At 31.7% G+C, this 128,907-nt stretch overlaps 2 protein-coding genes and 3 long non-coding RNA genes across 6 annotated transcripts; all 5 read left to right on the forward strand.

Annotated features, from left to right (window-relative positions):
- Positions 1-530: 530 nt before the first annotated feature.
- LOC127720145 (early endosome antigen 1-like) lies at positions 531-21,758 on the forward strand. The gene is made up of 16 exons (XM_052226609.1): positions 531-686; positions 2,397-2,717; positions 3,129-3,260; positions 3,977-4,152; positions 6,177-6,362; positions 8,332-8,413; positions 8,766-8,843; positions 9,184-9,317; positions 10,859-10,928; positions 11,513-11,606; positions 12,168-12,254; positions 13,443-13,520; positions 14,303-14,468; positions 15,473-15,606; positions 16,225-16,333; positions 17,891-21,758. The coding sequence occupies exons 2-16, from the start codon at positions 2,404-2,406 to the stop codon at positions 18,307-18,309; spliced, it is 2,259 nt and encodes a 752-aa protein (XP_052082569.1). The 5' UTR covers positions 531-686; positions 2,397-2,403; the 3' UTR covers positions 18,310-21,758.
- Positions 21,759-26,524: 4,766 nt separating this feature from the next.
- On the forward strand, positions 26,525-28,352 carry LOC127720170 (uncharacterized). Its single transcript, XR_007990648.1, has 2 exons — positions 26,525-26,630; positions 27,432-28,352. It is a non-coding gene; the product is annotated as an uncharacterized LOC127720170 (long non-coding RNA).
- A 5,728-nt stretch (positions 28,353-34,080) lies between these two features.
- LOC127720146 (uncharacterized) lies at positions 34,081-73,721 on the forward strand. Of its 2 annotated transcripts, none has more exons than XM_052226610.1 (5): positions 34,081-34,253; positions 46,105-46,157; positions 64,190-64,625; positions 65,310-65,485; positions 70,992-73,721. In XM_052226610.1, exons 2-5 carry the CDS (start codon positions 46,128-46,130, stop codon positions 72,318-72,320), a joined length of 1,971 nt encoding a protein of 656 aa, XP_052082570.1. In that variant the 5' UTR covers positions 34,081-34,253; positions 46,105-46,127; the 3' UTR covers positions 72,321-73,721. The 2 variants fall into 2 exon arrangements, with proteins under 2 accessions (XP_052082570.1, XP_052082571.1); XM_052226611.1 differs by having other exon boundaries at positions 34,081-34,140.
- Positions 73,722-89,720: 15,999 nt separating this feature from the next.
- Positions 89,721-94,367, forward strand: LOC127720168 (uncharacterized). The gene is made up of 5 exons (XR_007990640.1): positions 89,721-89,993; positions 90,382-90,504; positions 91,528-91,626; positions 92,300-92,378; positions 93,936-94,367. It is a non-coding gene; the product is annotated as an uncharacterized LOC127720168 (long non-coding RNA).
- A 24,281-nt stretch (positions 94,368-118,648) lies between these two features.
- Positions 118,649-119,408, forward strand: LOC127720173 (uncharacterized). The gene is made up of 2 exons (XR_007990656.1): positions 118,649-118,731; positions 119,330-119,408. It is a non-coding gene; the product is annotated as an uncharacterized LOC127720173 (long non-coding RNA).
- Positions 119,409-128,907: the final 9,499 nt, after the last annotated feature.

Consider the following 128,907-nt stretch of genomic DNA (forward strand, 5'->3'; position numbering starts at 1 on the left):
TGTTGGCAGCAATTGCTCTCTTTGGACGTGCTTTCTTCAAGAATTTAATCAATATCTCCTTTTATAACAGTCCCTTAAAAATGGATTGTATGATCCTATACAGAAAGCTCAATGCAAATGGTCTTTCTCGTCATCAGTTTGGTGTTTGGTGGTAGTATGTTTCGGGAGGCAACATTGTCAATTCTCATTTTAAATTCTTACATAATTATAAACTATTGTAACATGTGTAAATATCGTATGGAAAAGATCAGGACACATTAAATAAGTGAAAATAAGTTAACTTGAAATATTATAGAGTGTGACAACAATCATGAAAAATAGTTTAGAAAAAAAGGGCCCGTATATTCCCCTATCGCCTGTGACTGGAAAGGGTTGCTCACTTTTAAGGTTTGTAAATCTAAATAATTCCAATCTCATCTAAATATCTTTTTGGATTATATTATTGATATAAAGGCTGCTGCCATGATTATACATTTTTCCGGAATATTTTCATTCTTATTCCGACATTGACTTGTTGCACAGTGGTCAAGTTACCCGGATGTGAATGTTTTCATTGGTTTCAAAATGGAGTCAAAACAAGAAAATGCATGAAATGTAGATGCTAAAACCACAATTCCTTATGAAATATGCAAATGACTTATTCAAACAATATAAAACAAGTTCCAGTCCACCAGAGTAACACAAGAGTAGGTCAACCAAACAATAAACTCTAGATTGCTTCGACATGTTCGAGTTTACAATGGCATTGGCAATGCGAATCTGAATTTATCAGTATAAAATTAACATGTAATCAGAATTATTTGAATTGGATACTATAGACTCTGGAATCATTACTTCAAAAGTATTCTAATGCATTCCTGATGGCAGACATTTCAGTTACCATATTATTAAAACAAGACCACCAACCCCTTAGGAAAACCCCTAAACTGGCTAAAGACTAAGTAATATAATAACACAATGAAATGATAAAATAACTCATTAACTATGTAAAGTTTTATCCATGTCAACTCGTACCTTTGCAAAGTTGTACCCCATTTTTACCAACTCTCAGGTGCTCTGGACGGGTTTGCAGATCCTGCTTCACATACGACACCCGTCCTGTTATTCCGATGATTTACGTTAATTAGTAATATCTAGTGAATAGGCATCACACAATAGCGGATTGGTAATTGACTTTTATCTAACTCTAAGATATCGCCAAACTAATAAACCATTAGTAAAGTAAATGCGGTACCTTGAATGACTGAATAACACCTTTATTATCCAAATGCATTTGTAACACTTGTAATGACCGAAAAACACTTGAAATTTTAATACTAGCACATATTGGTGACATTTAAAGATTGATTATTAAATAATATATAATTTATTACCTAAAGCAGCAGAAATTGAAACTAACACCAAAGGGAAGAAAGGGTTATTTGAATCGATTGATTGGTCTGTAATTACGCAACTTTCAGTTAAGATCGTGAAAAAAAAGAAACTGCATTGTGTATTTAAACAATGATTCTATTATTGGTCATGTCTCCTTTTGTATCAGCTGGTCTATTTCTGGCTTTTTAATTTTGAATTGTTTTATAGGACTGAAATTCAGTTAAAATCATGACATATTTAAGAATTTGTAAATGCAAACTGAGAGAATGTGTTCTGTGGTGTGAGCAAACGTCATATGAAAATCACATATATCATTTTTAAGAATTTGTAAATGCAAACTGAGAGAATGTGTTCTGTGGTGTGAGCAAACGTCAAATGAAAATCACATATATCATTTTTAAGTTATGAAATACACTTATAATATAATATTATTTAATAATCAATGTTTAAATGTCACCAATATGTGCTAATATTAAAATTTCAAGTGTTATTCGGTCATTACAAGTGTTATTTGGATAATAACGGTGTTATTCGGTCATTCGTGTTACCCAAGTAAATGTTCTAACCCTGAAAGTTTACCAACTATGAAAATTTTAAAAAGAAACACATTTTTCATGACAAGAGATAGACGAGACTGTTACGGATATTAACAACATAGACATTGAAAAATTAAAAAGCACAAACAATAACACTTAAAACTAAAGCAAGAGCAACACAAACACCTTTTACACAAAACTAGGAGTGATCTCGTGTGCTCAGGAAGGGTAAGCAGATCCTGCTCTACATGTGGCACCATGGAGTGGCTCATGTAAGAACAATTTTTATAATATTTGTTTCTGATCATATAAAATGAAAAAAAAATAGATATGTTGATTTGAAAGTATGATTAAAAGATATATTCTAATTTGTGATCATTAGAGGATAATAGACATGTATACAAACTAATTAGATTGGGGTTGAATATAAAAACAAACATAATAAGGAAAAAAAATAAGACATATGATTTGAAATATATTTAACAGAAACGGAATGAAAACAGATGTAAACATGTCAGAGAAACAAATCAACAACCAGGAGATGTTTGAACACTATAGCCCACAGTATCCTCTTCCTGAAGAGATCAACAAAATGGAGAGAGACGAGACTGTATGTAAATACTGTGGTGTTAGTTACCTCATACATAATGAGATTAAAAAGTTAGAGGAGAAACTGAAAGCTACAGAAAAGGAACTGGAACATTTGAAGGGATGTGAAGTCAGGGAAAATCAACTTAAAGAAAAAGTTACTCAATTAAAGTCAGAAATTGCTGATCTTCAAAATATTATTAGCGATAAAAGTTTAATGTAGGTTTTACTTGTGTTATCTTTTTTAGTATTCAATTATATTACTGCATTTCCTTTTTGAGATTGATTGACAAATTAACTTTCAACTTGTTAGTGATGCACATGCAGATAATTTTGTTTTAAATTAGAGCTAAAGAAATTGAAACACCTTCTTTCATTTTGTCAGAAGGCTCAGAAAAACAAGTTCCATACTTCTTGGAAAGAAAATTATTGTTCCAATAAATTCCTGAATAATGCACAGATTAAATCTATTTTTTTCATTTTCATATATGCTTAAATTAAATTTTATATTCCTTTTACCTTTGTAGCGACAATATTTTACACCTGCAAAAAAAATCTGCTGCAGTTCAAGTTGATATAATTAGCTACATCCTGCAGTCAGTAAATATCTAATTCGTTTATTTTTTGTAGGATAACAACATTACAAGAGAGTTTAGAGAATGAATCAAATATGACAATTAAGTTACAAAATCATAACCATGAATTAGTGAAGAATCTAGAGAACACAACAAAAGTGAAAGATGATTTACAACAGAAACTCAAGTAAGACTTTGAAACAACAAATTCATAGAAGACATACTTAGCATGAAACAAAAAAATAAATAGAACACTTAACTTAGCATAAAACAACAAATGAATAGAACACTAACTTAGCATACAAAAAGAACAAAATCATGGTCATCTATAAAAAGTTCTCAATGTACATGTATCTATATATTTTAAACAAAGTAAAATGAAAAAGGATTGATAAGTTGAAAAAAATTAGTATCTTTTTTTCAAAATAAGTTTCAGATGTATGCAATAGATAATGAAAATGACTGAATGTAGATTGTAGTTGTATTTCAGTAGAATAAAAATTCATTTGAAAATTTGATTTAAATGGTGGAAATTTTGTGATCTTTAAATTTTTGAATTATTGTCATACATATCAATGTAAAACTGGATAATTCCTGAGTATCATTAGAAATGACCAAATTGTCCATTTGGAAAAAACTTTCATCAATTTCTATGGGCAGCTTAACACTTCCGAAAATGATTTAAAAAATATCCTAATAGATAAATTGTGCAAGGCTTGAAATTAGGGCTAATAAGGGTGAAATAATTATTTGGTTTAAAACTTTTCAAAACATGCTCCTTCATATATATATATATGATATCTTGCTGACATAATTATGTCTAAGTGTTAAATTTGAAATTTTACATATTAATGACTGATAATTGTAATTTAATTTTTCATATTCATAATGTTTGTATTTCAGATCAAGAAATGTAATATTTGACAAGCAGCTGCCACTGATAAGAAAGAAGATACAAGAACAAAAGACAGAAGTCACAAGTGTCCATCAGTTTGTAGAAGAAAGAAATAAAAAGATAAAGGAAGAAATGATGTTAATGTTTTCTGATCTGAAACAGATTTGTCAACAAAGAGATAATGGTATATATTATTGATCTCTATGTACCGATTATCAGGTAGTCTGCATATTGATATTGTAAAATATTAACTTTTTGATGAGTAAGCACAGCGAACGAGTTCAAAAAGGCTTCATATTGTGTCGAGCAGCTGATATTTTACAATATAAATATGATGAAAATCTGATAATCGTTTTATCGGATTGTATTCGTGTATTTTGCATGATAGAAACATTTGTTTTTCTTTGTTTCACCAGCAAACCGGAAGATGATTTGATAAGTTCGGGTCAAACTTAATAACGTAGGTCCATTTATTATGACATTGTTGATATGTCCAGGTCAAAGATATTGGGGTCAGATTAACGTAATTGATATCACAAAGCAATGATATGCAATTTTATGAAGAGCTGAGCAGGGTGGTACAGACAGTGCGGACACAGATAAAAGCTCATTATAGAGTCTGGCATACTATATTCAGTTCTCGTTAAGGTGCATACACTGATTCTGGATGCATGATTTTTTATCTAGATACACCATTTCATAAATCTGTGTGTCCGCGGGACACATCCCCATTACACAGGACACCATTTCATAAATCTGTGTGTCCGCGGGACATATCCCCATTACACGGGATGAGTGAGTCCTGTCATCATCAGAATAATCCCTCAGCTGTAAAAAAGCATTCGGAAAATGTGATTCTTGTCAATATTTATGCCCCACCTACAATAGTAGAGGGGCTTTATGTTTTTCGGTCTGTGCGTCTGTTAGTCCATCCATCCGTTCGTCCATCTATCCTGCTTCAGGTTATAGTTTTTGGTCAAGGTAGTTTTTGCTAAAGTTGAAGTCCAATCTACTTGAAACTTAGTTCATATGTTCCCTATGATATGATCTTTCTAATTTTAATGCCAAATTAGACTTTTGACCCCAATTTCACGGTCCGCTGAACATAGAAAAAGATAGTGCGAGTGGGGCATCTGTGTACTATGGACACATTCTTGTTTTGTTTTGTTTTCAATTCTCTTCAACTTTGTAACTATTTGGGTCTCTATATGTTTTATTTAACACCATTGCTGAGCCTTTCTGTAGATGAAATAAAGGGTCTGTTGTACCAAATTATAAGCCAAGTATGTTTGAAGTTTCTTTGTATGCTGTTTAAGAGCCCATTTGTCATGTTAAGAGCTTAAATTCGCTCTGAATTGATTAGGTTACATGTAATAACTACTATGTATAATTTTCTGTTAACTTCACTCTAAATAGACTATTTTCATATTACCGACTCTTGACTCCGGATTATATAATTTTTCGACAGGTTACTTTTTCTGTGGTTAGACATCCTGGTACTCAGTCAAGTAAGAGCGACCAAAAGAAGAAAAATCAAACACATAATCCGTGCAATTTGAGGGGAAAGTTTTCTGTTATTTGATGATTTTATCGTGTTAAGAAAATATAAAGCAGTTAATTTTCCCCTTAAATTGTGTCGATTAAAAGCTTGATTTTACTTTTTTATGTTGCTCTTACTTGACTGATACCAGGATGTCTTACCACAGAGTAGGTAACCTGTTGAAAAATATAAACTCCAGAGTCAAAAGTCGGTAATATGAAAAAGATCTATTGACAAGCTTATATTATATAATTACATCTAAGAACTACTATGTAAAATTTTATGTTATAATAATAATGTAAATATGAATCTACATTGAATGTTTTGTAAATATTACATGTAGGAACTCAATCTGACAGCAACCCCAAGACTTCTTTGTTATGGTATCCTTATTGATATTCCATATCTGGGAGTAAATGGTTATCATATATTGAGGAAGTATGAATTTGAAGACAATTGAAATATGTGACAGTCAGAAAACTATGTTTTCCATTTCAATTCTATTTCCGAATATATTTTTGAATCAGATTTAAGAATGTTGATTTATGAATACATTAAAGTACCAGTATTTTTTCTTATTTCTTTTATGAACTTTCTTCACCCAAACAAAACATTCAGTGGGAGATAACTCCATTTAATTGTTGATTGTTGTGTGTTTTTTCCTTTAGAAAAGATGAAACTACAGGAAAAGATAAGTTCATTGGAAACTGAAAAGGGTGAGGCGCTGTTGACAAGTGTAGCAATGAAGGAAAAGGTTAAAGGTCAAGAACAAGATTTACAGCAACTTTCAATATTGGTGGATGAAAACAACAAACTACAGCAACAGTTATCCAATATAGAAACAAAAACAAGAGGTAACACATGTAGATTCACACCTAACCCAAATAATTCAGTCCCTCCATGTAATAGATCTCTCCCACTTGCGAGTGCCTGAATGTCCCTAAAAGCACCATGAATCCTTGATTTTGTTTGATGCCCTGTGGGAAAGAGGACCAAACAGCAGTCAGCTCAATTTAATAAGATAGGTAATCCCTGAGCTTATTCTGAATGATTGACTATTTTTCATTGACTAGGCATTCAGGCCTTAATGTAGCTATCGTAGATCAAAGTAAAAGAACAACTGAATTATTTAGGTTAATACAAATCTGTCATATGTTAAATTTTGAAAGCATTTACAGTGTAAAATTTCTATACTGAAATGATGGAACTGCAGAAAAGAATCTCATTTTTGAGATCGCCACATATCGAGACATAGGTATGCTGTTTTTGGTGGCTGCAACAATGTATTAGTTTGTGATTATGTCTAGTTTATGGTGAACCACTAGTGGTAGGTCAATGATATTTGGTATGCAGTTGTATTAGCATTGGCACATCTCATTACCATGGAGATTATTTGGCCCCGCCCCCTCAGTCATGGTCTATTGACTTTGAAACTTTGCTTAGTTTACATGTATTAGTTTGTGATTAGGTCAGTTTATGTGGAACCACTAGTGGTAGGTCAATGAAATTTGGTATACAGTTATATAAGCATTAGCATATCTCATTTCCATGGAGATTATTTGGCCCCATCCCCTCAGTCATGGTCTATTGACTTTGAAATGTTTGCTTGGTTTTCATGTACTAGTTTGTGATTAGGTTAGTTTAAGGGGAACTGTTAGTGGTAAGTCAATGATAGTTGGTATGCAGTTGTATAAGCATTAGCACATCTCATTTCCGTGGAGAATATTTGGTCCTTACCCCTCAGTCATGGTCTATTGACTTTACACTTTTGCTTAGTTTACATGTATTATTTTGTGATTAGGTCAGTTTAAGATGAACCACTAATGTTAAGTCAATGATATTTGGTATGGGTATGCAAATGTATTGGAATTTGCAAGTTTCATTTCCATGGAGATTATATAACCCCACCTCCTCATAATGGTTCATTGACTTCGAAACTTTTACATATTTTACAAGTTAATGTTTGTGTTTAAGTTTGTTTAAAGGGAATGACTTATGAAAAGTCAATGGTATTTGGTATGCAGTTGTATTAGCATTGGCACATCTCATTTCCATGGAGATTGTTTAGCCCTGTACCTTCAGTCATGGTTCATTGACTTTGAATATTTGCATTACTTACATGTTAAAGTATTGCTATTTTAATTTCAGCATTTGCATTATCAAAATGACAAATAGGCGAGACATATCTCTGTGTTAACAGTTTATAATTTTGTGGATTAGTTTATTACAACTTATTTACTTAGAGCAGTAAATGACATCAATTCTTTAATTCCTTGTTACATGTATATCCTAATATTTCAATGTTAATACCGTTTCATTATGTGTTTATATAGATCACACAGAAGTATATTGGTTAAAGTTCTGTATTTTCACATGTCTGTTGGTAAGGCCAAAATATAAATACTTGTCTTAAAGGTCTCCCTACCTTTCTTTCTATTTATACCTCAAAATGCTTACCATAAATGAACAGTGACTGAATTGTAGTGGGTCCCATATATTCAAGGTAAAAAAAATGAACAAAATTAAAAATGTTTTGACCAACTTACCATACTTCACCAAATGAGAAAACCCTTATCACATTTTTTTTTATTTGGCCTGAATATATATCTCATTCATAATCTGCAGTTATATATAAGTGATTTAAAGCAGGTTTGCAATATTTGTTTCTTTATCATGTAATATATTCAAGTTATTTTACTTCTCAGTCTATGTTTCTTCATAGAATTAATGTACCAATCCATAGTCTGATAATCAAATTTTGCAATCTACATTATACAGAAATTCATCATTGTATATAAAGGTATAAAATGTTTTGTTCAACAGATTTACAACACGAATTGGACGAGGCAGTATCTAAATGTAGAAGTTTAACAATGGAATCTCAACAGTTCAAAGATCAGTTAAGGTAAATATTAAAGTAACAAAAATAGATGGGAAAAGTTACAAACCAGAAATCTCAGACATGGGGATTTTGCTTTTGTCCAGTATGCTTAACAGACAACTCTTGTAACTATGGTATCCACTGAAAGATCCTACCAGCAGCTTTGTTATCATGCATTTATCCATGTATCTGACGTAACCTAAAAATTGTTTTTCAATTATAAGCATAGTGTGCTTAAGTGCATTATTTTTTCTGACAAGAAGGCAATGAAATTGATAGAAATGCATTGTATTTAAAAAAAAGACATTTCATTTAAAGACTGAATAGTTTTTTTAATTGAATGCAATTTTTCTCATTATTGTTATTTTCTTTTCAGGAATAAAAATCAGGACATGGAAGAACAAACAGCACAGTTCAGACGGAAGGAACAAAACTCTGAAATGACAATACAAAAGTAAGTATTATAATATATTAATTATAGCTGATAGTGTAATCATGATATGAAAAATTCCTAAATAAATTTTTATAGGAAAAAAGTATAATATAATGCTGATATTATTTATATTGATTCCCAAGCTCTCTTGCTTTCTGCAGCAATAAATCTGTCTTAAAAAAAAATTACAAAATGGAATTAACAACTTTTAAACAAGCGAATAAACAATTGACAATGAAATGAAATGTTCTATGTAAAATAATTGGTGTTTTATTTTGTTTTCAATTTTTTGAATTCTACAAACAGATATACAGATCAAAATTATATGCATTTACATGTAGCTAACACTTTATAATTATAGATTACAGAATGAACTAGGGAAGAAACAAGCAGAATTTGCATCTGTTTTAAAAGATTATAAAAACTTAGAAAACCGACTTCATGAACAACAGAGAAAAGAGGAAGAAATCCACAGGAAAGCTACTTTTACTGTCAGTAAGTACTGGTAGAAATATGACTACATATCAATTAAATGGATGATGATATTTTATAGAGCCAGCAGCCCAACACTACAATTCACAAAAATATACCTTAATTCTCTTGAGTCTAATTGTAAAACGAAAGTTACAAAGAAAACAAAAGATCTGATATTAACACCAAATTCCAAATAAACCAACATATTTGCACATACATGTATGTATTGGTATGATATCATGTCTTGTAAATAACAGACACATATTTTCATTAGATTTATCTCAGGAGTAAGTCCAGTCTCATGACTTTGTGATGTCCAAATTGTTTGACTGAAAATTATTAAAGCTAATCTGATGCCATAATATTTGTCCTTACATCAAATACTGTGAATAATTTTTTGTATCAATTTTTGTGGTTCGAGAAAAAAATGCAATTGGAAGTTTCTTAATTTTTTCATTTCATCATTTGCTCATATCAAAGAAGTTAAAAATTTGTATTTCATTGAATTATTTAAATTCGTTGTTTTCCACTAACTACTAAATCCACAAAAATTGGTATCCTATAAACATTAAGGAATTCGAAGTATTTAAAGTCAAATTCAGTTAGTTTAACTAAAAATTATCCTATCTACTTTTGGAAAGCTTGAAAAACAGAAAAGCTTTGAAGCTTAAATTGAAAGCACTCACAATAATATGATAAAACCTATTATAATGCTATTAAAATAAGATAAGATTTTTTTTTCTATCGATATTACAAAATATCAGCTTCTAAACACAACATGAAGTTTTATACATTATAAGTTTGACATACCAAGGAATTATTTTGTGACAAGCAGCTGATATTCTTCAAATTAAAATTTACGTTAAAATCTAAGTGGTAACTTTTTTCGCTTATTTCTTGAAAGGAAGGGTCATCTTTCAACTTCAAATTCATTGTATTATGCATGTTCGCTACTCTGTTTCAAAGTAACAAGCTTTTTAAAAGACTTTTATAAATTAATATGATATAAATAAATAAAAAAAAATTGCAGAAATAAATAAAAGGGTCCATGTAAAATTGAGAATGGAAATGGGGAATGTGTCAAAGAGACAACGACCCAACCATAGAGCAGACATGTGCTTGCTTTCGAGATATAAGCCATTAAAAATTTGGCGGGAAATGATTCTCTCTAGATTTTTCATATTTTTAACATTGACACCTTTTTACTTTCAAAAACTATGAAAAAATAACAAGGATATATAAGATTTTCAAATATGGCTTTTTAAACTATGTGTAATAATATTATGAAAAGAAAAGTAGGGGTTAGTGGGCAAAATGTTTTAATGACACTACATGGATAAAACCAGAGGATTCCGAATATCTGGCAAAAATTCAAAAACAAGAGAAGCGAACATCCTTAATGAAGTTACTGAAAATAATTGTTTTACTTCCTTGTCTTTAACGTAGACATATATATATATATATGTGTGTGAATTTATGTTATGCACTTTTTTCCTTGTCTTTAACGTAGACATATATATATATATATATATGTGTGTGAATTTATGTTATGCACTTTTTAGCTGAAAGTAGAGAACTTAAAGATGTATTGAACAAAGCAAAAGCAGAGATAGAACAATTAAAATCTGAGAGGTAAGATATCTAGCAAAGGTAGAGGTGGCAGCCTAGGAATGAATAGAAAATCACTGTTAAGAACAATGAGAGAAAAATAACCAGTTAATATTTTATATAAAAAAGGGAGATCGCATGGTTGAATAAATGAAAGTGCCCTCTACCTCTTTCAAATCTGTTATACAATCATTTTTACACAATCCTTACTCACAGCTTGATGCACATCAGGGAAAATACTGAGATAATTACTGGTATATACACTGTACATGAGTTTAAAGAAAAGAGCTTTTATTTCTGTTCTTAGTTCTTTTAATTGTTGGAGGTACATAAACAAGTACAACAAAACTAAAAGATCAGGACACCCTCTTCATTGTTGACAGTTCCTAAAATGTAAAGGCTGTACTAGTCTCAAGTCCTTACTCCCTTTTTGTTCTTTTCTTTATATGTATCTTATTCAGAGATTTGTACTTAAAATAGTTCAGCATAGGTCACACAAAGTTTACTGTGTCAAAAAAAGTTACCAGATATAATAATTTCAGAGAGTAACCAACCTGTGCTTTCTAAATACCCTTGCTAAAAGTTAAATACATTTTTGTTCTGTACAGAGAAGTGATGATAACCTCCCATCAGAACAGAATAGAACAGCTTAGACAAAGTTTCCAAAATAAACTATTTGAGGCAGATAAATGGCCAGAAAAGGTATGTTTGTATATTTTAACTTTGTTTATACTTCAATATTTTGTAATTTTTGTGTTTAATTGTGCTCCACTTATTACACTCTGATCACTCATTATATACAAAACAGAAAGGAGTGCCTGTTTGACCAAAATATAACAATAATAATGATAAATTAATGATAATTATTATTATTTTAAACCAGACCTAAACCTAAGGTTGCACCTCCTTAAATAAATCTGACTTTTTGTTTTTTTTATTCTCCAAAATGTTTTAGTTATGTTTGCTGATAATCAAGGTTTTTTGATAGACGCTGAATTCTGTGCCATACATTTAAATGCTTCCTGGAACTTCATGCATCAGATTTCACAAAATGACTTGTCCTAGAACCCAGTCAGTAACTTTTATTACTAGGGAAATGAGAAGTCAACTTGCATACTTCCTTTCAAATTTTTTCTTCATAATTTCCATAATTTGTGTATAACCATGAGATTATTAAGCATATTTTAAAAGTGTGTAAAAGTCAGGATTGAAATAAGTAAACATGTCATTTTATTCTGTTACATTTTGTTTTTTATATTTCAGTTAGAGGAAGCTTTGAGGAAAGAGAGAGAGAAACATCAAACAGCTTTGAAAGCTTTAGAAGACAGCCTAGTAGAAAACTTTGTCATGGTGAGAACTTTTCATACAACTGATCTTCATATGATACTCACTGTAAATTCAGAAATTATTGGGTGCATTTATTATTATGATTTTTGATGAATGGACAAAAATGGGAGATATGTATCAAATTTAGAATGTGAGCTCTTATTATATGGAGATATGTATCAAATTTAGAATGTGAGCTCTTATTATATTGATACTCACCCAGTCATATTATTCGCATTATTAAAAACCTTGCAATAATTTCTGAATTTACAGTTATGAAGGAAAAGTTTAAGACAGTTGAAAATGTCTTACTTTTAAAGGTCAGCAGAAAATTTTAATTGTTGTATGCACTGAAAGTTTCCTAATTAAACTTCTTCAGGCATCCTACAGTTTATACAGAATTTCTTTTAAATAACTCCATAGTAAATGAATTTTACCCTCACTTTCAATAGATTTGTCATCTGGAACAAACTACCTATTTGGTATTGTGAAAACATTCTTACCTAAAGTTGGGAAGGTTGTGGGTGTAAAACCTGCTTTGTCAAATCAAAGGCTTCAAAATTAATTGCTTCTTTTCTCCAAGCACAAGGTATTTAGGAATAAGAGCAAAGATTCGACGGCTCAGAGTGAGCTTGAGTAAGAATAAAGTGTCTGAGTAGGGTTAAATGTCTTCCTGAGGACTGTTACTTTGTGAGCCTCCATGTCAAAAACCTGACTTAGTGTTTTGGTCTTGTACAAAGCAGGGTATATTTATATCTCATCAGAATGTTATTGCTCTAAAAATGGCTGTAATATATTTTGGTGGATAGTAAGCATCAATTTATAAATTACCTGGAGCTTGCCTTTAAATGAAATGCTAATTCTAAAAAATATACATTTTTTGTTATCTGAATTGAATTTAGATTTTAGCTTTAAAGAATGGGTTTCAGAAGTTGTTTTTGAAAAGAATTGAGTTTTTTTCAATTTAGGTTAATTTTTAAAAAGGTGTTTACAAAATAATCACATTTGTTTTCCATTCATTTGTCTTGTGTGTTTGTTGGACTAAAATACTTTCTTTAGAACAGGTCTGATATGAACTTTTGAACTTTTTACATCTGTAATCTAATGTATGAAATAGAATTTTTTTTTATCAATAGTGAATATAAGAGTATAAACTTATTTTAGGTAGAAATTCCTCATATTATTTATATAAATATAAATGCTTTGTTACAGGAAATGCAGATAGAGAAACAGAAATATCAAGAATTATTAGAAAAATATCAAGGTTCTACTAAAAACCAGGAATCAATGGTAAGGATTTACCCAATATGTATATAGTGAATAATTATTCATTAATTGAATAGTATAAAAAGATTTCAACAGACTAAATAAGTAAACAGATATGTAATAGTTAGGTGTAATAATTTGCATGTGAACTGTTTGTCTACATATATATATATATATATATATATATATATATATATTTATTTTTTCATTGATCAATTTATGCTGCATGTAGGTCTTTTCACAAATTTCTTTGCACAATTGTATAGGGTTAACAAAACAGAATCGATTGCAGTAAGACTAGTTTAGCTCACCTTTATGAGAGTTTTTACTTTGTTATCATTTTATATCATTATACCTTTGTTAACTTCTTTCCATGATTCTTTTCACCATGGGATTTTTATGCCCCACTTACCATAGTAGAGGGGCATTATGTTTTTTGGTCTGTGCGTCCGGTCGTTCGTCTGTCCGTTCGTTAGTCCGTTCGTTCGTCTGTCTGTCCCGCTTGAGGTTAAAGTTTTTGGACAAGGTAGTTTTTTTATGAAGTTGAAGTACAATCAACTTGAAACTAAGTTCATATGTTCCCTATGATATGATCTTTCTAATTTTAATGCCAAATTAGAGTTTTGACCCCAATTTCACAGTCATCTGAACATAGAAAATGATAGTGCGAGTGGGGCATCTGTGTACTATGGACACATTCTTGTTTCTTGTAAAACTAGAGCAGAATTAACCAGTGGGTATATTTCACTTTCACTTGTATATTCACAAATGTCTGCATGAGTTCACTATTCACATTTTATTTTAAGTTAAAATCACAGCTTAATGATGTGGAAAATAGGTACAAAGCTGAGATCAGGGATCTACAGAAACTCTTAGCAGATAATAAAACAAGAGCTAAGGAGACAGAAGAATCTTTGAGAAGAGAAATTGAAAGTCTAAAATCAATTATTCGAGACCTAGAAGATAGATTAGGTAAACCTATATGTTTAAGTTCTACTTCTTGCTACATATATTTTTGGCAACTACACTGAAATTATACCTTATATGGGGATATTTTCAGGTCCGCTTTAAAACTTGATACTTACATTAAGGATGTTTAATAGCTAAGTTTATTATTTGCAATTACCCAAGAAAGACAATGCAATGTCAAGGAATTATGAGTTTTCTGTCAGTAAGTTTACACTTTTAGCATTGAAATGTGTAATTAAAAAAATAACAAAAATAAGACGCACACATTTTTTCTTCTTCCATATATGAACCTATGATATATTATTTCAGCTCTGTGTTGAGTATCAATAACTAATAAGAAAAATATAAAATACATATATATAACAAGTTTTTATGATTGTAATCTGTAATTGTCATCAGAAGGCTGTCATGACATTTCATTGACTTCTGGCCTACATTATTGGCTTTAGTCATATATACATTGTACAATGCACTTGTTCTGAAGACCTTTTATATAATAGGCTATCCTGATACAACATGTAATCATACATTGTATGGAGTGTTTTTACTATTATTACTCAAGAAATTTAAAATGCAATATTTTTCACTGAGAAAGTATAATACTAAAAACAAGTCAAACATGTATCCCAGTGACCATTTGTCTTGAGAATCTTGTAAGGCTGTTAATTTACAATGTTTCACAATCCAGCCAAAGCACATAATTTACTGCCAGAAGAATAGAAATAAAGTGTATATACATTTGTGACAACTATATTTAGATTGGCCCTTTAATAAATGAATTTTTTATTTAATTTTATTTTGTATTATGTTTTAAAAGAGGTGAGACTAAAAAAAAGTATTGAAAGCCATACCATGACCTATATAATTGGATGGTTATGAATTAAGTCATTAATTTTCTCGTTTGAATTGTTTCACAATTTTCATTTCCTTCTTCTTATTTTTATATTTTTTGTTGGTGTTGGTGTTGTATTTGATTAAAACAAAATATTATTTTATTTCAATTTTAGCTCGGTTAGATCATGGTAGTGATGAAAAGATGGCTGAACTGAAAATACAGCTTAAAGAAACCCATGAGGAGTTAGAGGAAGCTAGAGAGGAACTTACTAAAAAGTCTGATTTATTGAAGACAACAAAAGATGAGGTATCTTAAATGAAACAGATAGCAACATATACAATACAAGAGCCTCCTGTGAAATTCATTTATCAGATTAACCTCCAAATGCAAACAGTTCTCACCTTAAACTTATGTTTTCAGATAAAGTGTGTCTTGGTATTATGATAATATTTCTTTCTCTTATATATGGCCAGTAATTGTTGAGAAAATACATACACTGTGGATTCAGAAATTAATGTAGAAATGCAACAGTATGGGTATTGATATAATCAAAACTAGAATATTCAATGTGCTAGTAGTACTTTATTACAACTTTTGGAGGAATTGCATCAATTAATGTCCAATTTTTAGCTCACCTGACCCAAAGCCCTTTGATAATGAGCAAAACCCATACAGTTAAGCAAGCCACAAAGGGCCCTTACACGAAGAGATGTAAAATGATTCAAACAAGAAAATGGAAAATCCTGATATATGATTAAACAACGAAAAAACAAATATGACAGATACAAACCAACAGCAGCTGTTACTTTGGTAGCAATATAATCTTCAGTCGTTATCCATTTAAACCCCCTTATCACTCTGTTGTAAGAAAATAATATGAATTACATGACAAAATCAGATGCAAATAGAGTTTTGCTTTTACAGGTGAAGTTTTTACAAGAAACAGTACAAAGGGAAGTAGAGGAAAGGTTTGAGTTGACAGAGGCACTGAGTACTGCCAGGACAGAACTTCTGAAACTAAAGAAACCTCCAGGTACCCTAAATAAAATTTGGCACTTGCAAAAAATAACATATTGCTTGTTTTATCAACACATGTCGAGAGACTGAAGTTAAACTAATATTGAATGTTCAGATTTAGAGATTCAAAGTAAATATTTATTTATATGCAGTAAATATTTGGCAAAAATAAATAACTTTATTTAAATTAACAATTTCATCATTGACATTTGACCTGAGAAAGAATGATTAAAGTTTAAACTGTCATTTTGTATTCTTTTATCATTGTTAAGAAAGAAGTTTAGTCATAGAAATTTTCTTTCATGTCTGTAGTTTCTCTTTTTATGTGGTCTCTTGAGATTGAGACTAAGAAGAAATCATAAAAAAGTACATAAAATAGCTTACAGTGTAGTCAGAACTGTCCAAGTATATCCATGGCACAGAGAAAAGGAAGAACATATTTTCAAATGAACTTATACTGGTTGTACTAATTGCATTTTAAAAATATTTAAATGGAGTGTTTTGTTGAAAAAAATGATCTATAAAACTGAATGTTTGTATTAATACTGATACCAGAGTAGTTGGTCACAAACTTGTCATTTGGTCTCTGGTGTATAGTTGTCTCATTGGCAATCATATTATATCCTTACTATATTTATATAAGCAACACATTCTAATTTTTAGATGGTTAGTAAGGTTAGTAATAGCGATTAAGAGAACATCAAGCATTCACTGGTTTAGCTGTGGGAGATAACTACTGCGGATTCATTTATTTTCATGGATGGATGAAAAAATGTATTTTCGTGGATTTTTAATTTCATGATTGTGTGCATAAAAGCCTATAGTAAATTTATACTTTGTTGAACATTTGAATTCGTGGTTCACCTTTACCCATGAAATCAGTAAAAGGAGTAGGTCCGGTAAGACACCTTTTTGGCCCCAAAATATAGCATTTTTACAAATTTGTTGAAATGTAAATTTTAAGTTATTTATTGGAAAGAAGAATACTTCTGTTCTATAAATATGGGCTGTTTTTTTACAATGAAATGCACATGCATCAGGTACTAGCATCATTAATTCATGCAATATTACTGAAATCTTCACAATTTTAACATTTGTGCTACTTTTAAGACATTTTTTGTCTAAAATGGAAGTGGCCGCATTTGTGTTCAGTCTTAATATTTACATATATGTTGTATTTGATGATAATACATAATATATATAAAGGTTGAGACTGAACAAGAATGCGGCCACTTCCATTTTAGACAAAAACCATCTGAAATGTGACGTTTTATGGCATATTTGATAGATTTTTCATACTCAAGTTTGAATTTGAGCGTCCTTCATGACCAAATCAGTTCAAATCTTTTACATAAACTAATTGAAGTAGACACTTAAGTGTTTAAAAAATGGTAAAACTCTTTCATCAGATGTATTTCAAATTTTAGGCCAAAACTAGCCCTTACCGGACCTTCTCCTTTGGTATCCCACTAATAATAATGAATCCTTAGTATCTTACACAACTTGGGCATTTTAGGATGTTTCATATTCCTCCACAGTGTTTATATAGCAAATGATGCATTATGTTTTGTAGGTGGGTACAGCGGAGGCAGTAATCCACGACAGTCGACTGCCGACAGTAACATGTCGTTGAAATCTGTCAGTACAGTGAACAACAATACAGCAAATACAGAAAACATGAACAGTGCTAGGAACTCTTCTGTCAGTGATCTGAACAGTGCAAGGAAACATTCTAATGATGATCTTAATAAACTAAATAATAAAAATTTAAATAGACAGGGGACTTACACATCATCGAAAAGTTTAAACCCACTGAAAACACCGCCAGTACAATCAAGAGAGATATCTACAGTCAGTGCAGCAACGGTCAGCAGTTCTCATAGTTCTGTTTCGTATGGCGGTGATCCTGCTAAGCCTCAAGGAAAAATGAAAGGAGGATCTATAGCAGACACTAGAAAAAGGATAGCAAACATTTTAGGGAGAAAATCATGATACTATATACAATTTTTACTAGCAGTGTTTTAATTGAAATCCTTATAAGAGATTGTGCTTTTACTCAGAATTTTTTAGGCAGTTTTTACAAATATGAGGGTGAAGTATAATTTATTTATTATAATATTGCCAAGTTATGCTAGTCAAATTTGTAAGTTAGTCCACACTGGATCAGTTTATCATTCTTTGGATTTTTTTCTTAATTTGAAAGGTAAGATGTTGAATAAATATAAGTTCTCTGTGTCACACTCCAAAATGATTAAAAGCCACCCATTTTAGCTTTTGTTGATAAATTTAATTAAGATAAAGACACTTGAGGTCACATCTATATTTGAATCAAAAGTGAAATTTTAGTCCTCAAAAATATCATTTTTTGTCGTAAAAAAAAATAATCATTAGAGGCATTTAAACACTTGAACATTGTTTCAAAAAGCTTTTGAAAGCTTAAAATACGTAATTTTTGAATGTATGTACAATTACAGTTGTAAAAGCCTTACTGTTTGCTTTATTGATCATTCTCATTCTTTACATTTTTTTAAAATAATATAACTGAATAAAAGTAAGTTAAGAACTGGTTTTCAACTATTAATGTCTTCCAGAAAAAAGAAAGAATGAATCATTGATTTGGTGTTAGCATATATATTTTTTATACTCAATGTGATAAAGATGAATTTGTGCATTTACTTTTATAATTTATGTATTTATTGGTGTTGTTAAGATTGCTCCTGTTTATTGCCATATCAGCCATGAATGTTATGGATGAAACTTCTCTGTCATCAAAACCTGACCTTCAGTGTTATAAGATCTGTGTCAGAATAAGTAATGATTGTAAACCATTTATATATTGTTTCTAATTATAGTCATTCTTGAGTAACTGAATTTTTACATGGTTCATACTGTGGATTCATATATTTTTAGCTCACCTGGCCCAAAAGGGCCAAGTGAGATTTTCTCACCACTTGGCATCCGTTGTTGTCGTTGTCTGTTAACTTTTACAAAAATCTTCTCCTCTGAAACTACTGGGCCAAATAAAAGCAAACTTGGCCTTAATCATCCTTAGGGTATCTAGTTTAAAAAATATATCCGATGACCCTGCCCATCAACCAAGATGGCCACCATGGCTAAAAATAGAACATGGGGGTTAAATGCAGTTTTTGGCTTATTTCTCTAAACAAAAGCATTAAGAGCAAATCTGACGGGGTAAAATGTTCATCAGGCCAAGATCTATCTGTCCTGAAATTCTCAGACAAATCAGACAACCCGTTGTTGGGTTGCTGCCCCTGAATTGGTTTTATTAAGGAAATTTTGCAGTTTTTGGTTATTATCTTGAATATTATAATATATAGAGATAAACTGTAAACAGCAAAAATGTTCAGCAAAGTAAGCTCTACAAATAAGTCAAACATGATCAAAATTGTCAATTGACTCCTTAAGGAGTTATTGCCCTTTAAAGTCAATATTTCACAATTTTTTGTAAATTTTTGTAATCTTTTACAAAAATCTTCTCCACTTAATAATCTACTGGGCCAAATAGAATTAAACTAAGCCACAATTTTCAATAGCGTTTCTTGATTGAAAAAAGTATTGGACAACCATGTCATCTAACCCACATGGCCGCCATGGCTAAAAATAGAACATAGGGGTTTACTATAGAAGTCTATGGGAAAATTGTAAAAAAACAATTTCAAATGGTCACAACTTGAAAACTATTTTAAATAATGATAAGGGGTCTTCAGTAACTATTGTAAGACTTTAAAGGGATGACCTGCTTTAAATTTAACTACTGGGCAGAATTAAACCAAACTTGGCCTCAACTATTATTAGGGTATCTAATACTATTTATTATGATTTTAACCTTATTTTACATGATTTCCAAAGCCACAGTAGATACAGGTGATCGACACAGGCTCTTGAGAGCCTCTAGTTTGGATTTTAATTATTGTGGATTGAGGAAACATTATATTTTTCTGGATATTTTATTTTTGTTGAACAGTTAAATTCCTGGTTTCCCTATACCCTGGAAATCAATGAAAAAGTTGGTATCTCACTATTAATATTGAATCCACAGTATGGTATTTTTTTATGAGCATTTAGGAAAAATACCTTATGATATATGTTATATTGTTGCTTTAGCTATAGTGTATTTCAATTTCATTTCATGCAGAACATTAGACTTATCATCCCACTGTCCAAGGCATGGTTTTGGTGACTTTAAATTAGTCAAGTGGTTAGAATAATTTTTGGTAGGTTACAATGTTTCTGAAGAAGAAATTATAAAATGTACAATGGTAATGCAATATTACAGTGCTATTTGTCACATAAGAGGTCTTTTGATTTTGAAAAAAAATAAATGAAAAATTGTGAAAAATAATTTGTCCATTATATTTTTTGAAAATACAAGAAATAAGTATCCTGCCGATAAATGTTTTACTTACTTATTAAGAAGGTAATGTATTTCTCATATCAAGATATTCACCAACACTACTGTGATATTGTTTATTGTAAAGAACTTTTGTGGTCAATGTGTTCACTTAGGCCCACTGTCTATGCAAGCTACAGTAAGCTACATTTAACAGCATCCCTGGGTCTAACAGGTAGTTAAATAAGAGGAAAAATCATCAATTTGTCTTTTTATCCCTGATTGCCAACTTCAGGGTTTGATTACCTTAGTTGGCTTTAAACATACCTGTAACTGCTACTTAAAATAGAATAAATTAGACAAAATTCAATATAAAGTTGTCAATATTTTTGTTAATTCCTACCAGTAATAAACTTATAACTCCCATAATAAATTCTATATATTTTTTAGGCAGTTAAGCTGCCTAATGCTAGCACCCTAGATTTGTGTTCTTCCGAACGAATGCTGAAAAGAGTGCCATTGTTATTAACTAGCAAGCTAATATGTTATTTATAACTTATTGGACACTTTTTTCATACTTTTAATTCTGGAATACAAAAAATATGACCAGAATAACCTTAAATGATCGTCGAACGACGTAAAATATTTGAAGTTGCACATAGGAAATAGTGCTCAATAGAAATCCGTACGTAGTTTATTATCCCCTGTGCTTTTGGCTAAGATGTCAAAGAACAATTGTATGAAATATTTCATCGCCGAAATTCTCTAATTACAAGTCATTTACATTTCCCAAATGGCAAAAGGCGCAGCAATATTGTTTGGTGGCTGAGAATTATATCACATGTACCTACTAGTCTAAGTTGGCGGTAATTTTAACTTAAAAGATACACGAAACGTAAGTTAGACATTGATTCTGATGATATAAAGCCCGATTATAAGTAAATATTGTTAATCATGATATTCTTTTTGCTTAAGAAGATTGTGATTATTTAATTGATTTCAATTTAATGTATGCACATGTAAATTCCTTTCTTTAATTATATTATTCCGTGTCTCACTGACCTTGCCAGATAAAGTTGTTGTTATTTTATGAAATGAAATAGAACCAGAAATCGACGTTGATTGGTCGATATATTTTAATATTTTTTTTGAATGCAGGACAACTCGGCCCAGAGACAAGTCGGACCGAGTCCACTCGGACCTTCTAAGAATACAACTCGGACCGTCAATGAGACAACTCGGATAGAGTATAAAGGTTTCATAAAATGTTAGAGTAACATGTCTTTTGGAGCCATCAATCTTTCGTTTGTGCATTGAGGTCTTGTATTATTTTTAATTTTAGTTTCTTGTGTACAATTTGGAGTTTAGTATGGCGTTCATTATCACTGAACTAGTATATATATTTGTTTAGGGGCCAGCTGAAGGACGCCTCCGGGTGCGGGAATTTCTCGCTGCATTGAAGACCTGTTGGTGGCCTTCTGCTGTTGTCTGTTCTGTGGTCGGGTTGTTGTCTCTTTGACACATTCCCCATTTCCATTCTCAATTTTATTTAGGGATATTTTGAGTGGCCTAAAGAAGGGAGGGGTATACTATATAACCCTATGGGATTTTATTTTTTTTTAATTTTCTAATGACTATAACTTGAAAAAAGTAAGTGATAGACACAAGCGGTCTTCAGTAATGATAACAGGACAATAAAACAAATCAAATAAGATATAGGGTGAGTCCCTTGGGGTCACCCCACCCCCTTCAATTTGAGAATGTGCTTTTATCTTCTAAACGGTCGCAGTCCCCACCCCTAAACCATATATATTCTTGTATGAGACAATAAAACAAATCAAATGAAATATAGGGGGAGTCCCTGGGGGTCACCCCACCCCTCCTGTTTAAGAACTTGTAAACGGTCAAGATCCCCACCCCTTCACCATATATATTCTTGTATGGGACACCAAAACAAATCAAATGAAATATAGGGGAGTCCACAGGGGTCACCCCACCCCCTTCTGTTTGAGAACTTGTAAACAATCGAGATCCCCACCCCTAAATCTTATATATTTATGTATGGGACAATATAACAAATCAAATGAAATATAGGGGGAGTCCCTTGGGGTCACCCACCCCCTCATGTTTAAGAACTTGTAAACGGTCAAGATCCCCACCCCTTCACCATATATATTCTTGTATGGGACAATAAAACTAATCAAATGAAATATAGGGGGAGTCCACGGGGGTCACCCCCACCCCCCTTCTTTTTGAAAACTTGTAAACGGTCAAGATCCCCACCACGAAACGATTTATATTCTTGTATGGGACTATAAAACAAATCAAATGAGATAAAGGGCGAGTCCCCTGTGGATCCCCCCTTTTTGAGAACTTGTAAACGGTTGAGATTCCCACCCCTTAACAATATATATTCCTGTTCATGATTTCAAGAAGATTTGAATGACATACAGGGTCAATCTCCAAGCGTCACTTATGCATATCACTTTACTAGGCCAAACCAATTTGTACTGGACGTTGCCCAATGTCAGGCGACCATGGGAATGATGAACTATGGGAGCTTGTTTGGGAGACTTCGTAACAGTATCCTTTTCCAATTATTTCTTGTTTATTATAAAATTTAATTGATGCAAAAAATAAGTTTAGGTTGAATTTATCCTAATTATTTTTTGAATTATTTCTGGGCCTATAAAAATTTTCATTTATGACTCATTTTAAAGAAAACATATAAATCTTTCAAGCAGTGTAATGCCCAAGAATGCTTGACCAACTGTTTTATAATCACCTGTCATTTTATTCCAAACTTGGTATGGAGTGACATCATGGACTTGGGGTGGGGTGGGGGTCATTTACTATGGGCAGGTCAATCAGACCTCACCTTTGATCGATCACTGTAGTTGTAAAACTTTGTCTGATTTGTGTTTCATAACTTTTGAACTGTAGAACCCAAACTCAGTGTTCCTTCCAGGTAAGCAAGTCCACTCATACGATTACAAACTCGTACTACGTCAACTCGTACCCAAACGTCAACTTGTACCAATGTTAACTACCAACTAGAATAACTGTAAAATCGTATCGTTGCAAACTTGTACCACTGCAGACTCACCATGAAAAATATACATTGATATATGCATTGCTTTTGAAAACCTTGATAAAATATTAATTAATTTGCCTTAATATCCAATTCATTAAATAAACATACATCGATGACACCTGCTGATCCAACTAAAAATGGTAATGTGGCATATGAAAAGTCTTAATTAGTACATATTGGAATAAAACTACACCACTGTGGAACACTGTAATATTAATGACATTGTTCCTGCATAAGTTAAATTCATTCAATTGTGTATAGAGAAGTTGACAGAAATTAGCGTCTATATGTCACCGTACGGCCTGCAACAATGAGCAAAACCCATACCACATAGTAAACTATAAAAGGCCCCAAGATGATAAATGTAAATAGTTCCAACAAGAAAACCAGCAGCCTGATTTAAGTCGAATCAATAATGATTTGATTTGATTTTTGGTGTTTTAACGCCAATTTTAAGCACCGTTTTGGGGCTATTTCGTGGCAGCCAGTTTTTATTGGTGGAGGAAGCCGGAGTGCCCGGAGAAAACCACAGACCTTCGATAGGAAAACTGACAATCCTGGTCAATTAAGATTGGAGTCGAGTGCACCCGCACGAGCGGGGTTCGAACTCACAACCTCAGTGTTGACTGGCTAGTGATTACAGTAGTAATTACTTAGACCACTCGGCCATCGAGGCCCCTCGAATCAATAATGAAAAACAAATATGATATACAGCAACAAATGACAACCACTGAACGACTAGGGACAGGCACACACATAATATGGCAGGGTTAAACATGTCAACTGGTGCCAAACCATCCCTTAACCTGGGACAGTTACATACATCTTCTCCGAATTGAATCTTCAAAAGGATACATATTTTAAAGTAATTTAAAGATAAATGATAAACGTTTGAAAACAAAGGTATATTGTTATAGAAAAGTGTGTAAGACAGTGCAGCAAATATACCAAACAAATCTGATACTTGAGATATAACAAGCTGTGATAAACAATTCAAGCAACACTGCCATAGTTTTCATCATTAAGTTTGCCTTGGTTTTTGGTTAACTGCCTATAGCGCTTACAGTGCTTTGATTATATATAATTTATATCCACAACCATTAGCAAACATGGCAATCAATTATTAGAAAGACAATTGAAGATTTTAATGACTCAAATATCAACTTTAATTCGTCCTGGATCAATCCATTAAATTGCCTGCTAAAGTACAAACATACAATAAGTTTTCTCCTTATTGGTTTTGTTAAATTTTTGCAAGCATTTCTTTTATCTTAGCACTCTATTTTATACAAAAGAAATGTAAGTGCATGCAAACGTATTGTGCATCAACTGTCTTTGTACACCTCATGTCTTAACACGATTACTATTGCAACAAAGATTTATTAAAATCCTAAATCAGAGAAAGTAATAAATGTTGAAATATGATATATTTATCTCATTTTTGATGCCATAAGATTTGACAAAAGATATACAAATAATTCATCTACATTGAGTCAGAATCAGAAATTTATTTTGCATCAAAACAACAATTCATTGACACAATACCATTAACAATATCTAGAGGTAAACATATGTCAAGCTTTAAATCTCAATCAGGTAACAAAAGCCATGAAAAATGCTGCAGCAACTAGAGAAGATTTGTCCTCATCAGACTAAAGGACAAAAAACAACCCACTACAATGCATATACATGAAACTATTAAAAGAAAACTACTGTTCCAATAGGATGAGGACTTGTGGCTGAGGGTAGTTTTTAGGTATACACCAATGAGACAACAAACCAAACAAAAAGGATAACCAAAAAAACATCTCGAGAGCAGCATATGCATGCGGTCTTTAACAATAGAAATGTGTCAATAAAATAGGTCAAGCTATTAATCATCCTTAATTTTAACCCTTTACACCCAATCACGCCTGTAGTCGTGATTGCAACCACCATTTTTTGATGGCCTGTATGACCCTCCATACTTTTTTTAGAACTGCCCCAGCTGAACTGTGTTGACAGCAGGGAGTTCAACCATGCAATCATGTTCCATAAATTCTTCCCAAATTTGTTATTATGAAAATACGGCAACCTTAATTCCCTTCTTCAAAATTGAAAAAATGTGAAAAAGTACTAGTAACCAAAATCAGGTGGGGGTGGGAGTCATTTGATGTCCCTTCGTTAATGGCATAGGCCATATGTATCAACTATTTTTCTAAATACACGCTTAGGTGGAACAGGAATACAAGGAGGTATAACAAACTGGTCTGTAAAATCTAGGTCTCTGTTTTGTCAGAAATCTGTAAAAACGGACATTTAGGCAGACCTGGCTTGCCAATAATAATTCCCCAGCAAGACACTCAAGTCACATTCACTTCCAGTCAGTATGGATGGACTGCTGTAACTACAAGGTAATAATTGAATGACAAAGAAACACAGTTTGGTCAATGATCACGTCTCAAGGTTGTATTAAAAACGAAAAAAAATCAGCTGGGGTGGGTTTAAATCCACCGGAAAATACTTGTGAACCTTTAAAGCACAAAAAAGGAAAAATCAACTCTACAGGTCATTATCACATAGAAACTGCAAATTAGTAATAAGTAAAAAAAAATCCACTAACAGGTAAAGTACTTTGTATAAATGATTTGCCAACTATTTTTCGTTATATCAATCAGATATGCAACATTATTGATGTTTTCAGTGTAATATACACCAATATTAAACTATGTAAATGGCACGACGTATTTTAGAACAGATGTAAGATCTTAATATCCTACAAATGATCATTAACTATGTCATATATGCTTCATTTTAAAAATAGAAGCAATATGTACACCATGAAAATAAATCTCATATTGACAGTAGCATTACTAGTTTTTATTGCAGGTAAAGTCATAACATTTTTTTATCAATGTTTTTAAATATACTGTACTTGCTTTCATTTTTCTTGTTTTGCTTTATTTGAATCGACGAAACGTTGAATAATTAGTAGTTAAAAATGTTCAGCAAGTCCTGATGAATGCAACCAACAAGTCGTGAAATTCAAGTTATTTATTTTGTTTAATCGGTTCATCAAATTATTAATTAGTTTATTATAAAATCTCTCCAGGGCCTCTGTGTGTAAGTATCTCTTGTCCACTATCTTTTTGCATTGGTTTAGACTTCAATAATGGTTGTCGAATGGTCACAAGCGCTTGCTTCTAAAGGAGTTGTTTGCAATTTTATAACGCTTCAAATTCCAAAGAGCACTACTTGTTTTAGACTGCAAAACGTCTTTATATATTTGACTTTGCCACATAAGCAATTTTATAGCTGTTGGTACATATTATATCTTTCATTTTGTGTTCAATGAATTACAGTCTAGCAGTGAATAAGCCAGTAAAACCAATTTTGTGTTTGCGAATCTCGAGGATTATCACTTCAATGGCTAATTTCCATTGAATGGGGCATTTCTTAATTTCTTTTGCGTTTTGGTGTGAGCATTCGGATTTCTAAGCTTGCTGTTATTGTAATCATTGTTTGATGTTTTCAAACAACCTATTTACGTATATAACAAAATAAATGGCGTACGTATATTATGAAAATAAGAATAGCACGTGCTCTTCCTTTAACTTTCAATACTCTCAGACGGGAAACTATTCGATAAGGATGAATTTACTTTAACATTTGTACTCTATAATTTTACAGTGCATGCTAATAGGATACAGATTCAGCAAAGTGTGATCAAACTTCATCCTAGTAACGAAGATTTTGATATCAAAGGTTGCACTATAAGTAGCGAGAAGCTTCTATTCACTGACAAAAGAAACAAAAGGATAATAATACACAATGGAGCCGGTACTCATATCGAGGACATTTCACTTTCTAGTGAACCATTCGATATCGTTGCTTTAGATGTTGACAGTGTTGCTGTTTCGTTTGGTAGAAATAGATATATTGAAAAAATCAATATCAATACAAAAGCAGTCACCAAAATACACTTGGGCGGAAATTGCTGGGGACTTTCATATGACGGTGAATATTTGTACGCGGTCATCGACGGTTATGGTATTTATGTTGCGGTAGTTACGCTAGCAGGAGAACTTATTAAAAGAATTCCCGTAAGTAGCGAATTTGACCAAACTGAATATATTACAACGCACGAAACGAATGTCTACTTCTCAGTATTTATTCCCAAGAACATTGTAAGCATGAACTTGAATGGTAGTGTTCAATGGCAGTTTCAGAAAAACATTTTCAATCAGCCAAGGGGAGTAACCTCTGATATCCATGGAAATATTTTTGTCACTGGATTTTCGTCACACAATGTGGTTGTTGTTGAGAACAATGGTCGTGAGTGTAGTGAATTACTAAATAAGGGAAGTGGAATACACTATCCGACATCAATTTACTTTGATAGGACAAAAGAAAGGTTGCTAGTTAGTAATTTAAACGACGGATTTGCCTATCTTTATAACATCGTGTATAATTGACGTTTTGGTTTAGTGCTGAAGGAAATTTTATATTATACAAATGTTATCATCATGTCGTATCCAAAGATAATTTTTAAAGAAAGCAATACACGAAATAACAAAATTATATGGCAAGTAATGTAATGCATTAGTTCAATTCTTATTCTTTAAATTTCACTCTGTTCAACTGTTTTTATTTTGTAATCAAGTGATGTTTATTTTCAAAGACACTTAGTAACGAACTCCAATTCAAGCCCCACAACGCGCGGCTAACTCATAAACCATACGAATTATTTAAAAATACTTTGTTCTTCACTTGCTTCACTAGTCATGTGCTTATGACGGGACCAACAACCTCCTTGAAGAAATAGCTCTATTTCTATCATTAAGAAAGTGTTTCGATAACTTTCTGGTGACGAGAAAAACTCAAAGAAGAAAATCGTGGCTTAAACCACAAGCTCCGAAATTTCATTTCACTTGGGAAAGATTTATTCCGTTCAGTAGGTGCTGCTTGATTAAAGCCTTACAAAAATTGAAAGTCCACAACGATGAAAAAAAGTGATCTTTAATTTCGTCAAATCATACTGTTTAGAATGATGTTAAGAATTTTTAAAGAGGGATAGAGAAACGCAGTTTGATATGACATCCTTGCATTTGAACACATTTGGACAACTGGAAACTAAACTTAATATAAACTGCTAAAGTTATAACATTTTGTAATTTCTAACCTATCGTTAGTTCTAAAATAGATGTTTGCAGTATAAGGTAACCACTTTATAGTTCAACTTAAATGGAAACAAATTGATAACAAGTAAAATTTAAAAAAAAAATAACGAACTCTAAGGAAAATTCAAAACGGAAAGTCTCTTATCCATTGGAAAATCAATAGCTCAAACACATCAAACTAATGAAAAACAACCGTTATATTACTGACTTGGTACAAGCCTTATGCAGAAAATGGTTGCTTAAACTAGGGTTTATAGCTAGATAAACCTCTCACATGTATGATAAGTCGCATATAATTCCATAATATTGACAACAATGTGTGAACAAAACAAACAGACATGATAGGTAACAATGTTAAAAATTGGGGTACAGCAGTCAATATTGTGTTATAATCTTAATCACCATAAAAACAAAAACCTATTTCAACAAAGAAAAAAAAATGGCATAAAGACTCTATAGTCAAAGCTAATAGACATAAAATGACCATAGCACAATAACAATGGCGGGATGCATAAATACAGAACCACACAAAAGGGATATTACCTAGAATAGACTAAAAAGTGAAGGTTAAAAATTTACAAAGACAAATAAAAAGAACACTATAACACGTTACTAAGATGATAAATAACGTCAGTACCTAGAATCTATACTACAGGACCATCATGTGAAGTTGATACGGAATAACTATCAACAAGATTTTGGTATCTTCCGATGATCTTTCTTAGATAAAGGACGAGACGTTCTTTGACATAACACTGGATCATGGTCCTATGGTTGTTAACGTTTTATGACATCGTTCGTGTTTAGACGGTTATCCCTTTTAGAAATAAACAAGAACTGATAGTATGTATACGGAAACATGTTGTCTGCTATTAATGCAACTGTTTGCGGTGTAGCAACTCTTTCACCTTACTCATTTTGACACGATAGATTAGGATTCGATGATTGACAAATTCGAAAAAGTATTTTGCTAATTTGAATTAAGTATAAAAATGTAATTATACAAACTTAAAACTGGTATATGGATTTTGACAACTACTTTTTTGAATTCAAATTAAAAAAAAACAAAAACAATTGGAGGAAAAGCTTACTGTATAGTCAGCAGTACATTCGAACTATTGATATCGATCTAATTGAAGTTCAATTTTACGTTCAAATAAAGTTTGATATACCATCCAGTTAGATCGTAGATATAAATAGAAATTTAGTTGGAGAAGAACATATCACAGTATCATATATGACGCCGGACACAGTGCAGGCTATTGTACTACGATATCACAGAAGTATTTTCGCGCAAATTTGTTGAACTAATTGTTGCGGTAACTTTCAGACAAAGTATAATAAATTGCTGTGTTAGCCGTGTATAACCCGAGGTTATTCAATAGTAAACTTAATCTGTAAGGTTGTCAAATATTTAGACGTATATAAAAACATAATGTTGATGTAATTGCATAGTCATTATTAACATCCTCTACGACAGACAAAACAAACATAAAAGTAGAGGTCAACATGGCTTGCTCTTCTTTCTTATAATCTTATAACCTTTACATCCAGACATTGAACAATATGTAATATTATACACACATATTTTCTATCTCTTTTTAATCTTAATGTCGTCCTAAATATGAATGTAAAGCCAGCAAGCATTATATAAATCAATTAATCTCATATAGAATTCATCTCCAAGGTTTCTCGGGTGGCGGATCTCTGTGAATTGGGGATTGTGGCGATATTTATTCCCCACAATGCAAATTATTGTCATTTATTCAGTTTTGGTTTATTACATAATTGTTCATTACAGTCAGTTGTATCATGTTTTTATGGTTTCTGAATAAATGACCTTTTCTACCGAACGTCTCTAAAATAGTAATCATAATAAATTACTTATAATTCTTCTTAATTCCCAATTGAAATCGAATCTGTTTTTTTGAGAATATATTTTCGAATACAGGTCATCGAATGTTGAAAATGTTGATGGTATATGTTGCGTTTGAATGCTTATATATATTTATCTTAAATTGAATGCAAGTTTTTGTATATTTATCAAATTTGACTGATTTTGATAAAGGAATGCTAACAACAAATTCATCTTAATAATGCAGAAGGATAAAACTTAGTTATTAGTATGCATCGAATAGTGGTATGTAGTGATGTATAATCAGCAATTTAAGTGCATACTGTATTGAGAGGACATAACATTTTACAAAATTAAATCTCATTTCTTAATGATGCGTTTTTATTTTCATTACCATTTTCATTTGATAAAAAGTATTTAAAAAATTCATCAAAATCAGTATGCTTATCTTTTAGTACGCCAGACATATATATTAGCACATTATATGTATTTTAAAATTTTAATTCAAAATATCAAACAAAATATATATGGTTTGTTCACGATGTTACATGCTAAAAGGATATGGTCATATACAAACAAGAATACCATCCTACGTTTCAATGAACATAACAAAAGAAATTGTTTGATGAATAACCAAAATGATCAAAAACAGGTATCGTATATTTTCAATGGCTCATTTAATAAATCTTAATAACTCTGTTCCAGTCTATAATCGTAAATCCTGGGTAATTATCGTGTCATTTTAACGGTATCACAAACACTCCCTTTTCAAACTTAAATTTCACCTAATTACAACAAATAAAGAAATCATTTTTTTTTAAAAGGAAATGGACTGAAAGGATAATGTGAAGAAGTTGTTTGTTTTCCCCAAGATACCTTAAATTAAGTATTGTTACTTTTTTCTTTTCTTTTGTATTCTGTGTACGTCAATTCAATTTTCTTTTTTTACAGCAACTCTGTTGTTTATTGGGCTAAAATGCTATTTATACTGTTATACATGATACTGAACACGGACGAAAAACCAGTTACATACGATTATAATTTGATCAATTTCCGGTGAAGTTAGAAAAATTTCATTAACGTCTTTATCTATTTTGACCACAATGTGCAGCAATCACTATTCTGTATCTCCTCGGCAATGATGAAATCAAATTGGTATTAGGGCCTTAGATATCCTTTTCCATTTGATTTGGACGCTTCAATGATTAAGGTAGGGATAGGCGTAAAAGAACTATCAATTTAGTACTTAATATGTTTGGAGTTTAAATCCGTCAATTTTTAGGCCATGACAAAACATTTATGTTGTTTTGAGAAAAGAGTTAGCAAATTCATAGCAACTTTTGCTGTATATGACCGGGCATTGTCCAGTTTAAGCATTTTACTCTGTGACCTACATAGGGAATTTGTGGCTGCAAAATATCACCACTATATGTTGAGCCGGTAATCGTCCTTGGACACGCGATAGGTATGTTTTGCGATAGTAGAACTACTGTGCAAATCCTGTCGCTTCAAATCCCACATTATCTGTCGGGAGAAGGGGAAAACCGGTTATTATGAAGCCCATTTTCACGGGGTCATCCATCATCTTTGTGGAAAAGAAAACATGACTCATCTCGGATCAGAATTCGGCGTCATTTGCTCAAATATCAGACACAATGTGTGATAACAACGAACACAAATACGTGTGTATACTTCTGTCAAAACTTGACAACATATGGTCTTCTTTGCAAAATTATGCTTTGGCAGAGTCTCATACGAACTGTAAACCTTAGCTAATTGCAGCGTCGGTTATAATCGTGACATCTCGATAACGTAGATGGAACATCTTCATATACAAAGCTGGAGTAGTCAGGCGTAGCCTACCACTTTCAGAAATCTATTTCAAAGGCATAACATTAAGATGTGTTGAACGTTGTATTGTTGGTTGACTTCACTTTTAGTATGTACAGCATAGAGAACACCGATTACATTCATTAGTCTTAGATACATGATTTCATTTATTAGTTGTTAATGGCTTTGAACAAGCTGTCAATAACTGCGAGTACTCTCAGATATGTACTTGGTGATTTTTTTGTAAGGGACGAATAAATACCCTGCCGCGTCCAATCTGTGTTTTAATTAGATATTTTTCTGTTTTGTATAGATCCGAGAATACCACCAAATCATAGTACGTCACATCCGGTTTCATACGCATAAGGGACGAGTAAAATTACCCCTTGAATTTGACAGTTGTAAGAAATTAACACTACATTTCATTGCAGTCATCAACATATATCTTGGGTGTTTCAAAGTACTATTCATTTTTTTATTGGGTGATTCTATAAAATATTTTAGAAACTTGAGGTTATATGGTGACTAAAGCTTGGAAACAGGAAAAAAGGGTGAAAATTTAATTGGTTAACTTCCAGTGATGGTTACTATTTTATATGCAATGACATATTATTTAAAACTCCGTCTGTAGTACTGGACAGGATAAAACTTTTCTCATGCCAAGTATTTCTTTATTTGAAACAAAGATCAATTCTGCATAATGTTATGAAGATACAAATATTTGTTTTAAAAATTTAGCTGTACACGAACATGTAGAATTCTAAATATTTAAAACAGGATATAACATTCTTATATTTACGGTGATGTCATTAATTGAACTCGTAAATTTAGATACGAACCATATAAAATATGACAAAAAATGTGTAAAATTTGCGATATCATATCAAAATGTCTTCAACAGCAACATGTAGTGCTGAATAGCATTATTATTTCATGAAAATATTTAAAACTGATGCAATATTCAAAGCAAGTCTAGTGAATGAAATGAACTCTTTATAAACTCTTGAATGTAAACTTTTCTGAAAGATATGATCCTGTGACTGAAACAAATATAGTAAAATTGGCAATACCATTTATACTTTGTATACCTTCAGAACGCAGTAGTTTTCTTAAATACAAATGTATCTCCATCTTTTACATCAATCAAAATATAGGATCTAGCGGCTTTGTGGGCTGTTCACGTAGCCTTGCTCACAAAAAGATTGTAGATTTGCACTTAATTCCTACATGGATTAACATTACTTCTCAGTCATGCAGTAAAATATTCAAATGCATTTAACATTAATTTCATATTGTTTTAATCCTTTTTTGTCACTTTAGTAAAAAAAAGAATATAAATTTTAACATTATTGACCAATCCAGTCTAGCACAGGATTTGAATGTTATCACGTTCCAAATTATGGGCGGTCCTTGATGACGTATATTTACTTACCCAAATCATCCCAATAACATATCGGTATCCATCCGCTTTAAATCACAATTATAAGTAAGTACACGGATATACATTGAAATATTTTCAAATGCAGCCATAAAGGTAAAACAACTTTTAGATAAGCGATTGTATCGATTTTAAAATGGTTGGAACAATGAGAAATGTACTTCCATTAGGCTGTCCGTAAAAGGCATATCTAGCGAACGTCTCTAAAAGTAAGCAATAAAATATTAGTTATAATTCGTCTTAATTCAAAATTGAAATTGAATAAGGTATTTTGAAAATAGAACTTCGAATACAGAAAATCGAATGTTGAATATTTGAAGGGTATATGATGCGATTGAATGTTGAAAGTTGTAACTCGAGTATTGAAATTTTAATTATAGAAAATTTGAATATTGAACATTGAGTAAAGAACCTTGGAAGGGAATATTGAACTTTGAAAATTCAATATGTTTGAATGATTGATATCGAATGCTGAATGATAATAAATAGAAAAGTGAATTTCGAAATCATCTGTAAAATGCTGACAAACTTAATATTCAATATTTAATTTGAAAATATGAATGTTGAATGATAATAAATAGAAAAATTAATTTTGAAATCAACTGTAAAATGCTGACAAACTTAATATTCAATATTAAATTTGAAAATATGAATGTTGAATGTTGAAATCGAATGTTGCAATGAAATGTTGAATGATAAAATTGAATGTTAAACGTTCAATGTTGAAAAACGAATATTGAAATCGTATATTGATTATTAACAGTTGATTGTTGACAACTGAAATCGAATGTTGAATGTGTAAAGATTGAATGTTGAATGTCAAAATCGAATGTTGAATGTTTAAGTGCAGTAATTAAAATTGAAACCGAATGATGAATGTTGAGTAAACTGATATTAGATTATGTTGATATAAATATTTATCGTAAACTGAATGTTGATCTTTGAATATTTTCAAACTTGATTGATGTTGAATGATTAAAGATAATTCCATCTTGATAATGCAGATTTGAATAAAAAAAAACTCTCACTTCGCTATGAATCATTGTCATGCATCAAATCTAGACAAATAGCGATATATGTTATATAAACAATACACTTTAGGAGTTGTGACATGCGACAATAATAATTTCCACCACTCTGCATTGCCAATAATTTAAATTCCTATAGGGTAGTACGGCGGGCATGCGGACGGGGTTTCGGTCGGCACATAGAATACCAATACCAAGTTTGATTTTGACAATTAATCCGGGTTTGCAGTCTCTTGTTTTAAAAGAATTGATAAACGTAATTATGATAAGTGATCATTTCTAATTTTCGTACAAGTTAGAGAAAATGCATGTTTTTAACGTGTGTTTATATGATAAATAATGATTAATTTTGATTTTTTTGGGCATGTGATCGTTGCTTCCAACATATTTTAGCTTGAAAGAATTTGTACATGTGGCATATTTTTCTTCTTTTGTTAAAGGAAGCCCTTCCTTACTAAAACTTTCGACAAAAAGGAAGTTATTGTACGGTATGACGTCATAAAGTGGAAGTTATAGTACAGACTTGCTGTTCCCTTTAGACATCCTTTAGACATTTACATAGTCCAACACATGAAGCCATGACACAAAGTGATGTAGAATCAGCAATTAAAGGACATAATGAAAGAACATAAATTATTTACAAAATTAAATCGTATTACTTAATGTGACGTTTTAATTTTTTATATATAATCATTCGCAAAAATATATATTTGATAAAGAAATAATCATAATTACCATGCCTATCATTCAGTACGCCAGACACATATATAAAGACATTAAATGTATTTCAAATTTACTTCAAAATATTAAACAAAACATAAAAGGTTTATTCACATCAAAGATTGTATTTTCACGATGATAACATTTTAATGGGGATATGTTCATGTACATGCAAGTATAACATCCTTCTTTAAAACTAATTTACTTGTAACAAAAGAAGTTGTGTGGTGAATAAGCAAAATAATTATAAGAAAAGAATATCTTATTCGTTCAATTTAAGAGACCTTTAATAACTCTGTTCCAGTTTAAAATCGCAAATCTAGAGCAATTTTCTTGTCATTTAAACGATCTGACAAACATTCTTAAATTTCATATAATTACAGTAAATAGACAAGAAAAATGATTGAAAAAGTTTTTAAAAAAATGAATTGAAAGGATAAGAATTCAAATTATTTTTTTATGCCAGAATCATTTTAAATCTGTACGGTGACATGTTTGAATGAAACCTATATTCTGTGAAAAAAAAAGAACGGCACTATGTTTTTTTTTTTTATTCTAAGTCAAATTTACTTGTTACATATGTCCTTTGTTTATTGAGCCAAAATGTTACACATACTGTTTTACATTTGTTTTGTGTGTTTGAGCTATTGGTTTTGACGTTTGTTAAGGGACTTTCCGTTTTGAAGTCGATTTCGGGGCCTTTTATAGCTGACTATGCGGTATGGGCTTTGCTCATTAATGAAGGCCGTACGGTGACCTATAGTTGTTAATTTCTGTGTCATTTGGTCTGTTGTGGAAAGTTGTCTCATTGGCAATCATACCACATCTTCTCTTTTATATTCTCAATAATAAGATGAATTTCTATTCCATATTTATTCACCAGCCAACGGAAATTCATCTTAAAAAAAGATTAGCCTGCAACTAAAACTATTTGTATGTTTATAATGTCACCTTCAAATTCGCATAGTCATTAAAATATGTATACAATAGATATAAGAAGATGTGGAATGAGTTCCAATGAGACAACTCTCCATCCAAGTCACAATATGTAAAAGTAAACCATTGTAAATCAAAGTACGGCCTTCAACACGGAGCCTTGGCTCACATCGAACAGCAAGCTACAAAGGGCACCAAAATGATTAGTGTAAAACCATTCAAACAGGAAAACCAACGGTCTAATCCATACATAAAACGAGAAACGAGAAACACTTATGAACCACATCAACAAACGACAAATAATTGCAGAAATCCCATTTTTTTAAAAAGATGACTGTAGTAGTTTTTATTGTCTGTATATGTTTTGAATGCGTCTAATTGAGTTTGATAATCATTTGTCGTATAAATATTTCACGAAGCATCATTAATACAGAGAAATCATTATACATCTACAAACATCAACACATTAAATTATACAATATTACATTACTTATTTTACTAAAGTGTATCCAGGCCTGTACAAGATATCAATTTTGGCATATTGACAGCTATGACAATAGTTGTTTTCAAATACAATTGTTTGGTAATAGTTTAATTACATCTATTAAAAAATGTATGAATAATGTATTTTAGAAATTTCTTTTATAAACGTTGAAAATTTAAAACAACTTCGAGTAAAACGATATTTGATTCATACACCCTTGTGTGTATTGTTGAAAATTTCTACAGCTCATGGATGTAGGAACATGGCCCGTATGCATAAAACATCTTAACTTAAAATTGAGAATGGAAATGGGGAATGTGTCAAAGAGACAACAACCCGACCATAGAGCAGACAACAGCCGAAGGCCACCAATGGGTCTTCAATGCAGCGAGAAACTCCCGCACCCGGAGGCGTCCTTCAGCTGGCCCCTTAAACTTAAATTTCACTAAGATATCCCGTAGTTAAGTAAAATTATGAAGTTGTATGCATAGAATTACTTAAGTCTCCACTTAAGTAAGGAATATAAAAATCGGAATCTTCTCTAGTTACCGTATTATACACTCATCCGTGCAAAAGTTTGTGTTGATAATTTATATTGATTGAACAATACTTTTATGAAGAAATAGGGTTAAATTGATGTTGGTTTGCATAACAATTAAAATAAAATACGTTACCAAATGCCAAATTGATGCAATAGAGAAAACGTCATTTTAATGGACGAGCAACGAGCATGAAGAGATTTTTTTTAATTTGTAATACAAATTTCCCCCTACTGTTACTACAGGAGAGACAAAGGAGCTTGGAAGGAATTTTGTTGATTTAGTAATGTTGGTTTTACGCCAAGTTGCAAATGTTTCATGCATGTTCAGGAAGAGAACAACTTAACAACGCATACAATAAATTTGCCTTGCAACTGGCACAATCTTTACATCGGCATCGGTTTTAACGTCCACATTCTGACCGGACGTGGCTGCGTACTTATATATCCTGCCCAGACAAACGGACGTCCAACATTTGCAAGGCCTATATCAACAGAAGTGGACCAAATTATGTATGGAGTTTTAAATGTAAAATATCAAAGTATTTCTAAATTATCCACTAGCAATGTTTTTTAGTGCAAACAAAACTTCACTCACACGAGCAGTCGCTTAATAGATACTCCACATTATCTTGTAGCAAATGATACAATCGATAATTGTAGATTATATAGACTTCGAATTCCATTCTTTTATACCCTTCCGATTTTTACCCAGTTAGTGAAACACATTCAGGGATATTTGGCCTATATCTTTTGAAAAAAACTATATAACTGAATATATTTTGCATTCCGGAAGATCTTCATTGCTTCCTTTATAATGTTTAGTACTTATCTAGCACTTCAACGTTCAATGTTATTCATTAAAACATGCACTAACAGAGGAATCAGTAAAAAAAATAATAGCAATAATTCCGTAAGAGTAAAAAATGTGTAAGTTCTTGTCGGAATAGCGAAATTGAGACATAAGAGTAGAATGAAATTATATACCTACCCTCTGTTATAAATTGATTATGTGATTTAGAGAAAATTACAATAGTTGTGACTATTAAGCAACAAAAAAAAAAAATTAAAATAAAAAAAAAAACCGAAATATTACTGATATAATTAATAAACAGTTAAATGGTAGATATTCCATCCATGTTCTGCAACAATAATGACTTGTCACTGATTTTAATCTGTTTTTTTCTTCTTTTAAATTTAAGGTACCTTACACTAAAATATAATCTTAAGCGTTTTAGTCGTTTAATGAGTAATATGCATACCATTTAAGATTTGTTGGCGTGACTTAATCCAACTAAGATTGTACTAAGGAAATTCTTATTTTAAGGTTGTGAATGCATACCACTAAGGTAAAAAAGGGCGGGCAGAGTTTCTTTAACATTAGTGTTTACTAAAGAAAATATAAACTTAAGTAGCTTTATGCATATGGCCATGAGCTCTAGATGACGGAATTATATGGTTGGTCTACAGAAAAAAAATGAAAGGTACTTCTTTGGATTTTTTTATTTTCGTTAATATTTGTTTTCGTTGATTAAACAAAATCCCTTTTGTTGATTATTTGTTTTCGTTGATATGCAAATTTACATACCAGCATACATTAAATATAGACACCATTGCAAATTAAATTTCGTTGGTAATCTATAACCATGCCAACGAATAAATGTTATTCTTATGAAAGTTTCTATAAGTATTCAAATAATGTTACACATTGTTTTACTATAACCGACATTTCCAAACAATCAAAGGTTATGTTATAATAATAGCTAATGTTGTATGTTAGTTTGAAACTAAACGAACACATTAGAGGTAAAAACATTACTTTTTTATACTTATCTGGCTATGGTACAAACAAATGTAATAATATCATGTCTGCTTAGTTTTTATGTTGAAGTTTTATTTGCACCAATGTTTTTTTGTGGTTCTTAGATACATAACTTTGTTAAATCATATAATGTGGTATACCTATACCAATTTCTTGTATGAATTTTTGTTCAACAGCTTATGGATATAAATTTACTATACATTGAATTGTCAATTTCCCATCAGTATATTTAAGATAAGAATGAAAAGGTATAATCAAGCAAACCTAGGCCTCACACACTACGAGAATCGTAGTGTCGTTGTCAATAGCAGTGCATATGTGAAATGAACAGGGCTGGAATTTTTCAAAACTTTCTTAAAATAAGAGAGCTTGTTTATTGATTGATGAGCTTTGAAACTTCATTAGCATTTGTTTAAAAATACTTTTATTAAATATTTCAAATGGAATCTAACATTCTAATTGTACGGTGATGTTGTAAACAGAACTCTTAAATTAAGATACGATCCAGATAAACTGATTAATCGGTTGAATAAACTTACACTTAAAGGGTATAAATTCAACACTATAAATAGATCTTTGAGTATACCAATTTTTGACTTAGTTCATGAACAACTTTTCTATGAAGAACTTCAATAATTCCAACTACAAAAATACGACAGATGATAAAATCGAAATGCTGAACTTTTTGATCGAATATTATGTGTTGTGTTTGATGGATTGATATTTCAATAGACCGTATAACAGTTGTTATTACTTGCGGATCTCAACTAGCTGACTTGATTTTGTACTCATATGAAGAAAAAAAAAACCTCCCGAAGGATAAACAGAAACCAAACATCTTTTAAAGTTTTTTTGGGTTCACTTTCAGACAAATTGATCAGTTCCTGTAACTCAATACTAGTTACCAACATTAAAGTGTGTGTTTTATCTCGTGAATCCCAGTGAACTGACAAGTAAGGATGCAACTACGTAAAAGGTCTGCTTAAAATCTTTTCTTCACACAGATGGACTACTTTAAACTAGGATCTATGACAAACATAAAAATTTCAACTTTCAAATTGTCAACTTCCAATTTCTCAGCAATGATTTACTTCCTCATTTTTCTGTCCGTTGTATGACCTTAACATACATATAACACAAAAAGTGTTTCAGCAGATTTATGAGAAAGAACGACTAAAATCCGCACAATCTGCTATAATGTTTTATTTCCAAACTAGCTAGCGAGATTTCAAATTTTCAAATACCAGATTAGTAGTCTGATTTGTAACTTAACCGATTGTGCCATTTTGACTGGGTGAAGACTATCATAATGGGTTATGCATTCACAGCAGGACATGCTAACAATGTCACAGTACCTTGTTTCACTTCTTTTTGAATTCAGACGATTTCCCTAAAGTTCTGTTTTAATTGAATTTGTATCTTGATAATTCATAAATGAAATTCAAATATTAATAACAACTGTAAACTCAAATTCATTGGTTTTGATACTGATTTTATATTGGTTGCCGTCAACTTCATTTTGATTCAAGTGAATAGTTGTCTTATTAGAAATTATACTATATCTTCTTATGCTTATAGAAATCACTGATAGTACTAGAGAAAATAAAAAAAATGGTATAATTTTTCATTCAAATGGTATAATTTTTCATTCAAATGGTATAATTTTTCATTCAAATGGTATAATTTTCGTTCAAATGCAATATTTTTTATTCAATTGGTATAAAATGTCATTTGAATGCAATATTTTTTATTAAATTGGTATAGTAGTTTTTTTTATTTATATGCAATAATTGCATTATGGGAAATTCTTTGACGTCATAAGGTCAAATTTGCAACAACGTTTGTGATTGGTCGGTAATTGTTTGGATTTCTCCCCCTTTCTTTCTAAACTTGAGTGACCAAGAATTAAAAAACGCGTCAGAATATCGCCCCCTATAACTAAATTTGGCGTTCGTGCGAGTTCGTGCACTGGCTGTTAATGCCAATAATGGCCAGGACGAGCAAAAAATGCGAGTGACAAGTAATAATAATTAATTTGACACACAACTTGTTCATGGATAGAAACAGATGCCTGCGTGCATGGCAAAACACCTCCAATGAAAACCTTTTCTGAAGAAACTCTCCTACAGTCTACACATTGAAATAAAAAAAATACATAGCTAGCCCCCTCCCCCTTCTAAGTCCAGATACATGTAATCATGACGTTCTTTAGTGCTATATCATTTTTTACTCTTCTTGATCCTCAGAGACGTTGCAGGAAGGCACACATGAAAAAAGAATAAAAAGCATCCAGGACGTTACAATTATTTGGACTAAGCCCCCTCTTTTTTACTACATGTAGAAAAAAAATCACCTAATTACGACAGCAGAACCAGAAACCCACAAGTAGAGACATAAGCTGTTATACCCCGGAACTAATTCTTTAATAAAGACAATTCAGGATAAATTGGAACCAGTCACTAACCCATGTTACAACAATAGTCCTATGACATAGGACTTCACTATATGAGGCGTGAACTTCATATTTGATACTATCTATAATATGTGCTCTCATGTCTTATGCTGCAAATCATTTTACATTTAGGATTCGTTGCTGAGCTTTTTTTTTTACTGTTCTCGTCTCCGAATCCCTTAAATAGATTTTTTTCAAGCCCCACAGTAGTTCAATAATTACTATATGTCTTTGCATAAATAAGTATGCAGGGCATATTTCAAAACATATTTTATCTTCAGGACTTTTAAATGATTTTCTTTTCAATACTGCATTGGGAAGGGGGTATACAAGTTTATTTTGTGACATATTATATAATATAATTAGGTATCCAACAAATTATATGATTGTACGTTTAGCTATTATCTAGACCCGTACAAAATGTATATAATTAGACACATTTAACAGGGGCGGATCCAAAACCTCGGTGTCTATGGGGGGGGGGGGGGGCGGGGGGGGGGGAGTAGGTTCAAATTTAGATATTTGTATAGAGATGTATATATGCGAGTATTGGCAGTAATGGTTATGGTGTGTGTGTGAGGGTAGGGGTTTCAGATCAAAAGATCGTTTCTATTACTCTATATCTTTTAGTTTTTACCATTTCACTCTATTCTTTATCCTTTGATCTCTATTATATTTGTCATAAACATGCGTGACATATTTGCCACTGGACATAAGGCAACCAAAAGTCAATCAACGTATTCTGTGTATTTCATCATTTCTTTATTATGTTATCCATGTTATCTATAGGTTTGGTCCCGCCCCAAACTATTTGAATAAAGTTTTTTATCCTTCATTGATTTTCTGATGTCGTCCCTTATCCTCTCTATGTAATCCCAATTCCTGTCCTGATAAATGGTGACTCATGCATAGCGTCATATGTGGTTATTAAAACAAGAAACATATTCATATTATAATAATTAATGTATGCTAGGACTTATAGATAGATGTCATTAGTCCCAGGTCATGTAATAAAGAAGGTCTTATAAAAATACAATAGCATTTTAATTTTGATGATTATATATAAATTAATTTTATATATTTAATAATGCCATTTTTTTGGAAAAAAGGGTAGGGCAAGGCGTTTTTAAAACATATCAATGGGGCGCGTTTTTTTTTGTTCTTCGGAAGTGAGCCAGAAGAAGTCCATTTCTGGTTTTTTTTTGCATTGGGAAGATCTTCTGGCTCTCTTCCCCCTCTTTTTTTTTGATAAGTTGACGGCAGAGGCACATAACAAACATGGCGTCGTTTAGTCTAAAGTGAAATTAATAAATATGAATGCAGATATATTAGAATGTGAGCTGTTTTATAAACGTTTTTATGGTATGACAGCCTTAGTAGGACATCCCTGTAGGACGATAAGCTGGATAAATATAAGAACTACACGGACAATAACAGTTAAGGGACGATATTTGATATTCTAGGGAAGGGATTTTGATTGATTGGTGTTTAACGCTACTTTCAACACTATTGGGCTATTCCGTGGTGGTCAGTTTAAATTTATAGATGAAGGATGGGGAAGGGAAGAGAGGGCATTATTATTCATTTCAATCTGTCGCTAATCATGCCTATTTTTCAGCTCTTTCCAGGCAACCATATTCATATATGAAATCCTTCTGTCCCCCACTCCAACAAATAAATAAATATCAAATGGTTTTCCTCTTATTTAACACAAGTTTAAATTGATTGATAATTGTTTGTTGCTAATTTTAACGCCCAGTGAAAATTATTTCATGCTTGTTCAGGAAAACACGAGTTTAGAAGTCACGTATATAATATAAAAATGAAGAGATGGAATATGATTGCTAATAAGGCAACTATCCACCGGAGTTCAAATATGAAGTGGATGTAAGCAATTATAGATAAGATAAGATAAGATAAGAAAAATTTGTTTTAAGTCGGGTTAAATGAAATACTACAAACATAAGCTCTGTAGAGCTTTTTGCCGTCATGTAGACAAATGCTTTTTGTAGACAATCGTAAGGCCTTCAACAATGACAAAAACCTGATACTGTAAAGTCGTCTATAAAAGGCCCGACATAAAAAGTGTGAACAATTCAAACGAAAAAACTAACAGCCTAAGTATACATAACAAAACAATTTACAAAATATCAAATATGAGTCGAGACAGGAACCAACGACAACCACTAAACTACAGGCTCAATCCCTGGGACAGGCAAATAAAGAATATGGCAGGGTGGATATAGAAACGAAGATGTGGTATGATTGCAAATGAGACAACTCTCCACAAGAGATCAAATGACACAGAAATCAACAGCTATAAGTCACCGTACGGCCTTCGACAATAAACAAAGCCTACACCGCATAGTCAGCTATAAAAGGCCCCGAAATCAAAAATGTAAAACAATTCAATCGAGAAAAATAACGGCCGAATTAATGTACAAAAAAATGAACGAAACACAAATATGTATAACAAAGCAACAAACGACAACCACTGAATAACAGGCTCCTGACTTGGGACAAGCACATACATACAGAATATGGCGGGGTTAAACATGTTAGCGGGATCCCAATCCTCCCCCTAATCTGGGACAGCGGTGTAACAGTACAACAACATGTTTGTGAGCAACCCATCCCGAAGTTGGGACAGTGGTGTAACAGTACAATACAATAACAACCTGCACTAATCAGCAATTTAACTCAAAAGATCGGTACGAGACACACAAAAAAACTAACATTAAGACAATAGACACAAAGCACCGACATAAGAGTATTTGCAATTACTGGAAGTTTGCTCAAACCTTATTACAACTGGTACTGAAATAAATCTTGTTCTCCCAGACTGAGTTATCAATCAGTACACAACGCGCGGCAAAGGATTTATTAAAAAAAGAAAACAGTCTGAGAAACGTCTGGTTTACGTTGTATATAGATATAAGAAGATGTGGTATGAGTGCCGATGAGACAACTCTCCATCCAAGTCATAATTTGTAAATGTAAACCATTAAAGGTCAACGTACGGTCTTCAACACGAAGCCTTGGCTCAAACCGAACAGCAAGCTATAAAGAGCCCCCAAAAAATTAGTAGTGTAAAACCATTTAAACGGGAAAACCAACGGTGTCTAATCTATTTAAAAAAAAACGATTTACTTGCATATAAATCCATATACAATGAAACGGTTTTTGAAAAGTGGACCGAACGTTTTGATCATCGAAATTTTGCAATAGAAATACTAGTTATGACCACAAGATTTTAACAGCCAGTGCAGGACTCGCACGAACGTTAGATTTAGTTAGAGGGCGATATTCTGACGCGTTTTTTAATTCTTGGTCACCCATGTTTAGAAAGAAAGGGGAGAAATCCAAACAATTTCCGACCAATCACAAACGTTGTTGCAAAGAATTTCCCATAATGCAATTATTGCATATAAATAAAAAAACTACTATACCAATCGAATAAAAAATATTGCATTCAAATGACATTTTATACCAATTGAATACAAAATATTGCATTTGAACGAAAATTATACCATTTGAATGAAAAATTATACCATTTGAATGAAAAATTATACCATCTGAATAAAAAATATTGCATTTAAATGAAAAAATATACTATTCAAATAAAAAATATTGCATTTAAATGAAGAGATATACCAATTAAATAAGAAATATTGCATTTAAATGAAAAATATCAAATTTTTGCAAACATTACCATGCCATAGTCGATATTTTAAATGGCAACTGAAAATGTGCCTTTTCTTTTTTGTACATTTTGTATCTGTCTGTTAAGGTTTTAATTTGAATAGGGAGATTTAAATTCCAGGTGGATGCATGGTAGGGACAGTTCTTGGAACACTTGTAATTTGATAGATAAAAGTTTTTTTAAAACAATATCATGAAAATATCAGAATATTCAGTTATTCTTTAACTTTTTTTCTCAGTTTACTACAAACAAAATATTACATTTCAAACAATAGTAAATATACTGATTATCTGATTCCGTTCATCATTGATTGTTTCATTTTCAAACATCATCGAATTAGAATGTTGTTATTCAAATATTCTTTATTCATCTTGCAGGTATTAATCTTAATGATCACAGTATGGCGCAGATACCGTCAAGTGCGGGACATGTAAGTATTTTAATTTTGTAAAAATCATGATTTTTTTTATAAAATTGTTCAATTTAAGGAAACAGTTATGAATCACAATTCAAGTCTATTCGTACCTTTTATCTTTCAAAGTCAAATCAATTGACGTTTTCATTTTTCCCGATTCTGTCAAATTAGAACGCTTTATGTTATAAAAAAGAGTAATTGAGGTATGATTCAACAATCCAACGTCTAAAAATATCAAAAACTTTTTTGGCAGATATAGTAAAGAGAATTAAAACTTCTAACTTTTGAAAGGAAAATAAGGGTGTTCCCAATGCTTAACTTCTTTTATTCAATTGATAATTAAATTAGCATTGCAATCATTGTTTGAACATATGTTTTCATGCAGATAATTTGTGTTATTATATATTTCAAAGCTTCCTTTATGCAATTTACTTGTTTAAAAAATAACAAATTACGGAAGCATATTATAATTAGCGCCACACATTTTTTTTTATATTTCTTCCTATGTGAGCGTTATAACGCAAACCTTTGCGAATAACGCAAACCGTTGCGTTATAACGCAAACCTTTTCGACATAACGCAAACTTTTTGCTTTATAAAGCAAACAGTTGCGAAATAACGAAAACATTTGTTTTATTTATTTTTGTTTGGTTTCAAAGGAAGCAGCTGTTATAAATGGAGGAGGCTGCATATATTAAAATTTATCACCCTTTGTACTTATTGCAAAGTAAAATGCTTGAGTGTTTTCCTCACATCATGGGATAATAATGAGCAGGATAATACATGTATATTTATATTACAAACAAAATTGAGTAAATTGAAGTTAAACCGAAGAAAATAAAAAATCAACCCCGCTAATGTAGCTGAATCTAAATATATTTCCAAAGTAAGCGCTCGTTTGAGCATTGTGAAAGATTGGTTAAATCCAAACAAGCTACCAGTTTGCAATAAATGTATAAGATGAAGATGTCATTTTATTATAATTATGTTCTCAACATTCAAATTGCTACCCAAGCATCTTAAATAGCTACCCCAGAAGATTGAAATTAAAATTCCATGACTTTTTTATCAAAAGAATCTTTATCATATTCTGAAATTTCAACAAACGATTTCTTACATCAAAATTTTCAAAATCTTTCGATTAATATTTGCGTAATCCATATCTCTTTTCTTGTGAAATTTATATAATTTTCTGATACAAAAATCATTATTAATTTGTGTATAATTGCACTTCAAGTATTTCTTTATTTCTATGAATATTTATTATAATGATTTGGCCTTGTGTTCATGGTCCTTCTCTTAACAAAATAACAACCGAAATTTGATGAAAGACGGACCTGGAAATGCCGACATTTACAAAACACTGCTTTCAAATTATATCATAAATGTGAAATGTAAACCCAATACAGTTTTTGAGTATAACATATACAAAACTTAAAAGAATAATTGAAATCAAAATGTTTGCGTTATTTCGCAAAGATTTGCGTTTTAACAGGTTAGCGTTATTTTGCAAAGGTTTGCGTTATAACGCAGATGTTTGCGTCATTTCGCAATGGTTTGCGTTATAACGCAAACATAGGAAGAAATATAAAAAAAAAAATGTGTGGCGTTAATACGTAACGGTAATGAATATATATCAATCATGAAATTATTCCTAACAATAAGTCCGCATATGCCGTTGTCAATAAAATTGAGAATGGAAATGGGGAATGTGTCAAAGAGACAACAACCCGACCATAGATCAGACAACAGCCGAAGGCCACCAATGGGTCTTCAATGCAGCGAGAAACTCCCGCACCCGGAGGCGTCCTTCAGCTAGCCCCTAAACAAATATGTATACTAGTTCAGTGATAATGGACGCCATACTAAACTCTAAATTATACACAAAAAACTAAAATTAAAAATGATACAAGACTAACAAAGGCCAGAGGCTCCTGACTTGGGACAGGCGCAAAAATGCGGCGGGGTTAAACATGTTTTTTGAGATCTCAACCCTCCCCCTATACCTCTAGCCAATGTAGAAAAAACAAACGTACAACAGTACGCACAGTAAAACTCAGTTCAAGAGAAGTCCGAGTCCGATGTCAGAATAGGAAACAAAAGAAAATAAACAAAATGACAATAATACATAAATAACAACAGACTACTAGCAGTTACTGACATGCCAGCTCCAGACCTCAAATAAACTGATTGAAATATTATGTCTTCATCATATGAATATCAGGCACAATCCCTCCTGTTAGGGGTTTAGTATTATACCGTCATATAATATATGAGAAAAACATAACCCGTGTCATGCCAACAACTGGTTTTAGAATAAATATGTTTAATTCCGATTCAAAGACCCTATAAGTGAATCAATATTAAAGCCAAAATATGCAATCTTTAATGACCTGACAACAGTATCGTAACTATATCCCTTCTTAATAAGTCTATTTAAAGGGTTTGTTAGCTTTTGAGGTGAATACTGACATTTTTGTGCTTTGTAAAGAATATTACCATAAAAGATTGGATGTGAAATACCCGAACGTATAAGATGTCTGCATGTTGAGTTATATTTACGAATGATGTCCTTATACCGATGATAAAATTTAGTAAATGTTTTGACTAGTTTATGATATCGAAAACCTTGGTGTAATAATTTTTCAGTAACACATAAATTTCTTTCGCTAAAATCTAATACGTTGTTACATACACGAGCGAATCGTACAAGTTGAGATATATAAACACCATAAGATGGTGACAAGGGAACGTCACCATCTAGAAATGGATAATTAACGATAGGAAATGAAAAATCATCTCTTTTATCATATTTTTTTTGTATTAAGCTTCCCGTTAATGATATAGATATCAAGATCGAGGAAAGGACAGTGGTCATTGTTAGTATTAGCTTTATTTAAAGTAAGTTCAACAGGATAAATTTCTTTAGTATACATACTGAAGTCGTCATTATTGAGAGCCAATATATCATCCAAATATCTAAAAGTATTGTTAAATTTTTGTATCAGATGTTATTTTGATGGGTCTTTGCTAATTTTAGTCATAAATTGTAACTCATAACAATACAAAAACAAGTCCGCAATAAGTGGTGCACAGTTAGTCCCCATTGGAATTCCGACAACTTGACGATATACGGAATCTCCAAAGCGAACAAAAATGTTATCAAGTATAAATTCAAGGGCAGATATAGTATCAAAGCATGTCCAATTGACTTAGCTCTTTTGTTTGTTGCTACTGAAAAATGACCTAAAAGAGTTTGAACATATGTATTCAATGTAAACATCAACGACGTCATAGACAAAATAGGGATCTTGCCATTGCACAAGGTCATGTTTTTCACAGGCCTTTAATTACGTCTTTACACTTAATCCATTGAATGTTACACATGAATTTAATGATAATTAGGCTTAGATTCATGATTTGTTTAATCGTTGTTATTGGCTTTAAACTAATTGCCAGTAATTGCGTGTACTCTTGAGATCTGTATTTCGTGTCATTTTTTGTTTGGGGGACTTTAAAATACCCTGCAACCTCCGGTAAGTGTTTTTGATTTAAAATTTTTCTGCTTTGTATCGATCTGATGAGTAAAGTTACGGAAGCCCACTTAGGACCTCCCAAAAATATATATTTGAATTCGAAATAACGAATTAAAATCGCTTTCAAGAATTACAGATTAAATTCGTGATAACGAATTTCCGGAATTAGTGATAACAGTTTTTGTTTTCGTAATTACGAATTAAATTCGTTATCACATATATTTGTAATTCGAGATAACGGATTAAAACCGTAGTAACGAATTTTATAAAGGGTGATCACGAATTGTTTTAATCGTTATAACGGATTGAATTCGATATCACAAATTCGTAGAAATAGTTATCACATTTTTTGGTAATTGGTGATAACTGATTAAAAATCGTAATAATGAATTTTATAAATAGTTATAACGAATTAAATTCGTTACCACGAATTTTTAGAAATATTTGTAACCAATTTTATCCGTTATCACGAATTATACAATTTGTTATAACGATTTTATACCATTTTCACGCATTATAATAATCTGTAATAACGAATTTAATCCATAATAATGAATTATAAAATTCGTCATCACGTTTTTAATCCGTTATTACGAATTACAAAAAAATGAAATAACGAATTTAAGCCGTTATTACGAATTATAAAAACTGTTATAACTAATTCCATAAATTCGTGATAACGAATTTAATCTGTGATAACGAATTCTACAATTCGTGATAACGATTTCAATTCGAGATATCGAATTCAAATAATTTTTAGGAGGTCCTTCATGGGCTTCCGTAATCTCGTTATTGCGATTTTAAACCGTTATCACGATTTACAAAAATCTGTGATAACGAATCACGTTTTTAATACGTTATTACGAATAACAAAAACTGTTATAAATAATTTTATAAATTTGTGATAACGATTTCATTCTGTGATAACGAATTCAACAATTCATCAAAACGATTTTCACTCGTGATATCGAATTCAAATAATATTTGTTGGAGGTCCTAAATGGGCTTCCGTAGTTGGGTGAGGGATAACTAAATCTATTTTGTAAGACGTACAATGCAAAATGTAAGTGTCGTGTGCAATTTTCTCTAATTAAATGACTATTAAATGGAGTTACCAATCTCTTGTTTTGTATGCCTCTGTTCAAATCTTTGATGAGTTTCTCCCATGCATTAACCATCAACGACCATAACTATCAGTACGAGTAAAATCAACTATAGTCAAGGTCAATTGTTTTAAATTTTCCGTCACATTTTTGTAAATTTCCTTATTATTTCCTCAAGTGATTTTCGATTTGTCATCCCTAAATCAAAATGTAGTCAATTTCAAATCTATCAAAGGCCATAATTACAGAACAAAACTGTATAACGGAGTCCAAAACCAAAGTGTTGCGTGCGGACGAAGGTGTATGAAGTTGACTCTACACCCACACCATATTGGGCGGTGGTAAAATGGATTTTTTAGAAAAAGAGAGGCAAAAGATACCAAAAGGGACACATTAATACTCATAAGTCGAAAATAAACTGACAACGCCATGGCCAAAATAAAAACGAAAAAGACCAAAAGACAAACAACAGTATACAAAACACAACATAGAAAACTAAAGGCTAAGCAACACGAATCCAACAAAAAACCGGGGAAGGGGCGGGGGGTGATCTCAGGTGCCTTGGAAAGGTAAGCAGATCCTGATCCACATGCCACACCCGTCGTGTTACTCCTATGAAAATATGTTAATAGGCTATATCAAGTGAAAAGGCATCTCACGAAAGTAGGTTGGTAATCGACTCTTATCTAACCTTTAGACAACACCAAATTCGTATGCCATCGGTCATGTGAATTTTTTTAACCGAGTGTGAGATTTTAAAATTGAAACGTTTTCCACGACATAGGATAGACAAGACTGTTACCGGTATAAACAACACAGACAATGAAAAAGCATCAAGAACAACAAGTAAAACTAAAGCAAGAGCAACAAGAACCCCTATAAAAGGGGTGATCTTAAGTGCCCCGGAAGGATAAGCAGATCCTGTTCCACATGTGGCATCCGTCGATTTGCTCATATAAGTACAAACCCAGTCATAAGTGTAATTCGTTAGGTTACATTAGCGGGAAGAGGACAAGTTTGTGGTTACGACAATTGGAACATATCTGTCGTCATCTGTGAAACAGATATTCCATAACGGTCAACCAACCCAGCATGGCGTCCGTAACATTTTCGAAAGGATGATTTCAACTGCACCATTTGGAACCTTTGGTTCAATAGCTTCCATGTGAGCAGCAACCCTCTATCAAGGAAATCATGATAGAAAATGTAAGCCCTGGAATATCTTATCAACTGGGAGATATATACTCTATATGCAGGTGCTGCTGCAATATTGCTACATAGAAATGGAAAGTTCAAACTAGGAAGCTGAAATCTCTTTTGTCGTAAAGTTTCGTTCTTGTCAATTTCTAGATGTAAGTCAAGATATGAGACAGACTTAACTGTATCTGAGGTATTCTTTATTTCACGTTCAATGTGATGGATGCGTTCAACATAGTTTCCAAACTTTGAATTATGTAGTCAGATGACATCATCTATATTGCGTAAACGGAAGTTAAAGAATAATACAAGCTTCTAATCTAGAAGACATTCAATGCATCATTCTAAAAAAGATGCATATGTACTTTTCATAATAGTTTCAGTAGTTATCAAAGGTACCAGGATTATAATTTAATACGCCAGACACGCGTTTCGTCTACATACGACTCATCAGTGACGCTCAAATCAAAATAGTTATAATGCCAAACAAGTACAAAGTTGAAGAGCTTTGAGGACCCAAAATTCCAAAAAGTGGTGCCAAATAAGGCTAAGGTTATCTATTCCTGGGATAAGAAAATCCTTAGTTTTTCGAAAAATTTAAAGTTTTGTAACAGGAAATTTATAAAAATGACCATATAATTGATATTTATGTCAACACCGAAGTGCTGACTCAGAGAAGATATCTAAATTTTGACCAATCATACATAGGTTTTGTATCTGGCTGCCATATTAGTGGCTGTATTAGCAAGAAATATGGAAAAGTTGTAGAGGACATGTCCGCCAATTAAAGTTTGCATATGATCAGCTTTCAAGCAAAAACGAAGTCAATGAGCCATACATTTCCTGTTATACATATTTAGCTTTTTGGCTGGAATTAAGTCGGAGTCCACGCTTCTTGCAATACGTCTGGATAAACAATGTCAAGCTTGATTAGGCGAAGCGGATTATTAACTGACCGATCAAGTCTAACAGAATACCAAGTTTGTTTGTGATTCATCAATATATATCGAGTCTAAATTGTCCACAAGACAATGACAAAAACGTCAGACACATTGTGACCTTTGACCCTGATATCAATATGATATAACGGAATATCAATCAGAGATTACGGATTACTATTCTGAGATCACGGATTGAAAGTTCGAGATAACTACTTGGGAAACTGACATAATGGATTATCAATTCAAAATAATGGCTTATCAATCCGAAATAACGGGTTAATAATCCCGAGATCACGGAGTGTGAATCTGAGATAACGGATTATTAATACGAGATAACGGATGTCGAATCCGAGATAACAGATTGTTAATCCTAGATCACCGTTTTGGAATCTGATTTGATTTTAAACATGTTTTATTCATTAAGATATGAAAAGGATTGAGCAACAGGCACAGCCTATAAAAGCTCTCTCCATATTACATGTACAAGGTATAAATCAAATATTAACAACTGTATTTAAAATAATATAATATAGTGGAACATGCATGCTACTTATGAGCACACACAAGCAAATATATGTGTACAGTGTTAAATACTAAATGTAAAGTATATTTAAGTATATAGGCTACTACTCATCATTTATTGAAGTACCTTGAAACATAAAAATATCCTTTATAAGTCATTAGAAATATATATATATATGGCTTGGAAGATACACTAAGCTAGCTTAGTGGAGTTAATGAATTAATGTTGAAGTGGAGAAAAAAAAATAACACTAAATAAAACAAAAATTAAGAAAATTTCAAACTAAACGTTGAGTGTCACTGATATATTTCTGAACAGATTTAAAAATAGCAATATTCATATCATATGGAAATAATCTTTTTCCAAAAAGTAATAATTCAATATTTATGTCAACATTATCAACAATAGAGTAAATAGAATGAAGTAGGATCTGTCTTACATCATTGTACTTAGGGCAAATAAAAATGAAATGTTGGTTATCCTCAACAGGGTGATTACAGTTTGCACAAAAAGTGTTCTCTGATAAAAACTGATTAAACAAATGTGATTTTAGGTTGCTAGCATTATTTCTGAGTTGACAATGACTTATATTAAGTTTCCTTATCCCATAGTTGAAAGGTTTAAATATTTCACCAGTCCTATAAAACTTGTCCAGTCCACTTCTAAATATACACAAACTTGGGGATTTTTGTAAACTCAGAGGAAGACTATTCCAAAGTCTTATAGTGGAATGAATGAAACTATTAAAATAAGAGCTAGTTCTAGCAAGAGGCGGGTGAAAAGTGTTATTTTCATTCCTCAAAGTATAAGGGGTTTGTCTGGGAAGACATGGCTGGACTAACTCATATAAGTATGCAGGTGTCATCCCATTTAATATTTTATAGAATAGTATAAGCTTATGTTTATTTCGTATATTCTCCAAAGTTTCTAATTCTAATTCAATATAAAGTTTTGTCTTGAGGAATTACGCCGTAGTCCTGTAATAATTCTAGCAGCTTCTATTTGAATATTTTCTAGAAGCTCAGACTCGTGCTGGGAGCAATTGCCCCAAACAACATCAACATACTCTAATATAGGTCTAATAAAAGCATAATAAATACGTATAAGTGAACTCCTATGTAATAAATGTTTAACTTGACGAAGCACAGATAGACGAGAGCATGCTTTTTTTATAAATAATATCAATATATGTGTTCCATGAAGTTGATTACTGAAATGTTATCCCAAGATGCCAGTGAATATTTATTTTCTCAACCTCTTCGCCATTTATCCCAAAATATACAGGTGGATGCTCCCTTCACCTACTAGTAAATACAATATTTTTAGTTTTCTTTGAATACAATTGAACAGCCCATGGTTTTGCCCAATTTGAGATAACATCTATGTCATCAGTCAAAGAAGCAGCTGCTACAGTATGATCATCATCTACTATAACAAATAAAGAGGTGTCATCTGCAAAAAGTCTAATATCGTTAGCAATGTCATTTACTATATCATTTATATAAATGAGAAACACAAAGGGTCCCAAAACCGATCCCTGAGGGACACCTGCATGACTTTTAAGAGTTGATGAAAAGCCTTCTGAAACTACCTTTTGTTGACGATCTGAAAGATAACGTTCTATCCAAGATAAGAGCTGATCATTTAAGCCAGATTGTTTAAATTTAAATAAAAGTCCTTTATGCCAAACTTTATCAAAAGCTCTAGATACATCACAAAATACAAACCTTACATCCCTCCAACTATCCATATTACTGATAATTTTATGATATATTTCGATTGACTGATTAACAGTAGAGTCACCTGGCTGGATCCGGATTGAAACTTTCACAAAAGGTTTTTACTCCTCATATAATTATACCCATGTTTAAAAAGAACCTTTACCATAATCTTACAAACAATACTAGTAACAGATATTGGACGATAGTTAAAAGCTGAATGTGGACTACCTTTTCCTTTAAAAATAGGATTAACATTTGCAATTTTCCATAACAGTGGATAGATATAAGAAGATGTGGTATAAGTGCCAATGAGACAACTCTCCATCCTAGTCGAAATTTATAAAAGTAAACCATTATAAGTCAAAGTACGGTCTTCAACACGGAGTCTTGGCTCACACCGAACAGCAAGCTATAAAAGGCCCCAAAAATTACTAGTGTAAAACCATTCAAATGGGAAAACCAACGGTCTAATCTATATAAAAAACGAGAAACGAGAAACACTTATGAACCACATCTACAAACGACAACTACTGAACATCAGATTCCTGACTTAGGACAGGTGCAAACAATTGCAGCGGGTTTAAACGTTTAAATGGTACCAAACCTTCACCCTTATCTAAAACAATAGTGTAACGTCATAACATAAGAAGACACACTATAAATAACAAATGAAATGACTTAACTCAATCAAAAGACATATTAACACCAGTGAACATACACCGAACAAATAAATTTGATCTATGATACAATGTAAATACAAAATAAATAAACTAAGGGAAGAATATTAAAGCAACATATTATACCGCTGTGAAATGTTAAACAATTTAAGAAAAACAATATGCTTGAACTAAAATATCAGCCATTTGCAATTACGTTAAACACAGGTAAATGAAAATAATTTTATTGTTAGGTATACGTGTACAGTTCAAATAGAGAAAGGGAATATTTTTACAAAAAATAAATAATTTTGATGTTCATAGTACGAAGAAGTGAAAATTTAAAGTAATACCAAACACTTATCAAAGCTGGTATATAGACCAAATATAACCCTGAATAAAATTAAATAACAAAAAAGCAATACCATTAGTATCAACAGGTCAAATAAACAAGAAAGTACGATTTAAGAGTACTCGCAGTTACTGACAGCTAGTTAAAAGCCAAGAACAATTACTAATAAAAAATGATGCATCAGAGAATAAAATCAACTAAAACACATCCCAGGGATTTAGTATTTTAACGTCATGGACTGTCAAAGAAGACATGACTTGTGCAATGCCAAAAATAAATGTATCGACAGGCAGTAGGATAGTTAGAAGTTAACCTCTTTATAGATCAAAATGAACGTGGGTGTGTCTTTATACATCCCGTTTGAAAAGAATACACATTTAGTTATGTTTTAATTTGCTGATGACAAAATCGATATTAGTGCCAATGTAAACTATATTCAAAGATCTAATTACAACATTGGTAAGATAACCATTACTAATAAGTTTGTTTAAAGGATCGATGAGTTTACACGGATCACATAGTGATTTCCGCGCTTTAAGTACAATATTACCGTAAAATTTAGGATGTGAAATACCGTTTTTAATCAGTTTTCTACAGGTACAGCTAAATTTACTAATCAAATCTTTGTATCTAAGAAAGAATTTAGTAAAAGTTTTACGTAATTTATGATAACGAAATTCCTGACTTAATAATTTACCGGTGATGCATTGATTACGTTCGTTAAAATCTATGACATCACTACACACACGGGCATAACCAACGAGTTGTGATATATAAACACCGTATGATGGAGCCAAAGGAACATCGCCGTCTAAAAAAGGAAAATTAACAATAGGGAATGAAAGGTCGTCTCTTTTGTCGAAAATTTTAGTATGGAGTTTTCCTTTAGAGATTGAAATGTCCAAATCTTGAAAAGGACAACTACTGCTGTTTATATTAGATTTCGTTAAAGTAAGTTCTTTTGGGTAAATTTCGGTAGTATATTTAGAGAACTCTGGATTATTTAACGAAAAAATATCATCTAGATAACGGAAGGTATTGTTGAATGTATCAACCAAATGTAACAATGACGTGTCTTTACTAAGTTTGGTCATAAACTGATATTCATAGCAATACAGGTATACATCTGCTATTAAAGGGGCGCAGTTAGTACCCATAGGAATACCTACTACTTGTCGATACACTTTATCGCCGAAACGTACATAAATGTTGTCCAGGAGAACATTTAAAGCTTCAATCATATCTTCACATTTCCAGTAAGTGTATCTAGCATACTTTCCTTTTTCGTTACAGAAAAAGGCTTTAAACGAGTTACAGCAACTAAATTTGTAATGAGATTTTTCAGAAGACCATTTAATTAAATATGAAAACGTTTTCTTGATAAGATTGTGTGGATGTGTAGTATAGAGAGTAGAAAAATCATAACTGTCAACAGAATTAAAAGGACCATCAAACGCATGTGTTTTATCTAAAACCTCTAAAGAATTTTTAACACTCCAAAAATAATTAATACCAATATTTTCATAAGCTTTATTACAAAAGTTAATATCAAGTTCTTTGATAGTAGTAAGGGAGGTAGTTAGAAACACTGATAGATTGGTAGTAGAACACTTACTAGATGCGGAGATGAAACGGAATTTAAATTTTTTTGTGTGCAATTTTGATAACTAGTACATAGTTGGGACTTTCAAATGTTCGGAAGAGGCTTTAAGCTGGGTAGTGGCAGTGATATGCTTGTTTACAATTTGACTCTCCTTGGAGCGTACGGACCTGAATGTAGATGAATTTGTACTTTCGTTTTGGAGAACTTCCGTGTAGTATATGCGTCACACCACAACTACATTATTTGCTGCTAGGTCTGCCGGTACGAACACAAACCGCTTTGCGAATACTTGGAGTTTATTTTTTATTCTAGAAATAGGAATATTATGGACCCTTTTACTAATTTCAGAATTGTTTTCAAAATGAGATATACGAATATTAACAGTATTCATAATTTTATTCAAATAACTGTCTAGAGATTTTTTATCTGATTTTTCACGTTTACACCAATTTTTATAGTAGACAGACAGAGGATTTTTAATGACCTGACGACACTGTTTCCAATCTATTTGAGATGGAAGACGATATTTCGTTCCTTTATTAAGAAAAGTTATGACCTCACGGTCTTCGACGATGTTGAGGTCTCCTGTAAGGACATGACCATAGGGAACATATCTAAAACTAGATGTTTCACAGTCTCAAGTGGAAGGAACATTATTTTCTATATTGACGTCTGATGTAACTGACGTATAATTGAAAATCAAACTTTTGCTGTTTTTTTTTATAAGAATACAAAATAAAATTTGGTTCTATATTATCAAAATATGGAGATATTTGGCTTTGGATGGTAGAGTCATTGAATATACTAGATAAGTTAATAAAATCAATACCTTTTTTTATATATTTTAATTTAAGAAAATGCCGTTTATGATTTTGAGGTTTATCGATGCTAGGAAATAGCCTATGATGACAAAAGGCTGTAATAATACGATTCATACATTGGGCTAAACAAAGAAATTTTATCACACTCCAGAAAAATAGCATATAATTTACTTATTGGTATCTGACCCAGTTTGCATAATACTTGATGTCTGCCATTATTTATTATTATAGATAACAGATCAGCAAGTGTATAATTTATACGATGTTTAATACGTTGATTACGGTTTTTGCGTTTGCCATGAGACCTTTTATTTCTAAGTCGTTTATCGACAATACTAATGACATCGATTGAAGTTTTAGTTATGTTCCCCTGTCCTAATATTTTGTCAGTAAGACCGAGAGGATAAGCTGTTTGAAGTCTTTTTATACAAGATAATTCACGAACTTCAATTGATTTTTCAAATTGCTTGTGTGATTCTCCTGGTTGTTTCTGAACGGTTTCAAGTGGTTGGAATTTTATAAATTTTAGATTGTGATTATGCTTATCTAAATGTTGATATATCAAACTTTTGAATTTTTTAGGTCTACGAAAACGGTAAAGGTGTTCTTGATTTCTTTTGTAATACTCTCGTTCCGTCTGTCCCACATATTGAATACCACACTTAGGTTGGGTTCAAGTTACCACATATATAAGGTTTTGAGTTTTTCAGGTAATGTCACAAGAAAAAGGAGAGCAAAAAAGCTCTCCCGTTCACTGTTGACCTTACAGTATTTTGTGAAGTTAATCTAAAACAGGTTAGTCACTTTTTGGCATTGCACGGGAAAATTTGTGGATATCCACGTGCATTTTTGTTAAACAATCTAGCTGTAGAGGCATTACAAATACGTTTGTTTAAGCACGTGGATAACCTAGAATCTGTGTTTTTAATAATTTTCTTTCCATTACGTAAAATCATGATAACTAGATAGGGGTATAAGAAAAATAAAAAAGACCGGAGGTTGTAACAATGAATAAGGATCACAATTACGGAATAGGAAATAATAGGCAAAGCTCTAAAAGAACTCTTACAAAAACTGTTATAAAAGGCCCGACGTAAAGACTTAAGTATTACAATACTGACATATAACAAACACAGGGCAAAAACAGAGATTGTAAGAAATCTTAGTAAAACCATAGAAGGGGGCAATAATAAAAATAGCAGGCGTGGATGAGTATTTATACATCCAAACACCATAATATATAATTAACAATTAAGAACAAAGATTTAATAAATATGTAAAAGCTCTCTCACAGGCAAACAACCCATAATTGAAAAATATAAGGGAATACACCACAAGCACGGGGACACATTCTACTGCATCCACACAGCACGAGCAACAAACCCTGCAGTAAATAGATATAAGAAGATGTGGTATGAATAACAATGAGACAACTCTTCATCCAAGTCGAAATTTATGAAAGTAAACCATTATAGGTCAAAGTCCGGTCTTCAACACGGAGCCTTGGCTCACACCGAACGTCAATCTACAATAGGGCACCAAAAATTACTAGTGTAAAACCATTCAAACGGGAAAACCAACGGTTTAATCTATATAAAAAATGAGAAACGAGAAACACTTATGAACCACATCAACAAACGACAACTACTGAACATCTGATTCCTGACTTAGGACAGGTGCAAACAATTGCAGCGGGTTTAAACGTTTAAATGGTACCAAACCTTCAACCTTATCTGAAACAATAGTGTAACATAACAACATAGAAAGACACACTATTAAATATCAATTGAAATGAATTTACTCAATTAAAAGACATATTAACACTAGTGAACATACACTAATCAAATAAATTTGATCTATGATACAATATAAATACAAAATAGATAAACTAAGGGAAGAATAATTAAAGTAACATGTTATACCGCTGTGATTTGAAAAATTTAAGAAAAACAATATGCTTGAACAAAAATATATGCCATTTGCAATTACTTTAAACACAGGTAAATGAAAATAAGTTTATTGTTAGGAATACGTGTACAGTTCAAATAGAGAAAGGGATTATTTTTACAAAATAAATAATTTTGATGTTGTATAGACCCTGAATAACATTAAACAACAAAAAAGCAATACAATTAGTATCAACAGGTCAAATAAACAAGAAAGTACGATTTGAGAGTACTCGCAGTTACTGACAGCTAGTTAAAAGCCAAAAAACAATTAATATTAATCATGCATCAGAGACTAAAATCAACTAAAACACATCCCAGGGATTTAGTATTTTAACGTCATGGACAGTCAAAGAAGACATGACTTGTGCAATGCCAAAAATAAATGTATCGACAGGCAGTAGGATAGTTAGGAGTTTACCTCTTTATATATCAAAATTAACGTGGATGTGTCTTTATACATCCCGTTTGAAAAGAATACACATTTAGTTATGTTTTAATTTGCTGATGACAAAATCGATATTAGTGCCAATGTAAACTATATTCAAAGATCTAATTACAACATTGGTAAGGTAACCTTTACTAATAAGTTTGTTTAAAGGTTCGATGAGTTTACACGGATCACATAGTGATTTCCGCGCTTTAAGTACAATATTACCGTAAAATTTAGGATGTGAAATACCGTTTTTAATCAGTTTTCTACAGGTACAGCTAAATTTACTTATCAAATCTTTGTATCTATGAAAGAATTTAGTAAATGTTTTACGTAGTTTATGGTAACGAAATCCCTGACATAATAATTTACCAGTGATGCATTGATTACGTTCGTTAAAATCTATGACATCACTACAAACACGAGCATAACGAACGAGTTGGGATGTATAAACACCGTATGATGGAGCCAAAGGAACATCGCCGTCTAAAAAAGGAAAATTAACAATAGGGAATGAAAAGTCGTCTCTTTTGTCGTAAATTTTAGTATGGAGTTTTCCTTTAGAGATTGAAATGTCCAAATCTAGAAAAGGACAACTCCTGCTGTTTATGTTAGATTTCGTTAAAGTAAGTTCTTTTGGGTAAATTTCGGTAGTATATTTAGAGAACTCTTGATTATATAACGAAAAAATATCATCTAGATAACGGAAGGTATTGTTGAATGTATCAACCAAATGTAACAATGACGTGTCTTTACTGAGTTTGGTCATAAACTGAGATTCATACCCAATACAGGAATACATCTGCTATTAAAGGGGCGCAGTTAGTGCCCATAGGAATACCAACTACTTGTCGATACACTTTATCGCCGAAACGTACATATATGTTGTCCAGGAGAACATTTAAAGCTTCAATCATATCTTCACATTTCCAGTAAGTGTATCTAGCATACTTTCCTTTTTCGTTACAGAAAAAGGCTTTAAACGAGTTACAGCAAATAACTTTGTAATGAGATTTTTCAAAAGACCATTTAATTAAATATGAAAACTTTTTCTTGATAAGATTGTGTGGAAGTGTAGTATAGAGAATAGAACATTCATAACTGTCAACAGAATTAAAAGGACAATCAAAAGCATGTATTTTATCTAAAACCTCTAAAGAATTTTTAACACTCCAAAAATAATTAATACCATTTTTTGCATAAGCTTTATTACAAAAGTCAATATCAAGTTCTTTGATAGTAGTAAGGGAGGTAGTTAGAAGCACTGATAGATTGGTAGTAGAACACTTACTCATAGAGTCATATTAAATAACTTAGTTAATAGTTTAGAAATAAAGCTAGCAACCTCATTTAAAATTCTAGGACTGATACCGTCAGGTCCCGATGGTTTGTTAACATTCAAGATTTTTAACTGGTCTAAAATTTCTTTCTCAGTGATGACAAATTTGTTTAGATGACATGGAGGAGGCTCGTTATTATCAGGAATTTCTGGTTCCGTATCAATATTAGCTATATTAGCAAAATGATTGTTCAGGATCTCTGATTTGTCCAATGGATGATTACAAATTTGGCTATCATGTTCCAAAAAAGGGGGTGAATCTCTGTTTTTTGGAAAATTTGATACAGACTTGGCAATACGCCACCATTTACCAGGAGGAATATTTTTGTAAATAAATTGTGATGTCAGTTTGCACTTATACTAATTTTTTGCCTTTCTAACTAAACTGATAATTTCATTACGAATTCTGGACTATTTGGAGTTTTCGCTTTGTGGTGAATTCTATTGCGATGTCTTATTTTATTTCTTATCAAATTCAAATAAATGGTTTATCATTTGGTCTGACTGTAATAGTTTTAGTAGGTATATATCTATTGACAGTACTTTCAAATGTTTTGAAAAAGTTCATATAAACATCATTTATATTATTTGAATTAAAAACAACATCATCCCAGTTAGTATCGATCAACTGGTTTTTAAGACCCTCATAATCTCCACGCTTAAAATCACGAATTTGACTTTTAAACGAGTGTTGTTTTTAATGAAATTTCGACTGAAACAGTTTCTGATTTAATTACGTTTTTGAGATTTGTCACACATAAATCAATACAAGTTCCAGTTTGGGTTGTAAAGTTGGTAGACTCCCAAACAACATTTTCTAAATTTAAACGGTTAAGTAACTTTTTAAAAGAGTTACTTGTGTTTGACATCATATCGCAATTAAAATCACCACAAAGGAAAATTGGCAAATTACAATCAATTGCTTTATCTACTATCTACTGACTCACAAAATAAGTCCAATATATGAGAATTTGAGTTTGGAGGCCGGTATAAACACCAACTAAAAAAATTTTCATTTGGAATCTGAGATAATGGAATGCGAATTCGTGATTACTCATTGTGAATCCAAGATAACGGATTGTCAGTCCGAAATAACTGAGTAATTTAAGTTTTTATGTGTCCAATTATGGTTTCCGTAGATATACGATTTCCTTTAAACCAATTGCAAATGTATTTAAAATATTTTATGTTATAATTAAGACAACACAAGGACATTAAAATTAACAGGTGTGTCCCAAATTTTGTCCAGAGGACATATTTAACTGGCTTCAATAGACCTTTATCTAATTTGCATTTGCCCTGGTGAACAGAAATCCAAGACAGGAGGGAATAATTTCTAACGCTATTGTAACATCTTATCTCACTTTAATCCGATAGATATGCTAGTCGCGTCGTGTAAAACGTAAGGACTTTTAAAAAGGGGTCACTGCAATAAGACCTTTTATGCAAATGCTTAATCAACCAATTATGCAAACAGAAATTGACGGAATCTATTCAAATTTTCTACAATCTATAGATGAAATGTTTTACGATTCATAATATGAAATAAAAGCAATGAAACTTTACTGTTTAGCTGACTTTGAAAATGTGTACACTTAGGTCGGTGCAAAACATCTGCACGATGTCAGAAAATATATTTTATTGTTAGAACAAAGAAATTTATATATTCCGAGTTTATCCATCAATATTTTTGAAGACAGTAGTAAAAAATTCACAAATGTTTTTGAAGCCAAATGCTACATTGGACTTACGCGTCACGACTAGGTAATTTAACATACCAAAGTGAATGTTCAGATTGATTCTTATTTCATTATTAGTAGATTATGGTTAGTTTTTTTACTGTTTATATGAGACAAGGTGCATGTTTACATTACAGTATAACAGTAGAGGGAAGCATGTAACTAAACCATTTGCAAAAGGTGTAGGCTCAGATAATATTCAGCTAGAGTGGGAATCCGAAAATGAACTCGAACAGGGTCACTGCTTTGAGATTTACTATAAAATACACAACGAGGGAAGATGGGTTCAATATCTGTCGGAAACACCATGTAAATTGACGAGAATCTTGATAGAAAACCTACAACCACTGACCAGTTATATTTTTAAGATAAAGATAGTCAGCGAAAAAACAGAGTTTGAAGGTCCATCTAGTCTACTGAGCGACATTATCACCACAAAGGAATCGGCTATAAACGATTTGTTGAGTACAACAAAATTGATTAGTGAAAACCCAACAAACCAGTACCAATTACCACTAACAGAAAACAAAGAAGCAAGGAATGAACTTTTTAAAACAAGAAAATATTGTATAGGTGTGTACAATTTGTAATATTTTTTTATAAAAGCAGAAATGTTAAGCTAGTTTGAAACATACAACGTACATAAAATAATCTTTGCAAGAATGCAAATATCGTTTATTGCAGAGATTATCAATGGTTCATGCAATCACATAAGACCTATTTCCAGGAGAAACGATAATATTTGCATTAACATTTTATTTTGTCTCAAGGAAATCTTTGTAAATTAGGAACTATTAACAGTTTATAAAATAATGAGTATATAAACTTAAGATAATCCCCAAATCAGGATCCACCTACTTCAAGCATTTTTAAATGATTCTTTCCGATTAAACGGAGAACTCGTGCACCCTTGTACTCCAGACCTTATCCGCTCACTACTAAGGAGTGTTTTTCTTCGGTAAATGCATTTAGTCAAAGATATTATTGATTGGGTCGGCACAGACTACCCTTAATGTATGTACTATGATGCACTTGAAGCATATTGTCGTTTAAAATAATTATAATATGTTTGGGGAAGAATATCTCACCGGCTATTGAAGACTTTATCATTATGAAGTGGTTCAGATATAACTCCTATGGAAATGATGTTTTGTTGTTTATGAGGATTAACTAAATTCCAAATATAATTAGTCACATTTCGCATGAACTGCACAATCATTTCAAGTTTTATTTAGGATTTTTGATACTGTATTATAGGAGAAGATACAGCTTCTGTTATAGACCAAACAATCTTATTAGTTGGAGCCACAGGCTCTGGTAAAACAACGTTGGTAAATGCTATGGTAAACCACATTGCTGGTGTGAGATGGGAAGACAGTGCTCGCTTAGTTTTAATTCCACCAGGAAAAGAGATTACTGATGGGAAATCACAGGTACACGTATTTCAGGTTGTATTGTGGCCTGGGTGTCAGCTTTATTTTGTAATATATTACGATGAATTCCCCTCATCTTATTGTTTGAAATGCATACAATCGTATAAAGTCACCTATCATCACCGTGTTGTTTTAACCAAAGTAAACGTTTATTATGTCCTTTAATAGCAGTTTATGATTATGATAAACTCAATAAAAATCCAAGCCAGTATTTATATGTGTTATACAAACATGATGACAAGAAAAAATTAAAGACCTACTACTTCCTGTCGGTTACTAAGTATGCAGTTTACGTTACAGAAATAGTAAAAACAGTTAAAATATTAAATACTTCGTAGTTAGTTTAATTTAATTTTTTATGTTTGGAAACCATTGTTCCAAACCCTTATTCAACCCAATACAAACTTACATATCATCTATCATCACGGAAATAGCCTATTACAGGATTTTCAAACCATATAAATTAGAAAATGTTGTATGAGTTCCAATGAGACAACTCTCCATCCAAGTCACAATGTATAAAAGCTACGGAGCCTTGGTTCATATCAAATAGCTAGCTATAAAGGACCCCAAAATGACTATTGTAAAACATTTCAAGCAGGAAAACTTAACCATACCAACCAACAAACGACAACCACTGAACAACAGGTTCCTGGCTTAGGACAGTTCGTATTGAAAAAATGTAAAATAATAAAAATACCGAACTCCGAGGAAAATTCCAGACGGAATGTTCCTAAGCAAAGGCAAAATCAAAAGCTCAAATACATCAAACGAATGGATAACAACTGTCCTATTCCTGACTTGGTACAGGCATAGTTTCAATTACAAACACGTGTTGAAATATCCTAATATTGACGACTTCTAGTCTAAACCTCCCGATTGCACATTTTCTAGTTTTCCATTCTTATATGATCCGACTGGCCACGTTATTACTGGTGACCTAAACATTGTCAATAACATTTTTATCCAATGGCCCGAAATATCGTGAGCCTAAGTACATCAATTAAAAACAAATTACTTATATATTTAGTCCAGGATGATGCCAGGTAAAGTGTTAAACGCAAGAAAAAGACATAGATATTATTTCAGAATGGATAGAGAGGGATAGAGGCTAAAGATACAAAGATACATTCAAACTCATAATTCGAAAATCAACTGACAACGCCATTGCTAAAAAAGAAAAAAAGACAAACAGACAAACAGACAAACAAAAGTACACAAAACACGACATAGAAAACTAAAGACTGAGCAACACGAACCCAACCAAAACTTGGGTGATTTCAGGCGCTCCGGAAGGTAAGCAGATCTTTCTCCACACGTGGCACCCGTCGTGTTACTCATGTTAGTAAACACCCGGTAATGAGTCTTATTCGGTAGGTCACATTCGGGGAAAAGGGGACGAGATAGTAGCTAGGACAATGGCTAATGCTGTGAGGACATTGATGCAAATCAAAATTAAATAAAAAAAAATCTAAAATTCGAATGTTGCAAAGCACCTGTCCTACCTCCATGACAGATATGTTGTTGTCTCTGCAGATAAATCCACAAACAACATCGTTTTTTGTGTAAATCATAATACTTAAACTGCTTGGTAAAAGTATCAGGTATTCACAATTCACTTCGAAACTCAACATATACGACCAGGACACTGACTAAAATCAAAATCCTGGATAATCATAGGTCTGTTCTATGTTTGTTTTGAATTCCAACCAAAGATGAAGAACAGGATCTTTCTTCACTGTAATGGATACTAAATTACTAATTACTAAGTGTCCTTAAAAACAATGGTATAATGCTGGGTCTTTCGAGCGCTCTAAGACAGTTATTTCTAAATTATTAACATCAATTTTATCAGCAATCAAATCCGGGCTTCAAATCATTTATCAACTACATATTCTAGAGGCGGCGTGAATCAGATGTGGACACCTAAAAAAATTCAAAGATCTAGAGTACACACAATTTAAGACTCTTTTTATCTTGCAATTTTATCAAATCATTTCACGTTTTTTCTGCACTTTTCACACGTATTCCCTATTTAAAACTAATAAACAAATTGAAAGAGTTGTTCCTGCTTTGTTTCATAAAAAGAATGACCAACGTAGATACACGTATGTTGTATAAGGAAGAAACAAATCGTACTTTGTGAAAAAATAACTCTGATTTAAAAACAAAATTCCCTAAAGCTGATATTTATGTCTTACTTGACAACATATTTGTTACGTTTGAAAGACATGTTTTTCAACAAACAATCAGCATTTCTATGGGAACCAGCTGTGCTCCTCTTCTTGCCGACTTTACTCAAATGAAACTGACTTTATAAAGGAGCTTCTTAGAAAAAAGCAAGCATTCTCCTTTATCTTCACTATCCGCTATAAAGATGATGTCCTCATACTAAATAGTTCAAAGTTTGATGAATATGTTGACGCATCTATCCCATCAAACTTAAAATAAAGGGTAGAAAAAATACAGTTAAGTCTGCATCATATCTTGACATAAATCTCGAATTTGACAGGGAGGGTCGGTTGAGAATGAAATCTTACGACAAAAGATATGATTACAGCTCCCCAATTGTAAATTTTTCATTTCTATGTAACAACATTCCAGCAGCGCTTGCATATGGAGTATGTATCTCCCAGTTGATGCTCACAAAGGAAGCTATTTAACAAAGTAGTGGCATGTGTTGCTCGATCGTTAGTTTTCTATGCTGTGTTTTGAATTCCGTTGTTTGTCTTTTGGTCTTTTTCTTTTTATGCCATGACGTTCTCAGTTTATTTTCGAAACATGAGTTTTAATATCCCTTTGGTCATTGTTGGTATCTTTCGCATCTATTTTACCAGTTTTTTTTTGAAGGAATTAAGTATGAACGGTTATTGAAACAAGTTTTTATATTAATGAGATCAAGTAAATAACATCGTTTATAGCAGTTTTCACGATTAGTTTTCAAAACAAAAATTGGGTACAACAAGGGAATAACTTTTTGTTTTGTTTTATTAGGACGGTTGGTCATTCAAAGGTTCGCATTCGCTAGAGTTTCAAATAAGTGATACACTATCTAACGGTAATCAAAGAGAAATTATTCGTGTATGATTTATTTTTCTCGTCTTTAAAAATTGTCTCCATGCGTTCAATGTAAATCGATAGATTTGTTTACATTCTTATTATTACTCTGATACATTGATATGAAAGTTTTATATTATTATAGATAAGTCTTATGACAAAAGACGAAATCTACATCTTTCTATACAATTTTGAGACACCATTATGTGATTTTGAGCCACACATATCATTCAAATATCATAATAATATTTGGCTATATTAGAACTTCGCAAACTATATCATACAGACTTGTTCTACAGAAAATCACAAAACCAAAACATAGTATCTGTAATTGTATAAATTACGTAAAGGTACTGCAAGTTTGAGTTGTGTTAAACTAGAATGAAATTATTTCTACATTTTAGTTGTAATGATGATCCGTCATTGGATGTTAGTACATTTTGTATATAAGGATAGGTTGTCAAGAAAATAAAAAAAGAAAAGGAAAAGTACAAAAAGATGTTCGCACTCTTTCAAAAACCATTCACATTTTTTTTCGAAATCAGTCATTATAGTGCCTATTAATGAGTTATTTGTTTTTGGATATTATTACAGCATGCTTTACTAAAACATTTGTTTGTGTTCATTAAGACTGCAAATAAGTTTTTCATTTTAATGGAATTCATGAACCATCATTGAACGTGGAACATTAGGTTAGGTTGTTTTAAAAAATACCTATGACGATTACATGAGAACAGATACCGAATGTTTTGTTTTTGAGCTTAGTAATAGTTGTTTTTAGCAGTTTTTCAGCATGTCCATATTACCTTTTGAATTGAAACTCATGCACCTTTCTAATCAATCATTACGCAATGCTTCCAAATAGTCCCTCTATAAATTAGAAAAAAGACATTGGCTAAATATATCGTATATTACAAGCGGGTGTGTCTGTGTCCCATGTATACATTATTCTTTTATTTTCTTTGACTATGATTACAATTGTGTCTTCATTTTGACGGAATACGTGAATCGTCATTCGGTATTGGTACTATTTGTACATCTTCATTGGTTGTTTTTCATACAAAATAATAAATATAAGAGAAAAGATACTAAAGTTATGTTGGTATTGCTTTAAAATTCCCTTATTAGTTAAGTTTTTGTTTTGTTCCTCAGGATGAGTTCTTTTGCATTATAGTTTGAGAATAATTTAAGAGTAAAGATAGTTTAAATTTTGTACCTATATACCGATTTGGACTTTTTCTTTCTTTTAATGGAAACCATGAACCGTCAATACTATTTATTTTTTGATTATTCAATTTTGAGAGCATTTTCGAAATTTTAGTGTACTCATATTGTTTCTAAAAATGCTCATATATATTTAGGAAAATCGGAATCCTTTAATCATAATGAAATTTTAGTGACATCTGCATAGTTCACTCCTCTTCTTACGAACAGGGATTTATAAATTTGTGAACATTTTGTTGCGTTATGAATGAAATTGTTGGTATTCCATGGTGCCATTCTAATTGAACAAAACAAAACTACGTTTCCGTTATTTATAAGAAGTCAACATAACATAGTAAAGTTCAATCCGCTAGACGGATCAATCCATCTGATCCATCCAATTATCAAATAGCATCTTCGCTAGCCATAGGTAACGATCCAGTCCCCTACTCTCGGATCGAGAAAGAATTTTGTACTCACAAAGTAATAATTCCCATTGGTCGCAGTTGTTAATGGCTGCATCCAATCAAAAAGTGGTTTTGAGATGATCATTTGCTTGTGTAGGAATTGTAAATAAAAGATTGCCACGTGATGATTGTGCAACAAGTCTTAAAACCAAAAACATAGGACGATATTGCGTGACAATTTTAAAGTTCTTAATCAATTAATTGAAGTTCCTGGGTATGTTTCTCGAGCACATTTTTGAGTGTCAATTTATATTTTCGGTTCCTGCTTCACGAAATTTGTAAACACTAAACGCAACCATTTTACATCTTCACACTGAAGAGAGTTCAAGTGCTGCCAGTGGTGAAGAATAATGTAGTCGGAATGGGCGTGACTTTTATCTACTGGCAGACGGGGAAGAATTGTAATCACAAATGTTCGCTTAATCTGCCATTGGTGGAGAGGAGGGCACTGGATCGTAAGCTTTGGCTTGCAAAAATGGTCAAACAGTTTCTCGTGATTAGTTTAACAAATCGATGACGTGAACTTGACGAGAATTTGACTGATCAATGATGGATTGTTGAATGGTGACTGATCGCTTAAATAGTAACGCCGATGGTTGCAAGTCCTCTACTGTTTAAACATAGTACATAAATAGAATTGAATTTAACAAAGTAAGTCTTTAAATGAATATCGGAGTAATAACACAAGACAATATAAAAGATAATTTTAGGCCTGTTTAAGACACTTCCTACTTAAAGATAAAATAGTTGTCTTAGTATGAAACATTTTTTCTTTGTAGGCGGTTTCACAAACACGATGGGTAACTTGTTATAAGATTCACCCAAGTCAAGGAACTCCAAGTTATATTAAACATGCCATTAATTTAGTTGATACTCCCGGCTTTGGTCATACAGGCGGTATCAAGTACGACAAAGAAATAGTAAATCAAATTGAAAATCTATTCAAAGGCAGAGACGAAAGGGGAGTACGTTTTGTTGATGCTATATGCTTTGTCGTGAAAGCTCCGGATGCAAGGCTAACCAGTAGCCAGAGATATATTTTTACATCAATTCTTTCATTGTTCGGAAACGACATAAGAGAAAATATATGTACGGTGATAACATTTGCAGATGGTCAGACCCCCCCTGTCGTTGAAGCCCTGAAAGATCTGGACGAAAAAGCTATACCTTACGAATCATATTTCACAGTAAATAATTCAGCATTATATGTTGAAAATACATCTGACCATTTTCACTGTCAAACGTCCAAAATATTTTGGGACTTAGGACGGAAAAGTATGCAAAGGTTTTTCGAACATGTCCAGAATTTACGAACAAAAAGTTTGACATTATCTACCGAGGTTCTGATTATGCGCAGGTCAGTTGATGCTCTTATTCAACAAATGCAAAATACAATAGAGCGCGGTTTGGGAAGAATTGACGCAATACAGCAAGAAATTGATATCTATGAAGTTCAAAGAAAAAAATTTAGGGAGAATGTAGATTTCACCTATGAAATTGAAGAAATTGAAGTTCAAAAGATCGATACGACAGAAAAAGGGGAATACAGTATGAACTGCACGAGATGCAAATATTCATGTCATGAAAACTGCACCTGCAACACAGGCAAATATCAGTGCATAGCCATGGAAGACGACGGGACCTGTAAACACTGTCCTTTTGGATGTGATATAATGTATCACGAAAAAGCAACATATCATTTCCGGAACCTTATTAGCAAATGCACCAAGACTTATAATGATAAAAAGCGCTCGTATAAAGATGCGACGAAAGGTATACAAAATCAGATCGATATCATCTCTAAAATGCATTCAGAAATTAGCGAAGCAGAAGAAACTCTTTCTATGTGTTTGCCAGTAGTTACCCATCGAATCAATAAACTGAAGCTGATGGCGTTATTGAAAAATCCAATGTCAGTAGAGGACTATTTAGAAATGCTTATACAAAAAGAGAGATTAACTAAAAAAATGGGTTTTGACAGACGCATTGCTATTCTCGAACGACAAAAACAGCAAGCAAAATTAAAATCAACCACAAAAGAAAATGTAGATGCATTTAAAACTGAACTTGAGGTTGTTCGTAAAAGAATTCGTAAGTTGCATCTGTAGGACATATACTTTAGGGTTAAGTCTGTGACATCAATATGAGTGTATTTTTCAAATAATAAAAAGACATAGGGGCCAGCTGAAGGATGCCTCCGGGTGCGGGAATTTCTCGCTGCATTGAAGACCTGTTGGTGACCTTCTGCTGTTGTCTGTTCTGTGGTCGGGTTGTTGTCTCTTTGACACATTCCCCATTTCCATTCTCAATTTTATAGATGTCCTGGAATCATTGAAGTAATCCTATATTTAGTTATTTTAGAGGAAATTATGGTTAAAGAATACCATTTTACCCAGACTCTCATAAAATCATGTTTTAATTGAACATTCAACTTTATTTGAAATGCTAAACATCTCGTTGTAATATTGTAATATAACATTAACATATTCTTATGTTAAAAACATTTCATGAAAAAATAATAAGATAAGATCAAGGAAAGTTATTTTGACATTTAAACAGAGTGAATGTACATTTTATGTGAAGTATTTTATTATCTAAGACCTTTTTGCGTAATGTTTTGACTTATAATATTACATACATAGGTTCGGTAGAACTGAATGTGGATTGTGTGTTCCTGAGAATACACTGCACAAAGTGCAAACATTACATGACATGACTAAACGATACATTTTTATTACAATTGTTTACTTTATTACCTATGCAGCTGCATTAAAATAATTAAATCTAGAATTTTAAATAAAACTCAGGACATTATTAATTTGACCATAGGATTTCTGAAAAGGCGACAGGGTCCATGATAATGATGATATAAACGACGTTTTTATTGTTTCATATGATTTAGTTAGCTGAATTATGCTAAATCAGCTTTTGAAAATATCACATCTTCTTTTTATATTTGATTTGTTTCATTTGTATTTCACACTATCTATATTCAATATTTGTCATATTTGTAATAATTGTATATAAACTGCATCGTTTTGTAAATATAAAACACCCGACAAATAATTAAAAAAAATATCCCTTTCCTTTTTAATGTTTTATCCCTCAATTCCTGTACCCTAAACAGATACCAATTAAAATTAATAAGCAGCTCATTTCAACTATTAGTGTATGGAAATTACACTTTGTAAATTCCTTGCTTCTGATGTGTTTCTATGCCTTTTTTGTTTTTCTTTGTTGACAAATTTGTTTGTATTTATAGTGATTAAGATTATAACACGATGTTGACTTCTGTACCCCTACATTTGACATTTTTATCTATTATGTTTGTTTGTTTGTATTGTTCACACATCGTTGTCAATAAAATGGAATTTTATGCGACTGTCATACAAGTGATAGGTTTAGCTAGCTATAAAACCAGGTTTAATCCAACATTTTCAACATCAGAAAATGCCTGTACCAAGTCAGGAATATGACAGTTGTTATCCATTCGTTTGATGTGTTTAAGCTTTTGATTTTGTTATTTTCTTAGGAACATTCCGTCTGGAATTTTCCTTGGAGTTCCGTATTTTTGTTATTTTATTATTTTCTTGAAACACCTAGTGCAAAACAATAATTAATCTGTTCAAAATAATGTTCAAGTCTCGTAATCGAACAGGAAGAGACAAATCAAGGAAAAAAAAACCAAAAAAAAAAAACATACAAAAAACAAGCAAACCCGACGAAATCGCATGAACTCGAAAAGGAACAAACCGGTGTGTCTACAGGGTAAGCCACTCATGCTATGCATGCATATCCACCCATGCAAATCCACACTTAGTCAAAATTGCACAGTTGGGAATAGAAAACAATCGGCATAATAACAGATCAGACGACTATACTGGTATATAAAGACCTAAGACCGCAAAAAACATGTTGTTAGTAAATTGAAACAACGACTTGTCGTATCGGTCTATCGAAACATTATAGATTTCATGCGTCCGAAGCGTTTTTCTGGCTTAACATTCGCTAGAAATGCCCAAAGCCAAAAACTACTATTTTAAATGCAGAGATGTATAAAAACCGAAACAGTTAAAGAGCTCCATGCCAAAAAAGGACTTAAAAATAATAGCCAAATTTAAGTTAGGTAAAATTTCCTGAGGGAATTGGAAACGTAGTTTTTTTCATAATTTTTCAAATCATAAACGTAAAATTTTAAAATGATTTCAGTACCAAAGTACAAACTACGGAGCTGATGCTGATACCCTCTTGGACTGAAAGTCCACCATCAGCGGCATCGACAAAATGCTGTAAATAAAATAAACACATCAAATTCTAATATGTCCGAAGACCTTTTCTAGACTTAACCTCATCAGGAACGCTCAAAGCCTAATATTTAACGCTCAAAGCCGAATATTTGACAGCCAAGAACAAAAACAGTTGAAAACCAACCTAAAATTTATAACCTTCATCAAAGGTACACTTAGTATAAGGGAGTCATGAGCATAACATGTGTTGAAGTCAATATAGTGTGAACATGCACGAGTGTAATTGATTGTTACTACAACGCAATGGATGAAACAGAGAGTATGCTAATGCTGATAAATGGACAGTTAGGCCGTTGGTTTTCTCGTTTGAATTGTTTTACATTGTCATTTCGGGGCCTTTTACAGCTGACTTAGCGGTATGGGCTTTGTTCATTGTTGAAGGCCGTACTGTGACCTATAGTTGTTAATTTCTGTGTCATTTGGTCTCTTGTTGATAGTTGACTCATTGGCAATCATACCACATCTTCTTTTTTTATAGTTGACAATTTATGTAAATTTACGGGGAATCACAAAATGGTCAGTCAAATATCAATAGAATTTGGTATGCAGTTGTATTATTATTGGCTCATCTCATTTCCTTGGTGATTGTTTGGGCCTGCTTTTTTAGTTTAAGGAAAAAGAGAAATAGTAAGTCAATGGATTCTTTATGAAGTTGTATAAGTATTGGCACATCTCATTTCCAAGGAATTCAATTCGCATTGCTCCTTCAGTCATGTTGAAAATGTCTTGCGTAGTTTAAATTGTAGAGTTTGTTATCAGTATATAAATAAGAAGATACGGTATGCATGATTGCCAATGAGGCAACACTCCACCAGAGACAAAATGATGTAGAAAAAAATCACATATGAGTCACCATAAGGTCTTCAACAATGAGCAACACCCATGACGCATAGCAAGTTATAAAGTACCCCGAAATGACAAATGTAAAACTAAGAATGCAGTCTTACATTTAATGTAATCCTTAATTAGTTTACCCAGAAATACTTTTGTATTTACAAGGTTATAAATAACACCTGTGGTTGACGTAAGCCCATAGATATTAGAAGATGTGGTATGAGTGCAAATGAGACAAATCTCCTTCCAAGTCACAATTTGTAAAGTAAACCATTATAGGTAAAAGTATGGCCTTCATTTTTATCTATAAAAGAGGCGAAAGATACCAAAGAGACATTCAAACAGATAAGTCGAAAATAAACTGACAACGCCATGGCTTAAAAGACCGACAATCAAACAATAGTACACGAAACACAATATAAAAAAATACACACCATGCAACAGGAACCCCACCAAAACCTGGGGGTGATCTCAGGTGCTCTGGAAGGGCAAGCAGATCACCCCCAACATGTGACACCTGTCATGTTGCTGATGTTAGTATCAGCATCTTAATAAGTCTAATTCGGTAGGTCACATATGAGAAAAAAAGGACGGAATTGAAGTATGTCCATAACAATCAAGTAACACGGGATGGTGGCCGTAAATTTATGAAGGTAAGATTTACACTTCACCACTTGGACCTTTTGGTTTAGTAGATTCCTTGTGAGCAGCCACCCTCTATCAAGGAAATCATGATAGGAAACACAAGACCTTGAATATCGTATCAACTGAGAGATACATTTTCCGTATGCAGGCGCCATTGGAACGTTGCTACATAGAAATGAAACATTGCCTTAAAGTTTTGTTTTCAAACGACCCTCATGGTCAATATTAAGACGTACGTCAAATATGAGGCAGACTTAACTGTATCTGTTATATCCTTTATTTCAAGTTCGACGGGATAGATGCGTTCGACATAGTCACCAAATTTTCCTTGAAAAATCATCTATAAAGTGGAAAATAAAGTTAAAGGATACTGCTTACTTCTATTCTTTCTTCATAAGAAGTCCCTGTTTGAAGCCATAAGAATAAAGGAACAAGTCGGCAAGAAGAGGACACAGTTGCTTCCCATGTGAATGCCGATTGTTTGTTGAAAAAACACGTCCTCCAAACGTAACAAATATGTTGTTAATCAAGAATCAAGCATCTTGATGATGTCTGTTTCAGAGAATTTTCTGTTTGAATCAGATTTATTTTTTACAAAGTAGGATTTATCCCTCCCTAGGACAAGATACTTGTATCTACGTTGGCCATATTAGTTTTTACAAAACAAAGCAGCGCCAACCCTTTCAATTTGTCTTTCAGTTTGGAATGGGGAATACTTATGTAAAAAAGGTAAAATAACAATACCGAACTCCGAGGAAAATTCTAAACGGAGAGTCCCTAATCAAATGGCAAAATAAAAAGCTCAAAGTGTACGAAGAAAAGTCTAAAGTCAAAAACATATATAGATATAGTTATACGGCAAAGTTAAACTTGTCTTTTAAAGCAACTCGAACTATAACCACACATCAGAGCAATCAATTTAATCTTCATTTTAATTACCAAAAATTTACATGTCAAAAAGTATTCTAATATTTAGTTCTTTCGATTTTTCTGTGGAAAGACCTATTGTATTTGTTTTGCTCATTATATTATTTTTTCTTCTTCCGCCCAAAGTTTCTTGCATGTAATTTTTGTTTCGCAATTTGTCGCGCGTATATTTTGCACATGATATCAGACAGTTATTGCATTTTTAAAATTGACCCTGTTTAGTTGAACAATTTTGATTGTAAGAGTTGTCTCACTACTTTTCTCGTTCGTGCATCTCCTACGTAACCGTAAAAGAAATCGACATATTTATGTAGGTTTAGCTAGCTATAAAGGTTCAACCCACCAGTTTCTACATCAGAAAATGCCTGTACCAAGTCAGGAGTATGACAGGTGTTATCCATTCGTTTGATGTGTTTGAGCTTTTGATTTTGTCATTTGTTTATTGACTTTTACTCGGAGTTCGTATTTTTGTTATTTTACTTTTTGATCGTTATATCCTCCGAATGTTTTGTCCAATACGAAGCGATACGAAGACTCAATTTGCGATTTTTTTCTCCTTCTGTATTTTACATAAGTGATATGTAAAATAAAATTGAGAATGGAAATGGGGAATGTGTCAAAGAGACAACAACCCGACAACAGAACAGACAACAGCAGAAGGCCACCAACAGGTCTTCAATGCAGCGAGAAATTCCCGCACCCGGAGGCGTCCTTCAGCTGGCCCCTAAACAAATATATATACTAGTTCAGTGATAATGTATCACATAAATGGTAAGTAATAGAGACCTTAGGTATTTGGATTTGAAGTCCTTGGTACTCAAAAATGAATTTCAGGTCAATGTCAAAAGTGAAGGTCTTGTTCTCAAATTTGACTTTTCGTAGTTAAATGATCTCTGACAATTTTAAGGATAGATATAAAAGAACTAGTGGAAAATGTTTTCTTTCTTGTGAAGAAGATATGATTCATTTAGTCTAAACAATTCAATGACACCTAATAGGAGTTATAGTCCTTGAAACGTTTAAATTTATGGTTAATTGATTATTACTTCAACTTGGTATATGATAAAGCCATAAGGTTTTTTGCAAAATGTTGCGTAACATATGACCTTGAGAAATATCAACCTGAAGTGACTTTGTGAAAACCGGAAGTAGCCATTTTTGCACTCATTTCATTGAAAAGTACCTAGCAACCTTATATTTTTCAAGAAGGCATTATATCTATCTATATACATTAAACTATCATTTTAGACCAAAAGTGACCATCAATAAACCCGAAGTAGCTAACCATCTACCTCATACAGACTAAACCCGAAGAAGCTAACCATCTACCTCATACAGACAAACATACATCAAAACAATATATTTTTTGGAATCAGTGTAAAAAATACTATAATATGAGACAGAAAGTGACATTTTCTAAACCGGAAGTTTGCAATTATTTCCCTTTTTTCAAGAAAAAGTATAGAGAAACCATATATTTTGGAAATCAGTGTGAATAAAGCTATCATATGAAGACGGAAGTAATATTTTCTAAACCGAATGTAGCAAATTATCTCCCTGAACTTAGTCAGAAGTATATAGAAACAATATATTTATTGAATCAGTATAAGGAAAACTATGATTGGACGCCAATAGGAACGTTGAGTAAACCGGAAGAAGTTCCTTATCAATCCATTAGAAAATAGATATGGAAAGACCATCAATTGTTCTCTGAACAATTGGTTGTTAATTTAACTTGTTCCTGTTCAATTCCGCAATAAAGTTTGACAGTTTCTTTGTCTTTAAATCAATTTGAACCAAGTATTTGCTCAATGTAAAGGAAACAAAACATTCTAGAAAATTAAAATAAAAAGGATAGCATGAATCGTTACAAATACAGGAAGTCCAACGTGTCCACATTAATCACCAACACTCCTCTCCTGTTCCTAAATAACGAGTTTTTACTACCACTTGTCAATGAACTACTGGTTGATGTTGCGTCTTCAAATCTATTTAATAGTTGCCCGGCTAAGGACCCCTATGCTGACATGAAATAACATTCATCTAGTCAGTTGCTGTGATGTTAATTGATATACAATGTTAAACTGTTCGAAGCACTATGAGATTTCTCACCGAATCAAACATGATGTTATCCCGGTTTGGGTCCACTTTTTTTAAATGTTTAGTTTTGAGTGCTCGTTATCGTCGTTTTGGATTTGCTTTGTATCTGTTTTAAAATTATGAGTACTCATTAATAACGATGACACAACACACGATTGGCGTACTAAATTCCGGACCAGTCTAAGGGAAGTAAACAACTGACAGTGACATGTCATGATACTACATTTTTAATCGTTAAAATACAGTATAAATCTTTCATTTTAATAGCAAAAAAGGGTACATTATCATAATGTCCAGTGGGGACATTTACAAAAAAGCTTTGGATAAAAAGCAATACTAATATTTGAACTTATATGAAATTATACCAACTATATATTAGTGGATTCCTAAAAAGAAGAACATCTACAACCTTTTTGGTACACGGAATACAGGTTTAACCATGGTTCCAAATACAGAACATTTGAGGTTTACGCTCTCCTAATAGAGGTTTCCTAATTTGTCTTTTATCGGGTACGGTTGGTATGTAACTCAACCGGTACTGTTGTTTTGGAAGTATCATAAATTACATCAGATTATTCTAGTCATCATGATAAAATTAAAAGATATCGAATTGCGTATCAGCAAAATCTAGCTAAAGATTTGATTTGATAGCGACTTCGCCGTTTCTAGAACACTTTATTTGTAATTCTATATATAAGAATATTTAGTTAGTGTACAGGTGCATGAATCAAACAGACTTCACACAAACTGAGTTGAGACGGCCTTTAAATTCAAAATATAGATTTGTATTTTTGTTTGTTTAATGTAATGATATTGTTTTGTTTATTTATACAAAGAATATTTTTTATGTATAAGCAGAATTTGGAATAATAAAAATACTATCTGTGCACGACTTTCTTAAACATGCTTTACTGATGTAGGTTATATACGTTAACATTTCAACATTGTGTTAATTTCTGATTACTGTAATTCAGAAATTATTGCGAGGTTTTTATTAATGCGAAGTGTGCGACTGGGTTAGTACCGCAATAATTAGAACTCGCATTCTGATATCTGATATATGCATCTGTTCGCAGAATTTCCTGAAATCGCAATAATCAATCTCGCATTATTATCCATTCTTCATAAATCGCAATAATTAATGCATGCAATAATTTTTGAATTGACAGTATAGTTCTTGCATGATTTTGAAATTAGTTAATATTATTTAAGTAGTATATTTCGATTAAAGATGTCAATTCGGTAAAGATTTACTAATCGATTGGATTTACCGAGCGATACTCAGTACACGCTCAGAAAAAACACCTACAAAATGGAAACACAAAATTATACCAATTTTACGTATTGTCGGTCGATTGTCTTATGGACGTAAAACCCTAAACATTATTACCCAGGACTAGATAATAGTGCTCTAAATTTTATACCATAATTAATAACTCATTTACTACATGTACTAATTATGTAAACTGTCAATAATCTAATCAATTAATTAATAAACATCTATAATAATAGTAATAATATTTATTCAGGAAAAGGCAATATATACAAATACATAATACAATCAGGTACCTCTAATGCCTTAACCCAAGGATGACCCATGAAAGCAAACAAGCTTATTTAAATCTATAGAAAAATTATTACTCAAACAACAGTATTTGGAAATCGTAAAGAAATACATTTAATGATCAACAAAGGGGTGATGATTAGAGCTTGCTGATGCCTTTAACCATTCTCTGAGTGTCGATACATGGTGCAACGAATTTGTTCTTATTTAGAAATATTATCTTGTCAACTGTTTCCGGGACGAGTCAACTTTGTTATGTAACTAAAAGCCCTGCTGATGAAAACATTTGCTCTGAAGGTACAGCGTTGGTGGAATGACTAAAACAATATAAGCTAAGAATGATATCCTTGAAAAGGTGCTCCTGTTCATAGCCTACCTCTGTTTCGGGGGATTTTAAATGACAGTTAAACGCAAACATTTAAAACGTGTTTTAATTATGATTAATGTTGATTAATTTTAATTTCCCAGGAGGGGCAATTAATGAAGATATTTTTTTTCTCCAAAAAGGCAACAACATTCTATTACCGGAAACCGATTAGTCGAGTATCATTTTGGTATTCGATTCTCGGTTCTACCGAGCGATACTCGAGTACTGGTTGACATCTCTAATTTCGATGATTATCAAAGATTTTTTTCTTGAAAATATAAGAGAGCTGGTATTTCATATTGAGTGAGAAAGGAAACTTGAAAATATTGAAAAATAAAGTATTTACGATTTTATTGTCGATGAAAAGCCCAACAAACCAAGATTTGTCATATAATCATGGTAAATTGCACTATCGCTGTTCTTAAAAAATTTAACGAGCGTATCATATAATGACCCTTTCTTCTTATTTTAATTATTTGTAAAATATCTCATCAGAGCCGGATTTAGGGAGCCAGGTCCCTTAATGCAGCTTCATCATTGATAAATACAAAGACTTTTAGTATTACTCCAAACGTTGCTTTGCAAGGGGCACCCTTTTCCAAAATCCTGGATCCACACCTGCTCATGCATGTGTAAGTCGAGTTTTGTACAAATGCCGAAAAAATATAAGAATGGTAAAAATAATAAGTATCTTATAATGTGAAGTGCGATATTTTATGGTTTCAAAGAATTTGAAAATCTTTTAAAAGTATTAAGGACAATTTTGAAATACTTGAAAATTTGTTTTATTTTAGACTTGCACAATTGAATACATACTTTTTTATCTTTACAATGGGACGTTAACTTGATTATTCTTAAGCATGTAGCATACACACAGTCGAATTAGGCTTTAATAATATATCATCATTAATACACTAGTACACAATGTAGTAATAAAGTTAATTTGGTATATTAAAATCGCTATTATTTTTTCAAATTTTATAAAAACCTACACACAAAAATTTCAACCAATTAATGTTTTATTATGATAATGATATAACAGGCGAAAATCAGTCAATAAATGTGCTTTGTTTTTAAGCTTCTTTTCGCTTTTGCAATTTCAGGATAAAAATCTAACTTTCAATCTTTCGTGCAACAGTTACTTGTAACATTTGCTTGAAAGCATAATCTAGTACACAGAATATGTTTGGCTATAAATACGAAAAATATCCACGTAAAATTAATACCAAGCTGCAGCTAAAAATCCCCCAAATGCATTTGATTATGATACTTAACACATACATTAGTATTAGGCGTATATACCAATCATTTTCACAGGTTCAATGACGGCTCCAAGTTAGTACTACGGTTGGAACGGTAGCAAATCGGGAAACCTCTCATTTAAAGGAGGTCGACGTGTGTGTAAATGGGCAAACATCCGTACGATACAACTAAAGGTCACCTAGAGAATGATTTACAATCCCATCTTGCATTGATGTCACACATATTCTAACAAAATTGAATCAAACACGTTATAAATCGATCAGCTTCTTTTCATATCTTGACAAACACGTTACAACAGAAAGTATTGTTCGGTTCAGAAATAATCATACGAAGAAGAATGACTTCACACATAAATTATCATTATATTTAGCTTAATTTCAGTGGAAATAAAAATCCTGGACATGCTCCATTTTGAGTTTTGCAATCGTTTCGGTGATTAATCTTGATTGAAGAAGTTTTAAAATCGATACACTACAGTTGTATCTAACCTATCTCTCACATAATAGTTTTCTTGATAATGAATTATTGTATCGCGCTAATCATAATGAATACTTACGTAATCATCTTTGTCACTATTCTGTCCTTTTTTGTTCATCGAAAATAACCTAATATTTCTTTATGCATATCCCAAGCAACAAGACGGACTCCACAAGATGAACAGTAGTTACTCAAACTTTTAAAGAACCATCTGTCTTTTTGTAGCGTTGCAAAATTTGTGATATTTCTTTGTACATTAATGTTTAAATTCTAAAATCAAATTGGCTTGCCGAATAAAACGAGGAATTCATTTCTTCTGATTTTCAAATCACTGTTATGAAACACTATTTTTAGGTCCATTATTATTTTTACAGTGTTGTATTTCATGTCTTAAATCTAGATTCATGTCAACTTAGTACTTGTCTTTTCCGCATGCATAATAGGGGAGATTATCATGTTGGAGTTTTGAGTTCACGCGATTTCTTTTTGTTTTTTTTTGGTTTAGATTTGTGTTTTAAGTCTTTATTTTTTTTAAAGTGTTAATTTCAATGATTTTTACAAAATTTAAATTTTAACATTTTAACATAATTTAAAAAACAAGTTATGATAGAGTCTGAGTTCATAATTTTAATTTCTTGTACTGAATTCGGAGCTTACAATATAGACCAAACTGAAGGTGATCATAATATGATTGCTCCAATATATGTATATCTTAGGATAGACCCAGTACAACGTACATTACATACCACAATCTTTGATTGTAAAAGAGCATCAAACAATTGGTCTAGTTCTTTGCTTAAATCTGCATATTTTGAGACAAATTGACAATTAGTGTGTAGCCTGTTTGTTCGAATAAAGAAAAACAAGTAATAAATTGCGTTATTTACATTTTTATATTAAATATTTTTATATTAAATTTTTGTTCGAAAAAAATTGTCAACATTACCTTTTAAGGAGAGATAAATCTAGTAGTACAGATTCTATAAAGGAATATTAAAGATTTTTTTTATATGTATTAAGAAAACTAGATCTGTGTTATCATTTTTCTCTTTATTTTCTTAACGCATAGTATAAAACATGTCGGTAACTGATGATCCACCTTAATATCACTACACATTAGAAGAAAAAAAAAATAAAGGAATAGGTTTTATTGCTGTTCTCCGTCTCACATTCAGAACTAGGTTCTCAAAATTGAGCAAAAACTTTCACTTTAATACACATTCGTGATGACCCCTAACGTTAATGTCGTTGATAGCTATTGTTACATCTGCCCATTCATATGGCAAGGCATTGAAACAAATACAGTCATAAATTGCCCGACAATTTCACTGTAAAATACATAACCACTAAAGGATGTAGACAACTACGGGAAACACTGAGATATTTGTTAGATTACTTGGCAGGGAGTTTAATATGAATTGTGCGATTAATTGTCTAATGCATCCCTGTCGCGTTGGACTGAAGCGTTTTTGATAAATGCAAATCCATTCAACATTTTGAAGCGCTTCAGACGCAAAAACTTTAGAAAGTGCTATTTATATCATAAATCAATAAAGCCTGTTGTACACAGTACATATTGGAAAACATGAATGCCTTAACTATGGACTTAGTTTGTTTTGACACACAGTACTCCCCATTTTAATATATATATCTGTACAATAGCCGAAATTCAATTGAAAAACAGAAGAAAATTAACCGTTATTCTGTCGATCCTGTATCATAGACACTCTTCCAACCCCCCTTTTTCCCGCAAAAAACAAAAACAAAAAACAAAAACAAAACAAAAACAAAACAAAAACGTTAACATAGACAATGAAAAAAAAAAAAAATAATAAGAAAAAATAAAAAAAAAAAAATGAAAAAAGGCATGTTAGAAGTCAAATTTTAGTTCCATATAAAATGCAACATCTTGGCTGAACGCGTAACTTTATTTGGGTTTAAAAGCGGTAACCGTGTTAACATTTGTAGTTTCTTCCGCGCTTCATACAAATGAACGCTTTTATTATTTTACTTTTTACACCTCAATAAAATGTTATAAAAAGCATTCAAATCTTTAATACATTTAAATTCTGATAAAATATACGGCTATCTTTGTGGCTAACGTTAGTCGTTTTATTAGAATTATGATTAATTCTTTTTTTTTGTTAGATACTTACAACTTTCACATATTATCGAGCTTCACTTATAAATGATAAATGTTTGAAAGGTTATCAAATTAGTTCCTGTACCTTAATTTTGGAAAAGAGAGGCGAAAGATACCAAAGAGACATTCAAACTCTAAAGTCGAAAAAAACAGACAACGCCATGTCTAAAAAAGACAATGACCAATAGACAAACAAAAGTACACAAAACACAAGATAAAAAAGTAAAGACTGAGCCACACGAGTTTGAATGTCCCTCTGGTATCTTTAAATATCTTAAATATACACGTTACACCCTAATTGTTTTAATCTGAGAGTGCGTTTAAAGCATTCTTTAATATAAAGTATGTCAAAATGTTTTTGTTTTTGTTTAGCCTACACAGCCATTCATTTTTAACCTTAGCGTAATACCATATATACTTTCATTTTGCTTTAAGTATCTGGATATGAACCACTTGATCACTATCCACTTATCAAAGTATATGGTAATAGGTAATAATGTACCGACTAATACATCTACAGCATCTTCTTAGACTCGTGTGTATACCATTAAAGCTTGCAACATAAGAACCGTCAATGTCATGATATCTGAAACAATCCATTAGAGCCTTTTAGAAAATATGCCAACAGGGAACGTATGGTTTATTTATTTTAAGCATGGGTTAGTGATCTCGACTATGCTCTGAAATTGAAGATCATATGACTGCAAGAAACAAAGAAATGTCGATGTATCTAATAGCTGCTCCAATTAAGAAAAATTGTTCACTTGTGGTTGTATAAGTTGACACAGTATTTAAACATTAAATTGTTTTTATGTAATTGTGCAATACTATATAGAACAACTCAACGCTTGGATTGTATAAATACATACCAACCAAGAGTAGAGCCTATATATTAAACAAAACTCATCGTTAAGTAGATACTCACTTGAACTGGCTTTCTACATTGAAATAGCAACCCTACATAAGTTGTTTAAAATATTATGCATGTAGTTATCTTACGAAAATTTTGCCCGCTGTAAACCTTTTTCCTAAATTTCAGTGAATTTGTAATGTACATTTAGTTACTAAAACTACTTCACTATATAGGTACAGATATGTTATTTTATCACACATGTTGGGAATATCGTTGAAGTATGAATCCACTTGCAGATTGTAATAAAGACGGGGTTATACACAAAGCAACCAAAAATCTTTAACGGTAAAATTGAAATAATCATACGTTTTTGTGTGTCTTGTGCTTCTATCTTATATACGTATACCTACACATCCACCTACACTGTATGTATGCATATAAAAAAAAGAAAAAACTCGTAAGTTGAAGAGTAACTGACAACACCATGAAACAAATATTACAAAAAGACAACCAAACCCAAAAACCCTACATGGGTTATAATAGATATAAGAAGATGTGGTATGAGTGCCAATGAGACAACTCTCCATCCAAGTCAAAATTTATAAAAGTAAACCATTATAACAATTGTTAAAACATTGGTTTGGCAAAATAATTTGATTTCTAAGTAGAATAAAACAATCTGAAATAAATGCGAAAAACAATCCTCTTAACGAATTGGGAATACGTGTACACATATATAGTTCATTGCATATTCCACTATACTTCATTAAAAAGTCCATGGTCAATAAAATGAAATGAATAATCAAATTAAAAAAAAAAAAAACAAAAAAAAAAAAAAAAAAAAAAAACATATACAACGCAAACAAACAATATTAATAGTTATATCATACTGTTCGTGCATTTGTGAACGAACTAGTTATTCGGGCAATTATTGAACAGTTTTTAACAGGCAACAGTACTATACCGGTGTTCAAAAGTAAAAAAATCGATTGAGAGAAAACAAATGATAAGTTATTCTATTGATTTTGCATGTGTTTTTTTTATTCCGAGGGAAAGACAAAAACTATAAAAGGAAAACGACAGAACAACAGAAACACTGAACTACAACAAAAGGAAAACTCTAACATATATAGAAACGGACTGTAAATAGCAACTGCTAATGAAAAAAAAATAATAAATGAAAATTAACAACATTTCCAGAGCATGATTCTATCAATTTGTGTTTGTCATGTTTGTTAGTTATTATGAAGGAATCCCGAAAAATGTCCTAAATGTTAAGCAATTGTGATTTCGTAAAGTTCCGATTCTGACCTTTGATCACTATTTTTAAATTCTGCATCACGTTTGCACTTTACCACAGACTTAAATCAAAAACCTTTACTGTTATATTTATCTTCAAAATATGACCAAATCAGCCGTGAGGTCAGTCCATTTAAATTTTTATATTTACCTTTTTTTTCACCACAGTTTTTTTATTTTTTATTTTAAAATTTTAATATAGGTTAAGTTTACGCTTACCAGTTAGAAAAAAGATATGAATGTTCAAATAAATGGAACACATATTTAGATAATAGTAATGGTTTCAAAATGGTGGCCTTAACATTATGTTTGTTGTATGTCATGATGCTGTCCACGCAACATGCTAAAGGAGTTAAAAGTCCACATCTCTTAAAAAGTAAGCAATAACTTGTCACCTTTTTTAAAAGAGATTGTTAATTGATTGATTACTTTTATAAATATTCATGTTGTCCGATTGTTTTCGAGAAGAAATCCAAGATAAATACATTTTGAATCAAAATATCGGCAGACCATTTATTTGCGTGAATGATATAGCTAAACACTTAATTAAAAAAATGGTTTTTAAACGTGTTATGGACCCTTGTTTAATCAGTAAATACTTGAGCATTATAATAATCTGAAGATGACCTTTGCCCTTGATAATGTCAAATGTATATATGGATTAGGTGTCATGATTTGATATATTACATTCCTCCTTTTTCGTTATCTAATACACACACTTTTGGGAAGGGAAATTCTTTAATCTTGCACGCACTTTTGTTTTCTGAGGAGCTTTTAGTCAACTGTTATTTGTCTGATTGATTTGTTTTCCTTTTCTAGAAAAACCAAAATGAAATGATCAATCTGAAAAGTAACATTTTCAGTAACATGCGGATACTATAGGTTGCACTTTGTTAATACAGCTGTTTCACAAGCCACGCCTCTTTTTGGGAGATATATAATATTCATAGATAGTTTGTTTTGTTTATGTACTGGTTCCCTGATATGATCTCTATGTATCTTCTCATAGATACATAACTTGGGAATGTTACCAGTATAAATAAATATTGATAGCGGCCGCCTTGAACTCTGAGGTAGACCCAAAGTGAAGGTAGGGGTTTCATTTTTGATTTTTTTACCTTATTCTATCGATTGGAAAATCTCGTATCTGAAGCTCAATTCCATGTAAAAGATATTAAAAATACTCCAATGCATGGGGATCGTTCAGTAAAACACCAGTTTTCCCTCAATTACTATATCAACAGAAATTTAAAACGTTAGTGATAATGATAACTACTAGGTCCTAACAAAAATTATATTTCATGTTTTCAATTATAAAACAACAACAAAAGGTCATTCAAATTACTCTCAGTATATTGATATAGTTCAAATGTAGTCCTAGGATCATATCACATGAACAGAGTCCTGTATAAGAATTTTAACCTCAGCACTAAATGATACATCAAACGTCATTAAATCAATTCAGAGTAAAAACCGAGGTATTTCTATTGATGGAAATTACTTACATATTTGTGTTCTTATCCATCCCCGTCTCAATTTCATTGACATAATTATTTCTTTTTTCAATACATTTATTTACAAATCGTTATGTCTTTTCTCAATAAATGTATTTACAAATCGGCTTAAGGTTGCACTTTGTAAATACAGCTGTTTCACAAGCCACGCCTCTTTTGGGGAATATATAACATTCATAGATATTTTGTTTTGTTTTCGTACTGGTTCCCAGATATGATCTCTATGTTTCATCTCATAGAGAAATAACTTGGGAATGTTATCAGTATAAAACACATGGTAGCAGAAAAAATTGAATTCTGAGGACTTCTCAAAGTGAAGGTAGGGGTAGTACGGAATTTTAGTATTAGTTTAAACTCTTAGAAGTTCGGGTAATATAAATGTTGAAAATATGGCGCACAGCCCTATATTTTGACTTTTGAAAGTAATAGTAGTGCATATGAGCTTTCCATTCTAGGATATAATTTTTTTCGAAACTTCATAGTAGAAGTGGTACATTTTTAGCCGTAAAATAAGTCTACATTTAAAGAAATACAACCCATAGAAAAATTGAATATCAATTTTATTGTAATATCAAACTTATTTTAAATACAACTTTTACACTTTGTTTATTGGAAAATTAAATTGTTTACGTTCATTCATTCATACATTGTCTGTATAATATAAGAAGGTTACATATTTTATTATTATATCAGAAACTTGTTGTTTGAGAACCTTTTATTTTTACAAAATAATGAATTTTTCTTCTTATTCATTGAAAACGATGAGATTAAACATCAAAAAGAAAAAAATCGCCAAATTAAAAAGAAAAAGAAAATAACACATTAAAGTTTATACGTTCAAAGCAATTTTCTAGAACAACGTCATCAAGAACGCTCAAAACTAAATATTTGTGAGGCCAATGAGGCGCTTTTCTGGAAAAACCTTCATCAGGAACGCTCAAAGCTAAATATTTGTGAAAGCCAAGGATGTATAAGTATCAAAATACGAGTTAATTGACCAAAAGGGTCATGAAAAAATAGTTAAATTTATCTATGGTAAACTATGCACGTGTGTGTTGGATCTAGTTTATTTATAATCCAAAAATTTATAAACGGACCAATAAAGACAGGTATGTTATAAACCATGTCAGACAACTCAGCCGATGAAACCCTCTGGTCATTTGAATGCAAAAATTATTTTTAATTCTAACACATAATTTCCTTTTTTTGCAGAAAATGTATGTATGTATTACGAAGTTGTCTTGAATTGTCCTAACAGACTGTTTATCGCCATTACGGGTGTTTTATTCAGATCACGATTGAAAATTTTTCGAGACAGAAGCTCATGAACAGTATGGACGCAACCATGGAATGATTGCAAATCTTCTATTTCCTTTATACCTTTACAAGACCAGTGCATGGGGAAAAGTACATGTAAAGTAGTTGTGGACTACAATCCATGCTCATAGGATCCTTTGTTGTATGCTACTATTTACTATCAATGTACAAGTACGTATAACTTAATGAGTTCTTATTATAAACTGTAACTGGTAGAAATTATCAAAATTAAGTTTTACTATTTAGATAAAACCATGGGATCTTTCTTTTGTAAGATGAATTGAAAACATTTGAGCATATATTTGTCATATTTTTTCTATAATATCCACATGTTATTGAAAATATCATTGAAACTTGAAATTTTAGTTTTTATGTAAACAAAAAGTTACATATATGGTACTTTCATTATGAAATATGGAGATGTGGTATGATTTCCAATTGAACAACTATCCACCAAAGACCAAATGTCGTAGAAGGTAGCATATTTCTTTTTTAAGCTAACATAAAACATTTGAATCCTTAGTTTACTTTAACATATAAACTTTATTTTCATTTAAAGAATCTCCATATGGAATTCGAACAGCTGATCCCTATCAACCTATCAAATTCCACGGCGGCACTCGTGTACCGACAACTACATCTCCAACTACATCTTCAACTACCTCTTCAACTACATCTATTCGTGTGTATAAATCATTTAAACTTGTTGTAAGAACTCAATTTGAAACGTAATAATACTCATAACATAGGTACAATATTCGTGTACACATTATTGTAACAAACGTATGGAAGCATATGTTAGTGGTCATGGCTATTTTGTAAAAGATCTTATATATAGCGAAAGGTTGGAAGACAAGCAAATTATAATGCATTGAAGCATTTTTTATTTATATCTTAATTTTGTGGTTATACAGGTCGACAAAACATTAGAACGTTTGATTATTTGTTCTTGAACAGTATTATAAAGATTTACTCAACGCTTGTTTTGTATATGTATATACATATTATTGTACATCATGTCAAAATGGATTTATTCATTTTGATTCTGGTCATCTATACATGATTAAATTGGCCATTATTTAATATCTGTATAAGAGATGACCACATATATGTCCCATTTGTCGTAGCGACAAGACCGTCCTCATTTTTTTATGAGACAACAGCATTGAGAACGATTGTTATTGTTTTCTGCTCATAAATAGCAAGACATATGACAATTTCCTAATTATAAAATAAACACAAATAAAAGATTTCTTCCATGTGATTCTGTTATGAAATTCTGACCAAATGACTATACATAAGATGCTTTTGTTCTGCATATTTCTTATGCTGCTTGATATTTAAGCGAAAGTATAACAACCGATATTAGACTGCAAGGAGGCATTTTGTGCAAAATCTGTTTTATTTACATTTTTATACTCTGGGCGATAAAGAGCATGTTGTAAAGGCACTAGTATCTTGTTGAACATTGTACATGTATCTTTAGACTGGTTTTCTGTCCTTTATCTGTTTGGCTCTGACAGATATTGACAACAAAGGTATAGGTTGAAAGGGAGAGGACCAGCCTAATGTATCTTCAAATAACTTTTGTTTTTTCAATGGTTGTTTTGAAATAACGCAATAACCTAGCTAAATAAAACCATGATAATTAAAAACCTGTTAGCTTTTGTAATTTAGGTAATATATATTTCTCTTCTTTATCAAGCTGATTTATCAACAACTTATAAGGACCATAAAAACGACGATGATGACAACGACGACAATAAGCATCAAATCCACAACGACAATTAAAGCAACAATCCATGTATGTACACATTTTTCTGATATGTTTAAAAATGAAAATTATTTTCTTAAATGATATAAAATAATTGATCTTTTTGAAGCCTACCAATTTAGTCCGAAATAAATCAGAATTATCTAAGACAACGATCTGCATTGTCATTCACTTGATATGTATATGTTGTGTGTGTGTGTAAAATTCCAATTATTCTGAAATGTGAAAAAAAAAAAAAAATGAAAACAGGCAACAAAAGTTTGTTGTTGTAGTAGTACGAAGGAAATATTATACATTCTTGCTTCTTCATTTCTATTTCATGAATTGTGTAGCATTACAAAAATAAAGTTACTTGTCTCTCGGAAAACGATTACCTGAGACAGGCTTTATCGGTCCTTCTGTGTATCTGCTTTCAAATGTCTAGTGTTTTGGCTATCCTCAATTTTGGTTTCGAGATTTTTCAAGACACATGTGCTTTAGCACGGAAATGAGTTCCACTTGTTGAGAAAAAATAATATGCACGTTGAATTTTGTAAACATTTAAAATAGTGACAAAACTAATACTTTTGGATTAACACATGCTTAATTCTAACATTACTTCTGGTAAGTTAACTATAGTCTTTTGAATTACAATGCACTCGGATACCACCACAATATAATGACAAATTTGTCAATTACTTTCAAGGTTTGTTATGTTTTTCAGTAAAAATTGGACTAAGAACAGCTATAGGCATCGCATCGATCATAGAGATTACTGCTCTGATTTGCATTCTAAAGTATAGGTTAGTTTGTTAGCTCACTTTTTTTTTACTTATGAAATGTTGTCATTCTTGAAAACAAACATATACTAGATTAAAAGAAGACAGAAATTTCAATTGCTCACAACAAAACGTAAAGAAAACAATAACCCCGAACGAAAGGACAGTTAACAGAAATTAAAGAATGAACAACATACATCAAACACCCCCTTCGGCTCCCACCCTCACCTAAAAAACAACAAACAAAAACAAAAACAAAAAACGAAAAAAAAAGTACACCCCACAAACAAAATGTTTGCTGAATAGAAAAGCAGTTAGTTTCTGCTCAACATGTGATACACCGTGTTGCAAAGGACTAGCACTTTAGTGGTAAGTCGCAAACGGAGACACACAATGAACAAAAACAGTAACACTTGATTGTCAATATAAGTCAAGATACGCAAAAATAACCGATCCTATATGCCGGTTTTGGAATTTGTCCGCCAGACGCGCTTTATGTCTATAAGAGACTCATCAGTGACGCTCGAATAAAAAAAATTAAAAAGGCCCAAATGTAGACGTTGCTGTATCTGATAAATGTTTTAATCAGATGAAACAATCACTTATAGTCAACACATTAATTATTCGGTTAAAACTTATCATCTTATTGTTGTTTCTTCCTACATTACAGACTGTCTGATGAAATACATAAACCCAAAACGTTAGGATCACCATTGTGATACTACTTTCATAATTTTTTGGTTTGCAAGTAATAACATTTACAATGTACTTGTTCATTTAAAAAAAAAGAAATTTTCTATCCTGCTTATAGTGTTAAGTCTGTGGAATGGCTTGATATAATCCAAACGATTTTCCGCGAAATAATTAGTAAACCATATACATATAAACAACACAAATAACGCACCACAGCTTACCATGTATACTTTTCACATTTTTTTGTTTTTGCTACACATTTGTTGAACTCTGGTATATTCTATGCATAACCTTGAATTCAATTTAGAGTTTACAAAGAAATGTTCATTTTAGTGGTGACAACAGAATTGTCAACTACAAAAGTCATCATAAATCAGAAATAAGTCAATTTCAAATTGAATATAGAAATGAATTCGATACAAAAACTGAAAATTAAAGTCATTTTTGTTGTTTTCAGGTAAAATGATACCCCCAACTTAAGTCTTCAAAAACAAAAAAGACATTTTGTTTTGTTTTCTGATTGTCAAAAATTGAATTAAAGAAAATTCACATTTTCAAAGAATTTGTTGTTGATGACTTCAGAAACGTGTCAAAATTGGAACTAATATCTAATCACTTTAAAAAAGTTATATGCAGTAGAAATGTTTACTCCAAAAAAATTAATAAAGATGATGCGTTTCTTTGGTTGTTGAGTATATATGGCTATAATGTGTTAACATGAATGCATTTGATGTGTTTGAAAATGTTTATTTTATACAATAATCATAAGGAAGGACAATAAGAGTTAAAGAGATGTCTTTAATATGTATATTTTGCATAATAAAACATAATACTTACATGAAAGAAGCTATCAAATACATTTTTATTCTTTTTTGCAATACTGTTTAGACTGAACAAACTTGAACAAAGACCAAACCTGATGTCTCATAGAAACCGTCTGTCGTATGATCAAGATCACATGTTTCAAAACCCAAGTATATACCAGATTTCAGTTTCAAATCCAGGATACAGCAACCCAATGGGATACAGACTAGATACATCTAACGAGAGCGATTATGATTTGACTTCATATGAAGAAACCGTCGGAAACACATACGAACAAGTGAACTATAGGGCACCAAAAGTATCAAATGTGAAAAAGTGACTGTATTGATGTATAAAGAAGCAAACATTTCGTTGACTAACTGACTAAACTTCATAAATTGTATTGTGTTGTGCATTTAAAACATAGTGGTTTAAACGAATGTTATTTGACAATTATACGAATAAACGTTTACAAGACGTATACGGGTATTCGTTTATCAGAAATCTCATACGCCTCCGGTGGAAATTTTGTTTTTAAAAGATATATGTTGGTTTTTTTGTTCGGTTATTAGTGGCATATTGTTTTGTATTTTTGTGTGGTCTTATTTTTCAAAGTCTATATTTTTCTTTTGTCGGTTAAGATCTAGTCTATCCTTTTGAAAACAAATTTACAGTTTCCATTTTAAACTTTCACATAAGTCGATTGTTAAATTGTAGAAATTGACATGCACTGATGGTTTGAAAAAAAATTGTTAACGAATTAAAGTTAGATAAATAAAGACAAAATGCATTGATCAATTCGTTATTTTGATATGGTTTTAAGCAGGATACATGTATATCTAGTTAAGTACATGAGAAAAAGAACAAGCGTCACACATTGTTGCATGTAAATCTAGCCCTAATGGAGAATCACACGTTGTTGATAGAGTCATGCAGCTAATTTCGAAAATAAATTATGTATAGTGTTGTGCAGTCCAAAATGTCCGTTCTTCTATTTTCCGCCTTTTTTCATTTTGATATGGTTAATTTGGGGAAAAAAAAACAATTAACTAGATCTCAGCAATGTTCATGAATTACGCGATTCATTCTTTTAACGTACATTAAATAGAAAATACAAATATGTATTCTGATATGAATTTTTTAGTATTCTCAAATGATTCACTTTTTTCACTTGCAAATTAGCCATATTATACAACACGGTAATACTTTAAAAGTTACGTGTATACTTATCACATGTATCAGTTAGAACATGGATATGAATGTTAGATAATTGATGTTTGTTCAAATGAATGGGAAAACATATTTATATAAAAGCAATGAATTCAAAATGATGGCATCAATATTGTATTTGTTGTTTGTCATTATGCTGGGCACACAAGAAGTTACAAGTCAACGTCTCTTAAAAAGTAAGCAATAACTTGTTATATTTTTAAAGAAAAGATTATTTATTGATTGATTGATTTTTGAATGTTGTTTTGTGTTTTTTGATTGTTTTTGAGAAGGAATCATAGGTAAATACATCTTGAATCAAATTATGTGCAGACCATTTGTTTTGCTGTAAAATCTAAATGTAAACAACGTTTAAAAACAATAATAAAAATGGGTTTAAAACGTTTTATGATCCCCTGGTAAAGTTGATAAATAATTGAGTATAATTATAATCTGAAGATTAAATGGCACTTTGAATATCAAGTGTATATATGGGTTAGAAAAAGTAAAATAACAACAATACCGAACTCAAAAACGGAAAGTCCCTAATCAAATGGCAAAATCAAAAGATTAAACAGATCAAACAAATGGATAACAACTGTCATATTCCTGATTTAGTGCAGGCATTTTCTTATGTAGCAAATGGTGGATTAAACTTGGTTTCATAACTAGCTAAATTTCTCACTTGTAAGAAGTAAGAAATATACTTTAACTTTACTTTCCGCTATATGGATGATGTTCTCTCACTAAATGATTCAAAATTTGGTGACTATGTTGAACGTATCTATCCCATCGAACTAGAGATAAAGGATACAACAGATACAGTTAAGTCTGCCTCATATCTTGACTTACATATAGTAATTGACAATGAGGGTCGGTTGAAAAACAAAACTTTACGACAAAAGAGATGATTTCAGCTTCCCAATTGTAAACTTTCTATTTCTATGTAGCAACATTCCAGCAGCGCCTGCATACGGAGTATATATCTCCCAATTTATAAGATATTCCCGGTCATGTATTTCCTATCATGATTTCCTTGATTGAGGGTTGCTGCTCACAAGGAAGCTATTAAACCAAGAGTTCCGAATGGTGAAGTTGAAATCATCCCTTCGTAAATTTTACGGACGCCATCACGAGTTGGTTGAACGTTATGGAATTACCGTTTCACAGATGATATCGGATATATTCCTTATGTCGTAATTACAATCCACTTCCTTTTTCACCACGAATGTGCCCTACCGAATTAGACTATTTACCGGATTTATAATAACATGAGCAACACGACGGGTGCCACGTGTGGAGCAGGATCTGCTTACCCTTCCGGAGCACCTAAGATCACCCCCAGTTTTTGGTGGGGTTCGTGTTGATTAGTCTTTAGTTTTCTATGTTGTGTCTTGTGTACTATTATTTGTCTGTTTGTCTTTTTATTTTTTACCCATGGCGTTGTCAGTTTATTTTCGATCTATGAGTTTGACCATCCCTCTAGTATCTTTCGACCCTCTTTTGTATGACAGTCGCATAAAATTCCATTATATTGACAACGATGTGTGAACAAAGCAAACAGACAAAATAGGTAAAAATGTCAATAATATGGGTACGGCAGTCAACATTGTGTTATTATCTTAATCACTATAAAAACAAACAAATATGTCAACAAAGAAAAACAAAAAGGCATATAAGCAAAGCACATTAGCAAAAACGAAAGACAAGAAAACAAAAATTTACCATAGCACAATAACACAATGATAGGATGTATAATATACTATATTCCGCCTTTTCTATTATCTAATACACTCAGTTTTGGAAGGGCTCGTCTTTTGCCTTGCACACACTTTTGTTTTTTCTCTGAAGTCTTTTGTTATTTGTCTGATTGTCTTATTTTTCTTTTGGTCACATTGTTTTATATCTCTCCTGGACTAATGGGTCTTGACAGCCCCTTATATTTGTCTCCCCTTTAAGTAAAACAATGTTTTTGTATGATAAATAGGTTGGATATTTCTCTTATAACCTTTACAAGGTTTCTCCTGAGTCTTAGCGATAGGGAAGCAAAATAAACAAAAAATCTAGAATTCTGTATTTTTAAAGTTATGGTGTATTTATTCTTGAGATATATGAATGGCTAACCCAAAGCAATTGTTTTATTTTCTTAAGGTAGATTCATGGTATACCGCCATCTTGGATTGTACAATCTCAGTACAAAATTGGTCTAGTTATTTGCCCAAATCTGCAAATTTGGAGACAGATTTGCAATTTAATGGTTAGATTGTCTATTTATATAAAGAAAACTTTGTTATTTATTGTGATATTTAAAATATTTAAACAAATATCAAATTTTGTGTTTTGAGAATAATTTTTTTTCAAATAAGCCATTTAAGGGGAGATAACTCTTTTAGTAAAAAATATATACTGGACTGATAGGGATTTTTTTTATTTTTACTTGTAGCAAGAAAACAAGTTCGGTGACATCATTTTTTCTTTTTATTTTTTTAAAACATATTATAAAACCTATCTTCTTACAATTCATTTCAAAATTCTATCTCATAGAATTTTTTTTTATGCACACAAATGTGTTTTTTCATGAACAATCTAACCAAATTTAGGCAATTTTCAACGACTCATAGCTTGGAAAATAGCACGGTGACCCATACTTTTTATTATATTTTTGAAAAAAGCATAGTCAAATCTTCCTTTTGGCAAAGAATAAGAAAATTCTGTCTCAAAAAGTATATACTTATGATCTACCTTAAACCTCTAGAAGCACGTAAACAAAAAGATCAATCTAATACGTAGCCGTTTAGAAAAGTCGAATATCAATTCTGTTTAGATTTTCATACTAATTTTGTATTTTGGTTACTGAAAATTTTTATTTTCATACTTATTTTGAATACAACTTTTATAATTTGTTTATTGAGAATTTTGATTGTTTATGTTTAATCATTCATAAATTGTCTGTACATTTTAAAAAAGGTACATATTTTATTGACTAGACACTTATTCTTTGAGAACCATTTATTTTTACAAAATAATAAAATAATTCTTTTATTCAATGAAATCGATACGATTTAACAGTAAAAAGAAAGGATCGTTCAATTGTAAAAAAGGAACGCTCAAAGCTAAAATTTTGAAAGTAAAGTATGTATAACTCATAGGGTCTTTGCATCTGCAATAAACATATTTATTCTATAAAACCAGTTGTTGGCATGATACGGGTTAAGTTCTTCTCGTATATTTATGATGGTATGATACTAAACCCTTAACGGGAGGGATTGTGCTTGATTTTCATATAAAGAAGACATTATCTTTCAATCAGTTTTATTGAGGTCTGGAGCTGGCATGTCAGAAACTGCTGGTAGTCCTTTGTTAATTAATGTTGATCATTGTCATGTTGCTTAGTTTCTTATGTTTGTATTCTACATAGGCTAGAGGTAAAGGGGGAGGGTTGAGATCTCACAAAACATGTTTAATCCCGCCGCATTTTTTTGTTAAGGGACAAGCTGCTTCCCTCCTCCAGGTACGGAATTTTCTCGTTGTGTTAAAGACCCATTTTGTGGCCTTGTGTTTTTTGCTCTTTGGTCGGGTTGTTGTCTGTTTGACACATTCCCCATTTCTATTCTCAATTTTATAAGTACCGAAACACGCGAAGAGTTAATTGATCAAAAGGAACATGAAAAAACCAAATACTTCTAAGGTAAACTCTGCCCGTGTGGGTTGGAACTAGTTTATAATAGAAGAATTTCTAAACGGACCATTTAAGACAAGTCTGTTATAAATATGCCAGACAACTGATCTGATGAAACCCTCGGGTTATTTGCATACAAACACTATTTTCAATTCTTACACATAATTGCATTTTGTTTGTAGAAAATGTATGTATGGATGACGAAGTTGTCTTAGATTGTCCAAACAGACAGTATATCGTTATTACGGATGTTTTATATAGATCACGGTTGAATATTTTTCGGGACTGAAGCTCATGTACTGTATGGACCAAACCATGGAATGGTTGCAAATCTTCTATTTCCTACATACCTTTACAAGAGCAGTGCTTGGGGAAAGATACATATACAGTAGTTATGCACTACACTCCATGTTCACAATATCCTTTGTTGTATTGTACTATTTACTACATATGTACAGGTATGCTTAAATTCTTTTGAAACTGTAATTGTTATTTATTATTAAAAGTCCATTTTACCATTCAGATAAAATCATAAGATCTTTTCTTTTAAAAAAGGAATTGAAAACTTTTATCATATATTTGTTATTCTTTTTCTATAACATCAACATTTCATTGAAAATAGTATAGTTATTTTATTTTTTTTACACTCAGGACAGAGAAATACATAAATAAATAATAGAATTGTGTATTTCAACATGTAAACCACAAAAAAACAACGAACACCTAAAATTAATTTACTAGCGTACACAAGTACAGCACAATAGAATTATGAACTGTGCGACTATTATCGTCTTTTCAATATGAAATAAGGAGATATAATATGATTACTAATTGGACAACTATCCACCAAAGACCAAATACCGTAGATGGAAGCAGTATTTTTGTTTACACTAACATAAAGCATTTTGAATCCTTCGTTAACAGTTTACTTTACCATACATACATTAATTTTATTTTGAGAATCTGGATATGGACCAGCTGATCCCTATCCACTTATCAAATTCTATGGCAATCGTTTAACGACAATCACATCTCAAACTACCTTTTCAACAACATCTACAGGTATGTATACTATCTAAACTTATTACAAGAACTCAATTTGAAACGTAGATGTTATAGTATTTGCAACACAGGCACAATCCGTGTTAGCATTTTTGTAATAAACGAAGGTTTTTCTCGTTGGAAACACGGGTTAGTAATCATGGCTATTTTGTTAAAGAGCTTATAAATAGTCAAGGATAGGAAGACAAGCAATGAACGGAAGCATTCATCATTTATGTTTTAGTTTTGTGCTCCTACAAGCCGACAAAGCATTTGAACATTTGATTGTTCTTTTCTTGAACAGTCCTATAATGAATCAGCCATCGCTTGCATTATATAGATGTATATACATTTTATTGTCCTTCAAGTCTTTCGTTGTGGCTAAATTGATTTATTCATTAAGATTCTTGTCATACTATTATAAGTTATATGGGTCGCTACTGACCCCCTATGGATCCATAGAAGTTTAGTAAAATCCATAGGGGTGAGGACGAAGGCCGAATCTCCTATGGATTTTACTAACCCTCTATAGTTCGTAGGGGGTCAGTAGTGAATCGTATAACGAATTTATCGCACGCGGGACTTTTCCTGCTGCGTTTCGAAGACAATTAAACAATGAAATTCAACAACATCAAAAGATGACGTAACCATTAACAGGAGACGTGATGTCATGAACCCAATTTGAAATTTACTAACCCTATACGGATCTATAGGGGTCACCATGTGACGGCGTTAAACCAATCACAACGTAATAATTTACCCGCGGTGCGATAATACAATTATAATGGGATCATTGAATCTTGTTATCAATACACCTACTTATACATGATTGAGTTGACCATAAGTCAATATCTGTATGAGAGGTGACCACGGATGTATTACATTTGTCGAAGCAACAATACCATTCACATTTTCTTGTTTGAGGCAACAGCATTGCGAACTATTGACATTGTTTTTTGCTCACTAAAAAGTAAAATCACAAAAATACTGAACTCCGAGGAAAATTCAATCGGAAAGTCCCTAATCACATGGCAAAATCAAATGACAAAACACATCAAACGAATGGACAACAACTGTCATATTCCTGACTTGGTACAGGCATTTTCAAATGTAGAAAATGGTGGATTGAACCTGGTTTTATAGCGCTAAACCTCTCACTTGTACGACAGTCTTATCAAATTCCGTTATATTTACAACGATGCGTGAACAAAACAGACATTATAAATAAAATAGTCAAAATATGGGTACAGCAGTCATCACTGTGTTACAATATCAAAACAAACTATTATTTACAAAAAAAGCACAAAAGCATCTATCAAATTAAAAACCACATTCATTGCTTCGCGTGTCTGACGTCAGAAAATGTAAACGTCACATAAGAAAAAAGTTTGTCATTCAATGTTTATTCAAAACAATTTTATAATTTCACATGGGGAATGTTGGTATACAGGGTTAAAAAATCAAAAGTTATGTTAGAATTAATTTCAGAAATAGACCGAGATTTAAAATTGTCCAGAAGTTCTTTAGAATTTTAAAGAATCCACATATGGTAAATACCACTACGCGAGTAAAATAAATTTGTCGTTTGTCGTTCAAAGTATTTTCAAATTTATAATAGAACAACAACATAATGACATATAATAGAACAATAACATAATGACGGGATCTTTTAAAGTACAGAGTCACGTTATAAGAACCACGTAAACACAAAAAGTCGCATATACAAAACACACCAGCAAAAATGAAAGATAATACAAACACATTGACGGGATGTATAAGTACCTAGCCACGTCAAATGGATATCACAGAAAACAAACCAGCAAAAGTAATATTAATAATAGAACAAAGACAAATGAAAGAACAATATTACACGTTGTTAAGATGATAAACAACGTCAGTATGCAGAATCTATACTTCAAGACCATCATGTATTATTTGTGAAGTTGATACGGAATATTTATCAACAAGGTCTTGGTACCTTCCGATGAACTTTTTTAGAAAAAGGACGAGACGTTCTTTGACATACCCCTGGTTCATCAACTTTCTGCTCAGACACTGTTGACGTTTTACAAAGTCTGAGTAGGAGCTGCAAGCTCTTAAATATCGAATAAGTTGGGAAATGTATATCCCATATGCAGGTGAAGTTGGTATATTGCTACTAAGGTGGGGGAAATTTATAATTTTAAAACTAAAATCGTCTCGTTTGTCATAGATTCTGGTACTGAGATGACTGTGTATGTCAAATTCGAGATATAAGTCTAAAAATGAGGCGGAGGAAGCCGTGTCTGTTGTTTCTTTAATTTCTAGTTCTGGGGGATATATTAATGGAACCCAATCAGAAAAGTTTGGATTGTTAATGGAAAGAACATCATCAATATATCTAAAAGTGAAATTAAATAGTCTGGCTTCTTTGATCTTCTTGTTTTTGACAAGTGTCTGAAGGAACTCCGACTCATATGAAAATAAGAAGAGGTCGGCAAGGAGAGGCGCACAGTTCGTTCCCATAGGAATGCCGACAATTTGTTGATAAAGTGTACCTCCAAATTCAACAAATATGTTGTCGATAAGAAACTCCAGCATACCGACCACCCGTTCTTCTGTGTAGCATGTTTTACCCTTTTGTTCACTATTAACAAAATATGCCTTATGATATCCCAAAGTAATAAATTTATACCGTATGCTACCATTTTTATGATGAAAGGCATTGTGGATTATTTCTTTCAAGCGATTTTTCAATTTCACATGGGGAATGGTGGTATACAGGGTTGAAAAATCAAAAGTTTTGATAGAACTAATCTCAGAAAAAGACCGAGATTTAAAATTATCTAGAAGTTCTTTAGAATTTTTAAGAATCCACATATGGTTAATACCACTACGCGAGTAAACAGTTTCACAGTATTTCTGCAAGAAATATGTCGATTTACACTTTAGAAGCACAATTTTAAATTGCTTGGTAGTTGTTAAGTTTTCTGTGTAGAATTTATGGTTTATCATTTGTCAATTACAGTTTTATTTGAAAAAAAAACTTATCTCCACAATGTATTAGATTTGTAACTAAGTATAGACTTTGTTTATACAAGCTAAATATTGAATATGGTAGATTCATAAAAAGAGCAAGAAATAAAGATTATGTATTTTATGTAACCATGGTAATATTAAGTATGAATTTTATTTTATTTTAAAATGTCCAAAATATGACAATATAAAAATAATATATTAAAAGGTATTATTGTACAAATGCATCTGTTTTTAAATTAGTTCAGTACTTGTCAACAAAGAATGTACAATTATTATCTAATTTAGGAAAATATTTAATATACGCCACAGATTTTTCAGCACAATCCTTTGAATGATTTATACTTTGTATTCTTGTCACCGATTGTATTCAAAGTGTTCTGTTATGATATACATGTATATATTTATTATATACCTATAATCTGTACTGCTTCTGGTTTGAAACAAACCATTAAACAATTGTACCACTCGACCATAGTGGTGTCTGTCTTTTTCTAGTTATGAAATAAAAAACAAATACATAATTTCTTTCATGTAATTCTGTTTTGAAATTCTGTACAATTAACTTTGGATTTGCACAACATGCTTTTATTCTGCTATTTTCATGCGGTTGTTTTTTGAATTTCAGCGGAAGTATGACAACAGATATTATAGAAATAAGAAGATGTGTTGTGATTGCCAATGAGACAACTCTCCACAAGAGACCACATGACACAGAAATTAACAACTATAGGTCATCGTAAGGCCTCCTACAATGAGCCCATACCGTATAGTCAGTTAATATATGTTTTATTCACATATTCAAACTCTGTGCAATAAAGAGCATGACGTATGGTAAAGACAATAGTATTTGCTGAACATCACACTTTTATCTCTAAATAACTTTTGTTATTACATTGGTTGCATTGAAATATCGCGATTTCCTAGAAAAAACCATGATAATTCAAAACCTGTTACCTTTTGTAATTTATATAACATATGTTTTTGAACTTAGCTGATATAACAACAACTTATAAGCACCATAAAAACGACGATGCTGACAACAACAACTATAAAGACATAATGAACAACGAAAGCCAAGGCAACACACCATGTATGTGAAAATTTATTGTGTTAATGCAAAAAACGTAAATTATGAAACATAATAATTATTTTCTTTAATAATGTACGACATACAATACGTAACCATTTAACTCATTTAAAATTTATTCCTCAATTAAAACCAATTGAATTCAAACAACTTTCTGCAGTGTTATTCACATAAAGATATGTTTTTGCGTAAAATTCCAATTATCCTGAAATGTAAAATGAAAATGCAGGGAACTAAGGTATGTTGTTGCTTCAGTAAGAAAGACATATTATGTATCTTGTCTCTATAATTTTCTATTTTATGACTTAGAGTAGTTTTATAAAAACTAAGGTTATAAGTCCACGGCAAAAGATTTTCTATGAGTATTTTGTCAGATTTTTATGGGTCTTTCTTTGTTATCTGCTTTCAAACCTTTTATGTTTTGGCTATAATTACTTTTGGTTTCGAGATTATTCAAGAATTTTGTGTCGTTAACACGGAAATCAGATTAACGCTTTCATGTTGTGTATTATACAATATGAACACACTTAAGTATACTGAAAAGATTGTCAACTAATTTGAACGTTTCATTATGTTTTTCAGTCAAAATTGGACTAGGGACAGCTTTGGTCATCACATCGATTATAGCGATTATTGTTTTGATTTGCGTTCTAAAGTCTAGGTTAGTCTATTAGCTCACATTTCTTCACTTATGGACTTTTGACATAGTTCAGATAAAAAAAAACCACACATACTAGATAAAAAGAAGACAGCAATTCCTATTGAATGAAAATCAGTTCCTATTCAACATATGTCATTCACCGTGTTGTTAAGGAATGCAATTTAGTTGTAAGTCGTATACGGAGACAAATTATGATCAAACACAATAGGCCTTGATTGTCGCTATAAGTTTGTATCTTATCAATAGTGGGACATCATAAGTAGTCAAGACATTAAATTATTCGGTAAAAACTTATTATCCTATGCAGTTTCGTCCTGGACGTTAAGCAACCAAAAAATCAATCAATCAATCATATGCGGTTATTCCTTCTTACATTACAAACTGTCTGTTGAAACTCATGAACCCTGGTGATAATAATTTCATGATTTCTTGTATGTTAGTTATAATCTACCTGTTTATTTTTTTAAAAGAAATTTGCTATCCAGCTTATAATATTAAGTCTGGAGAATCACTTGATATAAATCAAACGACTGTCTACGAATTTACAAATAAAGGGTATTTACACATATATAAGAGAGAAGACAACAAGAGGACAGTCAAAAATTATCAGTCACATATTGTCTATAGAAAAACGACGAAAAGACTAATAACAAATCATTACACAGAAATCTAAAGATTGAGCAACCGGAACCCCACCAAGAATCGAGTCGGAGTACTTGTTTATAAGTTGTGTATGTATCGACAGTTGTAATTTGCAAAATGAGGATGTAAAATTTGATGTATGCCTTTTTTGCTTCTTTGTTACATTTGTTTGTTTTATAGTGATTGAGATGATAACACAATGTTGACTACTGTACCCCTATTTTTGACATTTTTACCTATTGTGTCTGTTTGTTTTGTTCACGCATCGTTGTCAATATAATGGAATTGGATGCGACTGTCATACAAGTGAGAGGTTTAGCTAGCTATAAAACCAGGTTCAATCCAACATTTTCTACATAAGAAAATGTCTGTACCAAGTCAGGAATATGACAATTGTTATCCATTGGTTTGATGTGTTTGAGTTTTTGATTTTGCCATTTGATTAGGAACTTGGAACTTTCCTTTTTGAATTTTCCTCGGAGTTCAGTATTTTTGTGATTTTACTTTTTGCTATCCACTTCTATCATGCTATTAGTTTTTAATCAGTCTTAATGTCTTACAGATTGCGTATATGTCTACAGCATTAATTTTCTATTGTATCAATCCATATCTTATTGTCATTAATGGCATTGCGGTATATTGGTTCGATTGCACGTTGAGTTCAAGTCTCTAACAGATGATGTATATAACATAAACTTTCTATTTGGTCAAATTTATATTCGGGGTTCTATTGCATTTACAAGCAATATTCCGAATTTCATACTATGATTGTAACAAGTGAGAGCTCTTTCAACCCAAGAATGCTGCTATTATGCGTAAAATGTTATTTCATACAATAATCATATAGGTGAAAAATAAGATTTGAGAGCTTTTTAAATTTTAATATTTTAAAAAATGTAACATAATACTTGAAATGAACGAAAATGCCAAATATAGAATTATTCTATTTTGCAACACTGTTTAGACTGAACAAACGTGAACAAAGACAAAAACTGACGCCTCATAGAAACCGCATGACGTATGATCAAAACCCAAGTTTATACCAGATTTCAGTTTTAAATCGAGGATCTAGCAACGCAATGGAAGACAGAGTAGATACATTTAGCGGCAGTGATTATGCTCTGCCTTCATATGAAGAAGCCGTCGGAAACACATACGAACAAGTGAACTATTGATCACCAAAAGTATCAAATGTATAAGAGTGACTACATTGAAGTATCTAGTAACAAACACATTAATGAATTACTTACTTAACTTTGTCTTCAGAATTGTAGTGAAACAAGTATTGTGCATTTGCCTGCATTACATGTTAGAACTGATATCATTTGACAATCTTATAAATTAACGTTTACACGACGCATACGGGTACTAGTTTATCATGAACCGGGTAGCCTTACAGTGGACATTTTGTTTTTTAAAAGGTTTATAATTTTTTAATATGTTGTGTATGATATATTCGTGATTTAAAAATAATCAATTTCAATGTCTCGGTCAATGCCGTGTTTATCCTTGTCAAACCGAGTCTACAGTTTCAATTTCGAAATGTCACATTGGTCAAGCATTTAGATTAAAAATTAAAACGGTCGAAAACTCTGTTAAAGAACAAATGTTAGAGCAATAATAATCCAGAAACATACTTTTATTAGTTCTTATTTTATATGAAATCGAAAATGTTAATCTTGATGCTAATATTATTTTAGTATTCTTAAATGGTCCACTTGATATTGCTTTCATATGCAGAAATGCCTATTATGCAACAATTCCGATTGGTATCTAGGCAGATATTGCACATTTGCATGTCCTCTTAAGTCCGTTTAAATCCCAATCTACATATTTATCAGACATTTATTGATACTTATTTATCATCACCTATTTTTATTAATGTTGATGTCGTATCCAATATCTTTATTGCATATAATGATAGCAATATATTGTTTCCATTATGATATAAAAAGAGCAGATATTCCATGTAAATGTGTTGGTCTCCTTGGTATCTTTTTATATTTTTGTCCATTTGGTTATATATGTCAATTATTGTACAAAAAATGTGAATTTTTATTTACAATATTTTAGTCTTGGGAAACATGATATTGATAAGTTAAATATAATTGTCTCTGTATTGTTTTTCAGATTGTAGTTTGTATTTCATTGCTTTTGGCAATGCAATTTCTTGTTTTAACGTCTTTTTTTAAACCCCATTTTTATCTTTCACTTTTTTCCTTTTATCCTTTTAATTTGTATTCCATTACATTTTTCTATATTTGAATTCAATCGATTCTAATGATGCAACATTCCATCAGCGCCTACATATGGAGTATATATCTCCCACTTAATACGATATTTCAAGCTTTGTATTTCCAATCATGATTTTCTTGATAGTGGGTTGCTTCTCACAAGGAAGGTATTAAACATAGAGTTCCGAGTTATGAAGTTGCAGTCATCTCTCCGTAAATTTTAGGGACGCCATTGCAAATTGGTTGACCATTATGGAATACCTATTTCACAGATGACGACGAATATTTGCCATTTATCGTAACCACAATCTCGTCCTCTTTCCCATAATGTGACTTTTTGTGTGTGCCATGGTGCTGTCAGTTTAATTTCGACTAATGAGTTTGAATGTCCTATTAGTATCTTTTGGATCTCTTATATACTTATATCATGTGAATTTTGTGTTTTGTTTTTTCTTTTCTTTTAATAGTTTTGCAGCAAAGGAATACCTAAATTTTTATAAAAACTAGCAGTGGTATACTTTACTTGTATGACCATACATACTGTGATATTAAAACGAGCTCTAGGTATTTTTCTGTTGATAATGAATATTGCATTCATTTCAGAAGATTACATAAATATTCTACGCCATCCCCTTTCTTTTCGCGTATCCTTTGTATCAAAAGCAAAGAAAAACTTTAATTTCATATAAATATTTTGGAAAATAATTGTTCGCTTTGAGCAATTTGAAAACGATGACTATACTGATCTTGATCTAAATCTATCATTCAATACTTATACACTTATTTGCAAAATACTGTCTTTTATCTTATCCGAACTTATTTATTATTTTTTTATTTTTTTAGTATATATATTGTAATATTTTGTTTGCTTTCAAGTAGTTTATTTATAAATATTGTAAGGAGTGAACTAATTTATTTTTTGTCTTTTACTATTGAAAAAATTTTACACATACACATATGTGAACTTAAACTATGTAATTCATTTACTACAAGAAATGAAGCATAATACAAAGTTATATGTTCGATCAAATTTATTTAGAACATCGTTTGTTGCAATGTATAATTGTATCCTCATGCTAGAAACAACAACACCTTTTGGATTGCAATTAATAAATCAAAATTTCGTTTTAATTGATAAACATTTGTCATTTCAAGGCCTTTTTTTATAGCTGACTATGCGGTATGGGTTTTACTCATTATTTTTAGCCGTACAGTAACCTATAGTTTTTTAATTTCTGTGTCATTTGGTCTTTTGTGGAGAGTTGTCTCATTGGCAATCATACCACATCTTCTTATTTTTTTTAAATTATAAATAAAAAATCAGTACTAACATCGACGGTAGCGTATGATGATAAATTATATGAATATTTTTAGAAAATGTCAATATAGTTACTGTTATATCTCCCCATGGTAGTTTTATTGGCAATATTCCAAAGGTTTAACCATTGTGCATCATTGTATTTAATCTGAAACGCATAACATATGATATTAATGGCGTACGTAATCGCTGGTGCACATTATTAAAGAGATCATGGTATTGATAATTACATTTTTCTCAAACAGTGTACACGTACAAGAAAGAGCACAATTTCCGTTTTTATTTGTCAATCATCGTATTTATTTATTTGTTCGAATCTCGCAATACAAAAACGTGCCAAGTAAATGATAACTGTTACTGTTATTTTTAAATGTAGATATAATTTTTTAACTCGATCAAATGATGAAATAAACTGTGTTTCAAAACTAAAATAGCGTGTTAAAAAAATTTGGATTTACATTGAATATTTGCCTTCACATAAGTTTGTAGAGAACGGCATTCTACATAACTATAATATAGGGTACCGTGCCAGCGTCTGGTATAATCATTAAAATATGGTAGTTTTTTCGTTTGAATTGGTTCACATTTTTTATGTAGGGGCCTTTTATAGCTGACTATACGGTAAGGGTTTTTCTCATGAATTAAGACCGTACAGTGGCAAATGATTGCTTACTACCCCTTCATTTTAACACTTGTGGATAGTTGTCCCACAGGCAATCATATTACATCTCCTGGATTTCAATAAAAATAAGACTAGCATCAATCTAAAATAAATGAATATCCTTATTTGAGCAAATTTGCGCTGCGAATTCAAAAACCGATGAATTGATGCTAACAATTCTGAAATTCATGATGGTTGTCATCATAATTTAATTCCACGAATATTTATTTCTCAAAGTTTATACGATATTCCAGAGCTTGCGTTTCCTATAATGATTTTTGTGATAGAATTTTATTGCTAGCAAGGAAGCTATTAAACCAATGATTCAAGTCATTCTTTTAAAAAGTTATCAGAAGCCACCAAGAGTTGATTTACCGTAATGTTATATCTGTTTCACAGATGACGACGGATAAATTCCAATGTGTCTTAACAACAATCCTGTATTCGTTTTCTCCAATATGACATTAACGAATTATCCATATCAACGAATTGTTACTTTCACAAACAACACGAGGGGCGCCAAGTTACAAAAGTCCGACAAATTCTTTCGTCATGCATCAGTTCATTCGAAGATGTTTTCGATAAGGTCTGTGTAACTTATAAATGATAGGCAATTGATTGTTATGTGTCCATTATATGATCTAAAGTGAAGAAGTCTTTCACCCTTGTAAATAAATGTGACAATCGCAGTTCACAGATGAGCAAAAGACAAAAATGAAGGAATGTATTAAATATATTCAATTCGGTATTATATTTCCTCTAATTTAAAGGAATCACACGAACTCCAAAGGGATCGTGACTGCCTGAGAGGAGAGGTAAATCGTTTCCTATGAAGCAGTCATCGCCCACAATGCGAAGCCACACTCGGTCAAAATTTCACAATTAGAAATAGGGGATAATCTGTATAATTACTGATAAGACGACAATTCAAACTGTCATTACAATAATGCCGTTTTTATTATCGAATGTGACCTACCGAATTAGACTTATTACCGGGTTTGTAATTACATGAACAACAAAGTGGGTGCCAAATGTGGAGCAACATCTGTTTACCTTTCCGGAACACTTGATATCACACAAGGTTTGGTGTGGTTCGTGTTGCTCAATCTTTAGTTTCCATGTTGTGTTTATTATACTGTTGTTTACCTTTTGATCGTTTCTCGGTTTTTTCCATGGTATTGTTTATTTTACCCTCTGATATCTGAAGATCTACACAGGCGAAAACATTTCTATAATGAGTTGATACACAGAAACCTCGCATAGGTCCACTAATTCGAAATGGTGACTTTAAAACTCGTTTAGTATCGATTACAATTGTTCTTCATCATAACTCGGTTGGAGTAGGTTTTTTGTTTCCGGAGCACACATCATGAAAATGAAGTCTGTATAGTTTGGACATACACGAGGAGCATAACGTTTTAATAAAGAAATGTAAAAACGTTACATTAAACATTTGAATGTTACAAATGTAGTATATGTTTTTCGATTTGGGTACCCGGATTATAGTTTGAAATAACATGAATAAGGTTTCCACAAAACAGCAAGTCTCGGGTTGAAAATACTCCATAATCTTTATTTCATTACCTTTTTACTGTTTTGACCTTCTTCCAGTTTCAAATGCTAATTTCTATATATTATACCGTTTTGAAATTCCTGTCTAATATATCTATAATTGTTATATATTTATAGTGAAATTCCCACGTACAAAATTGGAACAAAAAAGATAAGACTTTTTCTTAAGATCATATACTGGTTGATAGCTTTAAAATAATTATACTGTGGAGACGAACTGGTATAATGTATCAATAGGTCACATTACATCCTACTTACGCGCTAGTAAAATTCCAAAAGGAAAGGATAATACTTTGTTTAGCTGTTCAACATTGATCAAAAACTCTCACTTCACTACAACGATTTCTTTGCAACATGTCGATCACACTTTATTTGTCCGACGAAAAATAAAGTTGCAGAAAATTATAAATCAATTTGACAATTGAATAACTATTAAAATTTTATATGAATAGGGCAAATAAATATTTCTAGCTTTCCGGACTTGATGTAGGCGTTCTTTTAAAAAATGATGGTAAATGCATTAGAAATAGAGAGTATTATTTTTGTCATCGTCAATTTATTAGATAGCAGCCTGCCATATCCACGACATATTGGAACAACTAATGTAGCCAACAGTTGACAAAGATTGGTTTGACTTGAAAACGTCCTAATTTAAAACGTTCAATTAAGAACGCGCAGAGAAAATTCTACACAACCCGAATCTCAAAGACGAAAAAATAATATCATAACAAAAAAGAATTAAAAAGTGATAAAAAAGGGAAACAAAAACGCACAGGTATATATAAATAAATATTAAATAATATATATATATATATATGACAAATAGTTTTGCCGAACGTGGAAGCTAACTCAACCTTATTGATAGAAAAACCATGAAATTCTTCAATTAAGGTATACATTTAAAGTTTGCTAAAATCAAAGACTATGTTCCCGACTAAGCGGTGAAGTTTTGTGTGTAATTTATGATTTATCAATATTTTTCTCACTTAATGTACATCAAGTTTCGCATGTTTGGTTTTGAGGAGCACTGATAAATACATGTACGTTTTGGAATTTTGGTATAATAAATTAATTCTAATATCTTTTAATTTTGTACCGTTTCTCAATTGAACAACCGGGAAAACTAGATAGAATCATAAGAGAGGCGAAATATACCAGAGGGACATTAAACTCATAAGTCGAAAATAAACTAACAACGCCATGGCTAAAAAAGAAAAAAAGACCTACTGACAAACAATAGTACACAAAACACAACATAGAAAACTAAAGACGGAGCAACACGAACCCCACCAAAAACTGGGGGTGATCTCAGGTGCTCCCGTCGTGTTTGATATTTATTTGTTTTTATAGTGATTTAGATTATAACACAATAATGAGTGCTGTACCCCTATTTTTGACATTTTAACCTGTATGGTTTATATCTGTATGTTTTGTTCACACATTGTTGTCAATATAATGGAATTTTAAGTGAGAGTTTTAGCTAGCTATAAAACCAGGATTAATCGACCATTTTTTACACAGGAAAATGCCTGTACCAAGTCAGGAATATGACAGTTGTTATCCATTCGTTTGAGCTTTTGATTTTGCATTTGATTAGGGGCTTTCCGTTTTGAATTTTCCTCGGAGTTCGGTATTTTCGTTATTTTCCTTTTTTTCACATGTTAGTACAAACCCGGTTATAAGTCTAATTCGGTATGTCACATTATACATGTAAACTGTAACTGTTTGAGAATTGACAGTGTGTTTTAAATAAGCATGAATGTAAAATGCATAATATGGGATAAGAATATTTCCTCCGTCGTTAATTTTGAAAATGATTCATGTTTTACACATGTATTTACTTCAATACAGGTATATGGATACGTTTGTCTACCTTCAATCACGCTTATCAGCTAGCAAACGGATATGATTTTTTTGTGCAAATAAACGCACACATGAAAGTAAACATACGTAGATAAACGTAACGACTTCAACATGGTGGGAACAATAATAAATTTGTGGTTTATAATGCCGTTCACTCAATGTGTTTCAAGTGGACAATTCTTACACAGTAAGCAATAACTGATTATCTCCTTCATCACCAAATAGTTTATACGTAACTTCGTTAAGTTTTGCTGTTACGATATTTCTTGATCATTTCAAATTAAGGAATGCATAACTCCGGGTTTTGCTTTACATTTTGTCCTTTTTGGTAGGCTTTGGATTATCAAATATTTATGCCGCAACCATCACCGAAGATACATCAATTGTCGAAATGTACATCCCGTTCATTACAATTGATACCGTTAATCTTGTAAATGTTATTACCGATAATGTTTGGAGACGAAAACCAATGTAATAAACAACATTTGAATCATAATATCGGTTGAACATTTGTTCAGTTTTCGCTGTGAACACAAAATGTAAAGGAAAGTTTGAGATCCCAAATAATGGTTTATACGTTTTGTTGCCCCTTGATAAATCTATAATACTTTGCGTATGTTTGACGTAAAGTTTAATATAACTTTTCGGTTGTTTTGTTTCGAAATTTTGTGTCATAGATTGATTTAAAAGACAGGCGAAATATACCAAGGGGATAAATAAACACAAAAAAGAATAAAAAATATATATCCCTCCCTTTCCATTGTCTAATATTCACATCTGTGGGTAGGGTTCTTGTTTCACAAACTCGTTGTATGCTTAGTCTTTTGTAGAATGTTGTTTTTGATGATCGTCTTGTTTTTTTAGGCCATGGTATTGTTTGTTGTTCTTTGACTGATATATTCCACTGTCCCTTGTTATTATCTTCCCTTTCATAACAATTGGTAATACAAAATTATATTGTCTGATGTAAACATTCGATATTTTCAGCTCAAAGCACATGATCATAAAATTACAGATATAAAGTTTTATTGCGGCCAAAAGTGTTTGAAGGTATACCAACATATCATCTAAGGGCATCCAGGGGCGTAGCTAGGTATCCAATGAACTGTAGGCACAAATTCCAGCAGGTCCAGGGCAGAGCCCTGGTAGGGGGTTCAGGGGCTTGAAGCCCCCCGACGGAAAACGGTTTTCAGCATTTTAGTTGCAAAATTTTGTGTACAGAAAAACATGAAAACTGGTCATTTTATCAATCATGATAATATACATGAAAAAAATTTCGAAGTAATTATAATATACATAATTTTACAATTACATCTGACTGATGAATTAACCAGCAGTACAATTGGAAATATATAAAAAAAATAAATAAATATTTACAATATGCATTGCTAAGCGTGTGGATCAGCGTAGCCCTTTATTAAGCAGCACAACCTGTTTAGTATTTTCATATCTAATCCTTTCTGATTGAGGATAATTGATATATACGTCAATTGATAGTACATATTGACGATCCTACATTTAAAAGAAACCTTCACCGTTAGAGCTAGTTGAATAATTGATTGCTTGCTAAACGTCCAGTGTCAAAAAGTTCATGCATGTTCAGGACAAAACCAAATTTACAATAAATACAACAGGTAGCTTGATTCTGTAATAGGGGTCGTCCAGGACGAAGGTCTGGAAATTTGGAATCGCCATGCATTCAAAATTTAGGGTTTTTGGATAGGAACAGAAATTTTGCTTTTCAGTAAACCACCTACGAACCCCTCAAAGAGTTGTTGCAAGTTTCTTAACGTGTTAAGAGCGTGGCATTCTGTCAATACTAGACATAGAATTTAACGTCCTCATTCTGACCAGACGTGACTGCGTATTTATACACCCTGCACAGCCAAATAGACGCTCAACTGTGGCAAGGGTTTTATTGTAGGTCGGATGAAGACCCAGTGGAAAGTAGTTGAAAGCCGACCATAAATAATTAAAAAAAATCATGTGTTTAAGTTGAGATTCATTCAAATACTTGTTGATAGAAGTGAAATGATCTGAACCAAAGTTCTAGTTTATAGTTTCTATATAAGGGAGAATATAATGACATACCATTATATCCAATACTCCATTCACTACGGATGATGGACTAGTGTACAAATGACATTCGATAATTAAAGAGTTTTGACGACTTCACTGGCGTGTATCTACAGATAACGTTGTTTATTATTTTTTTAATACAAACAAATATTTATGAAATAATGATGTGTAGGCACGTGCCTAAAGTGCCTAACGGCAGCTACGCCCCTGGTCCATCAAAACCAAAACAATTTAATTAAACAGCTTAAATAGTCGTTGTTAAAATTAAATTCAAATTAATTTCAAAGTTCTTTTTGATAACAACTTGCATACTTCGTAAACTGGAGATTTTGAAGTTTGCATTTGAATATTCGTACATTGCCTGTATTAAGTAAAAGGGTTTATTAATTACAAAATAAACAACTGTTTATTTCTAAAAGTTATTGAACTATCTAATGTAGACATATAAATTGTAAGGATTGTCAAACCAACAATGATTATTGTGTAAAACCATTTTCAATTCTTACACATAATTACTTTTCTGTTTGTAGAAAATGTGTGCATGCAAAACGAAGTTGTCTTAAGATGTCCTTACAAACAGTCTATTGGTATAACGAATATATTGTACCATTCAAAGTGGAATGTTTTTGGCTGGAAGTCTTTTAATCCGATCTTTTGTACAGCATGGACTTACACATGGAATGATTGCAAATCCTCAATTTCCTACCAACACCTACAAGACCAGTGCATGTGGGAAGATACATGTACAGTGGTCATGGACTATAATCCATGTTGGTCAGAAACTTTGTTGTATGCTACTATATACTATAAATGCATAGGTTTGTTTTAAATTATGGAGTTCATAAAAATTGTAATTGATAGATATTATTTAAAAACATTACCGAAATTGATAGACTTTAATGTTCAATAGAACAAAAGCCGTAAAATTAATGGTTGTCATGTTTGTGAAAACAAGATTTCGTAGTTTGTTAAGATCATAATTTAATTACATTCATTTACAGTTTCTGAACATAGTGATGGATGTAGTTGAGGAATATGCAAGAAAATTTGTAAAACACGACCTAGATGAATCAAAACTCTGAATGGATTAAATGTGGACACTACATTGCTTCAAAGCTGCATTCAGAAACGTATTCAAATCTACAATGTACGATGAATTCACCTGTTTCAGACACTTTCAAGAACACCGAGGTTGTGGAATCCTTATCCTTTCCACGTCATGTTGTTGTTCCAACAGACTAAGACATAAGCAATATTGTTTTAATTGTTTAGTTTCAAAATTCCGTCCTTCTCTCCCTTGGTATCAACATAAAAAATCTCCAATTTTTATACTGGATATCTAAACTTCACTATAATCCTTATAAAGAACAAGATATTACAAGATCATCAAGATATTCGATTAAACATTTTTTTAAAGTTCCTACCACTATTCTTTTTTCAGAAATATTGTGATAGGTATATTTCATCTGTGATGTCAATCAGATGTGAATTCTTAAACCTTCTAATATTCTTCTCCAACTGTTCAATTCTAGTTTTTAAATTTTGCAGTATATTAAAACATTTTATTTTTCTAGGTTATGCACTATTATTTCTCTTGCACAATTTTAACAAAAATGGGAAAAATAGATACAAAAGATATAATTTCCGTAATGTGAAGAATCACACTGATTCCCACAACCAATTTGCCGAAGATGATCTATCAAAATGTTTGATCTTTTTTATGAACAACATATTCTTGATCTTGGTGGATATATATTTCAGCAAGCAGTCGGTATACAAATGGATACTAATTATGCTCTACTACTGACCAACTTGTTTTTGTACTCCTATGAAACAAATTTCATACAGAACATTCCCAAAAAGTCAATCAAAAGTATCGTAAACTTGAGATAAAGGAACATAGTCTTTATCGCTTTTGGAGTTCATTCGATTCCCTCATTTGTAGTTTGATACCTTGATTTGCCGCTTCCTAATTGATTCACTAGATTTGAACATCGATAAACTATTGTCGCTATATTTAGATAGTTGTCTCATTGGCAACCACATCTCCTATTGTTTATAAACATTAAATATTGGTACATGCTATTTTTGAAGTAAGTTGCTATATATCTTTAAGGAAGGATCTGCAAATAGTTTTTTTTAATAGGAATAACAATATTCATTTTTCATGAGTATATTTCAAATGTTGGTGTAAAATCTCTAAATGCATAGGTTTAAATTTCAAATATGAAATATCCAAAAATAGATACAACCACACTTGATTACAAACACGAACTTGAAGTTCCTTGAAAGATGTTGCTTCATGTCTAAGGCCTCTCATTGAGGTTTTGTGATGAATAACTGCAATCAAAGATCCTTTCACTCCCTTTTGGTTCTTATGTACGCGCAATGGAATTTTGCCAAGCAACTCGATAACATTTCTATTCAATTACAGAGTAATAGAGCAAGGACCAATATCACAATATACTTGATTATTGGAAATGTATCGTTTTATGTTTATACACGAAAATTCAGTTAATTTTGACAAGTTCATTTAACGCCCCTAACGAACCCAAAGATCCGCATGTTATTGCAAAATTAAGGTGACTGTTACCATTGTAACTGACTTTCAATTTTTATTATTCGCCACTTATATCATATTTTCCTAAGTTAATGTTTTGTACATAAACAATGAATATAAGAAGATAAACAAACATATGTTACCTTAAGTTCAGTTAACAATGTATGTAAATGTATTTTTAGATACAAGATATGAACCAGTTGTTCCTTATCCTCTAATAAAATACTACGACAATAGAGTAGCACCAACTACATCTACACAGAATCGTATGTATATAATTAAATATTGTAGCAAAAACTTAATTTGAAACGCCAAATGTACACAGTGCTGAATCAAAATACTTTATATGTCCATAACTGCTACGAAAAACAGCGTATATTGACAGGTCTCATAGAAGACAGAATGTAAAGGGACGATTATCTGATTTTCTAGGGAATAGGGTTGGGGGTGTGTGATTTTTTTTAAGGAGGGATATTTTGGGGATTGACTAGTCATGTTCATCTACTGCTATGCATTCTTATTTTTCAAGCGGTTTCACGGTGCGTTAATTTGTTTTCACTTTTCGCCACAACTGTTTCTTACATTTTTGTTGCACAATAGCATTTTGTATTGCACAATAGCATTTTGTATTGCATAATAGCATTTTGTATTTCACAATTAGAACAATATAAAAATGTCATTATAAGCTACTGGGGCACAAGCAATCATCCAAATATAAGTCAGTTTCTCGGTTCTATCATATGATATATAAAAGAATGCGACTATCATATTAAGCAAATTGTCATAAAATGAATTTGCAGTACAATTTATAATTGAGATGGTGTTGACGTGTTGCATATTGTTTTCCAAACTATCGGCAGTAATCGTACTAATTGATCGTTTTCTAAACTAATTTTGTTTGCGCCAATGGGTACCACATATTTCATTTTTCTCTAAAATGTTATATTACTTGGCATTGCCGATGATTATTTTCGGCATACGTAGAAAAATTAAGAAATATCCATGCTTTTAAGAGTGACATGTCGGCATAAAACAGGTCTACTAAAGTATCTGGGTACTAATTTCTGTCAAGAGTATTTTAAAATAGTTGATAATTGTAAACGTCATTTGTGAAACCTTTTCACCTATTGCATTTTTAAAATATTATACATTTTTATATTTAGCTGATAAATCATCAACTTATTTGCATCATAAAAAAGATAATGATGACGATGACGGCGACGACAACGACAACGAAAGCCAAAGCAGCAAATCATGTATGTAAATATGTATTTGGTAGATGCAAAATTCAAAAATTGTTATAAGTAAATAGTATTTTCTCTAATAAGGTTATTTGAAAATATTTGACCTTTTAACTGCATTCGAATATATTCTGCAATTAAAGAAAATACAAGTTAATCAACGTCCTGCATTATTATTCCGTTCCTTATAATATTGAATAGCTATGATAGTGAAATTATAATATCACCTTTTCAACATATCATATGCACGTGTAAATTTGTAAAATGTTAACACATGTGAAGACAATATAGTAGGTTTAAAGGACCTGTTGTTTAATTGATCAGATAAATAATGCAAAGAAAAATTATATATCTTACTTCTGATAAATCAAATAGTGTCATCTGAATAATATCCCGAAACAAATCAGTTGAATAATAAAAAAGAAGATGAGGTATGATTGACAATGAGACAACTCTTCACAAGAGACCAAATGACACAGAAATTAACAACTATAGGTCACCGTACGGCCTTCAACAACTTGAAGTTTGTTATTGTATTTCATGCTCTTTGATCACATCGCAATATACTGACAATTCTTGCAGTTAATTTGAAAGTTTTTGATATATTTTTCAGTGAAAATTGGACTAGGAATAGCTTTAGGCATTACATCGATTATAGCAGTTATTGCTTTGATTTGCATTTTAATATCCAGGTAAGAGTGTTAACTCGTTGTTTTGAACTTATGGATTGTTGTAACAGTTTAAAAAAAAAACCGATTTTACTAAAGAAGGCATAAATCCAGTGTGCCAAGGAAGAAAACAGGGCACATAATAATCTCAGCAAAAACAGTTATCAGAAAGACCAGAAAGACAAAAAACAACAATCCCCATAACAAAACCGTATCGAACTTAATATTTGCTGAATTATAACCAGTTCTAGCTCATCATGTGGCATCTACCTTGTTGCTAATGACATGGACTTTGGTAGAGACTCGTAAACGGAGATTAATCATTGGGATTGATACAATAGATATTTTCACATTTCAAGTTATTCGATTAATTTTTATCAATTCGATGCAACCATTTTTTTCTATTAAAAAAATAGAGACTGACTGTTGACCAACACATTCAATCAAATAACTAAATGAACGTAAAACTTAACGATATTCACGTTGACATTATTTTTCAAATTTATCTTTTCTGGGTTGTAACACATTTTAAATTATGTTGTAGCTGATGCGCTTTTCTGAATGAAGTTATTAAGGACGCTCAAAATAAAGATGTGTACGTACATGAAAGCATCGGAATTACATGTATATGACTAACGTAACATTTGTATTAAATATAGTTTTTTTTTGTGTCAAATTAACATTATAAAAAAGAGGCGGAAGATATTAAAGGAACTTTAAAAACCTTAAAGTCGAGAAAAACTCACAACGCCATGGCAAACATATAAGACGGCGAACAGACAAATAAGTTGAACCCTGAAAATGTAGATTGAAGATTTTACTGCAGCTAGTTTTCTTGTATCGTTTTAAATATTATTGTACAACAATCAAAAGAATGAAATGTTCTGTTTTTTATGATTTCTTCAATTTTCATTAATAATTTATAAAACATAGTACTTGCAATGAACAAATTTGTCAAATACAGGTTTATTTTATTTGCTGTTTAGAAGGCAAAAACGTGAGCAAAGACCAAGCCCTACGCCTTGCAGCAATCATTTGACTTATGATTATGATCACGGCTTTCCAAACCCAAGTGCATACCAGATTTCAGCTTCAAATCCAGGATACAGCCAAAGAATGCCTGACAGAGTCGATACAGCTAGCGATAGCAGTTATGCTCTTCCTTCATATGAAGAAGCAGTCGGAAACGTGTACGAAGAAGTGAATTATAGAACTTCAAGAGCAACAAAAGGGCCACAGTGACTGTAATGAAGTATCTAGAAACAACGATTGTAATGATTTGCTAATTCAACCTTTACATGGAGTTTGTAACAAATAAATAACTTGCATTAAAACAATGAGGTTTATATGGATATTATTTCAAAATCATATAAATTAACTTCCATACGACGGATGTAGTCACTGGTTTTACATAAAATGTTCACCCTTCCAGAGAACCTTTAGTCTTTTTCTAAAGGTTAATGTTGATTTGTAGTGTTTTTATGATGTTGTTGCTTGTTTTTTTTAATTTTTCAACAAGCCGGTTTTTTTTCTGTCTGTAACGGTTTTGTATATCCTAGTAAAAAACTACTTTACGAACGTTCATATTAGTCAAACATTAAGGCAAGAGAATTTGCACGAACTGTGTGTACAAGTAAGCGTGAGACAAGACAAGAGACATATATTAATCTAATTGTATTATGGTTTTATACAAAATTTATCAGTTTTGACACAAGGAGTGCAATTCGTTGAAGAATTTCTGACCCTTACGTAGCATAAGGATTTTAATGAGGATGCTGATGTTGTTCAATGTTTCATATACTATTTAGTGTTGTGCTGACTATTTTTTATCCATTCGTATTTTCTTTCCCTTAAACAAAAATATAAATATGGCTTTTTTTAACGACTATTTTGGAAATTCAAAATTGACGAAAACTAGATATGAGCCATGTCAATGCATTACACGATTCTTTTATTTAACGTGAGTAGAAGTAGAATAAAAGAACCTTTCTGTTATAATAGTATTAAGATATCTAAAATGTACCACTTTCAACTGTGTACAAATAAATATTGAAGTTTAATAATTCCAATATTTTTTCTTTATTTTTCAAATACAACTAGTACTCGAAATACATATGAAGATATTGTCGTCGTCTATCTGTATCTAACTTTAATGAAGTTGTACATTCCATAGATCTATACATGCCTATTAATTACTTTTACGTTAACTTTGTAATCCTTATATTGAGCTCATAAGAAGTTATTTAATTGTAAAAATACCATGCACATTTTAGTGCAGAACACTTAGTTTACATGTTAGTAGGTATGACATGTTTTATGATGTATATTCACATACTTCTGTGAAGAAATTAACCTTCTAGATTATGTTGTAAATACAATTGTCATTATAGTGAATAAAATGTTTATTAAAAGTGGAAATATTGAGATTACCTCAAAATATGATAAAAATTGATAAAAGCTATTCATCCATATTGGTATTATAAAAGTAAATACTTGTCATTTAGAATAAAAATAAATAGATAAATTGATAAATATTTGTCATTACATGTATTTATCTCGGTACTCTCTCGGAAGATGGAAGAAAACAATTACTGTCTTTTGTTTCGATTAATATGTGGTTTAATTAACTTAGGAAAAAACTGATATTTACTTCGGCCGTTGGCCTCAGTAAATATTGGTTTTTCCAAAGTCAACACAACCACATATTTACCTCATCAAAAGACAGTATTTGTGTATAATGATAACCGTAATCTATTGTTTGATAATCATCTATCAAAATTTGTGCATTAAGTCATACGTTGGGGTTTTGAAAGTGTTGAACAAGTACACATTCCAGTTTGAAGAAATTCAGCGCTCCATACAAAATATTCTCTCTGAAACACTTTTTATTCACAATAAAATCACAAAAAAAGCATTCATTTCTTTAGATGGTCATGAAAGTATCATTATAGATAGTTTAATAGTAGCATTATATAAGTATTTTGTTTTCTACTATAGTTCTTGCAAACTGAGAGCTGCTTTACATAACTAATTGTTAAAATTACATATAACAGCATATGAATTGTATTGCATTTTGTAATCTTTTGTAAAATGCTATTTATACAATATCCATTAGGAGAAAAAGTGATAGTTATTGATATACTTTCAATTATTTGTATTCGTTAATAATGTTACAAAGGCAACAGTAGTATACAGATCTTCAATAAATATAAGTCGATAAAACAGATACGGGTAACAAACTAAAATCGAGGAAAACACATCAAGTATAATAGGAAAACAACGGAACAACAGAAACACAGAACTACAACGAAAGAAAACGCCAACATACACAGAAACAGACTGTAGATAACAACTGCAATATTCCTGACTTGGTACAGGACATTTTAAGAACAGAATGGTGGGTTGAACCTGGTTATAGGGCTAGCCACACCTCCCGCTTATATGACAATGTTAAAAATACGGCTAAAATGACAACACTTCGTTACAGGAAAACAACAAACACACATACGCAATAACACTTAACACATTAATATTATAGTACATTACAACATGTAAACCGCAGAATAACAACGAACACCTCCCATGAATTTACGACAGCCCATCAGGACACCGTAAACGAAATATAAATTTCGCGTCACAGGAATAAATCAAAAATCTAAATTTTTTGTGACATTTATATTATCACAGGTAAATTTCTAAAAATAAAATAGATTTGTTTTTTTTATAGGCACGTACAAAAATACTTGACAGTTTAACATTCTATTTTTCTATACATCTATAAGAAATGAACGTGAACCAAGATCAAACCTGATGCCTCAAAGAAATAATCTCACATATGATGATGATCACAGGTTATGAAATCCAAATACATATCAGATTTCAGTTTTAAATCCCGGATACAGCAAACCATTGTTATACACAGCAGATGCAGCTAGCGATAATAACTGTGATCTACCATCATACAAAGAAGATGTCGGAAACATATTCTTACAAACTAGCAGGTATGCTGTAGATCACCAAAAGCATCGAATGTGTAACAGTGATTGTGTTCTAGTATCAAGAAAAAAACCCAATATTTTTATGATTTGCTTATATAAGTTTGTCATGGAAATTTTAATCAATTAATGCTCTGCATTTAGATATATGAGAGGTTTATTGGGTTAATATTTGAACATGTGACCTAACGAAGTAGACTTATCAATGGGTTTTATACTACATGAGTACAACGACGGTACCATATGTGGAACAGTATCTGCTTACCATCCTGGGCGCCTAGGATCACCCGGGTTTGGTGAAGTTGCTGCTGCTCAGTCTTAGTTTTCTATGTTGTGTTATGTGTATTCTTGTTTGTCTGTTGTCTTTTTCTTTTTAAGCTATGACGTCGTCAGTTTATTTTCCGACCTATGATGAGTTTGAATGTCACTTTGGTATTTTTTGCATCTCTTTTGTCAATCATTTAGATAAACGTTGACACGACATTTACTAGTAAAATTGCTGTAGAAACTGCGTACCTTTCCAATGGGCATGCTGGTTTGTTTCGGTTATTTTGTGGTATATTTATTCTTGTTCATCCTTGTTCTGATATTTTGTAGATATCTCGAATATTCCACCTGATACTGCTGATAAAGAAATGTTTGCCTATGGTTCAACATCGCCTAAAAAATATACTTTAAACTTAGTCATTTATGGCAATTAACTATTCTTTAAGGTTATTTTTGTTAAAATTGGCTGAACTTCACCTATGCTACAAATTAAAGCGCTAAATGATGAAATTCATCAAATCTGACAAACAGTTGTATTTTTGAGGTTGAGGTTGAGGTTTGGCTCGCCACAAAACCAGGTTCAACCCACCATTGTTTTCTTAAAATGTCCTGTACCAAGTCAGGAAAATGGCCATTGTTATATTATAGTTTGTTTCTGTGTGTGTTGCATTTTAGTATTGAGTTTCTGTTATGTCGTTGTTATCCTCTTATATTTGATTTGTTTCCCTCAGTTTTTGTTTGTAACCCGGATTTGTTTTTTTCTCAATCAATTTATGAATTTCGAATAGCGGTATACTACTGTTGCCTTTATGTATTTAACTATATCAACTAACAAAAGAATTAAAAAACAGCTATCATATTCCTGACTTGGTAAATACCTTTTTGGTATGAAAATGACTGCTAAATCTTGGTTTTATAGCTAGCTAAACCTGCTATTTGTATGACATTTATTTATAGTTTATAGTTTTTATTGAGCAACCCAAAGAGACATAGTTGGTAAACTTGACAATAAATGGGATCCACCATACAACACAACTGACTTAAACATTAAAACAAACATATAAATGCGTATGGCATGTAGAGGTATGGTAGTTGTCCCCCTTCATTTTTGTAAAACTATTTACTGTCCCAATTATTTTGTAAATTATCATGATTGAGTTAAAAGTGAGAAAATTGAAATGAACATAAAACCTGATACAAAACTGAAATACTACTTTCTTAATTTGGGGCAACGAAAGAACCTTTCATGATCTATCTTCAACCGGAATGTTCAAATCTCGAACAATTGAGTGAAGGGAGCCTAAATGCTTATGCAATCGTTTCAATTGATAACATTAAGATAGATAGATGAATACAGGGTTTTAAATATTTTTTACCGTTTGGCAAAATTGGGACATAATTCAGACGTTATATTTTATGTCTTCTTTGTATAAATCCCAATTTATATATTTACCTGCCTTTGGCTGCTACTTAATTGTCATCAACTAATTTCATCGAGATGATTACGTATCAAATGGCTCTATAGCGTATAAAGGTAACAGTACGTTGTTTTGCTGTTATGGTATTAAAAGAGCAGATATTCCATACAATATCATTTGACTTATTGAACCCTTTTGTAATATATCAAGAGCAAATAAATGAGATGTCTATGCTAATTGTTTTATTTCTTGTTCATACCACTCAATTTCCAACTAACTTAATTCAATCATCTATATGTGCATTGTGATTTGGACATAAAAGAATGCGATTAATCATATGTTTATTTGCAAATTATTACACAACAGTGGCACATGTAGAACAGAAACCATTCCGGAGCACCTGATTTCACTGTTTTTGATCGGGTTCGTGTTGATCAATCTTTGGTTTGCTGTGTAATGTTTTGTTATTACTGTTTGTCGTTCGTCGTCATTTATTAGCTATAGTGTTGTCTGTTTTTGTTTAATAGAAAAATATTGATTGCTCTTTTGGTATCTTATTTCTCCTTTTGTCCACGTGGTTTAATATTTAACAAAAATTAGGAACTAATATTTACAATTTTTTGGTCGTCCAACTGTCTGTATCACTTCGCTCAGGTCTTTATAAAATTGCATAGCACGGCTTTGTGACGTCAAATATATTGATCCGGCCTTAATTATTTCGACCCGGGTATATCAGCGACGTCATAATGTATGAAGCCATTTTTTGGTTTGCTGTTGAAACAAAGAAAACACTGAAACAAAGAAAACTACTTGTTTTTATATCATTGAAAATACACAAATATAGCCTGACAAAACGATTATATGTTTAATTGTTGGCGTTTGGTTTTGTAACAGTTTAGTGTTTTTTTTGTTCCGTTGTTTTGCTCTTATAGTTGATGTGTTTCCATCAGTTTTGGTTTGTGACCCGGATTTATTTCAGTTTAATCGATTTATGACTAGTGAACAGCAGTATACTACTATTGCCTTCAATTATCTGGTTATCTGCATATAATGTAAAATATAAGCTGCTCGACACAATTTGAAGACTTTTTGAACTCGTTCGCTGCGCTCACTCGACAAAAAGCTTGATATTGTGACTCGTAGCTGATATTTAACAATATCCATATGCAGACAACCTGAAAATCGGTATATTTTCGTCATTGAAACAGGTTTTATTAATATGTAAAAAAAAAATCTCTGTATTTTTTTGTAAATTGTCGTTTTTTCTTTTCATATTTCATTTCGTTAGGCTTTAAAATATTTGTACTTATCATATGGGGTTTTAATGCTCATTCTTATCGTAGATTATTGTTGTTCTCTGTTTGGTTTTATTTCATAAAATTTTGCTATGTTTGGATTCCATAGATTTTGATGTTTCATTCAATCCTTACCCTGATAAATTTTTGTGTTTTATTTCGTCTTTTCTCATCCTTTTTAATATAGTTGTTTGAATAGTTTGGCAGCAATGGGACAACCGGAATATATACATAATTTATCAGGGATGTACTACACTGTTATGACATTCATAACTGTAATTTTACTGTGATATTAATATCTAGCTATTGTAACTAATGAAAATTAGTCTTGCATTTGTTTCATTTAAAACGATAACATAAATATTCGACGCATTCCTTTTTCTTTTGAAGTGTTCCGTGAACCAAAGAAGAACTTTAATTTTAGATACATATTGTCTTGCTAATATTTTACTAGGTCTACTCCTTTTTAAGTTAATTCAATCTCTCAGTATGTATTAGTCACATAATTTATCTCTTACACATGTACTGCTCAATCTATGAGTTTTTAACTGTATTTTATTCCATTATTTTGCCGAGCAAGATCTGCTTACCGTTCTGATGCACCTGTGATCATCTCCGGTTTTCGGTAGATTTAAGAACCCAACAAAAAGATCAAAATTCATCTTTTTTTTCGTATTTGAATGTTCCGAAATCAATCAAAGTCATAATATACCTGCACAAGTTGATTTCTATCCGACACATGCATGCGCTGCTGATATGAAAAATGAATAAATAAAACTCTCAAGTTTTGTTAAAATGGATGTTTTGTGACTTTGTTTGATTAGTATCATATGAGGCATTCTACAAATTCAACAGATCTATGGAGAATTAGAAGTCTACTTCAAAGGATAATAAAATATTCCAGGTAAGTTAATGAAGACCTTTTGCAAAATGAAAGATATTTCTCTCTTCACCGAAAAAGAAGCTGGTAATGATCAGATTACTAGGTGATTTATCACTCGAGCAATTTAACAGCTTGTCACGTTTTAATATGATACGAAATATCGTCTTCTTTTTATGTGTTTTTATTTCATTCCGGATTTGGTTCTCTCCCCTCTCTTTTTCTTCTCTAAAAAGGAGCTGCTAGTAGTCTCCAAACTTGATATAATAAGTAGTTATTCAAATAACTAGAGACGTTTTGTCAATAGTAAATGCAATGCTTATCGAGCGTGTCAATCGTATTAAGTCAATAATTCGCTATATATGCCATCTTTGTCGAGGATTTAATTAAGAAATGAACACAAGTTTTCATACTTGACATATTTTAATATAATCACTGAATCAAAATCATATATATGTTGTTGCATTTAACACATTACGACTATCATAATAAGTTCTATTCACTTTTGAGTTTAAATAATCAAGAATGAGCATCATCATAATTTTATTTAAACTTGCAGTTGGTGTATGTCTGTTCCCGTTTCCTCTTAGTTCATAAGATATTGCATACTTTTTGAAAATGTCTATATATATGTTGTCAGTCATAATTGTGTTTCTAGATCGAAGAATGAACATTTTGGTTAAAACTTCCGTAGATGAAGATAGGTTGTCATTTACTGGAATGTTTGAAGCAGGGGTATATGTTATTTCACTAATCAGTCGTATATGTTACAAAAAAAAAAAAAAATAAAAAATGAATGAACAATATTTCCAGAGCATAATTCTTTTAATTTTTTTTTTTTTAAGTAATTATGAAGGATTTCCGAAAAATTGTCCTAAATGTTAAGCAATTGTGATTTCACAAAGTTCCACTTCTGACCTTTATTCACAATTTTCAAATTCACCACTTTACCACAGGCTTAAACCGAAAAAACATTACTGTAATATTTATCTTAAAAATATGACCAAATCAGCTGTGAGGTCAGTCCATTTAAATTTTTATATTTACCTTTCTTGTCAACACACTATGACACATGTTTTTACTTTAAAATTCTAATATAGGTTAAGTTTACGCCTATTAGTTAGAAAACGGATATGAATGTCAGAATATTGATGTATGTACAAACAAATAGATACACACATTTAGATGATAGTAAAGACTTCAAAATGGTGACAACAACATTATATTTGTTGTTTGCTACGATGCTGTTCGCACAAGGTGTTACAAGTCAACGTCTCTTAAAAAGTAAGCAATAACTTGTTATCTTCTTTCATAAAAATATTTTTTATTGATTGATTTCTGTTACAAACCAGCGTGTTTACCAATATTTTTTGGAGAAGAAATCCAGATTAGATAACTTTTGAACCAAAATATCTGCAAACCGTTTGTTTTGTTGTGATAAATAAATGTAAAAAAATGAATAAAAAAAACTGATTTTTAACTGTTTTATGTTCCTTTTGTTAAATCTTTAAATACTGGAAGTTACTTACAGTCCTTTTTGATTATTTAACTGTTTCAGTTTTTATACGTCCTTGGCTTTCAAATATTTGGGATTGAGCGTTCCTGATCAAGGTTAATCCAAAAAGCGCTTTGGACGCATGGAATTTATAAAGTGTTCTATCCAGGGCT

The sequence above is a fragment of the Mytilus californianus genome, unplaced genomic scaffold (genome assembly GCF_021869535.1).
Source record: "Mytilus californianus isolate M0D057914Y unplaced genomic scaffold, xbMytCali1.0.p SCAF_11, whole genome shotgun sequence".
In the NCBI taxonomy this organism is placed as follows: domain Eukaryota; kingdom Metazoa; phylum Mollusca; class Bivalvia; order Mytilida; family Mytilidae; genus Mytilus; species Mytilus californianus.

Bases quoted from the DNA above. Each gene is read 5' to 3' on its own strand.
- LOC127720145 (XM_052226609.1), top strand. From the start codon at position 2,404: ATGAAAACAGATGTAAACATGTCAGAGAAACAAATCAACAACCAGGAG. The intron at 11,607-12,167 runs GTATGTTTGTAT...TTTATATTTCAG, and splicing joins CAGATAAATGGCCAGAAAAG to TTAGAGGAAGCTTTGAGGAA. The intron at 13,521-14,302 runs GTAAGGATTTAC...TTTTATTTTAAG, and splicing joins CTAAAAACCAGGAATCAATG to TTAAAATCACAGCTTAATGA.
- LOC127720146 (XM_052226610.1), top strand. From the start codon at position 46,128: ATGGCGCAGATACCGTCAAGTGCGGGACAT. The intron at 46,158-64,189 runs GTAAGTATTTTA...TTTACATTACAG, and splicing joins TACCGTCAAGTGCGGGACAT to TATAACAGTAGAGGGAAGCA. The intron at 65,486-70,991 runs GTACACGTATTT...TTTTCTTTGTAG, and splicing joins TTACTGATGGGAAATCACAG to GCGGTTTCACAAACACGATG.